This window comes from Molothrus ater, chromosome 13 (assembly GCF_012460135.2).
Source record: "Molothrus ater isolate BHLD 08-10-18 breed brown headed cowbird chromosome 13, BPBGC_Mater_1.1, whole genome shotgun sequence".
In the NCBI taxonomy this organism is placed as follows: Eukaryota; Metazoa; Chordata; class Aves; order Passeriformes; family Icteridae; genus Molothrus; species Molothrus ater.
This window is the reverse complement of record NC_050490.2, coordinates 11,923,222-12,032,215: the sequence shown is the minus strand read 5'-3', so window position 1 is coordinate 12,032,215 and position 108,994 is coordinate 11,923,222. Positions and strand designations below refer to the sequence as shown.

Sequence of the window (108,994 nt, the reverse complement as noted above, 5' to 3'; positions counted from 1 at the left end):
TTTAGGACATCGGGACTGGGGCTCCTCAGCGCTCTGCCCTTGCAGAGACAGCTGGCACCCAGCCGCATCCTCTGCACGGGGCTCTCGAGCCCCACCGGGCTCTGCACAGACCCGGGGGGAGCCCGGCAAGGAGCCCGCTGCCCCCGGAGCTGGGGAAACCTTTCCGTGCAGGCAGCGGGGCATCAGGCTCCGCTCGTAGATATACGTCCAGGCTGGAGGGAACGTCCCCGGCTGGGAGGAGCCAGCGGCTGAGCCGCTGTAAACAGTGCGGGCACCGCCAGCGGTTGGGAGATGGATATAAAAAGGGAGGCGGAGGGGAGGCAGCCGGAGCGGCGGAGCGGGAGCTGCCTGCGCCTGCCGGCCCCTGCCCTGCCTGCCCCGCCCGGCGCGGCAGCTCCGAGAGGCTGCGGGCAGAGTCCACGGTGGGCGCTGTCGGGACAGGTAAGTGCGTGCAGAGAAGTTTGGGACCGCTCGTCGAGCGGCCGCTGCGTCCGCGCCGCTCCGGCTCCCTCTGTCCGCGCTGCTGCGCGCTGCTCGCCGCCTCCGGGCTGCGCCGAGAGGGGACGGGGCTCTGCTTTCGCCGTCGCGACGTTTAGTGAAGGGGAAAAAGGAGAAAAGAAAACCCAAAACAACGAAAGCAAAACACATCCAAAGCAAAATGTGCCTTTTGGCGGCTCCGTGCAAAGTCGCGGCGCACGTGTTGCGGCCGGGGGCGGCCCCGGGCTGCAGGTAGCGGCTGCGGGACCGCCCGGGATGCGCCGACCGCGGGCAGCCCCTGGGAGCCGCGGCTCCTCCTGCCCTTCTACCCGGACCCGGGGACGCTCTCGGTGCCGGTGCCGCCGCGGGACGCGTCGCGGAGCAGCGCTCGGCAGCAGCATCAGGTCGGTACCGCGCCCTCCGCGCCCCGCGCCCCGCCCGACCCCGCCGCCGCTGCCGCCGCCCGTTTCTTGCAGGGCCCTGCCCGGATGCCGCCCCGCGCCTCGCCCCGTGGCGACGCCGCTCCGACACCTGCCGGACCGGCCCGTGGCCGGCCGTGCGCCTCGAGGGCTCCGCCGCCTTCCCTCCCTTGTCATCCGCCGCGGAGGTAAGCGGGGCCCCGGGCCCGGTGCTGCGGGGATGTCCCGGCCGCGCCTGCCGGCACCTCCCGGCCCCAGCCCCTCCGCTCCCTTCGCCACCCAGGTGCTCGCCGACCGCCCCCACGGGCCGCCCATCACCCTGCATGCAGCCCGCTGCATCCTCATCCGCGACGGCGGGAGCGGCGCATCGGCCCGGAGCGCTGCCCCTGCGGCTCAGGGGCCACCAGCTCCCTGCACGGGCCAGCCGCCGAGGGGGCGGCCACGGAGGGCTGCGGGCAGAAGTTGGTGTGCGCGAATCCCGGCGGCATCCCGGAGCCGCACGGCCGGCAATGCCGCTCCCGGGCCCTCCCGGACAGGACTGTGCATCCCGGCCGGCTCCGCCACGGCCCCGACTCCGCCGAGAGGCGCTGGGGCAGCCGCGGCTCAGCCTGAGCCTCCTGGACGGCGGCACGGCTCGGCTCGGCTCGGCTCGGCACGGTACGGCTCGGCACGGCTCGGCTCGGCTCGGCACGGTACGGCTGCTGGCGGGGGCGCTTCCACAGCCACCCGCGGCCGGGCTCAGCGCTCTCCTGGCCCCGCAGCCCCCGGCAGGGTGGTGGCGGCCGCCCTGGGGCACTCGGCCGCCCGCAGCCTCCACACCGGAGACGCGGCTGCTGCTGCGGGACCGCCTGGACAGCAGCGGCGCCGTCCGCCGGCGCTACAGGTGAGGCGGGGGCGGGAGCGGAGCCACCATGGACAGCTCCGCAACGCCGGGGGCTCGGCCCGACCCGGGGCGGAGCGGGGCTCGGCCGGGCGGGGGGCGGAGGGTGCCCGGCGGGATGTGGAGGGTACCCGGGAGGATGCCGTGGGTACCCGAGGGGGATGCCGTGGGTACCCGGGATGTGGAGGGTACCCGGGAGGATGCCGTGGGTACCCGGGAGGATGCGGTGGGTACCCGAGGGGGATGCCGTGGGTACCCGGGAGGATGCGGTGGGTACCCGAGGGGGATGTAGTGGGTACCCGGGATGTGGAGGGTACCCGGGAGGATGCCGTGGTACCCGCGGGATGCAGTGGGTACCCCGGGGGGATGCAGTGGGTACCCCGGGGGATGAATATGCACCGGGCCACCCGTGCCAGAGGGAGAGGCGCTGGGCCATGCTGCACGCTCCCTCCTGCCCAAGTTCTCTGCGCGGTGGAGGGCTCGGAATGTCACCGGTTTGCTCCTTCCCTGTCTCCTTCAGGCATCCTGGGCGCTGGTGGTGGGCATTCTCAGAGAGGATCAGCTTTCCAGAGCAGAAGATAAGCAGGAGTATCACAGGAACGGAACAACAGGGACTGTTTGGGAATCTCATTGCCCAAAGAGATTTCCTCACACAGGACAGCACCTGTTTTACTGTTTCTGCTTTCAGTGGATGGATAAAAGGTTCAGTCTTCCCTGAGAATTGCTCGCCTTCTCTTGCTTTGCTGTGGTTTTCCTGTGTGGCTGCTGTGAATCTGAACAGTGCAATGACAATCATATCACAGTCTTTGGCTCACATGGATGTTGACCAAGCTAACAGAAGTACTCTCTCAAAGTAATGTTTTAGCTTTCTACAAAGAGATGGCACTAACATTTTAATGGCTAGAGCACTTCTATCATGCAAAGGGTTATCTAGATCAAAATTAAATCAGCATGCTCTTCATCTAATTGCAGGATTCTGCACGTGCAGCTGTAAAAATAATTGATTGCTTCATTTTTCAGGTGTGCCTCATAGTGGATTAAAAGTGGAAGTGTCCAAAGGAATAATTCTTCATCTGGTGGATGAGGTTACAAGTGGGTTACCTGGTGACCTGGCATCATTACTGCCAGCACAGAATATTTTATGCATCAGGCTGAAGAGTTTAATCTCCTTCCTTGCCCAAGGAAAAAAAGGTCAAGTGTAAATTGATGGTATTAAATATTTATTTATTAAATGTATTTTGTCTTGTCTTTTACATTCTCCATTTACTTGTCTTTTAAAGTAGTTTTTGCCCCATAAACACAAGAGCACATATGAGAGCTGAAGGCCCTAACTTTATTTTGGGGGTTGAAAGTTTCACTAGAGGCAGCAGTCCTTTGTAGCAGCCTCTGGGATCAGACACTGATAACTGGCATGTCCCCAGACTTGGTGATTGCCTAAAGGAAGGGTGTGCACTTGCCCAGAACAATTCAGTAATAAAGATGTTGTGTTCATCCTGAATAATAAATTTTCTGGTTTCCACAGGCAGCCCACTTTGTCTTCACATTGGAGAAGTCATAGATGGTGTTGATATGACGGCAGAGGTTGGTTTTCTGACCAGAAATATACTTATTCAAGGAGAAAAGGAAGACTTCTGTTATGGACAATATCAACACCAGTTTTTCTCTTTTGATCCATTCAGAGGGCACATTAAAGTGAGTAATTTTCAATACATTTGCTTGTAGGTAGTTTCAGAGAATTCCTTCCCCGGTTTGTAAATAAGTGATATAAATCATCAAATTACCATTGATATAAATCATCAAATTACCATTGTATGTGTGGGAAAAAGTATATTTGTCTATGAAAAAGGGGGAAATTTGTTGGCCTGTCTTGCAAAACTAACTTGCAATGAGACATTTTCCTCACTATGTCTGCAAAAACATGCCCTCCTAGGGGATTCCCTTGGAGGGGGTTCTGTGGCAGCACTGCTGTCAGCAGGGCCCATGCAAAGCCAGCTCTTGAGATGTCACTGAAGGAATTGTGGTTCCTGCAGAGCAAACCTGCTGCCTCCCTGGCTCAGAGGAGTGCTGGCTCTCACCCTGCTGTGCTTTGCCTCTCAGTTGTCTCACGTGTCCTGGGTGCAGTCCTGCTGTTTGCAGGGGCTTTGTGTAAAGTTGCTCCTGCACCAGGTGGTGGAAACTGAGGAGCTGTGCAGGTCTGGGCTAAAATCACTCGACAGTAGAAGCTGCCAGGAAATGGAGCCTGGTGGCAAACGCTCCCCCTCTCTGCAGTTGGCAGGAGCACCGTGTCTGTCACTGCTATTGCTAAACTCTGCACATGCTGCCTGGCAGCTGCTCCTTGGCAGCCCCTGCCCGTAGGTGTGCAGCTGCTGGCACATGGCTCTTCAGGTCCTGAGCTGCTCTGGGTGGAAACAGGGAGCTCACACTTCCCCCTGGGACCATGTTTCACTCTGCAAAAGTATTGCCTAATGAGAGAGGAAAAAAGCCCAAACCTGTTTTTCTTTTTGTGTGTGTTTTTCTACTGTAATGCCTTACCTGGATCTGCATTTGTCTCAACAGATCCTAAGGAATTTTAGCTCTGTTCACGTGTCAGGAGTGGAACTGAAAAAAAGTGGGGCAAAAAATCCTGGGCAGTTACCCTGTGCATTTTCACCTGGCTGAGGATGTGGATGAGAGAGGAGGAGATGAACATCCAATGCACCTCAACAACCTGGTTATCACCACTGCTTCTCTGGCTGGAACTCATGGCCTTCTGGTAGGACAAATATTTCATTAGTAACAAGTTCAGTTCTTTGCATAGCCAGGGCTAAATAGCAAGAGCCATCTGTGACACAAAGAGAAATCAGAATATTGAAATAAGGCATATTTTTCCCAAGAAATGTCCTGACTTGGCCTTTATTTGAGTTAGGACTGCTCCTCTGGTAGTGCAGCTGTTTGAAATAAATGCCAGGTTCTCAGCACAGCCTAATTAATATTATCAGATCAGATACAGAGTGATCAGATACAGGGAAATCTTTGCCATGGTAATTCTGGACAGTTTGTGATAATGAGAACTTTCATTTAAAATTAAAGCAGTGAAGTTTAAATGGAGCTGACTGAAGCAATGGGCCTTTAATTTGCAGTGAGATAAAAAAGACAGGGCTTAAGTCAGAGTAACATGAAATATATCCCACTATTTACATGTGACAAAGGGAATGAAATATGAACAGAACAGACCCAAATGGTCACTTCAGTGCCAGGACAGTCCTCAGAATCTTGGCTTTGACCTAGATTCTCACAAGGGCATTCTGAACCTAGAAAAAAGGGTCACACAAAGCCACGTGTGCCAGCTGGAAAAGAGAGATTCCTACTCCAGTCCCAACTTGTCCAGTTGCTGTGTGCTCTGCAGGACCCTGAGTGATATTTTGGTGTCTGTGAGCATTTCCCCATTCACTGGGTGGGTGCTCAGGCTGACACTCCCTGACCTCCTGTGTTTTTCCTGACGACTTTTTCTCAGTCCTGTAAGGACTGAAAAGGCTTTGTAAGCACAAAATAGAAATGTGCTCCATGTGTGAAAGGGTCCCCTGAAAGAATGTATTAATGAAAATGCAATATAGAACCTGTACAACACAGGAGAATTCTTCATGTATCTAAACTTGATTTATATTGTTCAGAGCACTCACAATTTTTGATTGCCTTCTCGTATATGTGATTTTCTCTGTCTGTAGAGCCTAATTCTGTGTACAGAGTCCTTAGGTTGACAGAGGCTGGTCCAGTATGTGGGGATGTAGTTTAGCTTGCTTTCTTCTGCTTGGGTATTAGAGCTCTGGATTGAAGTAATGTGTCTGGGATAAAAAAAAAGCTTTATGCTAATAATGGTCCTTAGAAGAACAGTCTATGGCCTTGCTCTTTATCAGAAGGGAGGCACCCAAGGGTTTATCTCTATGTGTGGGGTGCAATAGAGCAATCAATAATCCAAGTGAGATCCAGCCCTGGTCATATGGCCCTGAGGGCTGGGAGTACTTGAACCAGTGAGAAGATCTTATAGTAAAGATTAAATACGTGATTCTTTGAAAGACTCACGTGGCTTTGATCTGTAGTCATTAAAATGAAAAGTAGTTAAAATGTAATAAGCAGTCTTGCTTTAAAAGAATTTAAAATAATTTGCAGTTCCAGAGAGCAGCATGTGTATCAGAGCAAGGCAGTTAAATAACACAGACAGGCACCTGCTTCAGCATCAGATCATGAAATTCCAGCCCTTGAGGCAGAGTGAACCAGAGAGGAGGTTTCCCCCCCTCCCATCCCGAGTTTTAGAGCATGTAATTTTAGATGTACATTGCCAGAGTGGTTTGTGCTCCTCTGTGTGTGGGTCATGTCTGCAGTCCCCTTCTCCATCTGCTGCTCTGTGCCAGGCTTGTGCTGCTTGGCGAGCCAGCAGCAGCTTGGGTTCCTGGGGAGCTGGGGGCAGGCTGGGCTGTGCCCAGAGCTGGGCACGTGTCAGGCGTGTGCAGCCTGCTCAGCCTGTGCTGGCCAATGCTGCAGGGCAGAAAGGTCACCAATATTGTGTTGCTGGACTATTTATAATTCAGTGCTTAGAGGTGTCTTGATCATCTGGTGCTGGCCACAGTGTTTCACGTGCCAGCATGAAACACTGGTGCTGGGGACAGCACTGTGACAGTGCTGCAGGTGGGTGCCTTTCCAGGCTTGGGTTTTCTATCAGTGATATGCTGGAATTGATCAGTTATTGGGGTTTTGCTCTGATGGCATGGACCCTTATCTCTGAGTGCTAATGTAGGTGCTCTTTAAATCACATTAGTCCTGGTCACGAGAGTGATCTCTACAGTTTTGTGTGTGTGACTTTTCAGGGCTGTCCTGCAAGCCTGAAGCTGGCACTGGTCATATCAATTGAAGCTAAAATCTGGTTTTGGATACAAGTCTGGCTTTTCATGCAGCCCTTTGAAGCACAATTAGCCAAACTGCAGCTAAATGCAGAAGAATGAAACTCTACAATTGAAATGCTGTTTGAAACAATGAGAAGTTTGTTGCTGAAGTTTTCTGTCCAAAGTTAGTCTTCCATGGCCTCCTCCTGCCCATCATGTGGGAGGGTGGAAGTGGCCAGGCTCACTGATCTTAGCAGGCTGGCAGGCACACTTGCATTTTTGTCTAAATCCATTTCCTATTTGTGTTTCCAAGCCTCAGCTGGCTGGGAGGGACATGCTCAGTGTCAGCTCCCTGTCACCCTCCCTGTGGCTCACTCCAAGGTGCTGCACCCATCTGCAGGGTCCTGGTGGATTTCCAACTCTCACTCAGGGGGAACTGGGTACCTGTGTGCCTCAATTTGCTGTGCCTCACTTTTAATTCTCTTTTGGACACCTCACTGAGGCAGAAACAAGAGCAGCAGATGACAAGTTTGAGGGGTGACTGCCAGGAAAACAATGAAATCCAGCAGAGCTATACCTATGGGGACTATAGTGCTTGTGACTCCAGATGTTATGTAGAGTTGCAGCCCATCAAGGGGAAATTACAGGATATGATTCCACGAAATGGATTTATTTCAAGTATCCCTCTGTATACAAAAATAACCAAGTAGGTTAATATTAGTTAATCTTGCAGTCTTGCACAGACATAACTGACGTCAACAGGAATTTTGTATGCCTGAAGAGGGAATATAAATGCTGACAGGGATCATTTGAGTACAAAGTTAAGGTTTCTGGAAGATTTAGTAACAAATAGCTGGTATTTTAACTAGCCTGATTTAGTATTTACATTTAAAAGAAGGATTTCTGAATTTATCTTCATAAGACTGTACATCAAAGGAGGCTTGTGCTAAGCCCTTTTGGTCAAATTAGGGTTTAATGCAATATCCCTGAGCATGTCAATTAATATTAAATAGACTAAAATAGTAAAATACCATCTCTACCCAAGATGATCATTACAGGAAAGAAGTGGCCCTGCACCTTCTGAGAACGTGAATCTCGTTAATATTAATTACTTTGCATGGTGCATTTTAAAGAATATCTTATTTAATTTTGGAAATGTTGTAGTCATAAAAATTTCTAGATTAACCATGCTGATTTGTTGGTATATCATGTCAGACACACTTATCTTTATGCATCTTTGATATTTACTCTATGACACTGAATCAAATATTCTCTCTGAGAGCTGAGGGTATTTTTAAATCCAGTATTTTGCAATTTTCCCTTATTTATGCATTTAATCTTCCTCAGAGTAGTTTTAAGATCAGTCCACAGTGATGCACACTGCCTGTATCCAGTCAGCTCCAGGGCTGATGGAGGCACCTCAGTGATAGAGGGCTAGCAGTGTTTTTATACATGACCTTTATTAATTACTTGCAAAAGATGCTATCCAGTGAAGTAAGACAACAGATGAAAATGTTTTTATAGTTATATCTGGCTTCTGTGTGTACCACTACTGAGCTTCCTCTGAAGAAAAACTCCTTACTGGGACAAACATCAACATTATATCTCCTTAAACTTCTTCTTAATGGGCCACTTGTGGCTTGCAAGGATATTTGGGTTGTTTTTTCATGTAGAAGCTTCATAAATTCATAGAGAATCCCTAGCTCCTGCCATTGCCCCTAAAGTTTCAAAAAACAGACCAGAAGTTTCATTTTCAGACATTTTCCAAAGCTGCTTAACTTAAAAAAACCCCAACCCTTGGATTTCCTTCAGCTGCATTGAACAGAGCATGGATTTTGTGTTAATGTTCCCATATAATTTACAATAGGTTCAGCATGTGGCTCCATAAATGACCATGTCTGACATTACTGGATGGTTTATTTTCCTTTAAGAGTGTCATTAAAAGGTTGTGTGGAGTTTTAAAGTCAATAGGAGAGTTGTGGCTCAAGTCCAGGGCAGTGCTATGAAAATGTATCCCTTCCTGTTTGGTAACTGCTTAGGATCATTTTGATTTTGATTTTTCAGGGCTGTCAGCACGTTCTGGATTGCAAATCCAAACAACAACTTAATAGAGAATGCAGTGGCTGGTGCTCAGGTAAAACCATTTAACGGCAGAGCTATGCTTTGCCTCCACTTCCCAAATATGTTACATTTATTTATTGATGTCAGGAGCAATAAATTTTAACTAAGAAATAGAATTTGGATATGCATTTCTGCACCCTTTGTTTCTGTTATGAACAAATATTTGCCTACACTTCTCCACTGATTTCTCTTACAATTATGCCTGGAAATTGTGTGTGCTATCTCTTAGAAAATATTGATTTTTATTTGTAGTTAATAGTTAAATTATTAACTATTATCTAATTAACTATTAAATAAGTAACTAACTATTAAATTACTAACTAATAATAAAATTTTCTATTTCTCTATATGAATACATACTCTCTCATTATTATCTCTTATGTTTACCCAAAACATGTTTGTGTTTTATGTACCTGTACAGACCTGACTGTTTTCTAACAAACCACCTGAATTTCACCCACAATAAATGCATTTTTATAACCTTTGTGTGTGCCCTGGGGACCCACTGTGCATGCCAAAGGCTAAGCTGGGAGGTGCAGGAGCTGTGCACATGCTGGACAGGCTCAGGTTGGAAATCTGGCCGGCACAGTGTGCAAAGCTGCACTGCCAGGGCAGCCTGGCATCACTGCGGGCAGTGCCCCATCTCACACCTCCCTCTGGCTTTCAGGATGTTGGCACACGGTGCCTCTTCCACTGGGGCCCCACTGGACAGTCTGAGGAAGATATCCAGAGGGACAGGCTGAACACAGCCCTGGGAGTGAAACCCACTCCAGTTTCAAGGCAAGTGATGGTTTTTATGTTTCTGTCAATATAATTGCATGGCATTGGCATTGCAATATTGCAATGCATGGCATTGACGGTGTGTGCTGCTCTGTGATGCTTGTGGGTGTCTCACATTTTGATAAGGGGCTTTTTAACACTGTATCAGGACACAAGCAACTTTTGGGGGCCCTGTTTGTTCTAAATATTGAAGAGGGAGCTGAGGGAGTAGAGGTCCCGTTCCAGGAGCTTCAGTTGTGTGGCTGTGTTAGAGGGAATGTGTAGGCTATGGGTACACCTACTCAAAATGAGATTTAAGGGCAGACAGGCAGCACTCTCAGCACTGCTGTTGACCACAGTGATGCCAGGATCTAAGGGGATGAGGGAAAGTCATTTGTGCCACAAGTGCCCATCACCTCTGGAAAATGAGACCAAAAATTCAAGAGTAGTTCCAAGAAAAACACTTTCCCCCAAATATACTGTTGATGTGAAAACATTACCTGTAAGACATAAAAAGCATTTTAAAGTTATTTCTCAATATTCTCCATAGAAATTGGTTTTGTTTGCTGTGCCTTGTATATTTTACCTCTTGGTCCATGCTGCTCTAGCCCAAAGCCTGTCAGTTGGCTGCAGCAGCTCATGTTCTCTTTTGCCTGTCGGGGGACTCGTCACTCGGCATTTAAAGCCTTAATTCTCAACAACGCTCTTTTTCCAAAAAGTTATCAAGAGCTTGGCAGGGTCCCTCATTGCTTTCTGCGAGGGAGGGAGAGTGGGAGTTCAGAGCCTTGCTCTGGGTCAGAAGAGAGCCCAAGATGCTGATGGATAACATCTGGCATTCTGTCCTGAATTCAGCGTGCTACATCCTGTGCTCATGTCCTGCTGAGCAGTGCCAGGAGACCGAAAGGGAAGGGAGAGCCCTGGCTGCTGCTGCTCCTGTGCCTGCACGCTCTGCCTGCCCACATTCATTGATAAAATCTCCCATCTTTGGTCCCTGTTGAGCGATCTGTTCAAGTAATTGGAGGCGTGTGCACTTCCAGGCTGGTTTGTTTATTGGAAAAGGAGTAAAGACAACGAGAGCCTGAAGATCCCAGGGAGGATCTCGCTGTCGATAATGCCAGGTGAGCACACGCTGCAAGGCTCGTTGTTTTGGATAATTGTACTGCATCTTGGCTTCTGCACTGCATTTAGCAGATCATTAATGCCTCATTATGGCTGGAGCATCTGAAAAAAAACACACAAGCTTTCTCTGATGTGCAGAGGCAACTATTCCATAGCCATGCACTGGATTGTTTGTGTTATTGCTGGCCAAAAAGGACACCCATGCACTTGGGGTTGTGAGGGTTGAGCAGTGAAGCATGTGGAAGGGGATCCAGATCCCATTAGTGCATTAGTGGGTTTGTAAACTCTTATATTTATCACTAATTGCTTAGAAGAACTTACATCTGAAAGGTGATGTAAGAGGCTGCTGATCTGGGATTAATGAGGAAAATAAGTAGCCTCAAAGGTTTTTGTCAGCTGCCTCTTGCAGAGTGGAAGCAGGTAAATTAAGGCCATTTTGGGTCTGTGTGAGGAAGTTGAGAGAAATCAGCTGCTGCTCCTGGTCAAGCTTTGGCTTTTTCTCTCCTCCATCGTACCCTATCAATATGATGTTCCCATAAGGCTGAAAGGAAAGGATGACTGTGTGTCCCTTGTGACATTTCCCTGCCAGGGCCACCCCCTTGGGCACCAAGGAGAAATGTGCCTTTGCACCTCAGCTGGGAGAGGCAGGAGGTGAGGGTAGACTCAGAAAAAGTAAGGTCATTTTTTTCCTCAAACACAGCACAAATCTACCATTAACAGCCACTGTGGCCTGTGAGCAATTTAGGTGCACCCAGTTCCCAGGGAGAATCTTTTTGCTTTCAGCAGCTTCTCCTTCAGCAGCCACAGAAGCATTTGGGGGTTTGGGCTGTACATGCAAGGAGAGCAGCTCCAGTAACTCTGTTAGCTTTGCTGAGTGGGATTCCTGCAAGTGGCTAATTGATTTTCCAACATTGACAGAGGGATTCTCACTGGGCCCTCTAAGGACATCTACAAAAGGATCTGAGTGACTTGGGAAAAATGTTTTCTATGCCTCTAAACCACATTGAATCAAATTAAATAGCTGTGGGCTCATTGGTGTCTAGTGAGAAATCACCTGCTCCTTCACCTGGGCCAGAATTTCATCCTTATGGATGTTTCTTGTTTTCTGCTTTACACCAAAGCTCAAAAGCAAAACCAGGCTAATATCCTGACTCTGATTCAGGGCATATCACCTCTTTAGACCCATCATGCCAATGGCTGGAAGACAAAAAAGACCTACTGGGCATTACTGTCTCTGTCTGAAGTTGATTCCTGAGTCCCTTGTGGTGCATTAACTAAGATTCTTTCTCCAGGTTTGCTCACATTAGGATGCTGATCCTGAAAAGCCTTGAGTTCCTGCCATGATTGATGGTCATACTGCTCTTAAAAATAATCACCACAGGGCCTGGGCTGGGCATGGTGACATTATTTTCTGCAGCTCAGGGTAGGTTACTGTTATATCATCCCCCCCCTAACAGGCATGAATAGGTCTGTAGGCCAAATTCACTGCAGACATTCCTCATCATTTACACCCTTGTGTTTCTCTGTCCCAGGTTTTCAGACAATGGAATTGGACTCACTCTGGCAAGGTAATTTCTTAAAATGGGTCTTCTATCCATTTTTTCCCCCAGTGTATCATTCTTCATTCCAAGAATGGAAACTGAGACACTCCCCTGCTAATTAGTGTAAGACAGGAGAAAAGCTTCCATTTCCCCTCTGGACCACATCAACTCTTCCCTGGGCAGCCATAAATACAAGAGGCAATTTAGCCTTTCATTCTCTTTGCCTCAGCATGCCTGGGGAATACATGATAATTGCTGGATATTTCCTGCTGAACAGGAGCTTCTGGACAGGAGGTCCTGATGCTCAAGCACAAAGCTACCTTGTCACTAACTTGCTGGTTTCTAAACATACTTTAAAGCAGGCTTTTATAGAGCTGCATGCACCTTTTTCCAAATTAAAGACACAAATTCTACTGTGTCTGTGGTGCAATTAAAAGTGTTAATTAATTGCTGTGCTGTGCTGCATATTTACATGGTGTTTCTTTGCTTGCAGGATGGGACTTTTCCAACAACAACTCCAGCCTGGAGGTTACATGTTCCATTTTTGTTGGAGAAAGCAGCAACTTTGGCTCCCAGGGAGGTCAAAACAGCTACTGGGGAAAAGGGGCAAATGGAGAACACAGAACACTGCCCAGAAACAAGTGAGTTATTCTTCTGCCATTTCTTCTTGGCATTAGCTTAAGGTAGAAGAAAAGCCCCAGGAATTAATGTGGCTACCAATGAGTAATTTATACCAGGTGCTTAAATTATTGTTCAGGCCAGAAATAATAAGCATCCAAATAAACTTATTCTTCAGGCCAACAGCTTGAGAGCATTCTTGACTGAATGTGTTTGACTTAGTTTTCTCCTTGGTGTATTAGTCAGTGGAGAATGGATTAGAGAATCTGACTGATGCCAAATGGCTCTTGTGCGGTGCTTCAGTGGTGCAGCATCAAGGTGCTTGTGTTTGAGTCTCCTAGGATATTCCCTGTCCATGGATTCCAGATTTATGATGGGTCTGTCAGGATGACAAGTTGACAGATACTCAAGTGCCATCAGGTTCTTCATGTAAAATCCCTGTCAGATCAGCCCCCAGAACAATGTGTCACAGACCCTGATGGAGAAAAGTGTGAGTGAGAGAAGCAGAAATGTTTGCTGTTAGATGTGATAGGTTTTGAAGTTTTTAGCAGTGGTGAGAGATCTATCCTAGAGCAAGATTTCCAAGCAGAGGTGTGTGTAACATTGGTGCAATGCCATCAATTAATTTTGAAACCCTTTTCTTCTTAGTGATGAAGGTTATTTGTAAGCAAGTAAAATTTGATATCTTATGCCTGGGCAGACACACACAAAGAAATCTGCATTGGAGAAAGGTTTCACCTTGTAATCAGAACACCCAGAACACAAGTCAGGTAGTGCAGCATTGCCAGCTGCTGAGGGCCTGGTAAGGACCTGGTCTCAGAGGTTGAGAGGGTCACACAGAAGATATCAGGAGCCAATAAGCTGCAAAACAATTCTACAGAAATAGCAAAGGCACTGAGAAGCAAAGCCATGACCCAGTTTCTGAGATCAGCTGTGAAATTCCTGTTGTGCACAACAGGGACTTCCCTTGAGCTGTGGCCACAGAATGGGGCTCTGTATCTCTGCCATGGCAGAAGCTGGAGAATGCTGAGCAATTCCAGTCCTTGTCCTGGATTCCTGTAGGCTTCATGACCCTGGACACTTGGCTTTGGAAATGATGGATTGCACCTGGCTCTCTCCAGGAATCGTGACCTCCTGAGCTTTTTTCAGACAAGGTCCATAGTTGTTGGGATGTCCATGAACTGCAGTAACTTTGGCCTGAGGTTTGGCTTTACCTTGAGGAAAATTTCCATTGCTCTGAGATTGACCAATATCACTCCCTCTGGCTAGCAGAGAGTTTATCTGTCCCCTCTCGGGTGCACTTTAGACCAACAACCAGGGGGTATTTCATGAAAGGATGGTGTTGACTGCAGTCACTTGACTGCTCCTCTAAGTAAAAAACATGGCCTCTGTGCGTTTTGGTGAGAAGATCTTAATTGCCTTGGATGCTTTATGGACCTTTGGAACAAGGATAAGGGGTAATTTGCTGTTCCTTCCTCATGTGTTCCCTTGGGGAAATGGTTATAAGATGGTCATGGGGGACATTAACAAGAAAATCAACAAGGAACAGGGGAGAGGAGCTTAGAGAAAAAAAGTTTGATCAGTGAAGTGGAAGAGAGTGGAAAATTTCCTCCAGTAAAGGCTGTAGGACTGTTCACCAGAATGGATTCAGACAGGTGATATCTATGCACATTGGCAAAGGGTTGATCATACCTTGAATGGCTGAAAATGCAACTCTTTAATACAGTCACAACATCTGAGACCAAAGAGCCTGCTGAAGAGGCAGCATTATCTGTTTGAGAGGCAGTTCAGTACTGCAACAGTTTTAGAATCTAAGGTTTTCAAAGTGAAAATGGTCAGAAGACTTCCTAAATAATTTGCAAAGCAAATTAAACCAGTGCAGTGTAAGCCTATTACAAAAAAAAACCCCAAAACCCACAAAACCCAAACCCAAACAAACCCTAATGACATGATCTCAATAATTATTTAAAAAAATATTTATTAATAGTAATTAATTATTATTTGTATATTTACAAGAAAATATTAACTTCTGAAGCTGGTACTTTGCCATGTATGTTTGTAAGCACCTGCATCCCAGCAATTTTCTCTTTGATTCTATTTTATCTGGATTGAATCCAGATGTGCTACATCTGATTTTATACTTGTAGAATCACACACAGTTTATTTTTTTGTTGTTGTTGCTCATTGCTATATGGGGGTAATAAATCTTTGCCTAGTTAAGATAGAGCCTGTCAACCATTTTAATTAATTTTCCATCTCCAGGCTTCTTAGTTTTATTAGCCATTTTATTAGTTTTTAAAGGATGGCTAAGTACTAATTCCCTAAAGTACAATCATTTTACTGTTGTTCTTTAAGAAGAAATTAAACATTACTGCAAGTTGTACAGCGATGACAAAACTATTAGTCATGCTGAAGGATAATTGTGTAATTAATCAGACTAATCAGCAGATTGATTAGACAACAAAATAATAAAGCCAGTCAGGTCTTGTTTAATTCCAGCATAAAAATAACAGTGAAGCAGAACAGAAGACCCAAACATTACACTCCACACAAAGGATTCTAATTGTCTGTCCATTGACAAAGCTGAATCTCACATATTATCCATGCATTTATCCATTGCAATATTACTGCTGGGCTGGTTTGTTTTGAGAGGAGTGCTTTTAAAAAGTTATTTCAAAGCAGTGGAAGCAGCAGTTGGCTGCAGCCCAGCTGAGGATGACTGATGGCTGTGGTCTCCTGCATCTCTGTCAGTCAGCAGGATCTGGAGAGCTCGAGGAAGATGCCCCAGCCCAGAACCAAGCCATATCCACACACTGCTGCACCACTGCTTGAGAAGAGCTGACATATCTCTTTGTAGTCACAAAACAGCCACCCATTCACCCCTGTGTCCCTCTGAGGCACAGAGTGAGGTGAGAAGCAGGAACAACCACCTGCAACAGCTGCAGGACTCCCAGATTGTCCCGGCTCACACCCACTGCTAAATGTCCCTCTGGTCACTTTGTCCCTGCAGCCAGGAGTTTGGGGTGGATTCCCTCCTATCCCACTCCTACCTGTGCCAACCCTACTGCATCTCAGGAATTGCTTCTGCCAAAGAAATCTCTGTGGGCTGTGTTGGGTGGGTTTGTGTCCCCAGGAGAGCTCACAGGGGCTGCACTGACCCCTGGCTATGGACTGGCAGCTCCCATGGGGTTGCAGCCCAGCCTAGCTGAGAGATGGGCACCTCCTCATGTTGACTTTGCTGTGTTTAGCCTGTGTTGGTTTAGTGCTGGGCTGCTGTGTCTCATTTGCAAACAGCTCATGATGGGAAAAAGAAAAGCAGACAGTTAGCTGAAGTCTGTTATTTCCTGAAATAGAGAACAGAAAAACACCAGTCCCAACCCTAAAGAGACTCCTGACCAAAGGGACTTGGCAGGGTGAGGGTTTGCATCACTCCAGCAGAGGAAAAGCCATGGGGACAGAGACCTTGGGGGTAAATGAGAGGAAGATTCCTGCTGGATGAAAATGGTTTTATTAAAATGATAGCAGTGATATAGTGAGATGTCTTTTGTTGGCAGCTTGTGCAAACACTTGAATGTTACAAGAAGTCACTAATTATTACAATGATTTCCAGCACCTTATTGTTTTTAATCTAGAAAGTGCAGTCATCAGGGCTCCCTGCAGGTGTGTTAGGTGTGCTGCCTTTGGGCAGGTTGAGTTAGCACATTCTTAAGAGATTACAAACTCAGTCAGGTAACTCAAGTATCCTTTATATGTGTCTCTCAGAGGTGGCCACACCTAGTGAAAATTAGGCGTCTGAATAGTGGCGTGGTAGCCGGACATGACCTGCCTCTGCACCTTCTTCTAGCTCCTTCCTAGCTCCATGTGAACAAACCTGAGGAGCAGAGTCTTTGTTCCTGTGTGCTCACTTAGGAAAAATTATAAAAAAACCACTGCCACAGCTGTAATTGCAAACTCAGTAGCACTCCTGTCCCACAGTGATCCAAAGTAAGGTAACCTTGAGGCTTACACAAGAAGTGACACTGCTCATTAAAATTTCCACTTCAATTCTGACTTTCAGACTTTTTAGAGGAGAATTTTAGAGATAAGAATAAAATTAGCACCCAAAGTGTCTGCTGCTGGATGGAAACACTGAGAGTGTTGATCAAATGCAGGATGTACTGGCTGTGCCTTGGTTTGGTTTGAAGTGCAGCTGGCTTTGTTCTCCTCCCCAGTGCAGTGCCTGTTTTCATATGCAACTCCAGAAGTGCCATCACAGAGTATTTGTAAGGAGTTTTGAGCTGCTGCACAGTGTTTACACTTTTTAATATCTCATTTTTAATAGATTAAAATGAAAGAAAAAATGAACAAATTTTGGGATCCTCCTAAGCCAAGGGAAAGTAGCCTTTTGGGGGAAAAATTCCTGTTGCAGAGAGAAAAGATTTTAAAAACCTCAGAAATGCCCCTTAAACTTCCCAGTGTTTGAGCCTCCTTTAAAGGAGACTGCCTCAAGTATTTGTTTATGAGATTCATACTTAGACAAGAAGGTGGCAGAAAATGGTTCTAGGCTTTAATTTCATTTTAAAGGCATAAAGACTTTTATTCTGCAGTTGTTGCTGCAGGGTTTGGGTATTTTTTTAAGGCAATGGACTTCCCATCCAACTCAGAGTCACAATAACCCTCCTATTCTCCTAATCCCTTCTGTTATTGTTAAAATAAAGCCTTTAAAGCCCTTAATAAACTTTCAGCCTAATCCTGCTGACCCTAATTCTTATTCATGTGCACAGTCCAATTAAAATGAGTTGGGGTAAATGGAACAAATGACACTCCTTTAGGTTGGCACTTTCCTGTGGTTATTTATGCTGTCTGCTTTGATATTCATTGCCAGCAGATTCATTCAGAGTGCTTGACCTGGAGTAATTATTTTCCTGATTACTTCGGAACTTAATCTTCACACCCTGTAATAATTTCATCTGCAGACGTTAAAATATTCCAAGCTTTTTTTGCTGAACATCTGCAGTTTCCTTGTTTTGATGTATTTTCATATCAGGACAGATATTTTTACTTAGCTACTGAAGAATCTTGAGAGCAGAGCTATGCCAATGAGGATAATACATCTTCCTGTTATTTCTCTTTCCTAAAAAAAAAAAATTAAAAATCATGGGATATATTAGAATTTGCATGAAAGCCAATTCTGAGAATTTAAAACGTTTATAAGTTTTATGGGAGTTTAGGAAGAACAATTAGAAAAAAAATGGCACTGACAGAACGACTTAAAAGGGCCATTGAAAAGATATGAGAAAATTCCCCAAATAGGAATAGTTGTTTTTTTTTCTTTATTAACAGCTATGATATTCCTCAGTAAATTTCATAATCATCCAGTATTTTCCTACATTCTCAGTCATCCTTTTCTTTTGCCACTGTTCAGTTTATTGCCATGGGATTTCAAGCAACACATGGTGGTGTGGGTGCACTTCAAAGAACCAAAGTCTAATTTTTGTGGAAATATCTCCTGGGATTAAGAAATGAGAGGGAGAACCAACATGGCTGGCATATTTTCTAAATAGAAGAGGCAAACCAAAACCCTGCTCAGACAATGGAGCTTCTAGTTCCAACTCTATCACTGTCAAAACAGAGTTTTGCAAAGCTGAGTCCTTACTTTGAGCTAAGCAGTGATTTTTCACCTTATTTTCTCTTCTAGGTTGGACTGAAAGTGTTTTTTGGCAGACCAGGCCAGTGGTTTGGAAACAATGACAACGGAAACGTGCATCTTCCATGGTGTAGGTGGCTGGGTGAGGGCATCCAGACACCCTCAGAGGCAGAGCAGACAGGTCCCAGCTCCCTCCGTGTCCCCTGCAGGAATGGGGCGATCTCTCCTGGGAATCTCACAGGTAATGGGGCAGCCCAGCCAGCAGCAGGCATTCTGCTGAGGGGGGAGGCAGGGAAGCTGCTCAGCACTTCTCACACCAAGGGTGAACAATAGATCTTGTATGATTCTGCTGCAAGTTGAAATCCAGTTGAGGGAAGTTTGGTGTTTTCTTGTTCCAGGCATTTGTCCACTCTATCATGGGGCTCTTGTGGATTGTGCTGGTGAATCAGGTTTCAGTCATGGAAGGTGCTACTTCTCTGCCACATCCTACTTGTGTTCAGGGTGGTTGAGATGCAAACTCACACCTATTTCTCATTTCCCATGCAGAAATCACAGGCTCAGAGATGGCCCTAGACCTTGCCAGCAGTGAATGTCACAGTCAAACACAGAGTATGCATGTTAAGCTAGAAGAGTTGGATGCATTTGCTTTAGCTACACAGCAGAGAGCAGAGTTGCTATTTAAGTATCTAAACACTGGAATTAAAAACCCTGGTGTGTTTTGGCTGGGCAGAAACAGGATTGGGCTCCTATGAAACAGTCCCTTTGAAACAGGGTTTTGTCCTTGGCACTTAGTTTGGCTCTGGGTCTCTAGAGAAATAATTGTCCCTGCTCTGGCAACCTAACAGTTAAATTCAGAGTTGCAAACAAGTAGGCATTTATGTTTTTATTTCTATTAATATCCTCCTGGTTATGGCACTCTACATGGTGAGACAGTTTTTCCACCATAGAAAATTTCCTTGGCTAGGTTTAGGCAAGCATAAACATTTACTTCTCTGGGATCCATTACTTACCAGCATTTTTCAACTAATAAGCATCCAGCAGGATGAGTAAAGGTCATATTAAATGCTTCACTTTATGGGTTTCGGGGAGGGAAATATATGTATGTGCGGGGTAGAAGAAATTGGTCTCGTGCTGCAGGGTTTGATTAATTTGAAGAGGATAACTCTTAGAATATTTCAGCCTCACTCTGATTCTCAGCACCCTTTCCTGCTGGTGGCTTGTTTGTCTGCTAAATTCAGAGTGTCATACTTCAGAGCAAAAGCCCAAAAGAGTGAATCCAATTACGGAGAAAGATGGTTTGCTTTGATCTTAACAACTTTATTACAAAATCTGTTTTTCTGTTCCATTTCATGTAGCTCTGCTAGACAAGAACTTGTATTCTCCCCTAGTGCAAGCAGGTGAAAATATCCTTTCAGCTGAGGAAAGAGTGACTCCTGTGTTCCTGCTGAATGGAGCCCAAGACAGTCACTCTAGGGATGGGCTACTTGGCATGGAAAACTGAGATCCAAGTCCTTCAGCTAACATTGCAGGCAAATCCTTTCTGAGCTAAGTGCCTAGAGTACAGTTAATTCCTTTCTGCTTGGTTTCTTTCAGTCCCATTTCATGCTCCTCTTCTCCTGGATACAATTCGCCCAAGAAAGGAAACGCTTGGGGAAAAGCAATTCCTCTGGCAGTGTTTCTAGATCCAAAAATCCTGGGGATGGGCTTTCCTGGGGGTGTTCTAATCTGGCAGCTCAGGCTGACATTCCCACCCTCTGTGGTGGGTTCGTGGTGCTGCCTCCTCAGTGCCTCCAAGGAGCATCAAATCTCATCCCCCTGTGGTGTCCAAGGGGGAGCACTCAGAAATGCCTTAGTTTGGTTTGGGGACCACCTCCAAATCATGAAAATCACTAAGCAAGAACTACCAGGTCTTCTAGTCCTCCCTGGTTGGTTCTGCAGTCTGCAGGGTTGTTGTTGTCCAAACAGGACCAACCCTTCTGCTCTTTAATGGCAGCTGAAACTCTCATGTTGTAATGTAAATAAAGCAAGGTTTATTTAAAGGAGGAGCACTAAATAGAGGGAAGCTCACAGGGAAATCACAAGAGCTTTCAGTACCACGTCTTCTGGCAGTCTCTGAGTCACTCAGACTTCATCACTGGGGCACCAAGGTCCTTGGTGTCCCACCAACCTCAATCTCAGCTGTTGCAAAGGCCAATAAAGGAAGAAAAATATGGAGAGAGGCTTCATAGTTCTCCCCATGTCGGTGTGTGAGATTTCCAGTGGCACAGAACTGGAGACTCCTTGACACCTGCAGTACTTGTTACAATGTAAATGAGATTCCTAAACCTTTTCTGATTTATATATAAATTGTAAGAGAAGTGCCTTGTTTCCCCCTGGGCAGTCGAAGCTGTGCATTTACTGTTTGCCTGCAGATTTCACAGCAGCACATCAGGGGAGGCTGTGAAACTTCTCTTTCTTGGTATTAGTCTTTATTAAAATAAGCAGAGTTTTTGGCAGTACGTGCTGTTTTCTTTAATAAGCTTAAAAAGGTGTTAGACAGTCATAAGAGACTGCCACACAGCCAAATTAGTGTCAGTTTTGAATTTAAAAAAAATTGATGCCTTGCAATTGTAAAATACTCTAGGAAATGCTGTTGATTTTACACCTGTTCACTCAGTCACTCCTTCACTGCTGTTGGCTGAAGTAGAAATTATTTCATTCTTGTTAATTCTGTCCTTGCAGTGAATGTTTGCACTTGTGCTGATCCTTCATCTCTGGGTTTCACATCTTCAGCTGGTTCTGTGAGCTCAGTGCCTCTGTGCCTGCCTTTGGTACTGATGCTCTTAAATGTAAAGCAGGCAAGAGATGCAGGAGGTAGTGAGGTGAGCACTGGTTTTCCAGCCACAGGAAACTGTACAGCCCCAGGATGTCTGTGGTGCTTGAGGATTATCACACTGGAAGAAGGAAAAGCCTGCGAGATGTTTTTCAGTTCATGCTGTCTGTACTTGGATAAAGAGGTTTAGTTTGGATCTCTGATGCACATCAGTTGAAAATCCAAGCAGTTCTCCTGATGCCAGTGACATCCCAGCATGTCTTAGAGAAAGAGAGCTACATTTTTTCCTTTCTGCAAGAATTTTAAAGCCTTCACTTGGAAATTTCAGCAAGAAAATGATTTCCCCTAAGATATTAACATTTTTTGAACAGGTCAGTCAACCTGAAAGGGAGAAGGTATGTTTTGATCTTCTCATCTTCAAGGTTTTTTGCCCCAACATGACAGCTGACAGCACGACAGGACAAAAGCAAGAGTAATGAAACAAGAAAGCAAGAAATCTTTTCTCAGAAATCAAGATTGTCATTTCCAATACTTGGCATGTTGCTTATCTTCATACTTACTCTCCAGCTGAATAGCAGATCCCCCTGAATTGTAAAGAACCTATCTCCTCAGTTTCACAATCTACTTGGGAAAATTGCCATGCAAGCATGGGGGAATCTGACACATCTCTTCAGCATGAAGTGTCAAGCAGCTAAAAGGACAACTGTGTCCATTAAACCACCCAAGCAATTAGAAGCCTCACATTTTGTAATGTTTTAACCAGCTCTTTTTCTCCTACCACATTAATCTGTCACCATTTCTCTTATTTTAAAGTCTCTTTGTGACCCATTTTCTTTTAAAGATTTTGATAGAAGTAACCAAAAATTGTGAAGGTGGTTCTAAGGAAGATGGATTTTTCATTCTAGAAAGTGGATGAATTTTTCATTCCTGTTGACATAGTGATGTTTCACATGGACAAAACAGTCTCTTCACACAGGATCTGGATTTCTTGATCAGGGCTGTAGCCTCCTTTAGTAGGAAACATGTTCAGAGATCTGTCAGGTATACTGTTCTATTTCTATGGGACTGAAAATCACACTCTTGCTGTTTTGCACTTCTGGAGAGCAATCACTCAGCGGCCACTGTCACTGCAGGAGACCAAATGACACTCTAAAGCCATTTACAAGTAAATTTACAACATTTCCATAATGCATATGTGGCATTTTCCTTGTTCTAATTATGGCCATTTAATTCTCCAAACATCTGTGATCATTATCCTTAATGTCAGACCTGTGTCTTGGTCCTGTGACTGGAGGAAAGTGCTACCAATAAATCTCTGACCTCCTTCCCTCATCACCTTATTGAAGCATTCTGTTAACTATTCCAGCCCTTCTTTGGGTTCATTCATAACAGCAAGCAGCTTAAGCCATGCGTAGCTCTCTCCTTTCTTTTTTTTTTTCTTAATCTTTACACAAATAGCTTAAAGAACATAGGAATCTTTTGATCTTGGTAACCTGTGATCTAGGAATCTTTGGGGCTCATTGAATGCATCTCCTTCCTTCCTTGGCTTTTCATTGGTGCATTTAATTTTGTATTAAGTGCAATATAAGTGTTCATTCCAACTGGCTTTCATTAGAAAATGCTGTTTGGATTGAGAACAATTAATACACTGATGGGATTTCAGGTCTGAATGTACCTGATGGATGGACTCTGCTCCCACCTCAGCACTATCCCATCCTGATGGGGCCAAGTGAGATTGAAATGAGGGTTATTGTGTTGTGTGTTATTGGCTTTCCAGCCATGGTTTGAATGTGAATACAAAATAGGTTTTTCTTCTTGGTTTCATAGATAAAAAAGGCTTTTTTTGTCAGACTGTAAAAGAATTCAGTCTTTCTTGATCCATCAAGAATGAGCAAATGCATTACTGCCCAGAAATGTTGTTTGGAGGGAATTACTTGATCAATAGTTTCAGGCATCAGGAAAAATTTATGTTAATGTCATTCTGGGATCCACTTTAATCTTCCAGTATCTACAGATACCACTCAGAATAGCTTCTCATCGTTGAAGTGTAATGGTGTGAAAGGAGGAGTGGACTGAATATCTGAGAAACTTTCACAACCACTTCTGGACTGCTCCTTTGGCATGAGACCCAAATGTTTAATTTAAGCATTCAGCACGAGGCTGCTGGATCCAGGGATGAGAGGAAGGGTAGGCAAATGACGTCCATCTATTGGAGATCCTTAGGAGCTCAAAATCAACACAGGAGCAGGCCAGTTCCTTCTGAACATGAAACTGGAACTAGCGCTGAACTCACGTGAATCCCTAACTAAAATAACCCCACATACAAAGCAATGAGAGATAGCTGGTTTTGCAGAGCTTTCAGTTTCTGTAGACAAGAGGAGGATAAGCAGATCTGGAGATGTGAGTGCCCTGCATTAGCAGGCAGATATCCTGATAGATGGAGTCTTAACCTCTCTGCTAGTCTTGGCTGCACTTGTATCCTTGTGAAATTAAAATCTGATAAGAAACTACTGCTTCCATTTAGATCTACCTCAAAGACACAAATTGAGTTTAAAAATAATTTTGATGGCTGGATGCTCATGCAGAAGCTTAGACATTTGTGAGCTACCATGGATTTCTATGTTGGATGTTTTAAGTTCTTGATGCAAAGAGTGTTATTCCACACTGTAGGAGAGCGAAGGCAGCAGGATTATAGATGTCCTCATCTGTCCTTTGTGCATCTGAAACCCTTCAGGGAACATGACAAGCTGCCTGAAAAAGCCCTGCATGCAGAGACAGATTTGTATGACTAGCTGTGCATCCTCCTTTTGCACTGGAATTTCACATGGGGGAAAGCAGGGCAGTGTCATACATTCAGCCTTAAAACCAATGTTTGCCACACAAATTTGCCTTTGAGTGATGGTAGGGCAGAAAAAGCACACAGCTGGAGTGTGGCTTTGTAATTGTTCTGTAGAGTTGAGCTACAGGTCAGAGGCATCTCTTGGTCCCTGCAAGAAGAGCTTTGCTGAAGCCTTGGACTTTGGTATTTAGTCAATAAGGTCATACAGTCAGGACATCAAGTTTTAGCCCCCAGAATTTCAGCCTAGTCTGCTACTTGAGAGCAAAGATGTGGATTCTATTAGATAACTGGGCCTAGTCCAAAGTCCATTGAAATAACTTCAGTTTTCTGTATTTTCAATGGAATAAGCCTGTTTTAAAGTGCAGTTATTTGAATTCATTAAAAAAGAGTTACTTTGTGATGCTTCCTTGATTATCCTTCTCCCTAAAGATTTTGAATAGTGAACATTTTTATGGCACTGGACATCTCATATCTCACTTCATGGTGTCCCTGTGGATGGCTGCAGATGCTATTTCTGGTTTACCTTTTTATTTAAACTGGAAACATTTCAGTGACTTTCCAAATGTTCTGAACTCCTCATTGGCAGAAACCATTTACAGGCAGCGATGATCAAATGCACATGTTAGGCTGTGCCTGGCTGGTTTAATGGACATGTTTGTCATTTTCCTTTCACTCTCAGCTTTACATCCAGGCAGATGCCCCAGGATCCTGACCTTGCCCCCTGCCAGGGCAGCATTCCCTTCCCATCCCGTGTGGCTGCGAGGTGTGAGCAGGGTGTGCCAGCAGTGCCAGCCTGTTGTCCTGCTCCAGCAGGATTAAATCCTCCACTGGAATGGCAGAGCACCTGAAAATATCATCCTGGACCCCAGAAACTTCAACAGGTACTGCCCTATCTTGATAGAGAACGTTCTGTTTTGCAAAGCTTTATAATTTTCTCAAAATATTCATAAGTGACCTTTTGACGGTCTCAGCAATTTCTGAGAGTCTGGAAGCAAGGCTTTAAAGCCTGACACTAACTGATGCACAGAGATGCTTCTGCTTTCACTCTAGCCCAGCTTTTCTGATGTGCAGAGAGGTTTCTCTTTCCAGAAAGTTTTGAAATAGAATCCAAGTAAGTCCTGGCCTGCTGTCCCTGAAATCCCTCCAGAAGAGCTCTGGCTCTGGTTCATTTATTTGTACTAGTCACTGCTCACATAATTTATCTCCCATATATATAAAGTGCAGAAATGCATCAGAATGTGCACAAAACTTTGCATCTTCTGTAATCCAAACAGCACTGGAATTACTGTGTTTTTCTAACTAAAGGTTTAAAATGTTAGGTCTCAGCACAGCAAGATTGCAGGCTGTGCTGTATTTATTTCCCATGTTTTCTTAGCATTGTATAAAGACAGGGAATATCCATTTTAGATGCTGCTTTTCCCCTTGCAATCTTCTTCATTTTGCTTGATTTCATTTATGGTTTTTAGTGCTGTTCTTACTTTAGTGAAATTACTTGTGCTTTGCACTGGTTCCACTGTTAGGAGAGAGATCAGCAGGGGTGGGCATTGCCATGGTGCACAGAGGACATGCTGCAAGGGATGAGCACCACAAAAAGCCTGGGCATCACCTTGGCTTCTGCAGCTTGTCTGAGACCTCAGTTATTGTTAAAAACACACTGTGGTAAAAAAACCAGAGGTTTGCAAGTGAAACCTGACCTGATTACACACAACAGAGGCTCGGGTTGCCAAAGCAAGTTTGAGATAGTTGGCATGAAAGAAGGCAGAGGCACTGGGGGCATGAAGCAGCACGTTCTGCTGGTAACCCTGGAGGGCTCCCAAGTGCCTCCAGTATGATCCAAACCCTGCACCCATCCACTGCTCCTCTGGCAGAGTGTCCCTGCTGGGGCTTTGGGTGGGAGAGTTTTGGCCAAAGCTTGAGCTCTATTTAGTTCTCCTGACCTTTGGAGCTGAAAAAAAATCTAAAGATCTTTTCCTTTGATACCATTATGAAGACCTATGGGAATGCACCTGAGAAGGGCAGTGTTTCCTCTTGATACATGCCCATTCCAGAGTGACACACACCTGGGCCTCTTGATTTAAACATGTAGTAGCTGTAGGGCCATGAGTGATCCTGCATGATCAGTGTCTGGACACTCCTGTCACAGGGGAATTATCAGAATTAAATCACTTTTTTCTGTATTATTAAATCTTTGCACACTTTAAGGAGGAGGAAAACTTACTAGTTGCTCATGGACAACCTGAGCTTTGCAATTATTATCTGTCTTAAATGGTGAGCTCTCTCCTTGCTATTGCAGAGCTAAATCCTCTGCCAAGTCACTGATGGCCATCTCACACTTGCCAAAGCTTTGGCCCACAATCTTCAGGCATGAATTTAAATTTGAAGGCAGCACCAGGGCTTTGGTAAAGTTAAGCTTTAGCTCTTGTTCAAGCACCCATTTAACTACATTTTACTATTGAAAACCACAATGTGGCTGTGGTTCCTTTTGTCTTGTACAAAACCAGTTATTTGAACTGGGCAAAGGTTAGTAGAGTTTTCTGATCCAGAAATTGTTGGCAAGGCAGCTGTTTTGAAGAGTCATAAGCAAGAAATAAACTGTAACAAAGAAAAACCACAATTTGACTTCATTTCATTTAGAGCATCTTGCTAAGAAATAATTGGGAATGAATTGTGTGGCTGCTCTGTCTACACCTCAAGTATGCTGGATGCTCACTAGTGTGAGACTTAAGGCTGATGCAATAGTGAAATCTCCAGACTGCATGGAAAAACATGGAGAAATGAGATTCCCATGGAAGGGTGAAGGAATTAAGGAGAAAAAGTGGTGAAGGAAAGTAAGTGCCTGCCTAAGTAATTTCATGTATGACCTCTTCTAAGCATTGTATTCCAATGATTTCTGGAATGAAAGAAATCTCAGATTGTGGAGCCCAGAGTAATCAGAGATAGAAAACCAGACTTTTACCTGTCTCAAGTGGCTTTATGTTTTATCTGTTCTTTTAAAATTCAAAATACTGCATAACCTTCAAAAAATGTTCTCTTAATATAGTAGCATCCATGCCAAACATGAGATGCAAATGAAATCACATTTGGATGAACTTTAACAGCAATCTTCTAGGGTTAATAATTTCAGAAATAACCTGAGTGAACAGCTGAAGTGTTTTCAGTCCTGTCACTGTAAGCTGATGGATGGCTGTGTCCAGGATGCTGCCTTTGCAGGCTGCCCTCACACTTCCAGAGTGATCTGCACTAGGCTGGCTAAAGGAAGGTCAGAGGGGAAATAAAGAATTTATTTAATCAATTATTTATTTAATTTATTTCAGATGTGTACCAGGATTTGGATAGCATTAGTGTTGGATACTTGCATGATTAACACTTTCCCTGCATCTGAGGCATGGTAGAAAGACCCAGCAGATCTTGTGCCAGTGCAGACATCTGTGAGAAGGCTGGAACACCCAGATTCCTGGGGTGGGCAGGAGCTGCTGGGGATGAATTCACATGACTCAGCTGAAATTGGCAGTGCTGAGAGCTGGGAATCTTGTCCAGTGAGCTCAGAGGCACGGCTGGGGTGGCTTTGCTCAGGAGGAGGACACCAGCTACAGCACAGCCAGCAGATCTTTGTCTTTATCCATCCTTCCTTCCTGGAATCCTTCCTTCCTAAATTCCTAAATTCCTTCCTAAATTCCTTCCTTTCCTTCCTTCCAAAATTCCTTCCTTCCAAAATTCCTTCCAAAATTCCTTCCCTCCTTCCCTCCTGAAGTACTTGTGCCTTCCTCCCACTGATTCAAACCAACTTTAGAGTGATTCAAACCAACTTTAGAGTAATCCTGCACTTTCTTTACCTCCATCAAACAAGAATTCCAGTGTCTCCAGGTGCTGCAAAGAGGCTGCTCCATGCCTGCCAGCGTTATTCCCAGGGAGAGAGGGACTAGTTTGTGTCTCTCAGGGAATCTGTGTCTCTCACTGACTGATGGGCAAACACAAAGCTGTGGTGGAGACCTGCAGGTTGTGTTTTCAGGCTTCTGGGGAACATTGCAGGCTCAGCAGAAATGCCTGATGAAGCTACAGATAAGAGCTGTCTGTCTCATGCCTGGGAGTTTCCATGTGAGGATGAGCAGGAGGATGGGTATTGATGCTTCTGGAAAAGGGATGTGCAAGGCAAGGAACTCTGAGTATTTTGGCAAGTGAGCAGGAGAGCACAGGCTGGAATTTTAATGCCTAGCAATTAAGTGTGCTCCAGAATCAGTCCAGATCTGCTGAGGGTTTCTTTCAGGGCAGAAAAAGTGTCTGCAAAACCTTTATGCACCCTCAGATCTCCAAGGGTTTTGTCTTTTTGTTAGAGTGGTTTCCATGACTTCACCCTCTCCAAGTTTGTATTTTTCCTTTCCTTTTGTTTGAGTGGTTGATTTGGTTTGCTTTCTATTTTTTTTTTTTTAATTTTGGGGTGCAGTGTTGGCTGTGAGGTTTCTGAGGTAGGTTTTGTTGGTGGGAGGGGGGTGTTGGTATTTTTTTCTGCTTCATAGAAGATTGAGAATTATCTGTAAGACTTACTAAGGGCTTTCCTCAAAATTATTATCCTGAAGCACAAAGGTCCATAGAGAACATCAGGCTTGTTACAAGATGGAATAGAGGCTGGTAAGCCTGGAGGAGAGGATGGAAAACAGTAATTGGTTGTGAGTAAGTGCCTTCTTTTGGGTGCTGGAGAGCAGTACAAAGACTGGCATTTCATACAGTAATCAAAGTCAGAAATTTAATCCTTCAATTTAATGACCCAGGCATTGTGCCTGTGCAAATTTTCTAAGCAAAGGCAAATACTATTATCAAAGGCACAGGGCTGTTCAGTAAGTCAGCCAGGCTTCTTGTGCTATCAGCACATCTAAAGATAAGAATTATATCTCCTCAAAGCACATATCTGAAGTATAGTGTAATAAGTCATGTTGTTGGGGCAGCCTCAAAGCAGTGGCAGTTAGATGAAGCATTCCTTGCTTTTAATGAGAACAGGGAAATACCTTCACACGTGGTCTGCTGAGGCTCAGAGGGAAGGGTGCTCCTTGTTAGGGCTCTCTGCCGTGGTTCAACAGGGAGAATTCAGGGAAATGTGCCTGCAGGTGTACAGTGAGGTGCACAGTGCTCTTTGGTGCCTTGATGAAGCAGTTGGATCCTCATGAGAGACTCATTAAAAAAATCAGGGAGGGGAGGGCCAGATTTTGTGTCAACAGCAAACAAAAGGGCAGATGCCCATGTGAGTGCCCAGGCATGTGTTCAGCCTTTCTCCTGCTGCAGTATTTGTGCAGGGATGGGCACAGGTTCACTGCTCAACTCCTCTATTTCATGGGCTAAAAACCTGTGCAGGGGCTTGTTAACAAGTTCACCAGTGAACAGTCTTAATTGTCTGAAAATTCAAGAGCCCAGAATGAGCTTGTGTCTAGACTTTTCTTTAAAAATCCTGGACCTTTTAGACCTTGGGTGACACAAAGCCTCCAGGAGGCTGCAACCCATCCAGAATGGAGATTTCAGTGCAGGGAAACTTCCACAGCCCAAATCTGCACTCAGGCTCTGGGGGACTCATTATATTTGTATTTGCCAAGGTTGTGTTGGTAGATCTTTTCCTATGGCTGATTATTCAGTGCCAGTCTGATTCATACCTTCAGCTACTTGTCATTTTTGTGATTAAATTCCTTAGCAGTGATAAGGTCTGGAGAAAAACAAAGATAACAAGACAAGGCTAGAATGTGCTTGTTGCAGTCTTGCCCAGTTTAGAGATATTTCCTAAATTGTTTCTTGTTCAGATTAGCTTTTCCTCTTGCTTCCCAGATTGATAAATGCTCAGGAAGGCATAATTAGTGTTTCAAAGTGGAGCTCACAGTTTAAAGCTGTGAATGCTTTATTGTTCTTGTACATGCACGAGTTCTGACCCCTCCATCCCCTAGATCTGGATGCAATACAAGGAACACCACCACTACTTCCAATAATAATAAAGTGCTACTTGGGTTTCATAACCTGCCCCTCCTGATAACATCTGTGATTCAGAGTTAATCATCCACACAACACAGAAGTCAGCAGATCTATTTGAATTCCCTCCTGTCTATTTAAATCCCTTAAACTACCCACAGATCAACCCATGGATGAAAGCCACAAGATTTATATACATTTGTTTTTATAATTGGAAAGAAGCTAGAGCACTTGCTGGAACACCAGGCTGCAGATTGCACCACTCAGTGCAGTTGGGTGAAGCCTGTGCTGCCATTGCCATGTCCAAGGGATCCTAAAGCCCTGAAGTTTCCCTCCTCTCCTGCTCCCTTGTTGGTCTCTGTCCTCTGAAGTAACAAGGGATTAACAAGGTGACTCTGAGGAGACACATCCTTCCTGAGATGATCACATTACAGTAGGAATTAGAGCAATCTGAGCATCAGACAGCCCCAGGTGCTGTGGCAAACCAGGCTGCTTCTCACTTTGCAGCTTGGCATATGAAACCTGAGGGGTTTTCCCTGCTTTCACCCTTCTCCTGGCCCAGGGAGTGCGGCTTGGGGGTCTTGAGGGAGCATCTCCTGACCTGATGTGCATCCAAGGCACAGCAGCAGGAAAATGCAAAATACACAACAGTCTGTGATAGAGAGCTTGGGAAGACATCAAGGAGATAGGAACTGAACTGGCATGGGATTCCTCCATGAAACATGTAGGGTGGGAACAGAGATGATAAAATGATGTACTGTGCTTAAATGCAGGAAGTTCTTATTTTTGCTTGAATACATTTGTCTGCAAGCCAAAAGCTGTCTGAGTCAGACCTTTGGTTTCATGAGGATCAGCAGATCTGCACCTCAGGGCAGGATCCCTCCTGTAATTTGTTGAGCTTCACAAAACCAAAAATCATTCCTTTTTTTTTTGCCTAAGGAGATGTGCATAAAAAAAAAATTAATTTGTATTAAGATATGGTCTATGCTTTTGAATTTTTAATGGCATTTCCTAAATAGCAGTATTTAGGAGAGGCATTTAAATCCCAACACACCTGACTCTAGTTAGCTAAACACACACCTGAATTGTTACAATCCCTGCAAAAAGCAGTCCTCCAGAAGAGGCTCTCCTCAGTAACAAGGCCCTGGGAAAATTGGCTGGATGTTCACCCAATAGCCATATTTGTCACTTGTGGGGGTTGGGTGTGTTTACTGGGCTTGAGCTGAAGGCAGAAAACTTTAAAAAAAGCCAAAATCTAAGAAAAGAGGAGTGAGTGACAGCTGCAGGGAGCTGGTGGGGAATGGGGGTTCAAGGAAAGCAGCTTGAGCAGGGAGGAAGGGGCAGAGCCATGGGCAGGTCCCTTGCAGCCCTTCCTCTGCTCCTCCCAGCACCAGGGAGATGTGTGGGCAGCTCTCACTCCTCCTTCCTCACCAGAGCTGCTGGCTGAAGATGAGGTGACTGTCCTGAAAGCAGGTTTTGTGCCAGAGGAGATTCAGCCAAGTGCTGGGCAAGTTGCTGGGAGAATTTTTGTGAGAGAAAAACCAGCTGTATCCTGAGTGAGAGCAAGGAGCACTGACCTCCTGTGATTTATTCTTGGGATGGGTTTGGAGGCTAAATAGGGGCTGTGCGCTTTTTATGGTCCTTTGAAGTTTAAACTTCAGTCTGTAAGAGACTTAGCAAAGCAGCATGTGGGGATTTCTCTTTGGTTCCCATATTATGAACAGGAAAGTTTGAAATTCCCAGTTCTCTCACTCCCTTTGAAAGTTCAGCTCACGTAGATGTTGACCAAAATGTCAGAGGGGTTGTTTTTAAATAGGAGTAATAACAGTTGGGGGAGACTGACTCACTGGATGGAACTCTCTTGTTTTCTCAAGCCCAAGGAAAAAAAGATGTAATTTTCAGTTGTACTCTATGGCATTCCCTCGTTAGTTTACCCCAGATTTTCATCAGTGAGGTCAGGATTTGGACTGTGCCCTTCCATGTTCATCAGCTATGTGACACACCACGTCAATAAACATGCTAGGGCTGTTTTCTAGAAAAACAGTCATCAGCTTAGAGGTCCCCTTTACTAAAATACAGCCAGGAGTGACCTCCAGGATAACCAGAAACCCCAGCACTGGGTGATACCCATTTGCCCAGGACTCACGCTGCACCTGACATGGCCAATATTGTGTGCTGCTCACAATACTGAACAAGTGTTATTCATCCTCTCCCAGGCAGTCAGAGCCCCAGACTTGCACTTTTTGTATCTTTATTCCAGCCAAATCTCATCTCCCAGTTACGTGACTCGCTTTACATCCCCCCACTCAGGGCAGTCTCCCCTCCTTTGCTGCTTGATCACATTTCTGATCACATTTCTCTGGTGTCTTTGCTTCTGAGAGTTCAGGGTTGAACTGGAGGAGTGTTCTGAGGGCTGTAAATGAGGTATGGATGTGTGTACGTGCAGATCTCTATCTGCCACATGTTACAGAACAGGAAACCTCTCGCCTGCTTTTTTGCCTTTCCCTTGTCCTTTTTATGCTTTTGCTTAACCCAGGAAGGTTGCTCATTGCCAAAACAGAACTTTTTTAAAACTTTCTCTGGTGTTTTTGCTTTACCTGAAAGAGCCAGAGCTGCAAATACCAATATCTTGGTGGAAAAAAAACCCCAAAGACTTCTTGGGTTTGTTTCATCCAACCATTCCAAAAGAAAACAAGCAGGATAAACACAATGGTAAAAATGCACGAAGTGCACTGTGGGGATTGTTGAATGACAGTAACAGAGGGGCAGAAATGCCAGGTTTTATATAGTCTGGTGTCAGCAGATCCTCAAAAATTTTGAAAGTAATGTTTGAAACAGTTGGGACCCACTAAACACTGACTTTTTGTGACTTATATTAAGGATTCCTCCTTCAAACTCCAAATTTTTTGGTAAAGACATAAAAAATGTTGGCCTGATTAGGAACATGAATAAAAAAAAAAAAGAAAAATGTTCCTTATCTATAAAATGAAATTAACCTGTTCACTTGAAAAGGTTGTGAACACAATTACTTAGTTTTGGGGTGCAAATACCTTAAATAGCTTAAGTTAGTTTTCTATACATGTTAGTATGACTTTTATTTAAACTGGAAAGTTAGACTTTTTACCTAAAAATATTTTAATTTGTTTTTCTTGCAAGAATGAAAGTAGAGGACCAAAAAGTGGCCTGTGTGATAAATAAAATGCTCCAACTGGCGTTTTATTTATCAAGTCTGACTTCTATCCCTTGTATTTCAAGTCTGTCTCCTTTTGTGCTGGTTTTTAAGCACAATAGCATCTAAAGCTATGTTCCCCCAGCCTTCAGGTAGGGCTCTGAAATTACTTTGAGTTTGTAGTTTGGGGTGTCCCATGAATTCAGTGTTTCCATTTCTTGCAGAGGAAGGTACACACGCATCCGTTTTACTTTGGCCTCCGTGCCCCAGCCAACCCATGCCTGATTGCTGCTCCTCTCCTGAGGCTGCATCTCTCCCCCAGTTTTGGCAGTGGCTGGGGCACAGGATCGCCCCCAGCTGCAGGGCAGAGCCACAGGAACCCTCCCACAGCCGTGCTGACACCTCTGCTTCTCCTGGAGGAGCTGCAGCCCAGCTCAGCCACACACACAGCTATTTTGGAGGGGTTGCTGTGGGTTTTGTGCAAGCTGAAGAAACAGAACTGAAGTGCAGAACTAAATAGGAAACTGTTAAACGCCACTAATTTAAAGAGAAAATAACCCCCTTAATCTTTCCAATGTTTGCATAGAGGATAAGTTCTAAAACCTTCGCTTCTCACAGCTCTTCCCAAGCCCTTTGTGGTGGGACAGTATTTATTTCCATCTCCTCCACAAACTCCAAAGTAGGTGCTTTTCATTTGATCTTTTCAATGCTGGTGTGATTGATTTCATTGCTTCATTCAACCTGCTCATGTGCACCCTGGACTGTAGCACTCCTATTCCCAAATGACCTGGCAACTCAGGATGGTCACAGCTGTGGTTTTTTTCATTTTTAAAATTCTTTCACCCTCTAGTTTCCTTTTCTAATGCCCTTCTCATTCCTCAGGGGGGTGGCAGCCCCTGTAGCACAGCACCAAAGCTGGTTCCCAGCATCTGGGGGAGTGACAAGCTCTTTTTGTGACGGTGACTCCAGGGGATGAAATGTGCTAATGCAATGCAAATCACCCTTATGAAACAGCCAAATGTCCTGGGACTCCATCCTAGAAATATTCAATGAATATGGCTCTGGTGCATTTCTTTCATTTCCTCTAGTCAGAGGCCAGATCATCTGAAAATATATCTGTTTTTGAGCTGTGCTGTGTTATGACACAGCTGGAGCTGGTTAAAACCTAGAGGGCAGTCTGCTTAAGCTGATGGGTCTTTGTGTAGCTTTGATTTATTATTTTAGAACAGCCTGTCCCCTCTCCCATCCTGTAGATAGCTTTGTTTTGTTTTGATGAAAAAAACAGAAAAAGGCCAAAATAGCTTTCCTTTATTGCTGTCCATGTGTAAAGCAGAGTAAAGGTCCAGGCATGCAGACCCCTGATTTCACCACAATGAACTGGTTTCCCCTCATTTATTGCTCTGCAGGCAGAAATGGGTGGTGGGTCACTTCAGGGAATCCTCTGGAAAAATTCTGAGCTTTGTAGAATGCAGAGAGGCAGATGATGAAGGTGGTGCTTCCTTTCTCTAAGCCAAATTTATATTTTCCATTTTTACCAGGAATGTAGGTAGTTCAAAAAATACATTTAAATCCTGGAAGGTTTTGGTGACACAAGGAAAGCAAGCCATGTTTCAGGCATCTTGGTGTTATATGCTGAGCCACTTAAGAGGGGAGAAAGGAGAAAAAAACCCAAAAAACAAATTATCTTGGTGTTTAGTTTTTCTTTTCATGTGGCTTTCTGCTTTGCACAGCACAAGTGCCTCTCTCAGACAGGAATGGGTGTTGGGGTCTTTTGTGGGAGCTCCTTTCTATCAATAAAAGAATTGTTCTGTATCTGCAGCTTTGGCTCTTGAGGCTTGTACCAAAGGTTTCTAGTTTGGAGCCTTTTTTTATCTGAAAGAGGGTGGAGATAGGAACCACAGGATGAAGGAAAGACATAGGGGCAATTTTATTGTAAATGTGTAAGCTGAAATTTGGGGAAACAGGAGTTAAAAGATGATTTAACTTTATCCTTGGTTATTCTAAACTGACATTGAAGAAATAGCCAGGGAGAAAATGGAAACCATAATAATAAACTTCACTGTAAAGTGGAGGAAGCAGGTCTCTTTAGACTGTGGCTCCGGTTCAAGTTGGAGATTACTTTTCTAATTCCTGAATCTGTGCCCCAGGAGAAATGTCTGCTGGATGCTGGTTCCCTCTCCTGCAGCAGTGAGACAGAGTGGGTATGTGACTGCTTGTACCTCAGCCTTACAGGGCAAGCAAGAGAAAATCCCTGGTTTTAAACCATCCTGGCACCTGACTCAAAGTTCTCAGAGGTCAGCCGGGGTCCCTGGATCAGACCTCTGTAATAAGCAGCCGTTGTTTCCAGACAAAGCAAAAAAATCTGATTTTCTTTGGCTTTGAGGATTTGTTGTGTTTTTTTTTTAGAGCAGAAAGAGAACCTCAAAGGCCATTTCTTTGTTTTCCCCTGAACTCTGTACTCTTGGCTGCTGACCATCTCTCTGTACTCAAGCCCTTAAGTGCATTTTTTCCCTTTGCCCCTGCCTGCCCTTTTTGCCAGCAGAGGAGACTGGCTGTGTGTCACCCTCTGCCATCCCAGGGAAGCTGTTTCCAGGTGGTGGCAGCGAGGGACAGTGCCCAGTGTCCAGCACATGGAGCTGGTGAGTGGCTCTTCCACCCAACAGGGGTGAGCCCTGCTGTGCCCTGGCAGGGCAGAAAACCCTCGGGGCTTTTTTGCTTACCCCAGCACCTCCTTTCTCCTTCTCCCAGGTGAAATTCAGGTCTGTCTGCCTTGCATGCTCTCCTCCGTGATTTCAAGCCAAAAGGGGTTTCCAGGCTGGAGTACCTGGGTCTGTGTCTGTACCCAAGCTGAGATTGGCAGTGCTGCTCAGCAAAGGGCTGATTTCTAGGCTGGCCTGGGCTCCTTGTGCATCCCTGCTGCTTAGATTGCAGCATGGGGTAAATATTTGTTTAAACCCATTGTACCCCAGAGGGCCGTGAGAAACACCCCTCTCGTGACCAACACTGAGACAGTTTGTGAAGCTTCAACCTCCTCATATGCCCACAAAAAGAGATTTCTAAAATAATCCCAATCTAAAAAATCAGGTTTTGTGAAAAAGGGAGAGCACTGCAGCACATCTCTTCTTTTGGAGGCATGAAGACTCCTGAAATTTTTGCAGTGTCTTTGTGAGACTTGAGGACACCTTTGGTTAAAAAAACATATTACGAAACTGTGTTTCTCAGTCAGCTAAAATAGTTAGGCAGGAAAAAAGTGTTTTGTGGTTTAACCATGAGTCCCATGATGCTTCACCTGACTAAGTAGCTACTTCAGGGATCAATCCACAAATGCCAGATTTGAAAATAAGATGGGATATATTTATTCATTCAACCATAACACATGAGCAATCGAATCCCGGAATTCCTTCCCTGCTAACCAGGCTCCTTGATGATGGCCAGGTCTCTCTCATCACAGGAATTGTGAAACACCAATTTGGTAATTAAATGTCCTTTTTTTTAAAAAAAAAAAAAAAAAAAAAGGTTGCTGAAATTCTGTAAACATGTTGTTTACTACTAAATAGCAGGAAAACTGGTCACACGTGTGGGGGGGAGCCATGAGCTGCCAGCAGCCATCTGGAGCTGGCACATGCAGACTGATGGGTCTAACCTGACTGGATTCTGGCAGTATCAGCACTTTGCTTCTCTCTTTAGTTCAGCAGTTATTTTTTTAGCCTTTCAGAGTCCAGAAGTTATGGGATTGGCTTTTTTCTTTTCCTGTTGTTGTTTTTTAGACTATTTCATAATGAGTGGGATGTTTCCCCTTCTTTTTTTAACCCCACATGCTGGATCCTTGGAAAGGAACCAAGCTTACTCAGTCTTCCAGACAGATAGAAACAAATATTTAGTTTTAAAAGAGATAGAAGGAAGAATCCTTGCAAAGCTCGTGTATCTTTTTGATCCTGGAGCTGAACTGAGCTGTTTATATAATTTCCTCAGCCTGAATTGCAGAATGGACAGGATTGAACACATACTTGGAACAGTTAGAAATAAAAATGAACTGCAAAGGCCAGAAGCCCTGGCTGCCTTGGAGCTTCTGTCATGCACAGTTTGGGCTGAGCTGGTGCTGGTAACTCCAAGCAAACCTGTGTCCCCCTGCACTACAGCCTCTGCACAGCTGCTGCTCCTCTGGTGCCATGTCACCAGGCCTGGGGGCATGGTGACCACCTGGGTGCACATTCATGGCACCTCTTCCCCTCATTTTTCTTTCTTTTAAATCAGAAAGGACTCTTGGGAGGGCTTATTTTAGATGAGTTTGAATTCCAAAGACATTGCTGCTGTGTTTCAAACCAGCAAGTAATTCTGATTACCAGGAATAACTGAAAAACTAGAGGCAGCTTTTCTGCTCATTTGCTGTATGTTCACCCCACTCTAAATCCTGCAGAACTATCTCAGGCTTGTACAGATCTGCACTTGATTTTCTAGCCAGGCAAAATGTGTGAAATCCATGCTCAACTTCAAGCCAGAGTGTTTATCAGAGGATCCCTCAAATTGCAACAACCCTTTTATAAATACTGATAGTGAATACAAATGTGAATCAGGATCACAATTTGAGCAAAGGATTCTTACTTGAGGGATCATGTATATCTGGGCATTGATAGCCAGTGTGGTTTTGCTGATGAAAACCAGTTAGCAAGGCAGTTCCTAAGGTTGTCTCTGGTGTAATTGCAGGTTGCTGTCAGCAGCACACCCTCAGTTGAGATCCTCATGAGGATCCAGATCCAGTCTCTTGGCAGGGCAGACATACAAACCCACTTTACATCTGCATTCGTTAAGGTATTTTGTGTTTTACTGAATTTGAAGTAGTGGTTAAATAGGGGAAGCTTTATCTCCAAGGAAAGTTGCTGCAGAATCTTGCTGAGCCTTGGCAGAAGGAAATGGGAAGTTCCCTTGGAAGGAGCAAGTACATTGTTCTCCCTTACAATTAACTCAATTAAAGTCACTGGGAGTTGTATTCTATTCAGATGAGGATTTGAGCTCTTAGGGGAAAAAAAAAAGGCCTTTTATCACCTAGGAAGAAGAATTGACACCACTGCTCTAATGTAGAGGAAGGGGAGGAAAAAGCAAACTAGAAGCCATTGTTTACAAAGGATGTGGGGGAAAAAACAAGTTTGTTTTTCTGATTATCTCTGCTGGCATTGCACTAAAAGATAAAAATAACTATATTTCACTACTAAAGAGGTTTGGAACTGTCAGATTGTCCCTGCACATGCCTTGTATGTGTCTAGACAGAGAAGGGTGACTGAAATAATTCTTGCAAGGACACTGCCAAGGCTTACACGCTTGCGTGCAACTGAATCATAATTAATGCTAACAAATTCCAAGCAAAGCTGGTACAGCATCCTTAAGGAATATGAGCAGCCAAGGTTTCTTGCTAGTCAAAAATGTATTCCAAGCCACTAGCAAGCAGGTGTTAGTGGAGGCAGCATCCTCCCCATGGTGAGGCACAGACACCTGTGTGTGCAGCACTCGTGGCACAGGTGTGGAATCCTCAAAGCTTCTTTGTCTTTTCTGAGGCTTTGATGCAAAGTGTTGTTTTTCTAAGGAAGTTTTAATTTCAACACATGTAGTCCTAGCTGAGGTAAAGGCTGGTACAGGCAAATGGTAAAGGGTAATGCCTAAAGGTGGATTCTTACCCTAAATCTTGAAAGGCACAGAACATTTGGAAAATGAAGGAGGACACCTTTTGTTCTTGTTTTGCTGAATGAAATGCAAAAGTCGGAGATGTTTTAAATTTCTGAACCAAGCTCCCCAAAGGCTGAGTGAGCTGGCTGTGGTGTGCCCTGCCCCAGGTCCCACAGGGCTGTGTGCTGGCTCCTCGGGGGCTCTGCAGTGTGCAGATGGGACAGGACAGGGCAGATCACAGCTGCCCCTTGCAGTGGCTCACCTGTGGGTCTGTTTGCTGGCGTGGTTGCTCTCTGCTGTGCTTGCATCCAGACTTTCACACACTTCCCACGCTTAGGATGGTCAGACAGCCAGGACAGGCAAAAGATTTTGTCTGTGTTTGCTCTTTGTCACTCCCCTTTGCCCACCCATGGCCTGGACCTTCATGTTTCCCTTACCCTTGACCCCATATTGCATTCAGCATCCTCTGACATCTTGCTGAAGTCACTTTTTAACACTTGGCTCCCACATTTAGCCTGGCCTTATATTCCCTGGAGATATGCATGTTTCAGATTGATGGGATGTGAACTTCCTGGTGCTTGCAGGCTTTGGAAAATTGTGTGCACTGCAGTCCTGTGTATCCTGGGTTCAGTGTTCTGACAGCCTGACCTTGCTGTGCTGTTGCTCTCCTTGGTGGAGGTTCTGTTCTCTCAGCATGGGCTGTCCCCAAGATGCTGGGAGGACACACCAGTGCCAGGCTGCTCAGAGAGCACCTGGCTGTCTAAAAGTAAATACCATGGCACATCTTGAGATGTGTAACCTGGGGAAGGAGTTCTTGCTGTAGGAGAAGAGCAAGAGCTGTTTCTGCCACAATTTTGAGGCACTGGGACAGGCCTTCCAAGAAGGAATAGTTTGGTTTGGATATTTACATTTTCAGGGAAAACAACAAAAAAATGCATGTGTAATTTCTATTCCCCTGTCTGCTGTCTCAGCACCTCTCCCTTGCTCCATGGGCAAATCTGCTTTGCCCAGTGACAGTAATTTTCCCCACATGAAAGGAAACTGTATTAAGGCTGAACTAAGCATTTTACTCTCAGGATTCTTGGCTTCCTATATGTGTCTTACTAATCCACAGAAGATGCTGATGACCTCATTTGCCCATGGTTTTGTACCCCTTTGAGAAGGGGTTTTGCTTCCTCCTTCCACTGACCAACAATCAATGATGTCACTTCATCTGTACCAATGATACATTTAAAATTATAGGTATTTATATATATATTTATCCATACTTTTTTATTTATCCATACTTATTTATCCACACTTTTCTGTATTGGATACATTTAGAATTATAGGTGTTTTTAAAATGTAGATATTTTCCTTGCTTGTAACTCCCTTATGGAGGAGCAGGATCATAGTCTAAGGCTCCTCAGCCTGCCTCCATATGCCCTACCTCTGCTTTTCTCATTGCAGGTAAATGGCACAGTGCTCCTGCTCACCAGCACTGGGATATTCCTCGTGGTGCTGGATGAATGTTCAGGAGCAGTCATGGTAGGCAGCACTTTGGCACAGTTACCAGAAATGCCCTTGCAGTAACTGCAAATGTTCAAACATCCATGAAAGAGAGGTAAGAAAACTGCTGAGACTCCGCTTCGTGTAGCAACCTGTGGCTGATAGACAAAGAAAGGAAAATGATGTCATTTCATAACCAAACCTGTGCTCTGAAGAAATCTGACACAAATTAAAATGCACAAATCCCAAGCATCAGCCAGATAAGAGGAGCAGCATTTCTCCCCCAGGATTGTACAGATTAGAGCAGACAGAAACAGGTTTTCTAGAAAACTGGCAATTTCTTCTGAATAAGCCAGTCATTTTCCAGCATGGAGAGATAAGATCCTTGCAATGACACTTGCACCCATCCCCATGCCCTCCCACTTCCTGGCAGCCAGTGATTCAGTTTTCCATTTTGGAAACAAGTCCATTTCTGTTTATTCTTACTGATTGTTTTTGTCTCCTGTGACAGATGAAAACCATAGGTGTGCCAGATTTTCCAGTGGGACTTTTCTTGGGGGAGTCAGTGACTAGTCCTGCCTGCCTGCTGGCTCTCCTGCCTTGTGTGGGTCCTGGCAATGGCCTGGACCATCTCTGTTTGTGTCTGTCCCACATTCCTTGTGGCTTTTCTGTGCTGCCACATAAACATGGAACAACAGAGATGGATAGATATATTCTTGGCTGCTGGCAGGAGCAGGTCAAGTAGCCAGAAAACAGACTTTCAGTCCAAGGCATTTCTGAGCAGTTCATGGCCAAAGATTAGCACACTGCTGAGTTATTACATCTGCATTTCTGCACATGAGTGTGTGCATGTCTCAGATGTGCATGAAGGGACACGGATCCATGCAATGTCTGTATATTCAGTTTGTTTTCCTGGTAAGATTTTGCAGTGAGGCATTCAGCTAAATGTGACCACTTGTGCCTGCAATTCCCTGCAGGAACAACTCACTGGGGACTGAAAGGACATCTGTGAGCACCAAAGATTGAAGATAGATTGAGAATCAGGGCCAGGATGTAGATGGTTTCAGAGTCTCAGCACTCCCATAAGTCAGAGATGCACTCAAAGTAATTTGGGTTTTCCATGTGAAGCACAGGTTTAATCTAGGACTATTTAAATGGAGAGTTTACAAGGGATTGAAATTAAGGGGGTTTAGGTGTTCTTAAAGTCAAGCATGCTCCTACATACTTTTCAGTATTGGAGCTTAAAGGTCTTGAAGATCCTTAATGAAGGAATATTTTGCAATCATGCAGTAATTACTGCTCTTCTTTTCAGATCACTTATCCTTGTGTGCTCTAGAAATATCAGAGACCTGCTGGGCATGTCTGAAATGTCAGTTTTTGTCAGGTTAGCTTCAGCAAAGCCTATTATCAAGGGAGGTAAATGTATTTATTCTATCATGTTTCTTTGGCTTTTAATTAGGTTGGAAAGCCCAGAAGAATTACTGGTTTGTATCCCATCCAAAAATGTACATGCAGTTATACAGTGCTTATCAATATACTTCCCACCACAATATGCCAGTGAAACCCAGTGAAAACCTCTTGGCTTAGGGATGGTGAGAAAGAGGAGAGTTATTTCAGGATTTTGACTCCATTTTGCTAGTGAGATATTGCATGCTGCAAATTTTTCATCCTAAAGGGAGCTTGGTTTGCTAACGAAAAAAAAGAGAGAATCATCTGATAAAGATTCCATCTTGAAAGTTCCAGTTCTTTGTGAGGAAAAACAATCATAACCTGAAAACCTGATGAAAAAGAAAGCAGTCTGCAGTGAAAAAAGAGCTATTTATTGTTTTGGATAGAAGGATGGTGAAATCAATCGTTTGGGAGAGTCCTTATTATAATTTTACCTTGTATTGCTGCAAGAAATCCATTGGTTTCATTAGTCCAGAAAATCCATGCTGGGTTTCCTACGGAAAACTAGAGGGTATTGAGTCCAGGTTTGGATGAATAATGTGAGTGCTAAGGAAATCAAGAAAACAGCAACCTAACTTGATGCAGATTTCAGAGATCAGATGGAAAATTGACTGTATTTCCAGCTTCTTATTTTTTGGGACAGAGGTGGGACAGCTGGTTGCAGGGGACTGGGGATGTTTCCCCCACTGCTTTACTGAAATTCATATCAATTTCTGGTTGAAATTTCAAAGCTCATTGCTATGACCATTCCAGTGGAGGACAACACAGTCTTTACAGCAGAGGCAGTGATTTCATTTCGGTGCATGTTTGATTCGTGAGAAGCTGCTTCTTCTTTCATCCTTTGAAAAGCAAAAATTTGATGTTTTCTTTTTTGTTTTTGCCCTGAAACTTTATTGTTTCATTCTTTCATCAAAGCCGTGCATACTTTTGAAAGGAATTTTTTTATTAAAAAGGAATCTTTTTTTTTGTTTGTTTCTTTGTTTTGCCAAACTTTGTTCCCTGAACCACCTGTGCCATCCTCTTGGCTGTTTTGGGAGCTTAGTTCAGGCAGGGCCAGCACCACCCTGGGGACACTCTGGCTGGGGTTTTGTCCTGTCCCTGCCACGTTGGTGCCTTGCTGGTGCTGGCAGTGGGACTGAGCTGCTGCTGGCTGATCTCAAGCTGCCCCTGCTTTGCCTTTCCTAAGGGCAAGGGTGCTCACCCGTGTGCCTGCCCTGGTTTCCAGTCTGGGGAATCATGTTCTGCTCCACGAGCTTCCTCCTGCTGTTTCAGGTATTTGGACTATTTTGACTTCACAGCTCCAGGACTGCTCTGTGCTGGGGGGGCTGCATTTCAGGGCAGGCTGGAGCATTTCTCCCAAGCACACATTGCTTCTGCCAAGGATAATGCAAAAAAAAACCCCAATCCTCTTGACCCCAGCGGGATCAGGATTTAGGGTCTTGTTTCCTGGTTTTGTAAAACTTTATTTAAATTAGGAGTGTTTACAGGAATGGTCTCGATCCAGCCAGCTGCAAATAGCCTTGGGAGTCTTTGCAATGAAAAACATAATATAAACACAAGACATTATTATTAAAATGGGAGAATACATAATGCCTTTGTACATTGGGACAGCAGAGAACCAGAGCAGAGTTGACATGAGGGATAGTTAAGGCATAACAGGATGAAACAGATGTAAACTAATAAAAGAAGGATTCAAAGTGTCTAACCATTTTCAGGTAGTCAGATAAGTAGAAGTACCAGTTTTATTTAAAAATAAAGAGTAAAATAACATTTTTGCTAACTGACATCTGGGTACCTGGCTTAGCTTGTTGAAATACCAGCAGATCCATGAGGCAGCAAGTTTACAATTTCACTGAGGCTCATTCCCACTTCCTTCCACTTTCTCCTGTATTTTCTGTAATTTTAATTCAAGAAGTAGAAGAAGGGCTAAGAAAGGTCCATGATGTGTGGAGGGATCCCAAGCTGTGCTGCTGGTAAGTGAGCTGCCACACCCAGAGGGTCACTCCTCTCCTTGTGTCTGTTTTTCAGGGAGTTTTGCCATGCTTGGCTATAAAGGACAAGCCAAACCATCCTGGATTAAAGTCTTTAATCATGCTGGTTATCAGAAAGCTGCTTCTCTTCAGCATTATGTTCCCTTGAAGCTGTAAGAATATCAGGGTCCTGATAATACTGTTGAGCCACTAAAATTTTCTTTTTCTCAGACCTGCTTGGAGCACATCTCTGCAAAGGCTGGGGTGCCCTGGGGCACTGCTGGGGAGCACCAGCCAGGCAGAGCCCAGCACCACCACCAAAACCTGCTGTTCTTACCAGATTGTACCAAACTGATGGTGTTCACTTGTATATTTTATAACCAATAAATATATTCTCACCTTACCCTCTGTGGTAGAGCTTTATTTTTCAATCAGTGCCTTACAGAGAAGAACAGGAGCAGTCTGTGGGCTGCCCTTCCCTGGGGGAAGTGTTTCAACATATCTGTGATTTGGTACCAAAGGTAAGTTTTAAAGGCAAGTGTTGCTCTGTGGTTACTGTGGGACTACAAATGAAATTTGGCGTGGAAATTTAGCAATTCTAGGGAAACATGAACTTAAGCAAAGGTAGGGAATTCTCCCTTAATTCCTGCTTTTACCCATTAATGTCTGCTTTTTAAAAAAGGTGTCCATCTGCTGTGGCATCTTAGGTGAACTCAGCAACCTCTGCTTGGTCAGTGTGCAGTGATCTTGTGACAAAGTCTTCTAATCAAACTGAGCTCAGAGCACAACAAGGAGCTACAAATGTGTTTCTGTCTGAAGCTAATGACTAGTCAAATGATGTTTGTCTAACTGATGTGAACACTTAATTAAGGACCTACAGGAACAAAACCCAGGATAAAGTATGTGCTGCTTAGAGTAAAGCTTTGTGTTCCTTTCAGGCAATGCTTGTGTTGACTTTTGGCTCCCATTGAGGACTGAAATATTGTCAGTATTATTGGTTAATTCTCTTTGCTTTATGTTTATGCTGCAGCTGTTTGACGTAAAGACAAAAATAAGAGATTTATATGCAAAGTGAGAAAAAAACTGATGGCCTCCCTGACTGCAGCTAGGCACAAAGTGACCCTGAAATGCTGAAAGAGTCACTTGGGCTTGAACATGATGCTACCTGGTGACAACAGTGGTGGGACAGGTGATTTCAGATCACCCCTGCCATTGAATAACAAGGGCTGCTCAAACAGGTAGGTGAAGGTTGTGCAACTGATGTCCTGTTGTTTCTCTGGCATTCTCAGAAATGGCCAAACAAGCTGCTACAGGGAAAGGTTAGTGTTTTGTTGGCCAGACTTCTGCTCCCTGGTGAGTGATTGCTCTGGCATCCATGTGCTGGCCAGCTGACTTGTGCCTCTGAGTGGGGACTGAATGCCTTGGATGGGAAACTTGCCTCCATCACACCCATTCTGCCATGGTTCTGGGATGTAGGCTGAGAGGACACCCAGAAGGTTTACAGGCAGAAAAGGAAACCCATCCCCACACCAGGTGGGAGAGGTGAGAGTTGGGTTTGGCTGGGAAGAGGTCCTGGCTTGGCAGAAAGTGTGGAGAAATCAGTGATGCTGCCCATTAAAGGTAAGATAAATCATGATGCAAGGGACATCATGGGAAAGAGAATGGTACAATAGCCTGAGCAGCTGGCACTGACCCTCTGGGGAGATCCCTGAAGTCTTTTGGAACTCCTATTAATACCTAATTGTTGTGATTTCTGATGCTGCACAGGGGGAAAAAAGCAAGATATTTTTGGCTGGTAAGCATAAGCCCAGCACTGGAACAAGTACTCACAGAGCAAGCTTTTAGCTTCTGGGAGATTTATTTGATAATCTGTGACATGTCCAGACCCTGGATCCCAATAAAACTTTGCAGAGCTCTAACCCCAGGCTGAGACTAAACAATTGGCAAAGGAAGAGCCTGGTGAAGGAAGGAGAGGAATGTGCCTAAACCTCTGAAAAATCTCTATTCCTCCTCCCGCCCCAGAAGGAGAGCAAATGGCAAATGTCCTGGAGAGGAAGGCGTGGAGTCGTGGCGAGCCAGATGCAAACAGTGAAGTACCACAAAAGCAAAAAGAAAAATATTTACATCCTGATGCAGTTATTTGGGTATTTAAAAGCAGCAGTTTGAAGAGGATTCAGGATGCTGTGATCCTCTTCAGCCACAGCACTCACTTTCCTTGCCTTGGGAGGGAGAAAGCCCTCTGAGCAGGGGCGCTCTGCAGAGGGTACTGTTCCTCCAGGGACTGCAGGGACATCCAAGGGGATGTGTTCAGAGGCTGCTGCTAGCTTGGCACACACCAGGAGCCTGTGGGAATGAAGCTGTGGGGTAAGTGCTGCATGGGTGTTGTGTTGGAAGGAAGCTGCCCTGTTCCTCCTGGGATTTCCTGAGGATATCCAAACACTGTGCTGGAGCCCACAGGGACTGTGTGTGTCCTTGTGGGCTCACAGCTAATCCAGGTGTGTCCAGCACATCCCGTTCAGTCGGGGTGTGTGGCCATTCTGGTCATCCCCAGAGCATTTCTGCATTTCTGGCATCCCCTGGAAGCACGAGCTTGGCTGGCAGCAGGCACAGCAGAGTCAGTGCACCCTGAGCCTCAGCAAATGGGGCTCAGCTCTCCACTGCTTTGGTGCTTTGAAAACTTCATGTGGTGGAGGAGGGTTTAATTCAGTGAAATGCTGAGCACTTCGAAAGCATGTGAAACTGAGAGTCAGCCTCAGATGGGTGGAGTGATGGGAATTGCAAATGATTTTATTTAAACAGAGCCAAAAATTGCTTCCTTTCCTCTTCAAAGTCAGTAAGCCTTAAAAAAAAAAAAGAGTAAATTCTTAAAAAAAGTATAGCTTTAAAACCCCTACTTTTCCCCTTTTATTTCTGTCTCAAAATAGTTTGCCAATATTACAACAAATTAGCAAACACCTTCTTTTTCTTTAATTTATTCATTGTAAAAATTTCCTCTAACTCTGCTTCTCATTCAGAATCTATTTTTATGGACATTAGGAACCAAGGAATTTGCAGTGATGTTTATACAGAATATGTGAGCAGAACCTTCTTGTTGGGAAAGTTATTAGATAAATTTATAAGAAACCAAGGTTCACTGGGAAAACAGTCAGAATGTTGCTTTTGACTCCAGTATTGATTCATTGAGAATTAAAGTCTGTTCCTGAGTTTAATCCTCCTCCTCTTGCTAGTAAAAACGAGCAGCTGATGTGTGGGTGGCAAGCAGAAGAAAAAGATGTGGAGCAGAGGCAGCTATGCTCTGCCATGCTCTGGGACTGAACAGCATTTCCATTAGCAATCCCCAGAAATTCGTGTGTTTATTTTCTGAAGGCTTTGGCTGTGCCTGCGGCTGGGTGTGTGAAAATCCCCTCTGTATGTCACTGTAGCAAGGGCTGGCATGTTCTCAGGTCAGAAAAGCAAATGTGCACCTCAAATCCATCTTCCCAGTGGGGGCTAAAATGCGAAATTCCACGAGCAGGGCGAGGGGACCTGCTGCCATGCAGTGTCAGCAAGAAGGGAGCAGAGGCGTTAATTCAACAGCTCCTCCCTCTCTCAGGATCAGCTTCCAAATCGATGTTGGCCTCCCTGCATATGCATGAGCAAAGATGCAGCAAGGCTTCAGACCAGAAACTGCTGCAGCCTCAGCATCAGGGGTGGCTGTGGGAGGGTCTGGGCTTGGTGCACCACGGCCCTGGCACTGACCCCTCAGGGTCTCTGAGAGCATCTCCCTTGCAGAGGGGCCCCTGGGCCACTTTAGTGTCTGCTGGGAGTTCACTCCCCATCATGTAAAAGGCTTTTTTTCCCTGTGAGCATTCCCTGTTCTCTGGGGATGGTGCTGGATCCCTGCTTTGCCCCCATGCAGGTTGGTGGTCTCTTTCACTGGGCAGTAGCAGCAACAGGAGCCACGTGGTTTGCTGCCCCTGTTTGACATCTTTTTCAGGAGACATCAGGTAGCTGCTGCTTTTTTCCAGTCCTTGCCTCATTTTTTAATGGTTTGTGAATGATCCCATTACGCCCTGCTTGACAAACTGAAAGGAGAAGCCTCCAGCAGATGCTGAAGGTGCATCCTCCAAAGAGTGTCAGTTCAGTCTTAAAAAGCACTTCTAAACACCCAGTATTGGGGGTAACTTAAAAAAATTTTGTTGCCAGGTTTGGGTGGTTGGTCCAGAGTTGTGCAAGGGGGCGAGTCACGGTGTGTGTTTCTGAATGACCCAAAGCTCTGCTCTGACCCTTCAGATTCAGGGTGTCTGTGTGACCCCACCATGTGAGGATCCAGCTTCCTCAGAGCATTTCTTCACTGTTTTGTTCTCGGAATTGTCCTCAGTGTGTTGCCTCCAGCATTAAAGCCGTGGGCAGGGTGGTGGAAGGGATTCCTCTCTGCAGTGTGCTTTCTAGTACAGCATCGCTGCTGACACCTGGTAGCAGCCAGCTGAGGACTGATGGTTTCCTGCATCTACTTTTAGCATTGTCTGCTGCTATTGTTCATTTTTTGGAAAGGTTCAGCAGCTGGGAATCATTTCAGAGAGTCTGCCTTGCCAGATCCAAGGATATGAGTCCCACTTGCCATTGCCAGGCAGCTTTTAATGGCTAGATATAAAAGCTTTTCTCGCCCAAGAGAGAAGTCCCAGATGGTATTTGAGGAAGGCTGGAGATGTGAGGCTTAGGCAGCCACTTGCATGGCCCTTGTGCTGTGAGAGCCCCAGTCTGCAGGGAGATTTGTTGACACTGGTGGTTACATCAGAGCTGGAGCCTGCTCAAGGATGCGTGGCTGCATCCCCTGGGCTCCCATTGCTGAGCCAGGGAAGCGCTGCCTGGCAGGAGATAACTGCTCCTGAGCCTGCTCCTGCACCACAGGGACCAGGGCAGTCACTATCTCTTCCTCCTCTCATACTGAACAATCAAACCAGACACGCCACTGCTTGGACCCAGTATTTGGGAAAGATGCTGAATGGAGAGGTTTGGAAGGAAAATTCCTGAGATTATCCTCCGAGCAGCGTTTTTCCAGCCTGGTGTTAGTCAGAGCTGAATCAGAGGAGTCAGATCCTCTTGGCCCTCTTGGCTCCCAGCCTTTCCAAGGCAAGTGCCAGTTAATACTAACACTGCAATGAACTCGGAATCAAACACCCTGCCTCAGTCACAAAATAAGCAGGAGATTCTTTGGGCTGGGGCAGATCAGACACTGTGAAAACATCAGAGCCCTGGCACACAGCTGATGCCTCTGAAAATGACATGTCTTCCCAGTGTCTGATTGCTTGTTTTGAGCTCTGCTGATGAAGATGGATGCAATCAGAGAAGCAGTCCCTGGTGAGCAACAAGGGATATAAAATCAGAAGCCATTTTCCACAACCTGATGGTGAGTACTGTGCAGTTCCTGGCTCTAAAGAGAGCAAAGGCTGAGAAATTTCTTGATGTAGTTTCCTACTAGTTTGCTACAGGTCTGTATCACAGGTAAGGTTTCAAAAAAGCTCCTTTGAGGTTTTAATGGGCCAGAACAAAAACATTTCTTTGCTACCTACAGAGCAATAGGTGAGCAAATGCATGCCACTGTCAGAAAAACAGTCCCTTCTTTTTATTCCTGTGAAACCTTATATCATCTGAGTATATTTTATGACCAAAACCTCACTGGTTGGAATCTGGCTTTATAGAGCACTAACACATAGTTGTGTGCACACTGTGAGAAATGCTGCTCCTCTGCAATGACCATCCTGTGGTATTGCCTCTTGTTTAGTTCTTCCTCAATCATTCCAGCAGAGCCTAATGACTGGGTCTGCAGATCAGGCTGTGCAATAATCACTAATAAATCCTGGCATTTTAATGGTGACTGCTGTACTTTGGGTGTACCTCTAATAATGTTTCTTTGAAAGAGCTCTGGCTTATCCAAAGCTGGTGGTGAATGCTGTTAAAATGTCAGACACGTGCAGCCTGGCTCTGGCACAAATTCCATGGCGACGGCGCTGCTCTCTGATAATGTGCATCATTCAAAGTTATAGCACTGCTAAGTGCATTCCTCTCTTCCACTGCTCTCTAACAGCATTTCAGCACCTGATAGACTCTACCAAGCCCTGAGACTATGCTGTTTCCAGAGCTCAGGGCTGTCAAATACACTACACCAAAGCAAACAAACATTTCCCTGGCAAAATATTTCCTGTAAAATCTGGTCCTGGTGCTATTTTTACTGCAATCATTGGATTACATGTGTTTTGAACCTGTCATTGTACTTTGAGCTGTGACACCTTTTATGAACCGCACAGATGTGTTTTACATATACACTACAAAATTTGCTCCATAATAAATCCTGGCTTCTTTCATCCTTTTTCTTGTGTTTTTGTTGTTGCTTTTGTTGTTGTTTAACAAGTGACATGAAAAATAGCATTTGTTTTTGCCCTAAAGGAATTGGGGTACCCTGGAATTGTTTTTCAGTGGTTTTTTTTTTTTTTTTTGTGTTGAACTAAACTGTGTGATGCATACATTTATCCAGTTTCAGCAGTGGGATGTGACATGACAGCTACAAAAAAATGTCTTTGATATTCCCCAGACACTGGCTTATATGATAAAACCTAAAGACTCCAAGGACTACATGTGAATTTTAAACAGTGCCTTATGAGTACAGAAGGGGTGTCCTTGCCTCCCTGTGAATACACATGTCAATAAATTGTCATGAGCCCGGGGCAGAGCTGCAGAATCAATCACTGGAGACCAGAGACAATCACATTAATTCTAACTTTGACTTTCATGACACTGCTTGTTTGTTTTTGCTGGGGGTTGGCTACGGAAGAAACAAAAACAACATTAGGTAGACTGGTTTCAAAAGCAGCTTTTGGTTTCTGCAAGAAAATTCTGAGCTGGCACACTAAACAGACAATATTTTCTTAGATCTGAAATCTAAGAAACTGCATGCTTCAGGTTGGAAGTGTGAGTACAGTTTATCTGGGGGTTACACAGAACACCACTGCCTAAAATGTGTGGGTATTTCGGGGGGAGAGAGGTGCCACTGAAAGGTTACTCCACGAAAATTTGTCACTCTGCAAACGCCTTCTCTGTTGTGTTTCATTACTTTCTAGCACACGTGAATATGCAGCCCTAGAGAGGCCTGACACTGGATGTGTTTATGCCACATTCCTAAGGCGTTTTTGGTTACAGCTGGTGGCTGCTCTCTGAGTGTCTATTTGGATTCCCGAGTGGGTTGATCCTAAACCAAACAAAGGGTGAGGAGCTGCCCATGGCTCCTTGCTCTGTTCAGGCTGGTCCTGAATCAGTGCAAAGGTGTTTTCAGCCATTGAGCTGAACGGGAGTGGATGTGGTCTGGCATAAAACTGGATTTAACCTCTTCTTCTTTCTTTATATATATTTTTTTTTTTGTGCAGTGAATGAGCTGAGAAAAAAAAGTGACATTTTCCTGATATTCTTTTTTCACAGTTATCCATAGGGAGAATTGAAGATCCTGAAAAATGGCTCTAACTACCTTCAAGTGTCTGGCTGGAAGTTTGGGGTTTTTTCTGTTTGTAGTCTCTTCAGTAAGCACAGGTAAGTTTTCTTGCCATGGGGAAAAAGGGTATGGTTTGTAATGCTTTTTTAAATAGGTTTAAATTGATCAGCTTTTCACTCTTTGTATAAAAAGAGTCAAGGAAAGAGTGAAAAAACTGAGGAGAAAAGCAGTTTTCTGGTGTGCCAATTTACCCAGCCAAGGGCAGCTGGAGTGTCAAAGACTAAAACTTCTGAGCAGGTGAAAGTACCCTCAGCAATGCCTCAGACTCTGCCACACATCCCTAAACCAAACACAAACCCAACAAACTGCCACAAAGAAATAGCAAAAGAAACCTCAGGTCTAATAGCTGTGGCTGAGGGAGGTGAAAGCGAGCATTCTCCTGCATTCCTCAAGCCCAGATGTGGAGAGCAAAAAGCTCTGACCTGGGACGTCCCTGTCCCTTGGGTTTTGTCTCCTCCAAGCTGTTTTTTTACTAAGCATTTTAGGGAAGGGGGAAAGGGGAGCTTGATTTACATATTCTATGTACAGCTAGTTTGGAGGGTTGTATTTGTTTGGAACAAAGAGCCCATATGCCCAACACTGCAGCTGCATGGAGCAACCTCTCATTGTTGTGCTCAGGCCCTTTTGGTCAAGAAGCCAACATTCAGTTAATTCCTTGTGCTGGGTTAGAACTTTCACTTTTATTTAAAAAATGACAATGAAGGCAGTAATCAAGCTGTCAAGGTAACTGGACCAGCTGGCAGAAGATGCTCAGCCTGATGGTGTCATTGGCACAGCAGATGCTGGTGATGTGCAAAGTTCCTGCTACAAATTGGTTAATGAAATTGGGAATTTGGGTCCTCTGCTTCTGGCTTGTTGGCTTTTGCTGTTTGTCATCCCAAACATCAGCCTAATTTCCTCTTGATTTCTCCTTAGGCTTCCCTGTGTGCCTCTCTGTTTCAAAATAATGAGTCTGGGGACACAAGCCATCTTTTGAGACTGTAGGAAGCTCCTTGCATAGTCAAGTAAATGAAAAAATGAATAAGATTTTTATCCTTTACATTTGAATTGGTTAATTAAGGTATAATTGATAAATGATGCATTTACATTTGAGTTGATTCTCTTGGTTTTATATCACTTCTCATCATGAGCAATTTTTTTCTATTATCCTTATTCTCAGGGAAATAACAGACTTATTTTTTTTTAATTGTTGTCAGTGTGTATTGCAGTTATATTTGAACATCTATTTACAATGCAAGCCCCATTCCATGTCTGAAATATTTATCTTTTCTAACTTTTATTAATTCTGTGTGGCTTCTGGTAGGAACCCAGAAACACCTCCTCATTTTTCTCAATTACTGTAAATCAGAGGGAGTGCCTCTGACATTATTAATGCAATTCCAGCTTCCAGCTGGCACAGTGGTATCAAAATCAGCTCCTGGATGTTTATCTGTATCTGACTTGCTGCCTGGTAGATTATTGTCCCTCTCTGATTTACTTCATGTATATGGGGAAAGTCTTCAGAGAGACAGGTCTATGCAGCCCACATGAAACATCCCTCACTCACCTTGAAAATTGATATTTATTGGGGCTCTGGAGTCTTTAAACCCATGGCTGGTCCAATTCTATTGTTTTCTTAAGATATGAAGCTGGTGGAGGAATGTGAAGGGAAACTGAATGCAGATGGACAGATTTTGATTTGGTTGCAGTGGAATTATGTCCTTCAAGTTCCACAGTAGCAGCACAAAACAACTGCCAGTTGACTGCACCAGTAGCAGAAAATGTTTCCTTGCTTGGATTCACATCACTGTCCTTTCCATTACCTGGAGGCATTAGTACCTGTGGGTCAAAACCCACCCAACTTTTCTATGCCAAGTTCCAGAGACATAACTCTGCTGAGGTCAAGGTGTTTATCCCATGCCCATCATCACTGATTTGTTAGTCCTGTGCTTTCCTCCATGGTGTTTTTGTTTAAAGGGATAAAAATTGTAGAGCTGGTGAGAACTCCCAGCCCTTTCTGAAGGCAAAGGACTCATTGTTCAAACTTCCACTGACCTCAGCTTCCTGGGATTAGAAAGGGTTCTACCCTCAGAAAATATGCATCACACTTGAGACTCTCACTCACAGTTTTGTTGATTACAGTAAGACATATCATATTTGTTGATTAGAGGCTCACATATCAACTGAAGTTTTACCAGGGAAATATTTTATCTGAAATAAATAGTTGCAACATGAGACTCTTGCATGTGGTATGAGAGCTGTTCAGACTAACACGTCATGGCAGCCCATCATCAAATTGGTGTGTGGAGACTGCACATGTGTGATCCCAAAGTGAATGAATCCTCATTGCTTCTGCCTGGAAAAGCTCACAAACCCAGGCACACTTGTGAGGCTCCTGTTGCTCTCTGTTGCTGGATGTACTGGTAATTGCTTGGTCCTTGGTGTTTCCATGTTAGTTTGATCTCTTTTTCTTTCTGTCTCCAGTGAAAATATATAATGCAAACATATTTTAGCATTTTTATATTAAACAAAGCAGTTTTTTGGGGGCATTTTTAAAGGTAGTATTTTTATCCTTTTATCAACACCTTCCCTGGGCTTTGTGTATAGATGGTATGAACAGAGATACATGTCACTGCAGGAAGGGCTCAATGAAAGTGCCTTTTCAGTAGTTTTCGAGAAACTGCATCCCCTGCAAGGCTCCTTTGCATTGGGTTTTTCCATTCTTCCAGAAAACAGAAAACCATAGAGCTGAAGCTGTTGTTTGTTTTCTTTTAGTCGTGACCCACATGTGCCCTGGTGCACTGAGGTACTGCTGTGCTCCGGGGAGTCAGCCAAGAGGCTGATGCTGAATGATACTGTAAAGATGCCCAGGTGCAGAGCTTCCTGTCTCCCTCCCAACAAACACTGATTGTCCTCTCTCTCCATCTTTGCCCAGCAGAAGCAGCTGTCACATGTCCTGACAGAGAGCCTGAGTTAGAAGTGTGGAACCCAGGTCACAACGAAGAAAACCGCGTTGAAATCCGCAACGGCAGGAAGGTGCTGCTCTCTTCTTCTGCAACTGTGCACTCCATCCACATCACTGATGGAGGTAAAACCTGCTGCTCCAAGGCTGCCTGCACCCTGCTCTCCACTGAGACTGTTTAAATCCCTGTGGATTGTGCTGGGAGAGCTTCTTGCTTTTTGCTGAGAAGCGGGTGGCAACTGGGCAAACACAGCTTTACCTCAGTACAGGGCTGGGTGGTAGCTGAGGTGCTGAGATTCTTTAGCCATTGTACCTGGGCTAATTTCTGTCCTGTCTGGAGAATTTACATGAGTAGCTCAGTGTAATGATCAGTTCTACTTCTGCAATCTGCTTCAAAAACATTTTTTTTACCAAACCACTGGCCCAATAGCATCACACCACAGTAGTTGTGTTATCAGGGCCTCAGGACAGGGCAGATGCTTATGTCCCTCTTTGTCTCCAAGGACAGAGCCATAGTGTTGCTGGCATGAATAGCTTCCATTCATCTTAACTCCCAGTTTTGAATTAGTCCTCTTCCATGTAAATCTTATTGGCACTCTTCAAGACCTGGACTGAATAAAAACCAATGTTTTCAGGAATTGTATTGAGAGCTGTTTTGGGGTGCATGAAGAGAATTTTTCAAAAACTGAGATGTCAGCTCAGCATTGGGTTTAGCACAGTGATACCACAACCTCACAAGAACCGCTGGGTGATAAAGCAAATGTCATAACCTTCTCTATTTAGGAAAACTGGTGATCAAAGATGATGCGCAGCCCATCATTCTGCGTACAAGACACATACTCATTGAAAATGATGGAGAGCTGCACATTGGCAGTGAGCTGTGCCCTTACCAAGGCAATGTGGTTATCATCCTATATGGGCGGTACGTATGCATGATAAAATACTACCTTAGAACCTTCTGGCATCTCTCTTCCACGTCGGGGAATGAAAATGTTCCTTAAAATTGCATGTTCTCAGGTATACTTATCATCAGCACTCTGTGAAAAGTTCAGTAACTTTTTAAACAATTTAAATGGTCAACAAAAATTGATGCAGGTTTGGGATTTTTTCTCTTCTACTGGGATATGAGCACTGGGGTGTTTGGGCATGCTAGCGAATCAGCATGCACCTTCCCACAACTCAAACTGATTTTCCAGAATAGGCTTAAAACCTGAGGAGTTATTTTTGTCTGAAAGTTCTCCTCTCTAAACCTCCTTTCTTTCTGTATGGGAATTGTGAGCTGAAGGATAATACATTTGTCTTGCAGATTGGTACAGGATCTCTTAAAATTTCAAGGATGCTAAATTAACATTTAATAACCACTGGACCTCTTAGCTCCTGGCTAGGGTCTTGCCTGCCTCCAGAATTCAAAACACAGAAATCCCATTCAGTCTGGTATCCAGGCTTCCTCTGGCTTGGATATAATGAATAAAGCATGTATAAGCTATGTTCCAGATTGCTTTTAGTCCTTGGTAGCTGCTACTATTTTTTAATATAATTGATTTTCTGTACAATGGGGGTAGCTCCTGATTCTTGGAATACCTGAAAGAAATGCACAGCAAACTTTGAACCTTCTCTCCTTGGGTCTTGGCAGCACAAGGAGAGAGGTTCCTTGACTCAGAACAAACCCAAACCTGGTCCCTTTCCTCCCTTCCTGCTTCAGAGCTGATGACGGCACCCAGCCAAATCCTTACTTCGGACAGAAGTACCTTGGAGTCAGCAAAGGTGGCACTCTTGAGATCCATGGAAAGAAAAAGCTCTCCTGGACTTTCCTAAACAAGACTCTCCATCCTGGTGGCATGGAAGAAGGTGGATATTACTTCGAGAGGAGCTGGGGCCACCGGGGTGTCATTGTCCATGTCATTGACCCAAAGACAGGGGCAGTTGTCCATTCCGATCGGTGAGTGACCCTCTGGCTGCCTGGATGTGAGGATCTTGGGGAGCAGGCTGGGGACAGCATCTCAGCAAGCTCAAGCACACACATTTCAGCATCTTGTTCAAATGGGTGTGTAATTGCATGTCTGTACAATTCCTCCTGGAGCAGCCATCTCCAAAACCACAGAGTGAGCAGTGTTATACCTTGCAGTTTGTCAATTAGAGTTTCATCAATTTGGTTTAACAGACACCCTGCTAGACAAGTGCTTTTGCAGCAGGGTAATATTACAGTGAGCAGTACAAAAGAGTTCTTTCTTTATAGCACTTGCTTTTCAGTACATAAAGGTGTGGTGATTGCTGCAGTAAATGTTTATGGGTGTTTTTGATCATTTCAGGTTTGATACCTACAGAGCAAAAGAGGAAAGTGTCCGCCTGGCTCAGTATTTGGGGAGAGTTGCAAATGGCATGATCCTGTCGGTCGCAGTGAATGATGAAGGATCCAGAAACTTGGATGACTTGGCCAGGAAAGCAATGACCAAACTGGGCAGCAAGCATTTCCTCCACCTTGGGTTTAGGTATGTGCCAGTCCTGCCAGTTCTCCCAGCACAGAGGCTTTATTATGTTCCTGAGATGTCCAAATAGTTCCACTCTTTCAAAGTCACAAAGTTCTTTCACATGGGAAAAAAAAAAATAAAAAAGAGGGAAACATCTCAATGTGCAGTTTTAGCAGTTAATTGGATAGTTTCAGATGCACTCAGAGTCTATATTGGGTATTTTTATTAGCAGATTGAGGAATAGCATATGATTCACATTAAAAAAGATGGTTTTCCAAGACATTGTTCCCACAGGTTGCTTATTCCAATTTATTTTCAAGCCATCCCCCAAAGATTTAAGAAGCATATTCATACACACACAGAGGATTAGATGGGCTGAGAATTAAGGAGGGTACAATAATTGCTGTGCAGCCCTGGCTACATACAGACACACATACAGCACATTCCTCAGCTTGTCCAATACAGGTCTGGGGACTTGTGCAGCACAGAAATTTAGCAAACATGGATTTATGGTGTGGACTGTAAATACTTCTGTGGCCAAAACAGTGTCTGTGTTGGCACACAGACTGTTGAGAATATTTGCTATTTACCCAACTGTAGCCATTATATTTTTTGTGTTTATCTCAATTTATGTAGGCTTTTTTTTATGAGGCACTAAGAGAGTGTCTGCAGAACACACACACAGACACAAAATCTGCCTTGTAGGGAGAAGTGTTTCAATACAGGAGTTTGTGGAAAGAGACATCTGTCAGCTGGGCACACACAGATGGAGCAAGATCTGGGGTGGTTGATGAAGAGGTTGTGTCAAAACTTACAGGGGCTCCTGGGCACCAGACAACACATTTCAAAGAATCAACAAGGGGGGCAGAAATGGTCTCCAAAACCAGGCTATCTCCATCACTGCAATTCTTGCTCTCAAATCTAGACCCCATATTAGAGTCCAGTAGCCTGCTGGGTTTTTTTCAAATGCTGGAATTAGGGAAATAGAATGTGACTTTTGAACATTACACTTTTTTCCCCCAGTGATGCTACAGGAAGGAATTGATGGGTTTTGCACATGTTTATAAAAGTAAATTGCACTTGGTTTTTTTAGGCTGCTGTGGTGTTTTAATGCGAGCTTCTCATCATTTTGCCATCAATGTTTATAATGGAAATACTGCAGAAATTCATCCATGGAAGTGTGACTTTCAGTGTTGCTATTGTTTGCAGTCAAAAGGCTAATCCTTGCCATGCTGTTATCTGAAATACCACAAAATTGCATTCCATGAATTATAGAGACATGTGGATAAATAATGAAGTAGTAATTGGCCAACACTGTCTTCCACCAGCATACTGGTGTGTGGAAAAATATCTGGTGCATTATTTAAAATAACATATTTTTAGGAGTGTTCTCAGAGTTTAAGTTCATCAGTTCTCAAAAACCACATTGTCTGGATGGCAGCTGGGACCTGACTTAGAAAAGCAGTTTGATGGCACAGTGGAGCACAGGCAGCTTTAGGTGTATCCAAGCTTTTCCTCTAAAGCAAATTGAACTTCCCTTTCAGTGTAACAAGATTTAGATATAGTGATTTACATTTCAGGTACATCTATAACTATGAATTAGGATGTATGCACTTGACAGGTGCTTTTGGAAAGTTTTTTTTAGTATCTTAGAAAAAATTGTTCGGAATGAGAAAATTACACACATGTGTACGCATTTTAACCTCTGTGGCCATGGCAGGCTCTGACTGAGGAGAGCAGATGGATTTTTATTTCTAACACTCCTGTCACCACTCACTGCCCAGCACTGGGGTTTGCTGGCTGCTCCTGCTGAATCCTGGCTGTCAAATCTCAGCTCCTGAGGATGGCTGGGGCTGGCCATGGGCACCCCTGGGAGAAGACGAGTGCAATTCAGTCATAGATTGTGTTGGTTTCTGGATGGGGTGTTGGTGGGGGTTAATGGGCAAATTCCTGTCCGTCTCCACTTGCTCAGTGTTCAACCAGATTGCAAAGTTGTGCAACTCCCCCTTGCTGTAGCAGAGCCGATGCACAATGCTGATTTATTCAGAAATGTTTCTGTGCTCCTGGAATCTCTTTTAATCCCTATTTGCTGAGTCCAGAACATTCATTAGGAATGAAAGGAAAATCTTGCATTCCTCTCCTATTGTTTTCCTTCTGAAAAGTGTGTTTACTCTTTCAGTGTGAGCTATTTTTCCCCTTTTACTAATAAATGAAGAGAAAGCCTTTTTGCACTTGATGACACAGTTATTCTCTTTGGAATTCCACACAAATATCTCCTGCTTGGCTCTGGTCGCTTCATTTCATACAGCCCAAACAGATTGCATGTGTCCTTATGTGTCAGGGTTGAACGACTTTAAAACTATTTTTAGAGGCAAAATAACAGGGAGAAACAAGTATTTTAACACATGAAATGGGGCCAAACCATGAGCTGCAGAAGTGAATAACTCCTTATTCTTTTAATTTTTTTCTTATTTTTGAGGCACCATAATATTTTGTCATTTGTTTCAAAATTGGTTTACCAAATTAATAATAATAACAAAAAAATCTATCCTGAGTGCTGAGTGATAAAGTGTCCTTCCTGCTCCCATCCCCCTGCTCTCCCTGGATGGAGATCACAGCCTGTCAGTGCCTTCAGCAATTGGCACAAAGGCAAATTTTCCAGCAGGAGCATCTGGCTCGCTGGCAGGCTCCTGAGGCAGTGGTGCTGGCAGCTCCCACCCAGCCTGGCCAGGGCTGGGGCTGAGGATGCTGCTGGGACAGTGTCCCCTGAGCAGCCGTGTCCACCAGGGCCACGGCACAGCCTGGGCTGCACCAGAGCTCACCCCAAGCCTGCCCCTGCTGCGCCCAGAGCAGCAAATCCCAGCAAGTCCCAGCTCGTGATTTGGGTGTGTTTCAGTGGCTCTCTGTCAATGTCTGCATGTGTTTTATTCTGGAGTTCCAGACCAGAGTGGTTTGGAACTTCACTTGCACCAATGTAAGGTGACCTGCAAGACTCTTGATGCAATTGAAATGACCAGATATTTATAACTATAGAGACATGACCTAATCCATGGGAGTTTTTGGTAATTCAGGACGGTCTCCCTACCACCCTAAAAGCATATTTTTTATTCTCTTATTCATTAAGAGCAGATATGCCTGAACTACCTCTACTTTGAAGATAAAAAATCCCCCCTGACCCCTCCTAATTGGGTTCAGCCCCAAGGTTGGGAGGCACTTTAGTCCCTGTCTCCATTGTTTTCTCATCCTCCAGGGTGGCTGATAGCTATTGAACCCACTTGATCAAAACCATCAGATGATAATGAACTGAATTCTGACTTGGGATCAGGTTTGAATAGACAATTCAGAGCTGTAAACCTTTATCCTTGTTCAATGTTCAATGTTCAAAGAAGGAAACCAGATATGCAGAGACTATCTAAGAATTTTTACTGTCCTTTGCCAGCCAGTCTGTCTATTAGAAATTCTCATGGGTCATTCCAAAGACAATTGTCATATACAAGGTTTCAGCTTGAGCTAAATTTATTTAAGCAGAAGTGGCTTCTTTTCATATTCTTCAGTGTATACACATGTACACACACAGAGAGGATTTATTTTCAGGCTCCCCAAGGAGTTGCCAGTGTCTCTTGGGTCTGTCATACACAAGTTTCTTCAAACATTCATTTAAAAAACAAACACACTTGTTACAGGCATGTTTTAAGTGGGGATTTGTCTTCAAATTTGCTTCTCTTCTGATATATTTACTGAAGAAATATAGAGTGTTAAGATAATATTAATTTTAACTACTCTGCCTGTGACACTAATGACACTGTTTTGGATGTGATGCCTCTGAGAAATTTAGGAACATAGGGCTATAAGACATATGCATCTCATACTTGACATTACTTGATCATTTCTCATTTTCATTTTACAGGCACCCATGGAGTTTTATTACCATTAAAGGAAATCCCTCCTCTTCTGTTGAAGACCACATTGAATATCAAGGTACTTATGCACAAAATGCTGTCTTGACGTGATGTCTGGGAGTTACTGGAGTTATAGCTGAGATTAATTTGGCCAATGGTGTTTTTACTTCCCACTGCATTACATCAAAGCTATGAGCAATTGGTGCTTTGACACATTTAATTGAATGCTCTCTTTATATATTGCATCTTCCCACTGATGCATCTGAAGCAGCTGAGTGAGGGATAGCTTAGGTTATCCAAACCTTTAGATAAAAGGTGAGATCCTGCACCAGTGTAAACCCATGGAACTTCACTGAGCTCAGACACTGCCTCTCTTAAGACACAAGTTCACACCAGCTGAAATTTTAATTAGTGTATCCTGAATCAGTAGCCTCAAGTCCTCCTGTGAAACCATTTTCTTGCAAGCTGAACACTGTTGAGTCTCTGTCTTCTCATGACATGAATAAGACAGCCTGCTACAACTTTAAATCAAAATAGAAATATATGACAAATAACTGTGGGCTTTATCCTCTTGATTTTTGAAAGCTTTTCTTCCTCATTATCCATGCAGTTACAAAAGTGTCTGAAGCCTCATTCCAAGATTAGTAAATTTTTCTGGAATTTGTGCAGGGCTAATTTTGAATAATGTAGTCAAAGTATGCAAATAAGCACAATATTTTCAGTTCTTACTCTTATTAATTGTATTCAATGATTTTTCCAATTGATTTCAATGATTCTACCAATGTTTTGGGTTTTTTAACAGGTCACAAAGGCTCAGCTGTGGCCAAAGTATTCAAACTATTCAAAGCTGAGAATGGAGAACATTTTAACGTCTCTTCAACGAGCGAGTGGGTTCAAGGTGAGGGGTCTGTGGGCTATTTCACTCGGTGCTAGACAGCTGACAAATAGGGTGAATCATCCTTTTTCCTGCAATCCTTTTCCATTTGGGAAGAGTGGACTTGCTAGCTGCTATTTATGTCGTCACTAAACCAACTAATGAACACTCACAGATTCTTCCCCCAGTTGTCTCTAGGACCCTCTGAATAATTGGGATCCTTTTTCCTCTTCTGAACTGGGTATGAAATTCCATCTCCTATGGTCTCAGAGATCACACACAACCTCTTCTTTTCACTGCACAGTCATCTTGTCCATGTTTCAGACAACACACAGTAGCTGGTGCAACTTGATCTGAAGATCAGAGAGGGCAGCTAAGGCAGACACAGATCCAAAATCTGTATCTATTAATAATGCTTACAGTGCACATGCCAATTATGAAGCTTTTAATAACTCTGCTCTTCCCTGGCTGGTTGCACTTCACAGCATCATTAAAAGTGGCTGACAGACTGGCAGGAAGAGGCATGAATCAGATCATCAGTGAAGAAACTTGTGAATGATATCTGAGATCATATTTATGCTTCGTGCATTTTTGCTGCACTCATTAAGCTTGACTTTCAAATGACTATACTTGTTTGCACTTGTCTCCAGATGTAGAATGGACAGAGTGGTTTGAGAAGCCTGACAAAGCAAGATCTAAGGACATGGAGAAGCTGTCTGACTTCAAAGCTGCTCATCCTGACAAAATCTGCAGGCAGCCCATTGACATCCAGGTAGGCAGGCTTACCACTTGCTTTAGAGAGGCAAGTCTTCTTTGGACTGGCACTGAACCCCAAAAATAATTCTGCTTGTCAGTAATTTTTGTTTCTAAATAAAATACACCAATTATTTTACCACTCTAATACAGAACCAATAAGATCTTGTATACAGTCTCGTATTGTTCTGGGACAAATTTGATAGAATTGAGTTCCTCTCAGTAAACTCCAGCTCCTGGCATGAAAAGGTGTACAGATGGGTCATGGACAGCACAGATGCTATCATGAAATATGTGGTTCCCTGCAGGAAGATTAAAAGGAGCAAGCACATGAAAATTTCAAAGGTTTTAAATGGTCTTGGAATAGACCCTACCTTAAAAATTAATCACAAAATGCAACAAGATAGTGCAACTACCAGCTGTAGCAGGTTGTCAAAAATATTGGTGAGCTTTCAGCCATTTCTTGGAACCAATTGTTTTATCTCTGTGGAAAGAAATTTAAATTCTATTTGGAGCTAAGCATTATAATTATGCCATCAGGCCAGCACGTCTAAGGAACACTGAGATACCTTTTGTGACACTGCAAAAAACCTCTTTAAGGACAAAAAAGCCTAGCGAGAAATGAGGATTTTTTTTTTTTTGTATATAAAATACCTGGTAAAAATACTGGTAAAAATACTATAGCAGAAGCATTGCCTAGAAAAAGACAATAAAATCCTTCACATCTGTGTGAGGCTGAGCCCAAGGTTCCTGTGTGCTCTCAGCCAGTGGAGTTGTTCTTATTTGCAAGAATGTGGCTATTGAAGTAAATGGGAATGCTGACTGTATGAGTGAAAGTTTCCAGGGCTAGATGTTATAAAGGATCTCTCTTGAACAGAAAGGAAAAAACTGCCCTATAATTTTTGGCCAGGTCTTACCAAATCCACGTTCATTTCTGCTTCCATATACGTGCATTAGAAGTGACAACTCAGTTCAAAACAGGGGTCAGATGTTTATGATGCATCCCCTTCTAGAATGCACGTTAAAACAGAAAGAAGATATTCTTCTGCTCTAGAAACAAACATTTTTTCCCCTCTTCTGTGAAATAAGTTGTTTTTTTTCTTTCTTCCCCCATGTATATTAAAAGCGAGACATTTTTCAGTTTATCCTGCAGATCTTAGGGCAAATCCTTAGGTACTGTAATCTGGTGCTGCTCATTGCTTTTACAAAGCTACACTGATTTATAGCAGCTGGCCTGCCCCAGCTCTGGAACATGGGAGAAGACTGAAGATATGATGATGATAATAACAGCAGAACAGCACAGCCAGAGGCACATTCCTCCAGCTGATGGTGCTAATCCCACACACGGCAGCAGGGGTGGTTTCATTAATAAGGAAAGCCTGCATGAGTGAGAGGATGAGGATCAGACCCTTCATTGAAAGATGGCTTTTCTCCTGGTGTCTTGTCAAAACGCACGTGGTATTTGGATTGCCCCATGCAATGCACCACATTTTTGTGAAAGGGTCGAGAGAAATGCAAGCTCTGGAGGCGGAATGTGAAATTTGACATGACCCTGAGACATTGCCCCAGCAGGAACAGCAGAGAGGTTTCATATCTCACTGCTTCTTGGCATGATACAGCCTTTTTTCCCAAGGCAGCTCTACAGGCTGGTACTTGCCTGTGAGAAAAGGGCATTTTCTCCTTGTTTCTTTTGGAACAGGCAGCAGTGTTGCAGCACCCTTGGGTTTTTTTTGAGAGACTGATCCATGCAATGGAGAAATAAAACCCCTAGCCCCTTTCCTCTGCAAGGTTCAGCCAGAGCTTTGCCACAAGCAATGGAATGAGAGCAGTGCAAAGGCTTGAAGCCATGAGTTCATTCGGGTGCGAGCATCCGTGTTCAACGTTTCCATATGCCCTCAAACCAGTGGCAAGAGAAAATCCAGGGCACTGAAACAGCTGTTTGTGAAGCTCCCAAACTCCTCCCAAACAGCCCATGGTCTCATATAGACACAGGAAAAGGCGTGCACCTCAGCAGTGGTTGTGTGTGAGCAGCAGCTGGAAATGCTGCCTGGAGAGCCCAGTCACAGGGATTTGCTAGGCAGTGCTTGTGCCACCACCCAAAACAAAGCAAAGGCCTCTTCTGATGGCTCACATGTTTTGGTGAAATCCCTTTACCTCCCAGCAGCCCCTGAGTTGTAATTCCATCCCTTTTCCAGGCGATGACTCTTGATGGAGCAGATTTAACCGTGGAGGTTTTCTACAAGAGCGGCCACGATTACCAATTCCTGTGCCACGGCAAGGACCAGACAGGAGAGGGCTGCCACAACTACAGAGTCAGGTTCCTGTGTGGCAAATCTGGTATGTGCCCCATCACTGAAAGCCAGAACAGAGAACAGCAGAAATCCTGTCCTCCCACGATTGGCTCCTTCTTGGTGTCACAACAACTTCTGTAATTTTTCCAAGCTAAAGCTTTGGGCTGGGCTATGGACACGAACTCAGATAGAACGGCCGAAGATTTAAATCAGGAAAAATTCCTGAGCACTAACAGAAGCAGCATGGTGGTTTTTCAAATACCCAGCAAGGCTGTGAGAAATATTTGACAAGTTCTTTCCTGTGAATTCCTTGTCTTTTGCAAACACATTTTGGGATGAGGTAGGATTAGTCAATCAGAACCTGTGAAGACAACAGGGTTTGAAACTGTCATTTTGTAGTTAATCATTCCAACACCGCTGTCCTTACCCTGGTCATTAGACAGGTCATTAGGACTTTTGGTGATGGCAGGAAAAGAAGGGTGGCAGACTGTTGTTTTGCTGGAAAAAACCATCATTAGGTTAGAGACCACTTGGCTGCTGTAAACAACAGCACCCAACGCCCACAAGAGCTGCCGCTAAGTGGGTGTGGTGAGAACGAACCACTGAGAGCTGCATTTAAATTTATCCTGGCGTTAGTGGAAAATCCACCTGCCTGCAACTGAAGAAAAATACTTTCCTGTTTTCTTGCTTGCCAAGCCAAAGCTAGCAAAAAACCTGTTTGAAGGAGTTAACTTTTTTTTTCTTTTTAACATGAGAAAATAATAATTTTTGGTGGCACTCCAAGGAGGGGTGGGGGGAAAAAAGGAAAGAGCAAGCTTTTTTTGATGAGATTGACTGAATTTACCACCCTTGCATTTTGGGTTTTCAGTGAAACCGAAGCTGACGGTGACTGTTGACACCAACGTGAACAGCACAATCCTGAACCTGGCGGATGATGTGAGCTCCTGGAGACCTAGGGACAGGCTGGTGGTGGCCAGCACTGACTACTCCATGTACCAGGCAGAGGAGTTCCAGGTGCTGCCCTGCAGAACCTGCAAGCCCACCCAGGTCAAGGTAGCAGGTGAGCTGCTTCATCTTCTCACTCTGGCATCGCAGTTCACAAATTCTGTCCTTCGCACTCAGGTGACTGCAAGAAGAACTGAAAAATGTTGAAAGACACCTGAATTTGATGGCTGGTTGTTAGATGCTTTTGGGATACATAACTTTCATGCTTGAAAACAATCTAATTTGATTTTGGTTCCTTTCTGCCTTCCTTTTTCATAGCTGACTGCATTTTTGTCCCCAAGCCTGCTATTGAGTGGGTGAATTCACTTAAGAGGAACAGATATAGGTTATGTATTTGAGATTTGCAATAACTGCATTTGAAACACCACTTCCTAGAAAGCAGATGAGCACAGCTGATGGGAAGAGGGAGCTAGGGCAGGAGCAGACTGTGAGACACTGTAAGGCTATGAAGTAATTTCCAGCTGGCTGCTTTCCTAAGTTCTATTTAACAAGAGCTGTAATCTTACATTTTAGAAATACTGTTTTGTACTACTGAAGGTACTATTTCCAATTTACTGTGTCTCCAGAGAGTATTGCTTAGAGGTGATGTATTAACCAAACATTTCTGGCAGGCAGTGAGTTTTCCTGAGCCTCTGCACTGGGGAGATGGAGTGCAGGGTGCTGCCAGAGCCTGCCTGAGAAGGAGGAGGGGGAGCCTTTGTAGAGCTCCAGCATTTTCCTCTTGTAGGTGACCAGCTCAAATGCAAAACAAATTGCTTTTGATTAATGGATTTTGTAGTCCAATGATTGTAGAATGGCCTCTGGACACAGAATCCAATTAAGAAGCGTAACTATGATGAAGCACAGACTATTACCAGCATAAGCATAAAACTGAAATCCAGAGTGGGAGATCTAATCTTCACTTCAGTCTATGAAGTTGTCTTTCCCTTCTAGAACCTTGTTTTGGCATACTGATAAGCAGAGCATGGAAATAGCACATGAACTGCCCCTTATCTGAATAGATGAGGATTATTTTGGTTCTATAATTTACAAAAGCAAACATTATTTTACAGTGTACAAGTCTGTAGTAGACGAGGCTGTCTTTCAGAGGCAGCATCTGCCTGGTGGTAAATCATGCCTGTGACTTTATCTTTGCTTGCATGCTGACTGTTGCTCCAGGCAGAGATCTTGTCTGCATTTACAGTAAGACCTTTCTGAGAAGCCATGAGGGCGCTTGGAACATCCAATGCACCAGGGAGTTGACTTGGTTCTCTGAAATGAACCACTTCAGCATTATCTCTGATGCAACTTCTTCTGGAAGGTACCAGCACACTTCCTTTGGCAGCTGCCTCCCCACAGAGCTTTGGCCATCCATTGTTGGAGATGTGCATTAGGCCAAGAAAAATGTTATTCACAGTCTTATGACTTCAAATGCCTAGTGCTTTCAAAGAAGATGCATTTCCAAGCTGAATATTTTTCTTGAGCAACTTTTGAGCTGTTGGGCTCAGACTGGTATGATACAAGTCACATCATGAAGATGGTCTTGGAAGATTGCCAGTTAAAATAAGGATGGTGTAGGAGTCCTGGGCTTCCCATAATCTGATGGATCTGTGGAATTCATGTAGTTGCATTCATCTTCTGCAACAAGGTTAGTTTAAGGAAACAAATAATGGGTTAAAAACAACAAAAAAGTTCATGTGAATTTCAAGTAAAGAAGCAGTGGAAACACTTGTTAAAGCAATTGTGCTCTTGGTCTCCAATTTCTCTTTAGGAGAATTAGGACATTCCTTTTATTACCACAAATGACATGAATACCAGGGCCAAAGTCTCTCCTCTCTTATATCCAAGCAACACTATTGACGTCAATGGGATTTCACTGATTTATAAATCAAGGAAAAATTTAGTCCAATTATAAAAATCACTTCCAACTTTCTTGTAACAAAAACACGTTCACACTAGAAAACAAAATAATCTGCCTGAATCTAGGTTCAGTCTAGCTGAAATAAAAGCTGGCAAGGCTGAGATGTCCCCTGCCTTTAGGGGCCAGGAGGTCCCTGAGCTGCTCTGTGCCTGGCCATGGTGCCACTTCATCCACTGCCCTGTGCCATGACAGGTAATTAGCCAGAATAGGGACCACTGATGGCCCCTGGTCTTAGCACAGGTGTAATTGGGTGTAGAATAACATTAATCATAAATGTCTTCCTGCCTTTTGCTGTGGAGGAAGGCAAGATTGCTTTGCTCCTTCTGAGAAAAGCCTTCCACACATACATTTATACACAAGATCTCAGAGGGGTGTCATTTGTGATATGTGAAAAGGCTTAATTTTCCTAAGAGGTTTAGTTTAGCAGCTAAGAACTCCAAAAGTTTGCCCTTTGAAAGACAAATGATAAAACCATTCCTACCCATGATGATTTATTTCCCTTTTAATCTTTATTTTTCTCCTTTCTATTTATTTTTAAAATGAAACGTAAATGTCAGATCTGAACTACTTAAGAGCCTCTTTGTTATAAAAAAAGGCAGAAAACCTCTGCTTTGTGGACAGCCAGTTTGGTGTGGCAGCCACTTGGCATACCAAGGTTTAATATCATTTATACTCTCATAATTTAATGGTACTTTAATAGTCTTGGTTTAGCATATTGTGCCAAAAAAGTCAAACTCATTAGTTAGCTCATGTCCTATTTATATTTGATACTTCCTGCTGAAACTCATACTTTCTTTACTGGCTAGAACTGGATTGATTAGAGCTTTTCAAAAGAACTTAAGGGAGTTAATACTCAGTTGCCATCAGTTTCTAGGAGGATTTAGTTATTTAACTATGGACATCTGCAAGTCTCAGTGTAGAAAGTGAGGGAGGGCACACATGCTCTGATCTTTTGCACTTTTTACTGGAGTAACTGCCCTAATGTACAGACTGTGTCTCCCATGGGTAAGTGTGGTTTGCATGAGGACCCAGATCTGCAGGTCCAGCTCCCAGATGGTCACTCCCTTAAATGGAGCTTTTCCCTCCACTTGCTCTCTTTGTTTAACTCTTTTTTTCACTCGTAATTTTTTGTGCCTAGATTGTTTTCACTGTGGGAACAGATTAAAAGTGTTTGATCTTCCAACTTCACAAGGTTTGGGGAGGGACAACAGTGCAGGGCAAAGGGAGGGAGGAGGGAGGGAGGAAGGAAGGAAGGGTTGTGTTGTTATGATAGAACTGGATAGTAGGAAAGATCAAGTATTTTGTCTAGTTTCTCTGGGAAACCAGTCTTATCTTCATCTTGGTTGCTCTGTATGAAGTTTCTCCTAATGCTGATAAGTTTCACCATGGAACAGAAATGATGAAGTGCTCTTTTGTGCTCCTATATGCTCTTGATAAAGGATGAAAAAACTATTCGTGCCTGGCATAATTACTCCAATTATCCCACATACTGGGGAACCTATGAATTCAAGCACACATCTCTTAAATCCTGCTTATTGGGTTGCAAATATTAGAGAGATAAGGAGTTTACTGTGATCTTGTTCATGCAGAGAACTTTGAATTAGAAGTATAAATACGTAGTTATCTCACAAATTCACAGCCTGTGTCAGCATTCATCTGGTGCTGAAAGGATGGGAGAATTTACTCCACTATCAAAATTCAGATATTTTTAGAGATTTAGGTTGTTCTGTTTAGAAGTTGGCATCATTTTGGTTGGAACTTGACAAAAGCTCTTTTTTTAAGGCACCCCTGGTGTTTGAGGGCAGGGCAGGAAATCTTGTGAAATTGTCATTTCCAACAGTCTTTCAGAGCTCCTTCTACCTTGGGGCATTGCCTGGGAGCTGAGCTGACAGAATCTAATTCAGGTTGACATAGATGTTCATAAGGGTAGAGTTTGTGCCTGATTGCTGTTATGTCTATTTGCTGAAAACTCAATTTTCCATGTAAAAGTTATGAATTGGAGGAATATTTGTTGATTAGGACATCAGGTTGTGCTGTGTGACTCAAGGAGCCAGCCAGCTCACCCAAACCATGCTGAGTTACAGGCCTGTGGCTTAGGGATGCAACAGCAAACCCCAGCAAGATAATTCAGAATGATGAGGATTTGAAAGATGCCAGTGTGAACATTTGTTTGTTATTAAATATAAGCCATAGGGGCATTACCACCAGTGATGACAAGTGCTTGGCAAAAATGATAAATCTGTCAGATCTGGGCTGGCATCTGCAATGAATTGAACTGACATTAAAGATGCCTTGAAGGATTCACTGTCACTGGATTGTGGGTTGAACAGACAAATTGTGTTTAGCATTTCCCTTAAAAACTTGATTAGGAAACCTCAAAAGACTATGAGGTACTGGGTCTTATCCCTAGAGAGCTCAAAGGAGAAGAAAAGACACTTTAGAGAAAAAAAAAGTACTCCAGGAGAATCTCAGCTTTACTTTATCTTCACCAAATCCAGACCTTCAAGTGCTGGTTTCACTTCTCAAAGGGAGATTTAGCAGTTTGGGCCATTTAGAGCCAAGGGATTTAGGAATGCATGAGTGTACCTGGGAGGGTTTTCTGAGAGATCTAACTCACCAGATCTGAGCACTCTTCCAGATTTGCAGCAGTTGAAATAGTTTCAAAATCCCACCCTTCCCAGGTTTGATAAGGCCCAGGACCCAGATTTTATGGCTGGCTTCACATGTGGCAGGTTTTCCTTTGTACCATTTGCTTTGAATTGCTTTGTTGACATAAGCATGCCCTTGCTGAATGGATCATCTATGTTTATTTTAATGTGTATTTCCTTTTAATAATTACCTTATCCTTACCAACAACTGACTTCAATAGTCACTGCATTGAGTAATAAGCACAGGAATGTGCTCATATTTTGCTGAGTCAAGACTTCCACCAGGCAAGCCCACATATTAAGGAAGTTTTCCCTGTAAATTTAGGTTGTGCTAACTGAGGCACTGCTATGACACATGCAGCAGCACAGCCAGGAGCTTTTCCTGTGGGTCTGTGGTGGGGAGATGTGATCTGTGTCACTGCAAGGCTGTGTTTGGTTTAGATTACAGCATGGCACAAGGCTGGCAGGGCAGTCTCTGGCCATGAGGGATGCAGCAAACCCTCACCCAAAGCAGGAGAAGGTGAATCAGTGGCCTCAGGGCCTGTTGGTGGTTGGGAAATCACAGCACTGCCTTTGATGCTGAAGCAGCAACACATCCCTCCCACTTTCAAGGCACAGGGTTGCCTTTTTAGCATCAAACCACTTCAGTGCCCATTTCCAAACCCCTGGCTGGGGTTTGCCCTTGGTCAGTGCTCAGGGTCTCAGATATCCTGGCTGGTCTCTGGGAAGGCTCCATGTGCCAGCTGGGAGCAGCAGCCAAACTTCAGACTTGTAGCTCTGTAGAGTGAGATGGTGTGAACTCCCTGAACTCACCACAGAGCAGACTCTTCTGTGGGTTTTCTCCCTGCCCACCACCAAACATGCCCCTGGCAGTGCCACATGTCTGTAAATGCCCCTCACAGTGCTCCAGGTCCCATGGGAAGTGCCCCATGTTGTAGTGCAGGTTCCCAGCAGTCATTTACAGCACACATGGGCTCCCATGCCAGTCTGTCTCCCAAGAGCTCCTTTCAGCCCTGTTGCTTCAGGGAGCTTGAATTTCTGTCTGCCTTGAGAAGTGGTTTGTTTTTCAAAACTCTATTAAAGGGGCTATTATTCAAAATCCGCTTTTACTTTGGAAGGGGATTGCTTTCCGTCTCTCCTTTTATCTCCAAACATGTCAAATCAGCAAAAGCATAGAGTGAAAAACATGCACCCAAGAAGTTATATTTAGAAACTGGTTAGTCTGTATTTAACATTCCTGTCAGTGCTTACCCTGTTTTGCATGTCTGGACTGGTGTTAAATTAAATTAAATACATGCAAGCATGACATTTATTATTCTAGAGCTCAGCACGGGAATAACAAAACTGCCTATCTAATTTCACTGCCACAAATCCTGGAGATGTGGCTTCAAATAGTATGTTCTTATGATTATCTAAAATCCTTCCTGCATTTCAGTAAATCAAGGAGAGGTCAGCTCTGGGGAAAACTGAAAAATAACAGCTTAAAAAGGGTTCCATAAGGAGAAGCTGTGCTCCTTTGCAGACTCACTCAAGGCTCCAGCATGGGGTATCCTCATGTGGAGGGTACTCACTGCAGTGGCTTTTTTCATGTATATGGATAAAGGAAGCAAAGCTGCTGGTTTTTGGGTGGGTTGAGTCTGTTTTGGCCACACACTTGATGAGGCTCACTGGCTGCAGGGCAACACGGGCATGGGGAAGTCCAGGACTTTCTAGGGAGACAATTGAAAAAGTGGGTGAGGTGCAAATCCAGGGTCCTTGCGCCCTTAACTTCTGAGATGAGCATGGAGCTCTTTGGCCACCACTACTCCCCTAGTTAACAGAGAGTGTTTTTCACAAGATCAGATGGTTTTGGAGGCAGAGGTGCACAGGCAGAAGGCAGATGTTGTGGTGTGAACCCTGTTCTACAAGGCAGCAGTGGAAGAGCAGGTTGGAGCACTCACCCTTCCCAAACCCCAGAATTGCCATCAAACTGCTTCCAGCTTCAGGAGAGGAGGGAGTGAATGGTGTTTGCTTATCTTTTTTACATTCATAGCATCATGTTTTGGTTAAAAATAATATTGGTTCAGTGTTCAAAATCCTCCTCTTGACTTGGCACTTCTGCTGAAGCATAAAGTGCTGTGCAGGGATAGCCAGGCTTCAGGCTTGCCATTTGTTTCTAATTAAGGATTTGAACGATTCAATGGAAATTAAATACATGCAAGTGTTGCATTCCTCAAAGTTCAGTGTTTACTTAAAGAGTTTATTACTTATTTTTACTGGAATAATACAGAATGGAGTCAGTAAGGTGAACCTTTTCCCAGCTGACTTTTCTCTTCAAAAGCCTGCGGAAGGAAGGAGGTAGTAGGAATATGTTTGAATGAAATTACAACAAGGAGATACTTTGCTTTCTAGACATCCCCACTGCCTGGACTTCCCCCCTTTCTGGTCAGGCCAGGGAAAGTTTTCCTATGCTTTTAACCCCTCCATGGAGGAGGGTGTGTGTGGAAGATGTTATGAGCATCTTGGCTTGGCAAAGAGAGGTGTGGCTTGGGGTAGGTGGAAGATCCCACTCACTCTGACTGCACTAAGGCAGGAGGAAGCCTTGGGAGCAAGCTGGAGATGTGAGGGTAGATCTAAAATGGAGAGAGGGAGACCAGGGAGTCAGAGGTATTACAGCCCAAAGACTTGGTGAGGGGCTGTGATTGTCACAATTCCTACAGGGCTTTCTACCCACTCTGCTCCTGGTGTGTATCACCAGCCATGGTGTTAGCAGGATCTGGCTGATGCCTGCCCAAGAGCAGTGCTGTGGGGTCTGAGCAGCTCCCTGTGTCTCACTATGGGAAATGCTGTGCTAACCTTGGTGATTTAGACTTTCCAGCAGCTGCACCATCAGGGTTTTTTTGCATTGGATGTTCATACACAGCTGCTTGTAATCCTTTTTAAGGTAGGAAATGTGTTTTGTCTAACAGACTGTTGGTTTAACCCCCTAGATAAATGAAGCAACCTAAGACCAAAGTTCCCACTTCCTCTATTGCAAGCATCCCACCAAGACCTTGGGTGTCACCTGTACTCCAGCCTTCCCTCCTTTGAGGTGTCAGCCAACACTTTGTGCTGACTCAGCTGCTCCTTTCATTAGCCCCACCACAGGAAGCCCAGGGAAGCCAGCAGCACTGGCAGAGTAACCCTGAGAGTGGATCTGGTTCCTTTAGGGAAGGCCACGTACCTGCACATGGGCGAGGTGGTGGACGGCGTGGACATGCGGGCGGAGGTGGGGCTGCTGAGCCGCAACGTGCTGGTGATGGGGGAGATGGAGCAGCAGTGCTACGAGTACAGCAGCAAGCTCTGCTCCTTCTTTGATTTCGACACCTTCGGGGGACACATCAAGGTGAGGCTGGAGCCCTTGGCTTTGTCCTTTCCTCCTTGCAGCCACGCCTTCGCATAGCAAGGAAGCCAAGATGCAGGAAGGGAAAAATTCCTCATCAGCCGTTGAGCAAACAAGCTCTCCCCACAGTACAGCAGATCCACCCTGTGGCCTGCTGCCCGTCCTTTGGCTTAGAAGTGCATGTCATGCCCCTGCAGACAATGAGGCTGGTGATCAATACACCTGAGATGAATTCTCCACATCCCAATCCCAGTTTTCCCTAGATTTTGGTGGCGCTTAGCCCAGGAAATTCATTTGAACCCAGCTGGCTAAAACCCATGGAAAATTATAAATATAAATTGCTTTCCTTCTACAGTTAAATGTGTCTATGGCAGCAGTGGGGAAATCAAAGAGCAGCTCTGGTCTCCTTAGCCACCATGCCATTCTCTCCCTCACCCTGCAGCCCCACACTCCCCTCCACACAGTAAATCCTTCAGCAGATACAATGCAGACCTTCCTATGCCTGTGCTCCCTCTCCTTGCCCTCAACAGATTTTTGTGTTTCTTGATTGCTGTTCTTTTGTTCTCAGATTGGTCTTGATTTTAAGGCTACGCACATTGAAGGTCTGGAACTGAAATACATGGGCCAGCAGACAATGGGGCATTACCCAATTCATTTCCATATGGCTGGAGATGTGGATGAGAAAGGAGGCTACAACCCTCCAACCTATGTGAAGGACACCTCCATCCACAACACCTTCTCCCGCTGCGTCACGATCCATGGATCCAATGGTTTACTGGTAAGAAGTTCCAGTGTCTGCCTTTAGATGAAGACAGCAGGGAAAAAACTTCCTCATAGTATGAGTGCACCTTAATTTTTGCAGAATGATGTGTTTTATTGTTAAAACCAAGCCTGACTCTTCCCACCCTGGATACACAAGGAGTATCTCAACCTGCCAGTGTGGCACTGGGGGCTGTGTGTGATTCACAGTGGGCAGAGCATTTGTCTGGGTACTGCAGTGCCTGCAGACCAGCCCATCCCTAATGAGTGGTTGGATCTTTCTGCAGACACAGAGTTTGCTATTTAAAGAGGATAATCAGAAGCTTTAAGTGTGCCTCATCTTTCCTGTAATAAAGGTTTGGGCTTGCAATGCTAGTCATAGCATTAAGCACTCACAGAGCTGTGATTTGCTAGAGTTGCACTCCATAACAAGAAATCCTTTAGGATAAATCTCTAGAATGACTGATGGATACCAGACAAGTTACAGCACACCAGAGATGTCAAGAACATGTTCAGATTCTCCCCAGATCTAGGGGTGCCTTTGTTTTTGGGGTAAGCATGCTGGACCTGTTGTTTGTGAGCAGAAAAAGACTTGTGGGTGATGTGATGGTTAGAGGCTGTCTTGGGCATGGTGATCACAAAATTACAGCAGTTTTCTATCTTGGAGAAGTAAGGAGGAGGGTCAGCAGAACAACTGCCCTGGATTTCCAGAGGGCAGATTGGGAACCTGTTTGACAGAGTCCCTTGAGAGGCAGGTCCTGAAGGGCAGAAGAGTCCAGGGGGACTGGATGATCTTCAAGAAGCAAATCTTAAAGGAGCAGGATTTCTCTGGGCAAAGGACTCTCACCCATTCAGAGAAATGGCAGTGTATTCCAAATGAAAAAAGTATATCCAAGCCCTGAAGAGGAGAAAGAATGTGTACTGTCAAGAGCCCTGCTGCTATATATAACAGAATTTTAAGTGGAAACATAATTGGCAGTGGTAACCTGGATGGTCACTGTGCATTAGGAGTTCATACCTCTGGAAGTGCCAGCGTTGGAAGGGAGAGTCCCAGCATAATTAAAATGCACAGAAGTTGAACAAAGGGCACTTAAATTGCAGTTCCAGAAGTAGACCAGCTTTTATCTGCTATTTATGAATCTGAGGTTTTGGGTTTGACCTCTGTCCTTCTAAGTTTATAACATGATCTTGAAAACCTACCAAATGAGCACGGCTTCTGAAATGAAGAGACATTTTACTGTATAAATTATATAAGTTGTTCAGGGTCATGTGGCATTTGCCCAATCTGAAGCTGACAGTAGAGGGGTTTAATACACAATGAATGTGCAGAGTTGGTTTGTGCCAAATCAAATACCCAGAGCCTGGCATTTTTCTTATCAGTCAGATGGATGGGTTCATGCAGAGAATTTGGAAATAGTTTTGTCCCTTGTTCTTTCTCTGGGCAACAACTGTGCCGTGGGGGATCTGTGGCATAGGAATCCGTGTGCTCAGGCTTTTCCAGCTGAGGTGGCAAAGTGAAATTTAGACAGGCTGATATAGCTGATGAAGTGACTTGATTCTCTTGCTGTTATTGAACAACCACAATTCCCTAAATGATCATACTTTGCCTCTGTGACAAGGCACCCAAGAGAAATCTTGTAATTTAGGACATTATTTAGTCAATATAATCCCTCTTGATTTTAGTTTATCAAAATGTGTGAATATGAAGCTCTAGCTTTACTTGTTTTGGTTTTTTTTAACCTCATCGTTACTGCTGATGGCTGAAAAGAAAGCTCCAGTGAACTAAAGCAATCTGATCAAGGTTGTTCAGTTGCATCACAGAAAATGTGCTCCAAATGTTGCATCACTTAGATGTTGTTCCATGGCTCTGATACACATCTGCAGTTAGCAGCTCCATGCCTTGATTCATTAGGTGATCCCACCACCATCTCCTCATCTGCTTTCTGACTCTAATTTCCTTCCTTTCCTCTTCCTTCTCCCCCAGATATATTCAAAGACACCCACATGGGTTTCTGATGACTGCAGTAGTTATTGTACACATTTCCCAGCTGCCTGTTGTCTCTTTACTTGGGCAGCACCAGCTGCTTCTACATGCAGGAACACCACTCATGCAAACAGAGATGAGCTCTGTCTTTCCCCAGGTAACATCCATTCCCTCTGAGATCAGGTAGATCCAAAGTGTACTTTGCTGAGGGAAAATTTGCCTTAATGATGTGCACACTTTGGGAATAGCCATAAACATTCTATCTGGATTAATAAACCTCAGCGTAGCATAGACTGAATTATGTCCTTAACACTGAGCTGTTGATTTCAGAGCTGCTTCTTGCATGAGTGTTGTAGAGTACCTGTGAAAATGCTTTAATAAATGGGAGAGGGGCAGCAGTTGTTTTTTACTGTCATTAAAGCAGGCACGTCATTTACATCCAGGCTCTCCTGCTTGCTTTGCTGTCACTTTTCTCATGTCACTTCAGAGATACTCACAGATTCTGAAAGTCTAGGAGAAAAGAGTACCCAGTTATTTCTGATGACAGGTATTTTTCTGTGGGTCTGCACAGTCTATTAGGAGTAGCTGTCTCAACATTAGCTCCCCTCTTTGATGGGATATTCTGCACTTGCCTGTAAATTCATGTTAGCTGAGAGGCACAGAGGGTCCTTCTGGAAACCAATCTGTAGAAATGAGTTTCCCACCATAATTATTGTTTTAAAATGCAATAGTTACCCAATGTTTTCTGCAATATATTGGCCAAAACCCAGCTAGTTACACCACTGCAATCCCAGGGATGGAGCTTTGCTCTGATTCCCACTCTCCATTGGATACCTGTGTGCAAGCTAAAGTAGAAGCAGCCACTGGGGAAGGAAATTAAATGGGGGTCAATAAAGTCTGGCAGGATCCAGGAGAGACCTGTACTGCATGGAATTAGAGGTTGTGCTATCTAACAGCTTCAGTGGTGTCTGCTTTTACTAATCCAGCTATACTTCACAGCAATTGTTTTGCCAGGAAGGGCATTATCTGGCTCTAAATTGCTCATGGTTAATGTAAGATTATGGACTATTAGCAAGGTTTTAATCAAATAAAAAATTAAATACATTAGGAGAGTGATTTTGGAACAAACATCTTGTTTGCTATGCAAGCATTTCAGCAGTGGGCTTGTGCATGAAACAAGTCAGAGGTGACTGAGAGATGGCTTATGGAGGAATAATTAATCAAAGAGAAGGTGACAAATGCCTAAGGGACCAGATCCCTGGCTCTAACTCCCTCTTGCTCTGTGGGCTTTCAGGGATGAGTTAGGAGAGCAACAGGCATTTGCTGGCTCTGAGCCTCTATGCCAATGCACAGCCCTGTCTCACCCTGCTCCTGTTCTCTCTCACTGCTCTGGGAGATGTCATCCCCTGGGATAGCATCCCCTGCTTGGCCCCAGCTCAGTCTGGTCACTGCAGGTTTCCATGTCCCTGTCCTGGTGCAGTGTTGTGCCAGCTGGAAAGATAAATGGCTGAAGTGGCAAACATTTCTCTAGGGAAACTGCTTCCATCATCTAACTGTCCCAACACTATTGTTTATGTGTCTTTTTGGTATTGCTGTCCTGTGAGAGAAACCTAATAGGATTTGGTGGCAGTTTCTGTGGAATTCTGACATCCCTGTGGTTAAAAGACTTCCTCTACATGTTGGAAACCTTCTTCTGAATGTTGCTCACTCTCTTGAAATGTTCTGTCCTGTAAACCTTTGTCATAACAAGGCTGGGATAGGTCATTCTTCTTTAGTATATATGTTTTACACCTAAATAAAGAAGGCTAAACCTTGCAAAATCTATAATTTATTAGACATGGGAAGTTAGCAGTGAATTTCAGTGAAGTAGCTTAATGGAATGTACCATTTTGCAGGTCATTTTAGCAGTGTTTAATTTACTGTGATGACTTGTGCTCAGAGATTTGAGAATTTACACTGGAGCATGGATGCTACATAATAGAAGTCTGTGTGGTTGTAAGCCAGTAATAGATTTGGCAAGCAAAGTGTTTGTTCTCATGTGAAAACATATTTGTAATCATTTCAACACTAATACTGGGATTTTATTTGAAATTGGTCCTCCTTGCCTCAGGAATGAGGTGTGAAGGTGACAAGAGTCTCAAGCCTGTTTACAAAAGCAATTCCAGCAATTGAATGCCCATGCACTTGGTCTCTCAGAGACACCATGATGAACAGGCCTTCTACCAGGGTTAATACTGTCCCTTGTCCCCTGGCAATTGCTGTTTCATCAGAAGCATTTAGAGGAACACTTCTGTGGCAGGTTAACCTTTGCTGGGGAGGTTTCCTGAGTCCAAGGTGATTGATGAGTGGTGACTGATGGGAGCAGCAAGGAAAGAGCCCAGAAGATCCAGACCTTCCTCTGGTCAGTGGAGACTTGACATTAATTTTCTATATCCCAGATATATCCACTGGCAGCTGATTTGCTGGACACAATTGCTGCATGTCCAAGGGCTGTTGCTTCCCATCTTCCTTAGGCTTCAAACTCACATTCCTGCTCTCAGATCTTCCAGTGGTGTGAGGGCTGTTGTTCTGTCCAACCAACAGTGTCCTGATGTCACCAGCATCCAAACCAAAACCAGAGCAGCATTGATTAACACCAGCTGATTTGTCTCAGGGTCAAGCAAAGCTTCTGTCAACAACTTGAAGAAAAAGATCACGTTAAACCTAAAACAAGCCAGCCTGTCTGGAAAACAAATTCCTGCCTCTCTGATAGCCTGGAAAAATATTTTTCATCTCAGCTGCATTTTTGAGCTGCATTTTATGTAGCTGCACATGTAACTCCACATGAAGATGAATGAGCCCAGATGTGATTTGAATGTCTAATTCCTCTCCTCATCCCCCACCCTGTGTTTTTTCCAGCCTCATGCTAAGACAGTCTCTGATTTCTCAGGCAAACAAAGGAATGGAATGAGCATTTCCTAGGTGATGACAAATTCTAATTAAGTGTTGGAGTTATTGCTTTGACTATAAGCTCTGAAGGGCTGAGAGGAATCTTGCTTTTGGTTTTGGTTCTAGATCCTGAGTTCAAAAGGGAACCGAGGCTCCTATGTGCCATCACACTAAAGCTTGTTCTAATTGTGCAGTGGCTGAAGCATAAAACCTTAACACTGGCCTTTGTTTTGTACATGCAGGTGAAGGATGTGGTGGGTTATGATGCCCTGGGCCATTGTTTTTTTACGGAGGATGGACCAGAGGAGCGCAACACGTTTGAGCACTGCCTGGGGCTGCTGGTGAAGCCCAGCACCCTGCTCCCCTCCGACCGCGACAGCAGGATGTGCAAGCTGATCACAGAGGGAGCTTACCCAGGCTACATCCCTAAGCCCAGGCAGGACTGCAGGTGAGTAGGAGCCTTTCACCTTCTCCTTCTCCTTCTCCTTCTCCTTCTCCTCTCCTTCTCCTTCTCCTTCTCCTTCTCCTTCTCCTTCTCCTTCTCCTTCTCCTTCTCCTCTCCTTCTCCTTGCAGGACTTAGCCATAACAGACAGCATTCTGTGTATGGGATTATGTAGATGTCTGTAGGGGTCTGGGCTCTTTGTCCCAAATTTGGGGGAGCATTTTCCTTGGGGTCTTTATCGTTGTGCTATTCAGATGCCTACAGACCTAAGGCGTACTTTTAACTTTTTTCATAAAGTCCATTGAGATGGTTCCCACCTAAAATATTGTAAATATTTCTTTCAAAGTGTGCAAGCCCTGCCTTGTGCTTTATAGAGTCTTGAACCTGATGGCTCAGCAAAAAGTTGCTGAGTTCAGAGTGGGCCATGTTCTGACATTTGTGTGCATCTCAAATGGCAGCTGATTTTGAAAAGATTTCAGTATCACCCATTTTGTCCTCAGAACAAGCTGAGGTTTTGTTTGGAGATATTTTTAAATTTTTAGTTTGGCAAGGGTTAGAGAGGAAGTCATGCAATGCTCTTTTTCACATCTGTGTTTGTTTATAAAATACACCTAATGCCCCTATTCTTAAAATAAGGGTTAATTAGCCAATATGCTCATTTTCCACTGATAATTTGTTTAATAGTCATAGGGACATATTTTGTGTGTAATTTTGAAGACTGTTGCATTAATGAGTGTTTTCTAATGGAAAGGTGTTATGGTACTTTGATCTGCCCTGTCTTCATTTATAAAAGAATTCAAGATCTGGTCAGAAAAACAGCTCAGCTTGTTTTGCACTAGGCTTATCCAGCCTGGAAGTGCATGAGTACACCAACACTAATCCCAGTGCAGAGACGGGGATGAGCACCAGCTGTGGCTCCATCAGCTTGGGAGAGGCAGGCAGGGAGCTGCTGCTTGGAATTCAAACACCAGGATTGTGCCAAATGACACTGTAACCTGCCCAATCCATGTGGCTCTGAAGAACAGATTAGGCTGAAAGACAGGTCACTGTGGAAATACACTGTCCTTGCTCTTGCCTACACAGCAGGAGGTGGTCTATAAATAATCCAAATTTGTTTATTTCTAAGCCAGTCCCACGCCTAAAATAGAAAAATTTTGCTGTTTTCATGATAAAGTCAGACAAACGGAAATGCATCAGCAAAATCAGTTGGCCTAAAGCCCCTGTGAAGTCCCTCAGGCAAGAAAAAAATAGACATAAAGGTTCCACAGGTTCATATCCTGCAGAAGGGCAAATCTCACCCAGCAGATTTAGGGGCCAGTCTGCTGGCTGTAAGTGCTGGAGGTTTCTTGTGCCTGTTGGTTAACAAATTCTGCATGTCACAGGATGGACAGTGATGGATGGATTGATCTGTCCTCCTTGATGGGAATCTTTCAGTTGAGAGTCTTTTATGTGCCTTAGACAAATGGAATGCTTTTGTCCCAAAAGAAATATGCAGGAGGGTGGGAGCAAATAAAGTTAATCAATCACAGCAGCTCTTGGAACAGGCAGATAGGGGAGTACACTTGGAAAGCCCTTAGTGGGCAATTCATTGGGTTCCTTGATTAAACGAGTCTCTAATGAACCCAAGCGCTTATGTGGGGGCAAAGTTCTTTTCTGTGACTTGGGCAACAACATATTTGCCTTATCATAAAACATGATTGACATCTGACAGCTTCATAGCAGGCTTGGAATTGCAGTTGAAATTCCTCATTTAATACATGGAGTTTTAAAAGATAGGGCCATGTTCTCTGTCATACCACAGAGGACATGAGGTATGAGAAGAGAAAGAAAAAACACATTCCTCTTGCCCCTGGGCAGGACCCCTTATCTGGGGAGGTATCAGCCCTGCCTGCACTAGGGGAGTTTATGGGTGACTCTGGTCTGTGCTCAAAGTGTCATTTTCATGTCATTCTTTGTTTTTCTGACCTGCAGTGCTGTATCAACCTTCTGGATAGCCAACCCACACAACAACCTTATAAACTGTGCAGCTGCTGGATCTGAAGTGAGTGCACAAGTTTCTTATTTGGTAACAGCTCAAGCCAGTGACAGCCCTGCAAGTCTGAGGGAGGCTCTCACTGGAATAAAACCTGCTTTTGTGACACAGACATTTTTAAAGCTGCTTGATTGAGACACACATTATTGTGGCTGGTGGCACCAATAAAAAGAATGGTTTTGCTTTTGCTCCAAACTTCTTGTCACTTGCTGTTTCTAGAGCTGGATTTAACAAAATTCCACAGTGTGCAGCCTGAATAAATTAAATAAATGTGACTGTGGAGTCTCAGAGAAGCCTTTGGCAATGATATTGTTGATTGTAGTACAGTAATGGTGCTCCGAAATTTCAGTCAGCCCTAATGCTAATTCCACAGACATTTTTGGTCACATCAGGAGCCCTTATTGTCCTGAGAAGACAAAAACAAGAAAACAGAGAGATGTGGTCTTTCCAAAGCTTTCAAATCTTGGGTACCTGTATTAGGACTCCTTGTTAAATTTTTAGGCCACTAAACAAAAATTATTTGATTTTTAAGTTTGGAAAGTCTCACTTATGCTCCAATATCGATGCCAAAACTTAACCTGAGTCACCCTGAAGATCAGAAGGGTGAATATCAATGTTCATGTGCGTTAAACTCTTACATGGGTTACAATGTAAGAGCGTGTTCATGTGCGTTAAACTCTTCGTGTGCGTTAAACTCTTCCATAGAGCGTTACACGGGTCAATGGCTGTGATTTGTCCTGAAATCTCAGGGTGTATGTCTTGTCAGCAAAGTCTCAGATGTCCCTTCTCTCTCTCAGGAAACAGGCTTTTGGTTTGTGCTGCACCACGTGCCCACGGGCCCCTCGGCAGGCATGTACTCCCCCGGCTACTCGGAGCACATGCCCATGGGGAAATTCTCCAACAACCGCGCGCACTCCAACTACCGGGTGAGTCTGCAGCACTGGGAATGCTGCCCTCAGAACAAACCCCATCCCTCCCTCCAGCTCCCTGGGCCTGCAGGCTATTACAGCCTGTGCCTTCTGTTTCCCTTGGAGCTCTGCAGCTCTGCTTGTTTGTGGCTCAGATAAGGCAGCTCGCGGGAGCGCTCGGGGCCAGCCGGCACCTGCTCCGCTTGACACTTGGGCATCCAGAGAGGCTCTCCCCTCTGCTAAGGCTGCTTCCCTGCCTCTGTGCTCCTGAAATACTGCCTCCAGGAGCATCTGCTGGCAGCCTGTCTAATGATACACCTCAGCTGCCAATGCTGGCAATTACCTGAACAGCTTCTAGAGAGATAAACACGGCCGCTGTGTCTAATTGCTGTCTCTGCTGATTTGCTCCTTAGCGTGCCATGTTGTGTTACTGAGGGCTTTAGACTGAAGCTGAAGGTATAGGTGTGTGTGAATACATGCAATTATGAGAAAAATGCAGCTTTGGAAATTTGCAGCCATTTTGGGGGGTATATGCAAGTCTGGATAGTCCTGGCAGCCCTCTGTTTCACATGCTATTGACAGAAGCTGTTCCTAGCATCATGTGGGTGACTTTGGCTTAGAACAATTGGAAGTAGTGTTTGGAGATGGAAAGAGCTGTAAAATTTATATACTGTGATAATTGCTTTTCTGTTTTCCTTTAGGCTGGAATGATCATCGATAATGGTGTTAAAACCACCCCAGCCTCTGCCAAGGACAAAAGACCTATCCTCACACTGATTTCTGGGAGGTAAAGTGTTTTGCATAGCTTGATTTGGGAAAGATTTCTCTAAAACACTGATTGAAAGCTATGAAATTGCCCCACAAGGAAGCTCACAAGAATCATTGCAATGCCTTTGGGGTGGCTCTTTTTGAAGAAAGTTCTTAGATACACCTTGCCATTTCTGACTTCATCTCTCCATTCTCCTTTATAAGGGACCCTCAACACCCACACCTTTCTGGTTTTTTAGCTCTGAGCTGAGCTGGCTTGGATATTACATCTGCTGTAGGGTGTTTCCTCTGATTTTTGAATTCCATTGATTTTTGAATTTTTTAGATAAGGAAGAAAATTCACTGCCTAGTCAACAGTCCCTCTGGGCAGAAGTTGCTGCAAGAGTTTCTTAGGAATAAGAAATATCAGTATTTCTTGGGAATGTTATTAATTTTGTTCATTCTTTTAGAACCTGCTTGAACACGGAGTGCTTATGTCATGGGGCTCATGCTTTGATTTCAGATTTCAGTCTAGTTCCAAATCTGACACTGCAGTAACAATCACAATTAAATACACAGAGCGATCCTTCATTTCTGCTGCTGTGCACAGCCTCTCTGTGGTCTAATGGAGTAATTTAGAAATAATGGAAACCCCTCTGCAGACTGGATCACATCAGCAGACCTAGTGTGGTCTGGTGGCTTCTGAGAACCTACTCTTTCCCCAGAGCTGGCCCCAGAGGAGGCTGATGAAAGGGCTGCACTTGCACCCTTATATCTCATTAGAGGTTGAGTCTGGCTCTTAGTTACCAACCCCCAGACATGTAAAAGGACTTAAATACTCTCAAATGTCATCGTTTCTTTCCTAACAGACCAATTGCCTCCAGTTGCACCCTATCCTACATTACCCCACAACTGCATTTCTTGACAGAAGAAACCACGTAAGGAAGAGAAACCTGCTGAAAGCCTCTGCTCAGCAGAGGAGAATGGCAACTCTATCTCCTTCTCATCTCTGGGGTGTGGGTTACCCAGACTGCTGTAGTCATGCACTGGGGAGGCATTACAGGGGTGGGATCCATCTTCCCAGGGGAGCCCAGCCAGGAGCTCAGATATCAGTTATCCACATCACCCTGGCTAGCAGCTGATGCTAAAAGATGTTCAACAGTGAATGTTATTTACATTATTTAAATGCTCAGTTAATTAAATGATAAATTCAATAGTAAAAGTAGCTGCTAAAAAAAAAAACCTAAGAGCAGCCTGCTCTTGGGAGCCTGATGCTGCTTTTGCATGAACACGTGCCTTGGGGAGCTGCCTGCTGCCACAGGCGCAGTTAGTGGTTAGAAAAGGCAATTTCTCCCCTGCCATACAAGGGCAGGAATGGCCCTTGGAAGCCAAACAATTCATAATGCACTCGTGGTTGTGCTCAGGGATTAGCCAGCAGCATAAACTGCAGCTCAGATTATTTATTCCATTTTCCACCTTTCACGTGACAAGACTGAACTGAATAAATGACTGAAGTTGGGCTGGCTGGAGCAAACTGTGAGCTAGGCTGGACAGTGACAGAGTTGGAGAGATTATTCTGCATTCAGTAACAGCATTAAATGTCCAAGTCAAATTCTGGACCCTGTAATGTTCTTCCAGTTATCATGGATGTGAATGAAATTGGAATTCAACTCAAAATATCTGTACTTAACAGTGCCTGGGGAATTCACAAGAGCTGATACTAAATCTGTCTCTGAAAGTAAATTCACAGTGATGGAGCTGCCAAAGCAATATTCATTTATTGGAACCCTATCAGCCTGATGCTCAGTTTTAGATTGATATGATGGCTTATTAAGCAAAGCAAAGTGCTATTGAATATCTGTTAGCAATTTGACAGCTTGGCCTCGCTAGCCATGGTGAGGAATGAATTTTAATCTCTGGACCATCCGCTGCTGGCACTGAGCTGGATACTCATCTGTCAGGTTTTCTAAGCTGTGCAGTGTGATGGAGGATGCTCCTCCAACAGCAGAAAGGTGCCTCAGGACAGGGTAAATGACAGCCAAGCTCAGCATCACCTCGCTCAGATCCTGTGGCCCAAGCAGTGGCTGTCAGGGAGCAGCTGAGGGCACACATTGCTGCAGTTTCTGCTTCTGTCTGCTTTTTTTCACCAAATCAGGCCAATATTTCATCATACTGAGAACTTCAGGGTCACTAAATCTTGTACGTGTGTCCTGTGTAGTGGGAGTAGTGAAGGACACGCTCTCAGCCCCTCTCCAAGATTTTTAAATTCCTTTCCACAGCAAGAAAATTTTGGCAGTGGTACTCATGGCCACAGTATAGCCAGAGCTAGGAGATAAGAATGCTCAAAAGGGAAAACAAAAGAATATTTATCTAAATAACAGGAACATGCTAAAGGATAGCAGTAAGAGATTTAAAAAAAATATATCTGGAACTTTTGGGAGCAATAATAAACTTTCCATGCTTTCAGCAATATATCAGCAATACAACACCGGAAAGGTGAAAGGAAACTTGGAGCAGATCTTTACAACTGCCTTGCCTGGACCTTCCTTCCCTTGGCAGCTGGGCCTGGCCATCACAGCTTGAGCAGACACGCTACGTGGATGGAGAGTGGTCCCAAAGCTGTTCCTGAGTTACCATAAAGCAGATGTTCAGCGGGGCCATGCAGGCAGCAAGGCCACCTTCCCTCACCAACCAACCTTTCCTCTCTCCCTCTGCTTGTAGGTACAGCCCCCACAAGGATGCTGATCCTCTGAAGCCCAGGGAACCTGCAATAATTGAGGGCTTTATTGCCTACAAGAATCAGGATCACGGGGCCTGGCTGCGAGGTGGAGATGTGTGGCTGGACAACTGCCAGTGAGTTTTGCCTTATTTCAACTCTCAGAGTTCAGCCTGGTGTTTATGGCAAGCATAGCTGTGGTTCAGACTATTTATATCGCTTTGTGCCTTTCATATGGCCAAGATTGAAATGAAGATGAAATGTTAAGCCACCACAGGCATTATTTTACACAAACAAAACCTGCTTTGTCTGAGCTGAGGATGCCTCAGGTTGTGTCTCTGTGTGATGCTGACCAGCAATAAATCGTCACAATACAGATGCACAGATGCAAATAACTAAAAATAAAACCTATTTTTTTTTAATATTAAAGATGAGGTGCTTTGAAAAGAAAACAGTGAAATGCACCACCTTTCCTGGCTCAGGCTGGTCACAGATCAGTTTTATGTGGTTCAGTGTAATGCTGAATAAGCAGGTACTGATGAAGCAGACATAAAACTATGCATCACAGCAGCAAGGGAGAGAGTCTGGGCAAGTGTGTGTTGTGCTCTTTGAAGGCCATTTCCTGCCCTGGCCAGAGCTGATATTTGTTTTGCACTTGAAAACAGATGATCTGCTGCAGTTTCTGTTTCTGAGCCAGGCTCCTGATATCAATCCTAGCAAAGAGGAGAAGAAGGAAAAAGCCCCTTTAGGAGGGATATTGTGATAACCGTGGTGGGAATGGCTGTCACGCTGATACCTGGTGTCCAATTCCCAGCCAGAGCTGCCTTACCTTGGAGTGACCCAAACCTCTTAGAGCAGCCAGTGGGATAAGCTGGCAGCAGTGACCTGGTGAGAATGGGGCTGTAGCAGAACACTCAGAAATGTCATATTGAGCGATACAGTTTGTGTTTCTTATGACCCACAAAAATCCACCCTACTCCAAGGCCAGCAAGTGTTGTCCTCACAGATCCCACTGGGGTCACTGGGACATTTGCATTGCTGAGTATCCTTTGCCAGGGTGCTAAAGCACCAAGTGCTTTATGAGTTTCCAGCAGCAAATCTCTGAGTGTGTGTGAATTGGAGGAAGCAGCCATCAAACTGTAATTGTCTTTATAGCCAGAGCCATTTCCTTTTCTAAGGCTAGAATCTAATTTATGTATCCCATTAACAGGGCCAGCGTTAATGTGGCCTGCAGGGAAGCAAGGAGGCCATAGGGTGGGAAGGGCTGCCACCTACAGACAGCAGCACAGTGAGGGGATCTGCTCCCAAACCACTGCCAGCATCAGTGACAGACGTGGGAGGTGATGCTGGTGTGCAAACAGCATCAAGACTGACTTGAACTATCAGTTCGTAGTGGCATTTCTCTAAGCAGCAGTCAAGGACCAACATCTGTGATTTATCTTATCCTGAAATTTCAGCAAAATAGAAAGATATTCTAATTTTTTTTATTATTATTTTTATTTTTAATATGGAAGCTCTGGTCTCTGTATTCCTGTTGAGGAAAGAAAAGCCAAGCTGCTCTTTTTTTATCACCTTGCAAAGCTCTTTTATGGAAGCAGTTTGTGAAACATGAAGACAGGGAAGCACAGTGTGTAAGGCAAAGCACCATTAAATAATAAAAGCTGGTTGGAGTGGGAGATAAGCATGATTGTTTTATCTACCAGAGAAAAGCATGTGATCATTAGACAAAGGGATAAAGCTTTATCAGGCAAGTAAACTATGGCTAGTAATCACCATCTTAACCCCAGCTGGAGCAATCAGGTGTGTGTCTGCTGCTTCATGTGATGTGAAAATTCTGCAAGATGTGCCAAAAGAGATCTTCCAAAACTGGAATGGGAACAAGTCTGGGAAAACCCGAGTTCCCCTGAGCACTGTACAGTAATAAATCCCTGCTATTCCCCACTAGTTTGCTTGTTATAGTTTGACATGACAAACCAAAGCCACCCCAAATCTCTTCTGAAGCATCTCTCTTCTCTTGGCAGGTTTGCTGACAATGGCATTGGGCTGACCTTGGCAAGGCAAGTGTGGCAGGGCTGTGTGGCAGGGCTGGGTGGCAGGGATGGGTGGCAGGGCTGGGCACAGGGCTGTGTGGCAGGGATGGGTGGCAGGGATGGGTGGCAGGGCTGGGCACAGGGCTGTGTGGCAGGGCTGGGTGACAGGGCTGGGTGGCAGGGATGGGTGGCAGGGCACAGGGCTGGGGCTGGCTGTCAGCAGCCCCTTTCACCTCCAGCCCTTTCTTCTCAGTGGTGGCACCTTCCCTCATGATGATGGCTCCAAGCAGGAGATCAAGAACAGCCTGTTTGTGGGTGAGAGTGGAAACCTGGGCACGGAGACCATGGACAATGAGATCTGGGGGCCTGGGGGCCTGGATCACCGGGGAAGGACCCTGCCCATCGGCCCGTAAGTTCCGCTCAGCACATCAAAGCACTCACTCACAAATCCAGCCCAGTGTGGTTTCCTCAGCGCTGCTCAGTTTAATAACCATTACACAGAAAGGATTTAATTTCATGTTTCCCAATCCCAGAGTCCTCACTGTGCAGCTGCTGCTGGCAGGTACATCCTTGCAGGCTGCCAAGACAGATCAGGCTCCTCTCTCCTTCCCCCTCCCCTTTGCAAGGGGATTTGAGAGGACAGCAAGAGTACTCTGTGCTAGCAGGGCACCTCTGGACGTGTGATCAGCAGTGCTGAGCAATGAGCTGAGCTCCATCAGCTCCAGGAAGGCTCATAGAAACCCCTTCCTAGGCTTGCATGTGCTCATGTGTGTGCTCAGTGCTCTCACTACAGTAGCCCCACAGTGAGCAAACAGCTCAGCTGATCCTTTTCTGCCATATTGCAAAATTGACCTCAATTTTGCTGTCAGCAGTGATGCTGGTGACTTATTATAAACTATACCAATAATGAAAACCCATTCTGCTATGAGTCTCCTAATATCCTTTACACATATGTGGACATATGTCATCTTGGATGTTGTATGCAGAAACTCAGAACAAATGCACTGGAGCAGGCAGGAATTCTCTAAGGGATCATACCAGGAAGGGATCAAATTTATTTATCATAAGTGAAATTTGAAATGTCTTATCTTAGCTCTTAAAGGCCTTAAGCATCTTGTTCGTTTAATTGGTATGAAAATGGTGTCTTCTTTACCTTGCAGCTGATATCAGAAAAGGTTAAGAGATTAAAGATTAATTAATCTGCCCTATCAACTCTTGTTAGCTCTATAGATTGTAGGACCTTTCCTTGTTTTCAAAAACATTTTTTATTGCAGTTGATTTGCAATGTTTCTTTCCAAATCCCTTTGAAAGATGTGGTGGGATTTCTTTTAGCCCCGCCATTACTCAGCCCAAGGAGTCTGCACAGCTCTGCTGAGTTTCAGGTTTCACTGCTGCAGAACTCATTTCTGATGGCAAACACGAATTTATTCATCTTTAGCTCAGTCCTTTGGCATTGCTGTTACTTCCTTCCCTGGAGAAGTACAGGCTAAATAAAGATGATCTGTTCACCACGAGAGAACATGAGCTGAACTTGCAAGGATAAGAGAGCTGAAAAGAAGGGAAATCCCTTCTCTTCCAAAGCAGGAACTTAGGAGTCATCCTATGGCCTGCAAGAATTGAAAGCGCTGTGGGACCGTGCGTGTCTAGAGCACATCTCCTGACGCTAACGTGCCATGACCAAGTCTCTCTGAATGCATTCCAGGGATTTCCCCATCCGAGGGATCCAGTTCTACGACGGGCCCATCAATGTCCAGAACTGCACGTTCCGCAAGTTCGCGGCGCTGGACGGGCGGCACACGAGTGCCCTCGCCTTCCGCCTCAACAACGCCTGGCAGAGCTGCCCCAACAACAACGTCACCGCCATCCGCTTCGAGGACGTCCCTGTGAGTCCCCTCCTGTCGGGATCGTTAGCTGCTCAGAGTGACCCCGAGACAGATAGGTTAGAAAGTCTCTTTTCCCAGCCCGGCGCTTGAAGAAGGAGTCAGAGCTCCTAATTTCTCGGTCTCAAGGTTGTTTAATGTGTCTTATCTATAAAAAATTGTCTCCTGCCCTGCCAAGGTCCGTCCAGCAGGGCAGTTCCAGGCACTCTGCCTGCCCCCAGGGCAGGGTTATGTCTTTATACTAAAAACTACGTGTACAATGTTTACCATAACTTTCCAATACCCATCACCTGTGTTAGACAGTGAGCTTCTACTCTAAACCAATCCTAAAGTGCCAACATCACAGCAGAAGATGGAGGCCAAGAAGAAGAAGAAGGAGAAAGGCTGGACACACCCAGTTCCCTCCATCTTGCCTCCTGAACCCCCATACCAGAATCCCTAAAATCTACTTTTCCACCCCATGATAACTTCATTAATATTCTACCTAAACTGTAGTGGCTTGCTGATCTTCATCTAAGGTTGGTAATTTGCTCCACGGGTCATAATCAAAACCCCAGGTGTTTTGGGCTCTGTGCCAGGGCTTCTGAGCCCCCTGGCAGGGGTCCTGGCTGTCCTGGACAGCCAGAGGGATGTCCTGGGTCCTGACACCCTCCCAGACAGCCCTCCCTGCCTTGGAAGTAGGACTGTGGGCAAAAAGCAGAAAATCTTGCCCACTGTCTTTGCCAGAAGTTTAACAACAATGAAATGTGATGGATGCAATAACAAGAAGATCCAAATGTCCGTCAGGTTTGCAGCAAAACAGATGCAGGGAACAGTTAAAAAAAAACCCATAGCAACACTGAAGTGAAAATAATTTCTATTTCTGTATGTCTCAGAAACTGAAGAATCAGCCCCCCTTTATTTTCAACAGTGGTATAATATTAAAGCAACAGAAGGAAGTCTGTTCTGAAAGGCCTGACTGACCTAGAAGCAGAAAATACTGATTTTGGGGAACAGCCAGTGAAACTGAGCTGATGCAGGATAATTCTGCAGCCCTGCACACCAGGGTAATTCCAGACTCCAGTTCTGCAGACATAAATGAGAGCAGAGTCCAGCCAAAAGGGGTTTGCCAAATTTTGAATTACAGTATGAACCTCTGGGTGCTGGTCTGAACCCGTCCTGGGGCCTGTTCTTTTGAGTTATTTTTGCATTTGCCTGCACAAATACGTGCTAACTGTTTCACTGGGGTTCACCTTTAGCAGCTGTTAAATCCAGCTGCCAAACATTACAAACAAATAAATAAATAAAATGATTGGGCTGAAATGATTTGTCTTGCCTAATTTTCAAAAAATTAGCAGGCTTGCTCACAGGTCAGGAAAAATGCTGACCAGTGCCAAATATGATGGGAAAGGCAAAATTCCCCTAAAAGTGTTGGTTGGTCACTCTCACATTGCACAAGGCAGGCTGGTGAGATGACATTTATTTATGCTGGATAAAAATATCAGTCAGAAGTTGCCTGGGCAGCCATTTCCCAGGGCTGTCTGTTTCCCACATTGGGATGACTTCATGTGGCTTGGAACTTTGAAACTGTGTTAGCAAACAATGAGTGAAGTGGCTCTCGTGAAATCGTCCCGAGTCCTGAACCTTCCTCCAGAATTTTCAGACAAACCTTCCCAGTGGTGAGGCTGAAATTGTTCTTTTAGCCTTTCCTCCATGGTCAGCAGGGAAATGTGTGTCTGCTCTGCCTAACAAGTCAAACACACCTTTTAAGTCAGAAAATGGGTAATTTGAGCCACTGTAGTGACCAAGGGCATCCTTTTCTTGTACTCTAAGTGGTGAATTCCTTTCTGGAGATGTAAATTTGTTCCACTGTTTTGTTTAGATTACTTCAAGAGTCTTCTTTGGAGAACCTGGCCCATGGTTCAATGATCTGGATATGGATGGTGACAAAACATCAGTTTTTCATGATGTAGATGGTTCTGTGTCAGAATACCCAGGCTCATACCTGATCAAAGAGGATAACTGGTTAATCAAGCACCCTGACTGCATTGATGTGCCCGACTGGAGAGGCTCCATCTGCAGTGGGCACTTTGCACAGGTAAGGCTGCTCACCTTGCAGTGCCATTATCACTTTGGTTTGTTTAAAATTTCTTGGCACTTTAAAGCTTGACCTGTAGAAATGGACTTTCTTCAGAGTGCTCAGTGTTTGTTTGTCAGCATGTCTGCACAGGTGACTTTGAACATGAGAAATACTGTGGTGTATTTTCTGAAACCTTGGCCTTGGCTGCTGACAACTCCAACAACTTCTGCCTGAAGCCTCCTGAGAGCTCCGTGGGCATTCACAGATTAATATTCATAAATCCCTGGGCTGTCAGCTAGTTATTTTTCCCTGATTTATGGAAGGAAGTGTTGCCCACAGTGTTATGGGAAATGTGCTGATGAGTTGAAATTAGACTTCAGCTTTCATGGTCTTTCATCCTGTGTGTGACCACCAAACCATTCTTCCCACCACAGGAGCCCTGAGTGCTGCTGCTGCCATGAGAGTCCTCACTTTCCTCGCTGAGAGGGCCTGGTTTTGTCTTGTGTGTTGCAACAGTTGGGGTTTTTTTGTGTGCAGTGCCCCTACAGCCAATTTCTAACCACTGAGCTGGGTTTCAGGCTTCTGAAATCCAGACAGAAGGATCCTTGTTCAGCACGAGTCAGATGTCTGAGGTAGATACTGTCCTGCTGCTGGGGGTTGCAGGGTGCTGTGGAATATCTCAGCCCTGCTGCAGCCTCTGGCACATGCACTTGAACTCAGTGGATGAGGAAATGAGCCTTTTTTTTTCCTGAAAACAGTTTGCTTTGTTGAAATGGAAGCCTAAGAAGTTGAACATAAGTGCACAGCCCACAGGTTCCTGCCCAGCACACAGGACTTGCTCCAGCTCACATCTATTGAATATCTGAACCTTTCACTGTAGTTCATTAAACCCTTGGTGATGTTTTTTTTTTTGTTTGGTTGTTTTTTTTTTTTTTTTTCCATTCAGATATACATCCAAGCCTACAAGCCAGCCAACCTGAAAATGAAAATAATAAAAAATGACTACCACAATCACCCGCTCCACTTGGAAGGGGCTTTGAGCAAAAGCACTCATTACCAGCAGTATCAGCCAGTTGTAACTCTGAGGAAAGGCTACACCATCCACTGGGACAAGACAGCCCCTGAAGAGCTGGCCATATGGCTCATCAACTTCAACAAGTGAGTGAACTGAGTCCCAGCATTCCAGCACAATCATGTAACTGCACATTTCTGATGGGTGAGGTCATCACCTCATGAGCTCTTCCAGAATGAACATGCCTGTTGCAGGAAGTCCATCGAGTTCATCTTTTCATGAGCCATCTCAGGTTCCTGTTTCCTCCCCCAGGAGGCTCTGTAAGATAACTCAGTTCATTTTTGGAGGTTCAGAGCTAATTCATCCCTGCTGCATGGAAGTCACAGGTGTAGAAGTCGGAAGCAGATCTGCCCTGCATTGCTTAACTAACCCATGGTTGTTATGTCTATATATTTATGTTGCATTAATCCCTTCTAAACCATGAAAATTTTAACTGGACGGGAAAAAACTTATTGTAAATTATTTAGTTTGGCTTCTAGCATGCCCAGGAAAATAATAGTTATGTTATAACTTGTTACAATGTGGGCCTTTGCTATTTTTAGGAATGACTGGATCCAAGTAGGGTTTTGCTATCCTAAAGGGACAACATTTTCCATTCTCTCAGACATCCACAACCGTCTCTTGAAGAAAACATACAAAACTGGAACCTTCTACAGAACCTCCCAAATGGAGAAACTGGAGCACAGATACCCTACCAAAGGGTACTACTACTGGGATGAGGACACTGGGTAAGACAGCAGCCCTTGCTGGTTTGGACATTGCTGCTTTGGGAATGCTGCTGGAGCTGGGAGCTCTTTGCCTAATGCCACTAGCAGGGATCACAACCAAACCAGGAATGTTTTCTGGGAATGTGACCAGTGTTTAATTTTCCTGGGACTCCCAGGCCTGCCAGTCATTCACAGCCTCTGCTGCACTGCCAATTACTCTGGGAAATGCTTTTCCAAGTGAATACAAATTAGAAAAGGGAAAAAAAAAAAGAAAGAAAGAAAGACAAGAGCAAAGTGCTGACCACAAAACTTAACCGAAGACATGCACAGCCCTTATTGTTTTGAACAACAACTATTTATAAACACCATGACAGGGATGCACAGGAACTAAGTGCAAAGCCTGTTATTTTAAAGGATTAAAATAAGGGAAAGGAAAGAAAGACCTAAAATACAAAGCATGTATTTCTACATATATGTATCACTATAGAATAGAGCTCAGAAGGTGTTCAGGTGCTATCTGATTTCTCTGTTTTACTTTCCATAAGCTCCCTAAACCATTTCTGGGATGAGTGTTCCCTTTTATTTGCATGTGAGATATTGGGCACTATAAAACACATGGCCAAGGGCTGCAATGCAAATTATTGCAAACCATAGGAAAGACTCCACCAAGACAGTATGTTTTTGCACAAAATGTTTGAAAGATGCTGTTTTTTTTTCTTTTCCTGCCTACAGCTTGCTGTTTCTGAAACTCAAAGCTCAAAATGAGAAGGAGAAGTTTGCTTTCTGCTCTGTAAAGGGCTGTGAGAGAATAAGAATCAAAGCTGTGATCCCAAAGACAGCTGGTGTCAGCGACTGTGAAGCCACAGCCTACCCCAAGTACATTGAGACACCAGTAGTGGAAGTGCCAATGCCAAAGAAGCTCTCCAGAGCACAACTGGTAAAGCAGCTGATTTCTTATCCCAGAATCACTGCTCATGTAAATCTGGCACATACTGTGCCCACAGATATAGAAAAGCTTTGTGCCAGGGTCAGCATATGCTGTGCCTGATTTTCTGGAATGGTTCAGGCAGGTGAAATAATATGAAACAGATTCTTGCAGTATGTGGAGAGGCATTGCAAGCTCTATGCTTGTTCTTTTGGGGCTCTGATGTGATGTGCTGTTCTTGAAAGCACAGGGTGAAAACTGATGAGCTGGAAGACAGGTTGGTCCAGTGAATGTGATTTTGGAGCCTCCAGCTCCTCCAGGCTGTAAGGACAGCAGTGACAGGCAGGGGACTGAATAGTAGAGCTGAATTATTCTCATTTATATAATGCATAACACAATCTCCAGTATCCAGTCTGGTTCTGGGGGAGGAAGTGGGGTATTTATCTGTTATTTGGGTTTTTCCACTCCTTGCCCTTGAAACAGGAATACAAGCAAAGCCTTGGAGAATGATGTGTCAGTTCTGCAAAGTAAGAATCACTCTGCCATTCAGTGAAACAGCTTAACTGGTGACAGGATGAGCAGAGAGGTTACCATTGTGCCCAGTTTCATTAGCAATTGAATTTGGCAGGTCAGTGCTTATTATGTAGCTTCCTTCTTGATTGAATTTCAGGGTTTGAAATGTTTTCAATTAAAATGCAGCATTCAGGTAATGGACATTCTCAATAGAAAATCTGGGGTTTTTTTGTTTTGCAAACAGAAGACCAAGGACCACCTAATTGAAGTGAAAATAGAAACTTACAAGAAACAGTACTTCCACCTGAAGGATGACTTTGCATACATTGAGGTGAGCAAATCCTCTCAATGAACATAATGGGGTGCAATTCTACACCACTTGCTTTATCTTGATGGAAAAATTACTTATAAAGTTACCATGGAGAGTTAAATTTGGGTAATTTCTGCTTGGTATTTTGGGAAAAAAAAAAAAAAAAAAGGGTCTATCTTCTCCTGATAGGCAGGATAGCAGGATGTCAGAGACCTGGAATTCTGCCCTTTAAAGCAAAGAGCAGTCCCATGACTCAAGACTATCAGGACTTCTTACAGGTGATTGTTTGCAATTGTGTTACTGTGAGATGAAGAATGTTGTTCCCCCTGCCCAGGTTGATGGTGTCAGGTTTTTCCTCACTGAAGAGGGTATCCAGCTGGTTGTGATTGATGGGCACCATGGAAAAGTTGTTGATCGAGTGACATTCAAAAACTCCATTCTACAAGGAATCCCAGCACAGATAGAGAATTATGTCAACAACATCAGAGATCAGTGAGTAAATAATCTGTTCTCACTAAGGTGCAATGTACAAAAATGCTGCATAACACTCATCTTTTTCTTGGATTTTATCACCCAACATGGGCCAGACACCCAACAGCAGAGCAATACACCCAAGTGCATTTTTGTGCCTGATGACTCCAAGAGCCCAAGTGTGTGCAGGGCATGCAGGCAGCAGCAGGATGCACTCTTTGATTCAGGGACTGATTGAGCCCCAGATAATGTGCAGGGCTGCATGTGATTAATAAACTGCAGAGCTACATTTATGTTGTAGGTTATAGACAAACTGCAGACTTAAATTCACAAAGCACTGATCCATACACACGCACACAGCTTCCATTTTTTTACTGCACTTATGTTTTCTCAGATTGCAGATAATTCCACTAATAAAATCCATTCCCCTTTGCACATTCCCCTGCCCAGACCCAAGGGCTGGACTATTTTGTATTTTAAGTATGGGCAACCAGGAATGCAGAGTTTTGGAAATAAGTGATAAGTAGCAAGAGATGTTCCTGCATCTTGGAGGACAATGGCTTCTTCTGCTGGAGGGAGAATTGGAACCACATCAGAAACCCCATTAGCCAAAGGGGTTGTTCCCACATTAGCTTGTGGAGTGCTCGTGGGAAGTGAATATATTTAATTGTTATTAAATCTGTTTGGATTTGAAATCTGATGTGTAACATTTAATACAAATATGAGTGCTTTGTTTACAAATCATCTGAAATAGCTGTGGGCAGATTGACAGGATATTGTTCTGGCATTTACTCTAGAGACTTGGGGGAAACTTGAGCAGAGTGCCCTGCAGGCAGATGTGTTTATATTGTCTTAAATAATTCTAGAGGTTTCAAAAATCACATTACATAGTTACTTCAGGGAAGCATGGTAATTTCTCACTTTTCTTTTATATAAAAAATAAGTAGTCTTTTCAGAGAGGCCACCATCCTGCTTTACAAAAATCCCAATCCTGGCTAAGTCCAGTTCCTGAGCAGGAATAATAGTAATAATATTAACACACTTTTTAAAGAGAAGCACACTGAAAGGAACAAAAAAGTAAGGTCAACAAAAGTCTCAAGGAAGTGAATTTACTCAGGTTTAATCTGCTAATGAAAGAACAAGAAATTGCTTGAGACTTGCTAAGGGCATCCCAGGGAGAAGATGGGTTTCTCTGAGCAAAGCAGGATGGAACTGCAGGCTGGAAACATTTAAATCATCCTAGAAAACCATGTTAAAATAAAAAAAATGTGACTTTTCTCTGCTTTCTAATGGGTTTTGCATGACTGGAAAAATAATCTATGACCAAGTGTTGGAAAGCATTGAGAAGAATTAAAGCTGAAGCCACACAGGGGCAGGAGTTACCAGTGCTCAGGACAAAGAAGTGAGGGAGGTGTTCTTACTCTTCACCCATTTACACACCTCTTTGCTTCCTTCAGCTCCATAGTGCTGGTGACATCTAAAGGAAGATTCATTTCAAGAGGACCATGGACTAAAGTACTGGAGAAACTTGGAGCAGGAGAAGGTTTTAGGTTAAAAGGTAACCATTTTTAAAAAACTCATTTCTAACCTCCCATTATTCTAGTAAAGGGACCGTTTTTCTGCTTCTAGACTTTGCCTCACTTGTTTCTATCAGCATGTGCTGAAACATCCTGGAACCAGTAATTTATTTATTCAGAAAGGTTGTATCCACTGCAGCTTTGATTAACATGCTCCATTTAAAACTGTAAATAGAAAAAACACATTGGCAGTTTTTCTTAGAAATAAATGATTCAGGGGATTTGATTTTCCAGATTAAGTTTAGATAAAAATACCTTTTAATAATAGAAATATTGAGCCTTTTCACCCACTAAATGCTGCAAACCAGGATTTTTTCCTTGTCTGAACTTGTTTTTAGCTGATTTTCTCTTGAAACATTCTGACTTGATGGCTCAAAGTGTGTTGATTTCAGAGCATCACATACTGCATTAGAATACAGCTCCATGTGCACAGTGCTGCAATCAGCTCTAGGAGATTTTGTCCTGATTCCATCTGTGTGTGTGTCACACACATGGCTCTTGTGCACCTTCAGCCATGAGGTGTGGCCATGCACACAGGTGGGTTTCTGGTGCACTCCTGGCACACTCCAAAATACATTTGCTCTGATTTGCAGAAAAAATGGCTTTTGTGGGCTTCAAAGGCGGCTTCCGCCCCGTCTGGGTGAGGCTGGTCACCAGCGAGGACTCAGCTAAAATCTACCAAGCACTGCCAATTCCTGTGGTGAAGAAAATGAAGTTGTGAGGACACCCTGCTGTGCCTGCTGGCCCGCCAGCACCGCCCCGTGGGACGGACGGACGGACGGACGGACGGACAGATGGACTACTGACCGCTCTGCGCAGGCCTCACCCGTCGCATTTTGTTGTTGTTGTTGCTGTTGAAAAAGAAATCTCACTGTAAGTAGTAGAGTGGCCATACGTGCCAGGAGAGCCACACGTGACCGGCGTGTGCTCGGGGCTGGCCAGCCTGGGCTGGCTCAGCGGACACGGAGCGAGGCCTGGGCTGTTCCTGCAGGCGCGGCTCCTGGCACACACTGATCTTGGTGCTGCCTCTTGAAGGGAGCTCTTGGTCTGAAGACCATCAAGGATTGTTGCTTCCACCATCCCTCTCTGAAGGCCATCAAGGTCTTGACTTTTCCGTAGTGCAACTAGCTGCTCGCGTAGACATGGGATGCCAGTTCAAAGACTGGTTGACAATCGGGTTTGAGTGATTTCCTGGATGCTGGGAAGTGTAACTGGACAGTAAGCACTTCCCCTAAAGCTTCTGTGACGTTTGATCCAGCTCTTTGGGGCATGTGTTGTACATGCAGCCCACGGCACATAGCTGGGGAAGAGATGACAGAAGGAGTGGACAAAACATGCCAGCAGAGACTGATGGAACCACCTATTCCTGCTTCCTCAGAAAACTGCGTTTTTCCTATGGATCAAGGAGTTTTAATAGTGGCTGTGCAAATATGAAATTTTCCTTCAACAATCAGCTGCAGGCTAGAAGGGGAGCAATGTCAATTAGCAGATGTATTTTCTCAGCCTTTCCCATTCAGCCTTTCCCTCTGTATTACAACATCCAGGATCAGTTTATGGTTGCCAGCTAATTCCATCCTAATTCAAGGTTTCCAATTTTTGACTAGGAATGCTGGGACTTACCTTATTCAGCATCAAATAGGGTGAGCTGCCCTCACCTTTTCCAGGACATCAGAGGGAACAGGATCAGACTGCTCTGCTGTGTGTTGTTTTCTGATCCTGTCTTCAGGCTTAAGATACTATGTCTTGGTCCTCCTGTGAGAGTTACATGAGACCTGGATGAGGTCTTTCCAGGTGGCTGAAGAATTAAAGTGGGAATCCCAATGCACTAGTTAGATGTCTTGTCCCTTCTTTCTCCCTGCTTCAAACAAAGACCTGGGTAATGATGGCAGATCAGAGTGGATCAGGACTTTACAGGGGCATCTCTTGAAGGTGGGATGTTATCTTGTAAAACACTGAAAGCAGTTCTGGTGTTCAGTGATATTTCTGTCAGTTGCCCCAAAAACCACGCAGGCGTTTCTGGAGGCTGTGGCTGTTCTTAGAAATCTGAGGGCAGGGGGGAAGTGTGAAAGACATCATAACAAGCTTTTAAAGAATGTCAATCTTGCCAGTAAGACTTGGGGCTATTTCCCCACTTTATCTCTGCCTGTCCCCGGTGCCACATAAATTATTCCAATCGCTGATGGCTACTTTGTTTATTAATTAGGTTTTTCTTTTTCCCCACAGTATCAAAAATGCTACCTTGAAATTAGACTAAAAAGCAAGGATTTTGTTTGTCATTCTAAAGGCTGTGCAGATACTGGTTTAGATCAGTTGCTCTGATTGTTAAAGCAAGCATGAACAAAATTTAAATATACTGTAGGTTACATTCCACTCAAGCCTCTCCTGGGTTTTGAAACTGGAAATGTTCTTTTCAGTCTTACTACAAAAGTGTTTTGAATTCACTGAATGTCATGTGTATTATATTTAACAAAGAAAAAAAAAAAAAAAGAGCCAAGTGTTCCCTCCCAGCTTCCCAACAAGAGTCTGGTAATGAATGTCCTTAGGCATTTGTGCTGTTTGCAGAGTGAATGGGCAACAATTGTAAAAGGCAAATGAGGTAGGTTGTTTATTCCTGAAAATTCTTATGATAGTTTGGGGATTTTGCAAATTATTCCATGAAAGAGTCATTCTCACTGGTGTTTCAACCATGATCATCCAAAACGTTTATCTGATGTCCCGTGATGGCCACAACAGTGCCAGATCCATGAAGTCAAGGGAAGAGACTAACAGGAATTGCCCTGGGTCTGTCAGTTTGGGTTGTCTAAACCTTCTCCCTGCCCTGAGCCAGTGCTGTTGATTGCAGCAGTTTTGGTGGAACACATTTTCTTCCATGGGATGGACCAAACCAGGAATATTTCCTCCATGAGCACTTAGCAGAGGTTGGCAGGAAAGCCAGGCTTGGGATGTGCCTGGAGTGGGATTTGCTTTGTCCAAGCCCCAGTGCTGGGGTTGCCCTCTGCAGAGCTCCACTGGCCACGGCCATTTCCCCTCTCCTGCTCCCTCTAAGAGTGCAAACACCCAGGAGCATCCCACCATGTGGGTCTGTCCCCTAAACTGCTTTGCTCAGCTTCCAGGAGCATGTTGCCTTTGTGCTGAAGTGTAGCTTCTGATTTTGCTGTTTTGGCAATTCTCAGGGTGAAAGCATAAGACTTAGCTCTAGGAAAAACCTTTTTATTTTCCTTTCCTAAAAGATCTCACCTTATTAAGAGAGAAAACTTCAGCAGCTTGTCCTGTGATGCTGAGCCTGGCACGTGGGGCCTGTTTTGGAGCTGGGGAGGGTCTCCTGCTGTGAATACCTGCAGGGAATCACACAGCCAGCAGAGCATGGTGGCTGTGTGCAGGGAAATGCCCAGGGCTCCTGGTGAGAAGTGACATCCTTGTGTCCTCTGGAGACAGAATGGAGCCTGGTGCCATCCCCAGTCAGCAAGAGCTCTGTGCCAAGTGACTCCTGCTCAGTCTCTGACTGTTCTAGAAGCTGCAGTGCACACTCTGACCAGTGAATTCCCCAATTCTCATCCTCTGTACAGCCCCTGCAGGAGCTGCAGTGACCCTCTCTGTAAGGTTTTATTACTGCAGATATTTCCATGTTTGCCTACACAGTTGCCATTGGTGGAGTGGGTTTTTTTTGGTTGCATTTTGTTTGTTTGTCTCTTTGTTTGTTTGGATGTTTGGATTTTATTGCCTCTGTTCAATTGCTTGTTTTACCTGTCGCCGAAACAGCTGGTCCTTTTTCGGAGTTAGATGTTTGTACATTTTCTTATAGACTTTCCAATGAAAAAAAAAATATATATTTTCTATTAATTTATTACAATGGCACTAAGACAACTAAATTGCAGACATATGAAGCATTTTTACTGGAGTTGAGCATTGTCCAGTTTGTTAAGGAGGTTGGCAATGTGTCTTTTCTGATAATCTGCTTTGCACTTGAAAGCTCTCTATGTCCACAGGCCATGGTGGTGCATTGACTGTCGGGTTTATGATGACAAGAGCTCTTGGGACGTCGTTTCCAAAAGATTGTGGCTTACAACTGAAATAACACGTAGTTGTTTGGAGTACACAATGTTTATCAAAATAAATATTCTGTGCAAATTTCTTATTTTATTTTTGTCTCCCTACTTATTTCAAAAGACAAACCCAAGGGGCCAAGCAGTCCCTGTTTGTGTTTATTGGCCAGTCCACACAGACCACAGCACCTTTCACTGCCTGGTCACAGCTGCAGGATCTGAGAGAGGGGGACAGGAAGGGAAGGAGATGGGAATGGGAAGGGGGATATTGCAGCCATGGAAAGGCCTGTGTTTGGGGCAGCTGGGGCACTGTGGGGTGACAGGCCAGGAAAATGGAGATGCACCCAACTCGAGGGACTTAAAAGGAGATGTGAAGAGGGTTCCCCCACCTCAACTTCTGCCAGCATGCAGGCAGACATCAGTGCTGCCCTGTGTGCGTGTGTTTGTGCATGTGTATCTGTGTATTTGGGACCAGGGATGGCTGAGTGGATCTGTTACCTAAGATCAAAAAACATAAAAATATAGTATAATTTAATATGTTTCATAAAATATAACATTATTTAATATTTAGATTATATATTATAAAGATAATATAAATTATTAAAAGAGTATTATGGACTAGAAGAGAATGGAATAGTTTATCTTGGAAAAGACCTCTAAGGCCATTGAGTCCAACAGTCATAACCAAGCATTCCAAAGTCCACTGCTAAACCATGTCCAGAAATGCCACATTATAATATATTATAATTTATTATATTGTACAGAAGATTATATATCATATGTGAATAATATTATAAAATATAAATATACTATATATAGTTTATATATTATAATTATTATAAATATATTATAGATATGATATATAATAATATAATGATATTATGATATATATTATATCATATTATAATATGATATATTATAATAATACAATATCGATAAATATAATATAATAGAATATATAATTATATTATATAATATATAATACATATTATTATATTTCTATAATATATAAAATATATTTTATATATTATATTATATTATATTATATTATATTATATTATATTATATTATATTATATTATATTATATTATATTATATTATATTATATTACATTACATTACATTACATTACATTACATTACATTACATTACATTATATATTACATTATTAATTATGTTTATATATTTTTAGCCGGAGCAGGCCGTTCCCTGTCCGCGGGCGCCCTCTGGTGGCCCCGGCCGGGCTCGGCTCCCGGCGCTCCCGGTCCCGGCCGAGCCCTGATGTTCCTGCGAGCATCTCCGGGGCATCAAGGGCCAAAAGGAGCTGTCCCAGCTCCTGCTGCCAGCTGCGGGTGTAGGGATGCTCCCTCCGCTGCCTCACCGAGCTTTGATTATTCTCCACAGCGCTGTGGAGCCCAGGATTCTCTGTCTGTCCGTGTCCCCAGATTTGGCGCTGTTTATGGAGCGCTTGCGGCCTCTCAGAGCAGCCGGTCCATCCCTGGAGCCGCTGCGCTGTGTCCCGGCTTTCTCCGCCTGGATCCCGCAGCTCTCTCAGGGTCTGTTTTGCCACCCTTCTGAGCACAGGATGGGGAGGGATGTGTACAAAGCGGGGCTGCAGCCACACCTTTCCTCCTTCCCAGAACTCCCTCAGAGCTGCTGCCTGCGCTGCTCCCTCAGCGCGGAGCTGAACCCAGCCCGAACCTCACTGAATAACCCCGACCACAACGCGGCAGCGAGAGCTGCAGCACTCTGCAAAGGGAAAAAAATCTATTCACAATTTCACCGGGTAAGGCTCAGCTGGAGTATCTCAGCACTGTCAGGACATGGGAAGGGGCCTGTGATAAGGAACAGTGACAGGATTCAACAGGAAATTGTGAGGAGGAAGCCCCCTACAAATAATTCTCTCTATTTCTTTGCCAGAGGTGTAATGTGAGATCACAATGAAATTACCAGCCCCACCACGACCCCATCTCCATCTCCTGTGTTGGTGTAGGATGAGTAGCACAGGATAATGTTTCTTAAAGCACAGATACCTCACCTGAAAGCAAAGGGCCTTGCCAGCTGATAGCAACACCTAAGGAAATGAATGCAGCTCATTTATTTCTGCTTTCCTGTAGAAAGTTCCAGTATTCAAGTGCTACAGCTCTGTCTCTTGAACACGGACTGCTCTGATTATTACAAATCTAAAGTTGATTTTCTCATCCCAGAAAGTGAGGCTGTCCTGGCTTATCACTACTGCCAGAAATAACAACATGGCTGAAATAATTTCAGGCCTTAGCTGGGTTATCTGAGCACTGAGCAATATGGCTTAAATGGTGATGTTATGTGGGAACAGAGGCTCAGAGGAGTGGTGATAAAAAGAAAAGTGGTCTTGCCCTCATTAGGTTACACAGCTCATTAGCTCACAACAAACTACCTGGTACCCACATTAAAGGCAAGACAGTTGTTTTTTCAAGATCTTGTGCTCAACTGCTGTCTTAAATGCCAAAGCATTTGCATATCTGTGCTCCCATTAAGGTCCTGGCAACTGCATCCTATTATAAGTGCAATTATCTAAAGTCCACCCAGTGATTAATATGCTGTACAGCACCTGAAAGACAGCAGCTGACTATCAAGGGTTGGCAAGGCACAGGGTATGGCTGTGGATACAACTGGCAGGATGAATAATAAAATTCTCACATAAAAGTCTCATGTAATTTCAAATATGTACTATTTTGGACACTTCTGAAATATCATTTTAGATGAGGGGAGGAAAACTGACTAATTTCTAAATTTTTTGCAAAAAGAAGTTGAATGAAATGGAGTTGCAGGAAGGACAAGTTAAAAAGAATCCCAAATATACAAGATGGCCTTCAGGCATGAATTTCAGAAATAATAACAATTGTGACATAAATACACCTATTAAACCTTTTTGCTTATGTTTTATATAGACTTATCAAGTGCTCAACCATGATCTTGTTTTCAATACACCCTTGTATTGAAATTATTCACGTACAATTCAGTCTTCCTCACTAGAGAGAAAACTTTATATATAATAAAATTATAGTAAGATCCAGGTCAATCCTTGCACTTTGCAAGCAAATTCCAGGGCCTTGCTGTTCACCTCTTTCCAATGCACACACAGCCCTGATGACATGTAACTGCCACCAATTAAGGCAGCCGAGCTGATTTAAATGTTAATGATTTAATGAGTGCTCAGTGCTCTGGTCAGTGCCTCCCACAGAACTGGTGGGCAGGGTGCCAGCACCAAAGTCCAGCCTCTGTTCAGACAAAACTGACAATCACCTTTAAAAGAAACAGATGTTACAGGCAGTAAAGATGGGCCCACAGGTTTTTTTGAGGTACTAATAAATTATCTAAGAGAAAAAAGTTTGGGTTATAAACTCCATGAATTAGAGCATTTTGGTCACTCTTCTGTAAAAAACAAGGGTTTCTTCTGTCCCACTGCAACAGAGACCCAAGAACTCTGGAGTAAGAAAGAAAAAAGGTTCTGTTTCTGAGAAATTGTAGCCTTTGTCCACAAGATGAGGAAAAGGCTGAAGGTCTTTAACTGTCCCATTTTCCCCTCCCAAAATACCAATGTCTATGTCATAGCTATTTTTTGTATTATAATATTATAATGGTAATAATGATGATGATGATGATGATGATGATGATGATGATGATGATGATGATGATGATAATAATAATAATAATAATAATAATAATAATAATAATAATAATAATAATAATAATAATAATAATAATAATAATTTTTGAACTATTTTTGAATATCACTATTTTTAATATCACTTTTTTGTATTATAATATTATAATTGTAATAATGATAATAATAATTATTACTATTATTATCATCATCATACTCATCATCATCATCATCATTACCATTATTACCATTATTACCATTATTACTGTTAATTTAAGTGATGGTTAACAGATCTGGTTTTCCCATCACACTGATACAATGTCACTGGTAACCCAGCCAGTATCAGCACTGGTCTGTTAAGTAGCATCACACCAAAAAGGAGCAAAGCATTTCCCATCTGTCCATGGCTAAAGGCTGGCACTGTGCAATGCCTGATTGTTGTGTGTTACAGCAGCTTTTTAAATGCTAATCAAAAACTGCTCTGCACAGAGCTCTCCTGCTCTGGTGTCCAACCCCCTCCACCACCTGGCCCTGCAGGAGAAAAAATACCATCATCCAAAAATCCCAGTGGAGTGATTTTCCTTTTTTTCCTTTCTGGTGATTTGGTTCTACCTGAATTCAGTGGGATTTGTCCTGTTAAAAGGGCACAGTATAAAAGATAAAAAATAGTGATATTCAAAACATAGTTCATTGTATCCACTCTAAGATAAAATCTTAATTTTATCTTAGAGTAAGAACGATCAAATAGCAGGGCATGAATGGACCTAGTAGAACAGCAATCTTAATAAAGAAAAACATGACAGTACCAATGAATTAGGCATTTTAAAACCAGAACCAGAGGCATCCCCTCTATTGAGGCACAAGTTCTTTGAATTTCTATAAATATCTGATGCAATTAAAAGAAAAAAGAAAACCTCTGGAAAAGGCAGTGTTACTCCCTGATTAAAAAAGGAAATGAGCCACAGAGAAAAGAATGGAAATAAGTTATAAGTCTTACCAGAAACCCATCAAGCCAAATATCAGATAAAAGCAAGTTGTTCCATAGCTTTACAAAATGGTGTTTTAATTTATGATTTCCTCTTTGGGACAAAATTGAAAGAGCTATGAAGAGTGACAGAAAAGTAGATTCTCTTAGAAGTCAAGGCTGACCTGACTGTTCAGAGAATTGCTTTGACCACTCTAAGTTAAGATCAGAAATCCTGTTGTAGCTTGTGTCAGAGCAGTTTAAAGAAAAAACTCAAACCAACAAAACTCAGAATATTTTTTCCAGTATTTTATTACATAAAAAGTTGATTGTCCATAGGAAATTTTTCACAAAGTGCAACCACATCCTGTGTAGCATCACTGACAAACTGTCTTTTTCTGAGTAGGACAGCTGGGTTAAAAATTTAACAGTAGCTCAGTAAAAGTTAGTTCTAGCACTAGAACAGAGAAGCCACTATGCTGGGAGGAGAAAGGCAGCAGATGTTTTTCTGTCGTGAAAACAGATGATTTTCCATGTACCTCTGTAGAGAATTGGAAAAAAAAGGAAATAGTAAGAGCTATAATTACCACTCTACTGGTTGAAATTAGTTCTAAAGGAGGTATCTCAATGTCCTCTATGTGGAACCAAAAAATCTGTTATTGAAAGCCTGATAAGCCTCCAAAGATTTCATCTTCTGAGGTACTCATAGAACATTCCTGGACTTATGTAACTTTTTGAGGATATTTATTTTGATATATATATATATATATATATATATATATTCATGTGTGTGATAGGGTTGGGGTTCTTAACTCATCACCAAACATTTAGTTAGTTAACACTGTCCCAGGCCAAGTGCAACTGTCTCAAAAGACTGTACCAGTTTTAAAAGGCAATTCAGGTTATTCTTAAGTAATGAACTGTGATAGCAGAGAAAGATTGACTGGGGTAAAGCAACCAGACTGCCATAGTACACTTACTGGTATATTTCAGTATTTGTTTAGTGTAAAGCATGAAAAAGGGAGAAGAAAAATGGAAGAGTAAAATAAATTTATTTTGTGAAGACAGCATTTTGTGTTTTATATCAAAAAGCAATTGTCAAGTCATCACACAGATGAAAACCTTAAAAAAAAAAAAAAACAAAGAAAAAAACCACCAAACACTTTGAAATTTGATTGAGCTCTGTGGCACAAGACTCACCTGCGTTTGGCATGGGAAAGTGACCCAGAAACAACCAACCAATGAAAAAAAAAAGTCAATTGGCTGGGTCAATTTCAACAAAGCCCCTTTTAACTATAAAGGGGAAAGACCCAATCTACTGTAAATGTAGATTTATGAATGACTAAAGTATCCATACTCAAAAGTTGGGCTACAGCTACAGTGTAGTAATTGTTTCTCCAAGTCTCAAACCAAACCTGATCAAAAAGGACATAACATTAGGAGGAATACAACACTGCACTTCCATGTATTTCTGATAAAAATCTGAACTGTCACCTCTATACCATAACTCTGAAAAGCAAAAACTCATTAATATTTCATTTTTATAGTTTCATCTGACCTCTGTTCTTCCCTTGAGATGAGAAGCAATATTGTTTACAGGAGGTGATGCTAGCTCAGAATATGTGACCAAATGATAAATTAGTTATGCACAAAAATTGGACTGCACAGCTCAACTGTCCAAGTATCACTGAGACTCTTCTCAACTCTGCTGCACATCTGCATTAGTAGTAGAATATAAAAACAGTTAATCCTGAAGAAAAAAAAATTAATTTTTCACTCAAACAGGTACAGGCCTGTTTAATTAAGTGAAGCTGCAGAGGTTTCTTTAATCTAAATTCATAGAAATATAATTAAAATTAAATAAAATGAATCAACTGGAACTTTCATCAACATCATTTAGTCCTTACATACAGAAACCAAAGATGAGTTAGTCTGCCTCTTGAATACATAAGCAAATGCAGATCTATTTAAAAGGTTTTACAACTCCTCAAAACAGTAAGTTTAGTGACATCTTTTATTTTAGAACAAGGACTCAGTTACAGTTTCATACTTTTGATACTGAAGTATTCCACAAGATCAACCATTATGGTTCAATTAGGACCTTTTATCCAAGACACTTGGATTTTAGCACCTTAAAGAAAAAATAACTCCATACCAGTATTGAATGAAGACAGTTGATACTGTGCTCATCCTCTGCAAAATGATGTGGACCACACCACTCGGTGCCTTTTGTCCCTAACTGGTAGTAAGGCAGAAGGGAAACAATTCTAAGCAAAGCATTTGACTCAATACAATCTGAGTAATAATGAAACCCCCCCAATTATACAAAGTATTGGCTCCCATATGTCCAACTTCATAGTATTTGAATCAAATGGTCATTTATAATCAACCTAATCAATCAGGAATCTGTACCAAGGAAAAAACACACCAAAATCTAACCAGATCAGCATCAGTAAGTGATATGTCTGACTCAAAGTTTAACTCTGCTATAACTAGAGCTTTTTCAAATATTTAAGCAAACCATTAAATCAGTAAACCAAATTTACTTCAGAGCTAGAAGCTTTTTCTCCCAGCTCACTGCCTGAGTAACAGGGCACAAGGAACAGGTGCTTCCACAGGCACAGTCTTTTAGCAGCAGGAGCAACCTGAGTGCCCTGGATTCATCTTCACTTTTCACCCTGACACTGCTCGTGCAGGTGCTACAGTTCCATTCACTTCTGCAGGGCACAGAGTGTCCCTCCTGCACAGATCTGGAGTGCATGAGCAGAGTTCCTACCTAGAGTCCATCACACTCCTAAACACAGATTTCCTGGGACACAATGGGTTGAGTTTATTTTAAACAAACAGGCAGTCTAACCAAACATGTCCTAAACTT

General features: G+C 43.8%; 1 protein-coding gene across 1 annotated transcript; it reads left to right on the top strand.

The window, feature by feature from the left end:
* The first annotated feature begins 345 nt into the window (after positions 1 to 345).
* On the top strand, positions 346 to 101,607 carry CEMIP (cell migration inducing hyaluronidase 1). The gene is made up of 29 exons (XM_036389677.1): positions 346 to 441; positions 51,197 to 51,304; positions 54,181 to 54,333; positions 54,991 to 55,129; positions 55,910 to 56,146; positions 56,517 to 56,696; positions 60,583 to 60,653; positions 61,377 to 61,472; positions 62,099 to 62,220; positions 64,397 to 64,538; positions 65,361 to 65,552; positions 73,234 to 73,409; positions 73,975 to 74,184; positions 79,320 to 79,525; positions 81,492 to 81,561; positions 82,350 to 82,478; positions 83,162 to 83,247; positions 85,929 to 86,060; positions 87,945 to 87,980; positions 88,207 to 88,362; positions 89,656 to 89,836; positions 91,695 to 91,910; positions 92,839 to 93,050; positions 93,507 to 93,692; positions 94,404 to 94,608; positions 95,354 to 95,440; positions 95,754 to 95,911; positions 97,348 to 97,448; positions 98,061 to 101,607. The coding sequence occupies exons 2-29, from the start codon at positions 51,229 to 51,231 to the stop codon at positions 98,186 to 98,188; spliced, it is 4,083 nt and encodes a 1,360-aa protein (XP_036245570.1). The 5' UTR covers positions 346 to 441; positions 51,197 to 51,228; the 3' UTR covers positions 98,189 to 101,607.
* The last annotated feature ends 7,387 nt before the right edge of the window (positions 101,608 to 108,994 follow it).

What these genes read in the sequence shown, in the direction of transcription:
- CEMIP (XM_036389677.1), top strand. Translation starts at nt 51,229, where the DNA reads ATGGCTCTAACTACCTTCAAGTGTCTGGCTGGAAGTTTGGGGTTTTTT. An exon ending in AGACCACATTGAATATCAAG is followed by an intron (nt 60,654 to 61,376) that starts GTACTTATGCAC and finishes GTTTTTTAACAG; the next exon opens with GTCACAAAGGCTCAGCTGTG. An exon ending in AGGACCCTGCCCATCGGCCC is followed by an intron (nt 88,363 to 89,655) that starts GTAAGTTCCGCT and finishes AATGCATTCCAG; the next exon opens with GGATTTCCCCATCCGAGGGA.